The following is a 106,463-nucleotide window of genomic DNA, read 5'->3' on the forward strand; positions in this document are numbered from 1 at the left end:
AAGTATACATTCCAGTGGTTTTTAGTGTAATTACAGACGTTTCCAGTTATTACTAGAAGTTTAGAACATTCCTGGGACCCCAGAAAGAAACCTGGCACTCCCGGTTTCCTCCCCACAGCTCTTCCCACCAGCCCCTGGTGGCCAAATGTCACACAGCGCTTTCTACCTCTCCAGACTAGTCTGTCCTGGACACTCCAGAGAAACAGACTCGGAAGATAGGTGATCTCTTGTTGCTGGCTTCTTTCTCTTAGCATAACGCTTAAAGGTTCATTCATGGTGTAGTACGGGTTGGCATTTCATTCTCTTACGTGGCTGAATATTACCGCATTGTATGGAGATACACCATATTTTAATGATCTGTTTCTTCAGCTGATGGCCATTTGAGTTTCCACATTTTTAAAAGATTTTATTTATTTGACAGGAACTCAAGCAGGGCAAGTGTCAGAGGGAGAGGGAGAAGCAGACTCCCCACTGAGCAGGGAGCCCCAGACACAGGGACTCGGTCCTAGGAGCCCGGGATCATGACCCAAGCGGAAGGCACCTGCTTCATGGACTGAGCCATCAGGCGCCCTGAGTTTCCACCTTTTTGGCTGTTATGAATAACATTGTTGTGAACATTCTTAAACAAGATTTTGTGTGGACATATGTTTTCATTTCTCTTCAGCATATATCTAGGAGTGGAATTTCTAGGTCATAGAGTGGGTGTGTGTTTAATCTCTTGAGGAGTTCCTAGACTTTTCCCAAGCGGCTGTAACGTTTTACATTCCAGCCACCCCTGCTTGAGGGTTCCAATTTCTTCTTCCCAGGACTTGTTAATCTTGTCTTTTTGATTCCAGCCATCCCTGTGGGTGTGAAGTGGTTTTTCATTGTGGTTTGGATTTGCATTTCCCTGACAACTAGTGAAGTTGAGCATCTTTTCATGTGCTTATTAGCCATTTGTATGTCTTCTTTGGAGAAATGTCTATGCGGGATTCTTTGCCCTTTTTAAAATTGGGCTATTCCTTTTTTTTTTTTTCTGTTTAGCTATGAGTTCTTTCTGTAGTCCTTATACAAAATCCTTACCAAATATCTGATTTGTAAATATTTTCTATTTTGTGGGCTATATTTTCATTTTCTTGATGGTGTCATTTGAAGCACAAAAACATTTTAAACTTTGAAGGCAAATTTCACCCTCTTTTTTCCTTTCTTTGTTTTGAGTCTCTGTCCTCAATTTTTTTTTTATTGAGATACAGTTGACATATAACATTATTCATTTCAGGTCTATAACATTGGATGTTTGTATATATAGCAGAATGATCACGATCGCTTTAGTTAACATCAGTCACCACACATAATTTACAAAATCTTATTCTTATGATGAGTTCTTTTAAAATGTGCTCTCTTAGCAACTCTCAAATATGCAATACAGTATTATTAATTAATGCTATATATTAGATCCCCATGACTTGTTTATTTTGTAACTGGAAATTTGTAGATTTTGACCCCTCCCCCACCCAAGCCTCTGACAACCACCAATCTGTGCTGTGTGAGCTGGCTTTTTTTTTTTTTTTAAAGATTCTGCATAAAAGTGAGATCATCCTAACAGCCTGAAGGTCCACCCATGTTTTCACAAATGACAGTATTTCCTTTTTATGGCTGAATTTATTTCATTTTACACACACACACACACACACACACACACCCCACGTTGTCTTTATCCATTCCTTTGTGGATGGACACTTAAGTGGCTTCCGAATCTTGGCTGTTGTCCTGAACAGCTATCTTTTTGATATCTGAACGTGCAGTGTTCATTGCGCAGATCTCTTTTGGAGTTAGTGTTTTGTTTTGCTCGGAGGTAGACCCCCAGAAGCAGAATTGCTGGGTATTATGGTAGTTCTATTTTTAATTTGTTGAGGAACCTCCATTCTGTTTTCCGTCATGGCCATGGCAGTTTCCATTCCCACCAAACAGGGCGCAAAGTCTCCCTTTTCTCTGCATCGTCCCCAACATTCCTTCCTTCTCCTCTTTCTGGTGCTAGCAGTCCTGCCTGGCAGGAGGGGACAGACAGCTCACTGTGATTTTGGTTCGCATTTCCCAGACGATTTGTTACTGTTGAGCATCTTTTTATGTACTTGTTGGCTTATTTTTTACTCCTGTCTCCTGAGCATTTGGTGTCCTATGTAAGAAACACTGGCCTGATCCAAGGTCACAAAATCACACCTGCATTTTCATCGGGGTTTTATAGTTTTCTTGCATTTAGGTCTGACCCATTTTGAGTTGATTTTTGTGCATTATGTGAGTTATGGGTTTCTTCTTTTGCATGTCCTTGTATCCAGGTGTCCCAAACACCGTTTGTTGAAAGAATATTCTTTCCCACCGAAATGTCTTAGTACCCCGGCTTTAAATCAACTGACCATAATATAAGGGTTTATTTCTGGACTCTCAATTCGATTCCACTGATCTGTCCCTAAGTCCATCATTATATTGCTATCGCTCTCTTGATTACTGTAGCTGTGTGCGAAGATGTGAAATCTGACAGTGTGAATTTTTCAAGATTGTCGTCATCATTCTGGAAGCCTTGCGTCTCCATGTGAATTTTAGGATTATTTTAGGATTTTCTGCATTAAAAACTGGCTGGGGAGCACCTGGGTGGCTCAGTGGGTTAAAGCCTCTGCCTTCTTCTCAGGTCATGATCCCAGGGTCCTGGGATTGAGCCTGCATGCTCAGCGGGGAGCCCGCTTCCCTTCCTCTTTCTCTGCCTGCCTTTCTGCCTACTTGTGATCTCTGTCTGTCAAAAAAAAAAAAAAAAAAAACTGGCTGGGATTTTGCCAGGAGTCGCACTGAATTCGTAGATGAATTTAGGGAGTGTCTGATCTTCACTTTTATAGTTGTACAAATTGAGGTCTTCCTAAATATGGAGAATTCACATTTACGGTATTTGGGGATTATTTACTGTGATGCATTCTGGCCCCTCATTGCTCATTCGGGATGGTTATTCATCCATAGTGTTTCATGAGTGTAGACAGATTGAGATATATTAACTCATTCCTATTAGGAGACTTATTCTGGAGACCTTGCAGAAAGCTTGAGAGGCAAACGTGTAAATATCCATGAGAGGTTTTCCAAGGAAAAACAAAAGCACAAATGAAGACAAAAATCATGCACTATAATCACTAACTCAGTTGTCTTAGTGTTTTTGGTTCGCATTTGACACCCGAGTCTGTGTGGGACCAGGACGGGACAATATCGGGGCAAAAGAGAGGCACACATTTTGATCCCACATTGACTAGGAATCTGTAAAGACCTTTCCGGGCTGGACAAGCCCATTTGTCTGATCCCCATCCCTGTGGCCGGAGATGTCTTTTAGGAAAATAGAGTGTGGTGCCTGGACAGGTAAGTGTAGGCCAGTTCTGCTTGTTGTTTGAAGAAGGAAAAACATTGATTTATCCCTGTTTGTACTTAGAGTAAGTGTAGTGCTTCCTCTGGAATGATTCAGTCCCTCTCAAAATCTCAAAAATCTCAAAATCTCCCTCCTCGAACTACGAATAATGCATTCATGCGGCTGTGATTGGTAGGCGGGTCCCCAAGACAGTGGCAGCTCCTGCCTTTGTTTTTGGAATATCCACTGTCTCCACTGGGTGGTTTTTAATCTGAAGGAGGGAGGGAGTTAGAGGACGGGAAAGCTCCATAGCCTTGCTCAGAGATAAACACCCTCTGGAGACCTAGGCCAGGCAAGGCCCAGCAGCCTGGTGGGGGCAGCAAGCTCTTGGGTAGAGGTGAGCCCCCTGGCCCTTCCCGCCTGCCGCACCTCATTTTCCTCAGGTACTTTTTGGCCCTTTATCCCTTTCTCTTCTCGCTTTCCTCTCTAGCGCTCTTCTCCTTGCCAAGTGCCTTCCGTACTCCTTTCCTGTGGATGGTGTGTTTTTTTGTTTGTTTGCCTTTGGAAAGGAAGTATCTTTTATTTTTCCATTTTTTTCTGTGTTTATTTTTAATTAAAAAATTCTTTTTCCAGGTTCTATTTTTTGTAAGTAATTTCTATACCCAGCGTGGGGGTTTGAGCTCATGGCCCCGAAATTAAAAGTCGCATGCTCCACCAACTGGGCCAGCCAGGTGCCCCTGTTTAAATTATTTATCTATGATCTTTGTAAAACATCTAAACAACATATGCCCGTAAACTGATAAGTGAGTTACCGTCGTGGGCAGCCCAGTCCCACTCTCTGGAGGAAAGCACTACTAACAGTTCGGGTTCGGAAATTTTCTATGGACACAGACTTATCAATTCAATAAATATTTATTGATCACTTTGTATGGGCTAGACACTGTTGGGATATTTCAATCAACAACAGACAAAAATCCCTGCCTTCGAGGAGCTTATTTCTAACTGGTGAGAATAACAACTGAAAAACCCGCATGTATCTAGGTATTTTAGCAAACTGGGATCATATCCTGTCTGCTGATACATGACTTACATGTCAGTGTGTTTATTTTTATTTTATTTTTTTTAGTGTGTTTATTTTTAAATGATTTCATTCTGAAACTTTTGATGCAAGAGTACAGGAAATGATATATGTGAAATCAGCCTGTTGGGTTATTTACATGTTTTCCTTCTGTAGAGCACAAAGAGGCTACTGCGTCTTTTTAGCACAAAGGAAGCGTTTGTCCAGTTTTGTCTTAGTGAACTCACAGTTGCAATAAACCCATGGAGAAGCTGTTGTGTTTGAGAATGAAGCATTCTTTACACAGTTATTCACACTGCTTGTGTCTGAATAAGTACATACAATTTATTTAATCTTTCTGTATGTTCTTGGTAGACTGGCCCAATTTTACATGGAGACCACCTCTAGCTACTTAGGAAAATAATTAATATTAACGGGAGATTTTTTCCTATTTATTTTTTTTAAACAGGAGATTCTAGCAGAGACATTATTTAAGAAATTGATCCTCGGGGTGCCTCGGTAGCCCATTGGGTTAAAGCCTCTGCCTTAGGCTCAGGTCATGATCCCAGGGTGCTGGGATCGAGCCCCGCATCAGGCTCTCTGCTCAGCGAGGAGCCTGCTTCCCCCTCTCTCTGCCTGCCTCTCTGCCTACTTGTGATCTCTGTCAAATAAATAAATAAAAATCTTTAATAAAAAGAAAGAAATTGATCCTCATTTGTCCGATATATATTTATGGATGTAAAGAACCAGTTGCTTTAAAATATGATTTCAGGGGGCACCTGGGTGGTTCAGTGGGTTAAGGGTCTGCCTTTGGTTCACGTGGTGATCCCGGGGTTCTGAGATCGAGCCCCACATCGGGCTCCCTGCTCAGCGGGAAGCCGGCTTCTCCTTCTCCCGCTCCCCCTGCTTGCATTCCCACTCTCTCTGTTTCTCTCTCTGTCAAATAAATAAATAAAATCTTAAAAAAAAATCTAATTTCAGTGTCACCATTATTCATTTATTGATGTTCAAATTATGTCTTACTTCATAAGAAATCCGAACTTATCACTTCCCACCCACCCCCTCCAAGAGTTCACTGACAACATTTTCTTCACTGGCAATCAAGTTTTAAAATCAAGTTATATAGATTTTTTTTATATGTGCATGCAAATGTGTCTACGTTATATATGTATTTCATATGTATTATATATAATTATATACTGACTTCATTTTTAGTAAGTTGCTAATGGCTCTCTTTGTAAAGCTTCTGGGCCAAATAGGAAGCTTGTAGATGCTACTAGAATATTAATTTTAAATAACTCTGTGGCCAGAAAGTCTGGTCTGGTTGTGGTTGAGTTGCCTTTTCAAATATACTTTGGCTGGGTCAGCATCTGCTGTGGCGCTCAGCCCCCCAGTCACCTTCACGATCGGGGCGGGGGGCGGGGCGGTGGACATCGTGGTTTTTTTCTTCTTTGAGCCTTCATTTGCACCATTGTGCCACTGTTAGTTAAGTTGAAGCATTAGCTGTTCTGCTGTTCAATATACGGTCTCATAAGAAAAACCATACAGAATGATTTTAAATGATCTTCCCTCCGTTTAAACTGAAATGGTGTGATTAGATATCCTTAGGCACTTTGATGACACTTGAAAGTAATATGTGCATCCGAGGGACATCTTTGAGTTTGCAACTGCAGCTGAACCATGTGATTCATCCCAGCAAAAGGCAGCAGCCAGCCGGGTCTTTATTTGCCATTTTGCACTTGACAGTTTACAAAAGAGGGTCAGGTTTGCTTCCTTAGTTAATACGTTCCAGGGACCACGAACAGATGTGTGTTCTTCTGCATGCCTTATGAGCTGAAGTAAGTCGTTTTAATTGGATTTACGGTTGCAGATGCTATGTATTTCAAAATGAGATTCTCTGAACCCAAGAAGAGAGGAATAGCCACGGCATAGGAGATCTGGCCTCTAGTCCTATGTCTACACAGATATTGCAAGTTCTGACATTAGTGGGTCATCTCGTCTACTTTTAATAGCTTGTGCTTTAAATAACTCCTCTCGAAAGGCCTAAAATTATAATAAAAATGTAAAAAGAGGATAATGTTAATATTTACCTATTGCTAAGCTAGTATGTTCTGAATTATCTAGTGGCAGCTGTGGCTGTAGGGGTTGGGTAGTAAAATTTTATCTTTAAGCTCATGTTCTAACATGTCCCTGCTCATTTGTACTATGGGTAGTGAATCAGGATGGTTTGGATGACTAGGATGATGCCCCTTTGGTTTACATGCATTTCCCCCAAATTTCTTTGGTTAAGGAATAAATTGGAACATTTAAAATTGTGTGATGAGGAGGTTTTTGTTTTTGTTTTTGTTTTTTTTTTAAACTGTGCCTTCAGAAGTACCCAAGGGAGCTCATTCTCAAAGATACTTATTTTCAAGGATTTTATTTTACTTTATTTTTTAAAGATTTTATTTATTTATTTGACAGACAGAGATCACAAGTAGGCAGAGAGGCAGGCAGAGTGCGGGCGGAAGCAGGCTCCCCACTGAACAGAGAGCTCAATGCGGGACTCCATCCCCGGACCCTGAGACCATGACCGGAGCCAAAGGCAGAGGCCCAACCCACTGCGCCACCCAGGCGCCCCAAGGATTTTATTTCTAAGTAATCTCTACACCCAACATGGGGCTCAGACTCACAACCCCAAGATCAGGACTCATGCTCTTCTGATGGAGCCAGCCAGGCGCCCCTCAAAGACGTTGATTTTCCTAACAATCATATAGTTTTGAAGATGATGCTGATACAGTTTTAAAAGTGCTTATGTCAATTTGAGGGGGACTGTAAATTTGTTTTATTTCATTAATTATTTGGGTGCAGTTGACTAAAGGGGCTGTAAATTTTACGATACACGATCAAGTCATGAAAGAGCTTTTGCGCTGGAAAAGTAAGAAGAGGCTCCCCCCAGCAGTTTTTACCTTTTGCTATCCCTGTGAGCTCCTTCGTGCTGCAGTCTGACTTTGCAAGTGATCTGAAAGATGCAGGAGGGCCCTTTCAAACCCAGCCATTTTTTTTTTAGATTTTATTTATTTATTTGACAGAGAGAGATGACAAGCAGGCAGAGAGGCAGGCACAGAGAGAGGAGGAAGCAGGCTCCCTGCTGAGCAGAGCAGAGAGCCCGATGCGGGACTCGATCCCAGGACTCTGAGATCATGACCTGAGCCGAAGGCAGTGGCCCAACCCACTGAGCCACCCAGGCGCCCCAAACCCAGCCATTTTAACTGCCACGCTGGAAATGGTGCCATTCGTGTACTACGTGCGTGTGCCTGCACACATAAACATCAGTGTTTGCAGAAGTTGCAGAGGTGAATCGTTGCCTTCATGTGCAGGACCCCCAAGTCCATCTGATCTTTGGAAGCAGGGCTGGGTCCAGTGACCTCAGAATGGCGTGGAGAGGCATGGCCCGAAACTCACAGGCTGAAACTGAGCCCCAGGAGATACTCAGGAGAGGTTAGGGCATCAAACCATTTGTTTCTGTTTTTGCTTTTGTCTTATTATTCCTTTTTGACTTGTGATCTCTTTTATGGGTTTAGTGCCAGGTGTGCTTTCTCCATGTGCCCCCAGCATCCTGGGCTCCGTGCCATATGACTCCGCATTCTGGGCTGTCACTGCCTCCCGCTCTTCGGTGCAGAGTCCTGTGGGATCCAGGCCAGTGTTTTAACTGGTTTCTGTGTCCCCGGCCCCGGACAGAGCCTGGCACAAAGCTGGGAGTCTGACAGTTTTGTTGAAAGAAGAAATGCGTGAGCGAATAGGATGGCTGATAGCAAGTGAAGACACCTGCCGTGTTCAGTGTGGATCCCTGTTTTGTGTTCCTCCTCCTTCCTTTCTCCTTTCATTTCTTCCTTCCGTTTCCCATCTTCCCCTAGAATTTCACTTCATGCTACTGGGGGTAGAATCATCCCAAGGTGCCTTCCTTCAAAGGGCAATTAAAAGGTCGAGCATCTGAAGACAGCCAGATCTGTGGACCTTCTTCCAGGAATTGGAACCTATTCATTATTATGGGCTTTGTAAACAAGTGCTAAGACGACCTTGAATGACCTTGAACGCATAGTAGGTACCCAGGCAACATTTCCCAGTGTGTGATTTGACATACTACATGTCTTTAAAAAGCAAACCTCAGAGTTCCTTTGGTCTTTGTTGCCACATTGAACGGATTTTTTTTTTTCCCATCTTAGACGGGGTCAAGTCATCGTCTTTACCCTTCAGCTCTATCAGTGTAAAAATTCTACCTGACGTGTTCTCTTACTGTCATCACCAGACCAATTTTTAATGTGGTCTTTCAAAATGGATGCTTCATGGAAAAAGAAATCTGTGGTTAAGAGCCAAGGCCAAAACCAAAACAGATCTGTGATTATGTTGTTGCACATTTCGGTGCTTGCTAATGTTGGTTTTTACAAAAATTGTTGCCTAAGTGGTTGGTATAAAAGCTTATCTTATTGTCCTTGAGATTTGCATTTCACACATTACAAAGGCAATCAGGGATCTTTTTAAATGTTTCTTCTTTGTGCGATGCCTGTTTGTGGTGTTTTTCGCTTTTCTATGGCGTGATTTGTCTTTTCTGATTGACTTATAATCTCTCATATATCCTTGATTCTGTGTGTTTGTCACTGTACGCATTGCAGATATCTGCACGATTTATGGCTTCTCTCATCATTTTCTTTATGATGTCTTTTGATGAAAGAAAATTTTGGAATTTCATGTAGCCTAAATTATCAGCCTTTTATGCTTTGTACTGCTTGTATTCTGTTTATGTAAGAGGTTCTATCCACAGGTGGTACAGATATTCTCTTATATTTTCTCTGATCTGATTCCCAGTGCTGTGGGCTTTGAATCAAGCGCATGACCATTCAAACCAAGTTCTAAGTCACCTGGGAACTGGCCCATGCCAGAGGGCAGCTGCCTTTCTCAGTCGGCTTTGCACTCAGGATATGCGCCCTCCAAATGGTTTTAGCCTCTGAGGGTTTCCTTGTCTTCCTGCCAGTTTAGCCATGCATTTGAAAGGAAATTTAACTTATTTTTCCCACCATGCTTTCGTGTTCTGTAACAGGAAGGTTTTTCAGGATTTTCCCCCATGTAACCAATAAGGGAAGCTTCTCTGTGTTTTTTAGACTTGAAAAGCTCAAGTCTTTTATTATTTTTTGAAAGATTTTTATTTCTTTATTTGAGAGAAGAGAGGGCAAGGGCGAGAGTATGGGTAGTGGGTGAGGGCAGAGGGAGAGGGAGAAGCAGGCTCCCTGCTGAGCATGGGGCCTGACCTGGGGAGGCCTGCCTCACCCCCTACCTCCAACCTGAGATCATGACCTGAGCCAAAGTCAGGTGCTTGGCCAACGGAGCCACCCAGGCGCCCTGGAAGTTCAAGTCTTATGTTCAAATATGAGATCTTCTGAGTTTTCCTTATATACAAGACCTGAGATACAGACCAGAAACACGAGGTACATACTCCCCTACTTGCACATGAACTAAAAGGTGGAAGTGGTATTCTGGCCCCTGGCGCACTTGTGACTGGGGAAGGGGAGGGTTTAAATCTCTGCAGGACCGCACTGCCAACCCAGTGGTTGCTGCCGCTTCCTGAATGCTCCCTTGTACACTCAGCCTTTAACATTACACTTGTTTTTTTCTTTATTCTCTAACAATTTAACATTTATCGAGCGCTTGCCATACACTGGGCAGTGTTCCAATTTTTTGTATTAACAGCTTCACTCATCACAATCACCCGACGAAACGGGGACTATCATTTTGGTCATTTTACCAATAAAGGAAACTGAGACACCTGTTTTAGCAGGTCTAAGGTCGTACAACTTGCAAGTGCTCGAGCTGAAACTGGAACCCAGACACTTTGTCCCTGGAGCATGTACTCAGGACTGTGCTCTATTACCTCAATAAAAAATACTTATTTTCTGAAAAAAGCAGCATTTTGTATATATACATCACCTAAGATAAAAGCCATATGTAGCCCCCCATGTCACTATGGTTTATCTTTATGCACAACCGTCGCCTTTTTTTCCCTTAACACCTATTTCCAAAAGACAAGCTTACCTCTGTTTCTCACGATGGAATTCCTTAGGAAGGAGAAGTAGAAAACGTGCATCCTCTGCTCCAGTGAACATTTTTCTTACAAACACCGATTCCTCCCCTCATTTCTTTTTTGGAAGTTTTATTGAGATATAATTCACTTACCGCACGATTTACCCATTTGAAGTGTAAAATTCAGTGTTGTTTTTTTAAGATTTTCTTTATTTATTTGACAGAGAGAGAGAGAGAGAGAGAGATATCACAAGTAGGCAGGGAGGCAGGCAGAGAGAGGGGGAAGCAGGCTCCCTGCTGAGCAGAGAGCCCAATACGGGGCTCGATCCCAGGACCCTGGGATTGTGACCTGAGCTGAAGGCAGAGGCTTTAACCCACTGAGCCACCCAGGTGCCCCCAAATTCAGTGTTTTTAACACATTCACAGCTGTGTAGCTGTCACTGCAATCAGTTTTAGGACATTTCATCATTCCTAAAAGAAATTCTGTGTACCCTTCTGCTGTCATGCCCCCAAGGGCCCCATTTCCCTAGCCCTAAGCGACCATGAATCTACTCTCAATCTCTCTCTCTCTCTCTGCCTATTCTGGGTATCTCCTATAAATGGAACAGTATAATTTGTGGCTTCTTTAACTTAGTCAAATATTTTCAGGATCCATCCATGCCTGCGTCAGTCCTTCCTTACCTTATTGCCGAGTAATACTCCATTGTGTGGATACGCCACGCTTTGTTTATCCCGTCTACAGCTGATGGCTTTGTGTTGTTTCTACCTTTTGGTTATTATGAATAATGCTATTAACGTCCCTGTCATGTTTTTATGTAGATGTATGTTTTCATTTTTGTTAAGATTTTATTTTATTTTTTTAAAAAAGAATTTATTTATTTGACAGACAGAGATCACAAGTAGGCAGAGAGACAGGCAGAGAGAGGAGAAAGCAGGCTCCCTGCTGAGCCCGATGTGGGGCTCGATCCCAGGACCCAGGGATCATGACCTGAGCCGAAGGCAGAGGCTTTAACCCTCTGAGCCACCCAGGCGCCCCTAAGATTTTATTTTTAAGTGCTCTCTACACCCAGCGTGGGGCTCGAACTCACAACCTCGAGATCAAGAGTTACATACTCTATCCCCTGAGCCAGTCAGGCACCCTGTTTTTATTTGGGGGGGGGTGCATATACCTGCATGTAAAATGGCGGGGTCATGTAAGTCTCCATGTAGGTTTTTGAGGAATTACACAACTGATTTTTCACAGGGGCTAAACTGTTTTATATTCCCATGTACAGTGTGTGAAGCTTCTAATTTGTCCACATACTTGCTCACACTTGTCCGTCTTTTATTATGAGCGTGAAGTGGTATCTCTTTGCGGTCTTGATATGCATGTTCCTAATGACTAAATGATGTCGAGCATCTTTGCATGTGCTCATTGGCCCTTTTTTGTCTTCTTTGGAGATATGTATTCAAATCCTTTGCCCATTTCTAATTGTGTTATTTGCCTTTTTATTTATTGATTAGTAAAGAGGGGGGAAGCAGGCTCCCTGCTGAGGAGAGAGCCCCATGCGGGGCTCGATCCCAGGACCTTGAGATCATAACCTGAGCCGAAGGCAGAGGCTCAACCCACTGAGCCACCCAGGTGCCCCAGTATTCTTTATGTATTCTAGATACATATTCCTTAACAGGTAAATGATTTGCAAACATATTCTACCTTTCTGTGGATTGTCTTCACTTTCTTCTTAGTGTCCTTTGAAGCACAAAAGTTTAAATTTTGACAAAGTCAAATTAATAATTTTTCTTTTTTTAAAAAAAGATTTTATTTATTTATTTGAGAGAGAGAGCGAGCGAGAGAGAGAGAGCACAAACAGGAGAAGCAGCAGAGGGAAAGGGAGCAGCAGACTTTCCTCTGAGCAGGGAGCCTAATTTGGGGCTTGATTCCAGGATCCTGAGATCATGACCTGAGGTGAAGGCAAACACCCAACCGACTGAGCCACCTTGGCACCTCTACAATTTTTTCTTTTCTTACTTGTGCTTTTGATGCATCCATAAAAAAGGTTTGGCTAACACAACATCCCAAAGATTTATTTCTATATTTTTATTTTTTTTATTTCTATATTTTAAAAGTTTTATTGTTTTAGGGGTGCCTGGGTGGCTCAGTGGGTTAAGCCCCTGCCTTCAGCTCAGGTCATGATCCCAGGGTCCTGGAATCAAGCCCCGCATTGGGCTCTGCTCAGCAGGGAGCCTGCTTCCTCCTCTCTCTCTCTTTCTCTCCCTACCTCTCTGCCTACTTGTGATCTCTGTCTGTCAAATAAATAAAATCTTTAAAAAAAGTTTTATTGTTTTAGATCTTACATTTCCGTGTTTGATCTATTTTGAATTCATTGTTATCTATGGTATAAGATAGAGGTCCACCTTTATCCCCCCCCCAACTTCATTCTTTTGAATGTGGATATCCTGGTTTCCCATCCCCATTTGTTGAAAAGACTGTTCTTTCCTTGTTGAATTGTTTCGTCCTCGACAAAAATCAATTGATAATGATGTGTCAGCTTAGTTTCCTCAATTTCGACATGTACCACTCTGGTGGGAGATGCTGACGGTGGGCAAATCTATGCGTTTGTAGGGGTAACGGGGATATGGCATCTTGTATTTTCCCTTCAATTTTGCTGGAAACCTAAAACTGCTCTAAAAAAACTTTTTAAAAAAGATTTTATTTATTTGAGAGAGCTCGCAAGTGAAAGGGAGAGAAACAGGAGGGGGAGAGGAGGACTCCCTGCTGAGCAATGAACCAGATGCGGGGATGTGGGGCGGGTGCGGGGGATGCGAGGGATGCACGGATGTGGGACTGGACTCCCTGCAGGGCTTATCCTGGGACTCCTCTGGGATCATGACCTGAGCCAAAGGCAGACGGTTAACCGACAGTGCCACTCAGGTGCCCCTAAAAATAGTCTGTAAGAAGTGAACTTGATCATTGCAAAGGAAATGTGGAAAATATGCCCCCCAAAATGAATTTTATGGCCCAGAGGAAAAGCCCTATTAACATTGGAGTATATTTCTTTACAGATTTTGTTAAATAGTTACACAGTTGACATTATACTGAATGGACAGGGTTTTTTTTTTTTTTTTTAAAGATTATTTATTTATTTATTTGTCAGAGAGAGAGAGAGAGAGAGAGAGAGAACCTACAAGCAGGGGGAGCAGCAGGCAGAGGGAGAAGCAGACTCCCCAGGGAGCAAGGACCCCAATGTGGGACTGGATCCTAGGACTGTGGGATCGTGACCTGAGCTGTAGGCAGACACTTAACCGACTGAGCCATCTAGGCATCCCTAAATGGACAATTTTGATTTCTTTTTTCATGCCACATTGTCTTATACCATATGACATCTCAGACAACGGTCGTAGGGACACCTGGCTGACCTAGTACGTAGAGCATCTGACTCTTGATCTCTCAGGGTCATGAGTTCAAGCCCCGTATTGGGCATGGAGCCTAATTAAAAAAATAAAACGACAGTCATGAAAGGTAATGACATATATGTGTGACATATATATACACACACATATGTATACATATGTATAATGACATATATGTGTGTGTATATAGCTCAACCCCAAAGACCTTGGGAATTTATTTTGTAATTTCCTATTTTTCCTTTTTGTGTTTGTAATTGATTTGTTCTAAGGTACTTAAAAATAGTTTTTTTAAAAGATTTATTTATTTGACAGAGAGAGAGAGAGAGAGATCACAAGTAAGCAGAGAGGCAGGCAGAGAGAGAGGGGGAAAAAGGCTCCCTGTTGATCAGGGAGCCCGATGCAGGGCTCGATCCCAGGACCCTGAGATCATGACCTGAGCCGAAAGCAGCGGCTTAACCCACTGAGCCTCCCCAGTTGCCCCAATATAGGTTTTTAAAAAAGTTTAAATTCAGTTAGCCCACTTACAGTACATCATGAGTTTCAGATGTAGTGTTCAGTGATTCAGCAGTTGCCTAGAATACCCAGTGCTCATCACATCACGTGCCCTCCTTAATGCCCATCACCCCGGTACCCATACCCCCCACCTCCTCCCCAGCAACCCCCAGTTTGTTTCCTAGACTTAAGAGTCTCTCATGGTTTGTCTCCTTAACATAGGGTTTTAGATGGGAAAGGAAAAACTGAGTAAAATGTGTTGGTGTTTCCAAGATATCTCAAGATTTCAGAAATGTTACCAGTGGGAAAAAATGGGTCTTTTAGAAGAGTAGTCAAGTCAAGTTTATGGAGTTTATAACACACAAAAGAGGGACTTTCCTTTTTCTTCCCACATGTTTTGTTGTATAGGGGTTTACAAACAACCTGACTCCTGTGGCCTGAGGTTGTACTTTAAGTGAATAGCTCATTGATTATGAAATCCCCCAGCTGCTGCAACCCTGCTGTGCTGTTACAGGAATTGCCTGCTTGGAAAATATCCTTGTGCTAAGTCAGTGGTCCTGGCTCAGAGGCATTTCAGAAGCCTGCGCTCCACTTTCTGCTCCTAATCTTGCTTTCTAGCTGTAGCTAGGCTAGCCCATGCTCTAAACTCAAATCCTATCAGGTTACATAGAACCCCTGATCCCTTCACTTACTTCTGCATTGGAACCTTGTTTCTTTCACCTGGAATGTCCTTTGGTCTCCTGTCCGCGGTTTGAATCCTAATCAGTTTTCAAGGCCCAGCTCAGATGTCACATCATCTATGACACTTTCCTTTTTCTCATTGTTCAATGTAGATGTAATAATCTCACTCCCCCCATACCCTCTCTTGTATGTTTCTCTTATAGCAGACACTGTCTTACACTGTCTTTTATGACCTGGTGTCCTATCTTCTAATTTTTAAGCTTTTCAAGGTGAGAAGCTCTTGTTTATATCCCGATGGGCCACAGCACCCAGCAGAGAAGAACAAATAGAAATCCAGTAGATATTTGGCGAATTGAATTAGCATGGATTGGCCGGAGGCTCCTGTACGTTGTTAGCAGAAGAAGGATTTAGCGAGAATCTTGGTTGTCTTTTGTTAGCACAGAATTATGTGAGTCTCTCATACTGTACCTCTGTTGTAGAACAGAATATGGCATGGTTTGTTCTATTGTGGCGTAACGGGAATTCATTTTGTGATGTTTTCAGAATTACCCTTTTGTTTATTCCACTATTTAAAGCATATCACAAATCAAGACAGCATTTCAATTTGTTGCATGTGCTAAGTCATTACTATTTACAGATGGGTAGTGTATCTGCCTTTCATACTAAAAGGGAAAAATTACGCTCGTAGACTTCCATCTGCCTTGCAACAGGAATTAGGACTGAAAACCTAATTTTATCTGAGTTCTGCTCATCAGCAATAGGGAACTTTCAAAGAGATGATTGCTAAAAGTAGGCATCATTGTTAAGAATTTCAAGCTGTAAAAATAATGGAGTTCCTTGCAAAAGATTGTTTATAAACATTCTTGATATAGTTTGGAATGATACTCTTCCTGGAAGAAGATGGGAGGTCACAGAGACGTATCTAGTTAGTCATTTGCATTAGAGCTAATTGCTTACATTCTTCTGAGTGCAGATTTTAGATTATCTGGGAACCAAATAGATGACACTGTAAAAGCTTCTTCTAGATCTATTAGATGCTACCTTGAGTCTGAACATGCTTGGTGCCTGGCAGTTGTTCAGGATGAATTTCTTGAATGAATGAATGTGAATGAGAGCTTCTCCAAGCCTGTTTGGTCTTCTGCAAGGTAAGAGTTCCACTATCCCTCTTGGAGGATTTTGTCGTTGAGACCAGAGCAAATGCATCCAAAGTGCTCTACGCTGAGCCTGGCAAGTAGTAGGATCGGCAGATGATAACCGTTTTCAATCACATCTGCCACTTTCTTCTCTGTTTTCCTGCTGGTGATGGCACCAGATTGACGGCCGTAGAAGAGACCGTATCCCTCTGGTGGACGTTTCTGTTACTTTCCCTTCTGTTTTATTTAATTTTGTAAAAAAGATTTTATTTACTTATTTGAGAGAGAAACAATGAGAGAGAACCCACAAGCAAGGAGAGGGGGAGTGGGAGAGGGAGAAGCAGGTGCCCCGCTGAGCAGGGAGCCCGATGTGGGGCTCGATCCCAGGACCCCCGGGATCATGGCCTGAGCCGAAGGCAGATGCTTAACCAGCTGAGCTACTCAGGAACTCTTTTCCCTTTTATTTTAATCTGAGTTTTATTTTTGCTCCTGATTTTTAGGAAAATGTGAGAATATAGAGTTACTTCCCTCTGAAGCATTTTGTCTGCCGTAGCTCTTCAGTACCTGGGCAGAATGGCACGTGCGTGCAGCGTGGTTCAGAACTTTTCTTCTGTTGCATGTGAACAGAAACCCCAGAGAAAGGATGAGGTACATGAGAGAGTGCCACTGTGAAGTAAAGTTCAAGGGTTGAAATTACTGCTCGTATACACCAGAATCTGGAGTGGAAATGCTTTCTATAAAATGAGAATGCTTGGGGCGCCTGGGTGGCTCAGTGGGTTAAAGCCTCTGCCTTCAGCTCAGGTCGTGATCCCAGGGTCCTTGGATCGAGCCCCGCATCGGGCTTTCTGTGCTCCATGGGGAGCCTGCTTCCCCCTCTCTCTCTGCCTGCCTCTCTGCCTGCTTGTGATCTTTCTCTGTCAAATAAATAAATAAAATCTTAAAAAAAAATGAGAATGCTTACAGGACACCCGGCTGGCTCAGTCAGTGGAGTGTGCAACTCTTGTTCTCAGGATCGTGGGTTTAAGCTCCATGTTGGGTGTAGAGATCACTTTTTTTTTTTTGAAGTAGGCACCATGCCCAATGTGAGGTTTGAACTCACAACCCCAAGATCAAGAGTCACGTGCTCTACTGACTGAGCTGACCAGATTCCCTGGGTAGAGAGATTACTTTTAAAAGATTTCAAGGGGCCTACTTGTGATCTCTGTCTGTCAAATAAATAAATAAATAAAATTCTTTAATTAAAAAAAATAAAAATAAAAAGATTTCAAAATCTTAAAAAATGAGAATCCTTGTAGATACCAGCTTACTTAACTTTCTTTCTTTTTTTTTTAAAGTAGGCTCCATGCTCAGGATGGAGCCCATTATAGGACTTGAACTCATGACCCTGAGATCAATACCTGAGCTGAGATCATGAGTCAGACATTTAATTGACTGAATCATTCAGGTGCCCACAGCCACCCCCCCACCTACTTAACTTTCTAAACTATCATTTTCCCTACAGGAGTTGATAAATCAGTAGAATTTGAATTCCTTGGAATGGTAATACATACTCGTATCATGGAGGTATAGACTCTTGGAGAAAGAGGACATGAAAGATAGTTTATTCCAACCCAACTACACACTTGATTGTCCTCGCCAGCTTCTTTACCAAAGAGCACCTTGGGTTTTGTTCCAGCACCATTTGTGATAGGGAAGAGCTGCTTTCTGTACCTACCGTGGCTCATGTCATCTACAAATAGATCTGACTTTTAGAACAAAACGCTTCTTTACATGGAGTCTGGATAGCTCTCTCTCTGCTGCTGTTGCTTTGTCTTCTGTCCTTCTCCCTCTCTCTCTCACTCTTTCTCTGAGGAAAAGCCAACCAAGCAGTGAACCAACTGCCTAATTAACCAACCAACCAACAAACCAAAAGAGTACACGATCAAATAGGTATGCATTCTGCATATAGCCCAAGGAGTTGCATCGTGTGTATGTGTACGTGCTGGGAAGGTTGCAGTATGCTTAACACTCATCATTTCACAAGTGTATGTGATCAGGAACCTGTACTCTTAACCGGAACATCTATCCAATCTTAACAGTATGTAGCACATAATAGGTACTCAATCAATGTTTGTTTAAAAAAGTGAATGAATACAAAATCCATCTTTATGAAGGACACCTTGTATCAAGGTGACAGGTGTTCTCCATCTCTGCAAGTGATACAACCAAAATGAGTCAACGAATTGGATGGGTAAACCTTCCTCCTCTGTGAACCATCCATCCAAAATATGCTCTTGATTTCCACACCTTTTTGGACTTTTAAATTCTTCATATTAGAATTCTGAGCTTGTTTCCTCATTTGCACAAATCCTTTCTTTTTTCTTTCTTCTTTCAAAGATTTTTTAAAATTTATTTGATAGACAAGTAGGCAGAGAGGCAGGCAGAGAGAGAGGAGGAAGCAGGCTCCCCACTGAGCAGAGAGCCTGATGTGGGGCTCGATCCCAGGACCCTCGGATCATGAGCTGAAAGCAGAGGCTTTAACCCACTGAGCCACCCAGGGGCCCCTGTACAAATCCTTTAAAAAAATTCATTAATTTATTTGAGACCATGAGTGGGAGGGACAGAGGGGGAGAGACAGAGACAGAGACAGAGAATGAATCTCCAGCAGATTCTGTGCTGAGTGTGAGCCCAATGCAGGGCCCGATCTCACAACATTGAGAATGGCACCCAAGCTGGAACCAAGAGTCAGACACCTCACTGACCAACCCACCCAGGTGCCCCAACCCCTTTTTGTTTTTTAAGTAATCTCTACACCCAACGTGGGGCTCAAAGTCACGACCTGAGACCAAGAGTCGCAAGCTCCGCTGACTGAGCTGGCCAGGGACCCCTGCACAGCTATCTTCTATAAAAGAGGTATTAGTTTTAAAAAAAAAAAGTGGTATTCGGCGCGCCTGGGGGGCTCAGTTGGTGGAGCGTCTGACTCTTGGTTTCGACTGAGGTCATGAGACTGAGCCCCGCATGGGATCGGGATTCTCTCTCTCCCCATCCCTCTGCCCCTCCCCCGCTTGTGCTTGCTTGCTCGCTCTCTCTCTAAAACAAATATATATATATATATATTTTAAAGGAAGAAATATTAGGGGCACCTGGGTGGCTCAGTGGGTTAAAGCCTCTGCCTTCGGCTCAGGTCATGATCCCAGCGTCCTGGGATCGAGTCCCGCATCGGGCTCTCTGCTCAGCGGGGAGCCTGCTTCCTCCTCTCTCTCTGCCTGACTCTCTGCCTACTTGTGATCTCTCTCTGTCAAATAAATAAATAAAATCTTAAAAAAAAGAAGAAGAAGACTGATGAGTTTGTGATTGATGGTCAAGGCAGTGAGAGCTGGTCTCTTTTGCTTCCCAGTCGTACGTGTGGATTGAATGAGTCGGCAAAGCCCTTGTCTTTGGTTTGCAGCTTGTACTTGATCGTGCTCGGCCGTGCAGGTGCGGGGTTCTGCCGCAGAGCTGAAGAGCTCCTCCGTTGGGGGCGGGGGGGTTAGGGTGTTTGTCAGATGACTGTTGAGTCTGTGCCCTCTTTTTGGCTTCCCAGTCAGCTCTTTCTCAGCTGAGCAACTAGTCCGAAGTGAGAACGCATATGCCTTTGACTTCCGCATGGGCCTCCTGTCAAATGTGAACCTGGTCCCCTAGGAACATGCTGTAATGTGAACTTGATTCTATTTTCATGACCTAGGCTGTTCATTTCTCATGCCCAGAGTAAAAGAGTTGAAAGGGTCAGCTAGAGGAACGTTACAGATCCTATTTGTTCTCACTTTTTTAATTTCAGGAGGAAATGTGTGTGGAAATTCCAGAAGGTCAGCATCTGCTTTCTCCCCAAACTCCCTTCTCTCTCTCTCTCTTCTCAGCAACCATCTCTGGTGTTTGCGGCTACTCGCTGGTAGCCCTGTGTCTTCTGCCTCCGCTGTGTGCCCTCCGCTTCCCGTCCAGAACTCGATCGTTCCTTAAAGTAGCGACCTCTCCTCTCTCAGCCACGATCTCCTCCTTTCTCATTAGTATGGAAGTGTGACTTTTGTGGCACAGTCGTGGGAGATCTTTTACTCTGGAAACATCAGTATGTTTTCCTTGTAACTCTGGATGTTACCTGCTCTTGAATCTCCTAGAATGTGAGGGGCCCGAGAAAGCATTTGCCATTATCACAGTCACTTCTGGAACGGGGGACAGTGAGGCATGCAGTGGGGCGCGTCTTGCTCAGGGTCCCAGAGTCGGCTCTAGGCCCAGGTCCTTCCACCTGCAGCCCTTGGCCTTTTATTTTTATGTGCTGGTGCCTCTTACTACATGACTGGATTAAAGAATTGGACGGCAGGAGGACATGCTCTCTGTAGTCACGCGCGAGCCTGAGTGGTAACGGGGGGGCGTCAAGCTGCAGATGTGAGCTCCCCCAGACGGGCCCTCTGACGTAGGACTCCCTGCTGGATCTCGAGAGAGCTTCCTTCTGATCAGTACAGGGGAGAAGTTTCGGTCTTATTATTTAGGAATGTTTAAATGTCTAATGCCTTGTCATGGAAGCGATGCCACACACGTGGGGCATTGCCACTTTGGCAGGCCTCTAAGAGCAGAGAGACTTCTAGACCTCTGCATTATCCCCGTTCTCACCCCTTCTCCACGTCTCCACACCTAAGCGTGTCCGTGTGGGACCCACGTTTGTGGCTGCCACAAACCCATTCTTTTAGCTGAGGAGACCTGCAGTGTTTAAAAAAATAACTGTTCCGCAGTGTGGACGTGGAGGCCCAGAAACGTGAACGCAAATGTCAGGAGTCTACGCTTTCTTGTCATTTACAAGACAGTTTTATTTTATTTTAAAGATTTTATTTATTTGACACAGAGAGAGAGAGAATACAATGAGAAGAGGGAGAAGCAGACTCCCCACTGAGCAGGGAGCCTGATGCGGGGCTCGATCCCAGGACCCCAGGATCATGACCAGAGCTGAAGACAGATGCTTAACTTACTGAGCCACCCAGGCGCCTCTACAAGACAAGTTTTAGGAATTGATTTTTATGTCCTGACAAGTTGCAGATTTTTAATGGCATGTGTCTTAGGAAAATAAACATGTCACTTAATTTTTTTTATGATTTTATTTATTTATTTGACCCAGAGAGATCACAAGTAGGCAGAGAGGCAGGCAGACAGAGAGAGGAGGAAGCAGGCTCCCTGCTGAACAGAGAGCCCAATGTGGGGCAGATCTCAGGACCCTGGGATCCTGGCCTGAGCTGAAGGCAGAGACTTTTTATTTAACCCACTGAGCCACCCAGGCGCCCTGTCACTTAATGTTTTTACCTTTCAAATCAGTATTTAGGTGAGGGACGGGTCATTCTGTAACAGGAACCCATTCCTCCGTCTACTGTGGACTCCCGGAGAACTTGTTTTTCTCATGCCCTTGAGCAGGATTATTTCTGGTAAGCAGCACCCATCTGGCATGATTTGAGAAGCACTAAGGAGGGTAATGTGCCATCGGCCTGACACCACCTGATGCTAGGCCTCTGAAGGCCCTTTGGGTCAGAGAGCGGTGGAAAATACGGCTTCTGTAAGAGATGCGGAACCACAGGCATTAAAACCAGCAATCCAAAATAGCCTTGTTTAATGACCCATTTTCTTTAAAAAGTTATCCTTGCTCATCGACCAGAGGCAGGTAGTAGACTTTGATTTTCAGCCCCTGTAGAGTTCACCAGAATGGAACATTACAGATCAGCACTTGCGATCTGGGGCAACTAAAACTTACCGAGCAGCGCGTGGACGTTGTTCTGCCCGTGATAATCAACGCCAAGTTCGTCCCTTACCGTCGACTGGACACCAACTAGTATGCCGATTCTTTTGCAGTTAGTTGGCACAGAGCCTGTGAGGTAGATATTATCGTGCCCAGTTTATAGGGCAAGGGCATGTTTGTATGGCCAGTAAATGCAACAGGCTGAGATTTGGACCTGTGTCTGTCTGGCTCCAAAGCAACACGCTTAACCACTGCACTGTACTCTCTCCGACTCTCCTCCTGACTTCCAAGATGGGATAAGAATACCTTCTTCGGGGATATTTTAAGGATCCAATAAGATAAAAGATCTGAGAAGTGCTTTGTAATTGATCATAAACTTTGTAGAATGAAAGGCATTATCAGAAGTAGCAGACAGTCGGCCACCACGTCTCTATGTGACAGTCTACCCTTCAAATAAATCTGGATGTCCTATGGAAGTGGGACCTTTGCCCCTGGCTTTCCGCGGAGTGAGAGTAGTTTATGTCCTATGTTCAAGTTCAGAGAACATGGACACCGGTCCTACTTACCCAGTGATATTTTCAAGAGTGCGATTTGCTTGCCGTGTAGTTGGGAGGGGAAAGAGATGAGCAGAGCGTCTGCGGCCCCCAGCACCCACCAAGGCGTCTGGGTGCCTTTCAGCATCATGAGAAATCATGTGACTGTTTCTAGCTGTGCTCTAACGTGCATGCCATCTCTGTCCCTTTCTCGTTTGTCATAGAAACTGAGCTGCTTCTCTGTGCAAAGGACATCAGTCATTTCTTAATGCAAGATATCGCCTTCTTGTCTGGTAAGTGAACTTTTCATGTATTTCGACCAGATAAATGTATGACCCTCTTAGCAAAATGAGTGTGGGCTTTATGATATAAGTAGCCACACACACATGCGTGCGTGCGTGTGTGTGTGTGTGTATACGCACACACATACAGAGTTTGAGAGGCACTGTTTTATTTTTTTTAGGTTTCTGTTTAAGTAATCGCTACACACAACACGGGGCTCAACCTGAAGACCCCGAGATCAAGAGTCACATGCCGAGAAGCACTATTTTGATAAACATTAATGCAATGTGCGCATAGTTGCTCAACGGATAGACATTTAGAGGCTAGAGGTTTTTAAATGTGTTTCATGTGATGAAAGCCAGCTTCCCGCCCTCACGCATTCGACTTTCAGGCACGCCTTTGGAACCGCACGATAGGTGCGGGGAGAGTTCACCTAGGTGGGTGCAGGCTCAGAGGGAAGGTGGCAACTGAGGTGCCTTCTTGGAGATTTTCTCCACCACCGTCGCTCTGATTCAAGTGTTTCTTACAAGTGCTGTCAAGTCAGCCTAATTGAGAACACATACTGCGTTATTTTATTAGGCTTTCATTTACACATGATAAAGTAAGTTTATTTTTCTAAAATACATATGTATATGTACTAGTATATGTGCATTTGTATATAATTTTTAAAGTGTAAGATAAAATACTCATAAAATTGACCATCTTAACCATTTTTTTAGTGTATAAGCTCCATTTTATTTTTTTTTCCAGAGAACAGTTTCTCTTCAGTGCTTAAGGACTTGGCTCCTTACATGGGCTTCTGTGAAGTGGTGGGGGGTAGCACCCACGGGTCTAAATTGGGGTGAACGTGTTGGGTCCTTCCATGCTTCAGGAGAGATTCTGGACTAGCTTGCTGGGAATGGCGCAGCTCGCGCGGTGACGTCTCACAGACAGCTTGGGACGCACAGAGGCCTGGAAGACATTGGTTTTGGAAATGCCCCTTATGGAGGCAGTCTTTACTGTGGTCTGAATAGCAAACTTTTTAAAATTTGTATTATTATTATTATTTAAAGATTTTATTTCTTTGACACACACACACACACACAGAGATCACAAGTAGGCAGAGAGGCAGAGAGAGAGAAGGGGAAGCAGGCTTCCTGCCCAGCAGAGAGCCCGATGTGGGGCTTGATCCACGGACCTAGCAAACTTTTTAAAATTTGTATTATTATTTAAAGATTTTATTTCTTTGACACACACACACACACACACACACAGAGATCACAAGTAGGCAGAGAGGCAGAGAGAGAGAAGGGGAAGCAGGCTTCCTGCCCAGCAGAGAGCCCGATGTGGGGCTCGATCCACGGACCTAGCAAACTTTTTAAAATTTGTATTATTATTTAAAGATTTTATTTCTTTGACACACACACACACACACACACACACACAGATCACAAGTAGGCAGAGAGGCAGAGAGAGAGAAGGGGAAGCAGGCTTCCTGCCCAGCAGAGAGCCCGATGTGGGGCTCGATCCACGGACCCTGAGACCATGACCTGAGCCAAAGGCAGAGGCTTAGCCCACTCTGTCACCCATGTGCCTCACAAACTTTTTTTTGAAGATTTTATTTATTTGAGAGAGAGTATGTGTGCGTGCGTACACACACACACACACACACACACAAGTTGGGAGAGAAAGCTCAGACTCCTTCCCTTCCCAGCACAGAGCCTGAAGCAGGGCTCCATCCCAGGAGCCTGAGATCATGCCTCAAGCTGAAACCAAGAGTTGGATGCTCAGCCATGAGCCACCTAGGTGCCCTTGAACAAGGAACTTCTTGATGGCCTTGTCCTTGGGGACGCAGTGGGTGCCATTGGTGCTATGAATGGACTGCACCTGGCTGTGGCCCTTTGTGGCACGACTGTCATTCCTCCTTTTCTTGGTCATCTTAGCAGCGAGGACCCAAGAGAGCCCATGTTAACCATTTTAAAATGTACGGTTGGGGGACATCAAGTTCATTCACCCTGTTGTGCAGCCATCCCCACCAACCATCTCCTGACCTCTTGCTCTTGCAAAACTGAAACTCTGTACCCACTGAAACGTAACCCCCCATTCCCTTCTCCTCACAGCCCTGGCATCCACCATTCTACTTGGGCCCTCTGGGTATTTGACAATTCTAGGTACTACATGAAGCATAATCATACAGGGTTAGTCTTTTTGTAACTGGCTTATTTCACTTAGATAATGTCCTCAGGGTCCACCCAAGCTATATAGGTCAGTATATGTCAGAATTTCCTCCCTTTTTAAGACTGAATACTATTCCATTGCATGTATCTACTACATTTATCCACTGAGGGATGGCTCAGTAGCATTCCTTATTCTTAGAGAGATAACTGGTAAACCCTCCTTCTCTTTCGGACTCATTCAGAAATCTAGGGAAAGTTTTGCTTTTTAATACTTTAAAAAAGTATTGCTTTTTAATACTTTAATACTTTTAGGTATTAATTTGAACTATAGCGTTAAACATTATTATACCAAACAGATACGAGAAATTTACGAGTTTGCATTGTCTGCAGGAAAATGAATGCTTCTTCGGAGTTGAGAGAAGAACAGATCTCACTCCTTTTATGTAGCTTAATTGTTGCGCCCAAAGTGGTATCAGCATGCTCAGTTTACTAAACAAGCATTTACTTTATAGATGATCCTAATTGGACACTTCAGTCTGGCCTCTGCTTTAATGATTATAATTAACAGTAATTGTGAATTAGTGGTGACTTAATTAATGTAGCTTTATGTTTTATTCTTATAAGTGCTATAAATGTGTGACATATTGTCACTCTTGAGATTTCCTCAAATGCCCACCTGTGTTCCATACAAAACAACCCTCAAGCCTTGTCCCCCCATCCAGACCTCTGCCACAGTTTCTTTATCTGCTTTTGGTAATTCTTTTCTTTTTTTTTTCTTTTTTAAAGATTTTTATTTATTTGACAGAGAGAGGCACAGCGAGAGAGGGAACACAAGCAGGGAGAATGGGAGAGGGAGAAGCAGCCTTCCTGCCGAGCAGGGAGCTCGATGTGGAACTTGATCATGACCTGAGCCGAAGGCAGACGCTTAATGGTTGAACCACCCAGGCAACCCCCCTTTATTTATTTATTTATTTATTTATTTATTTTCAGGATTCTGGTTATTATTTTCAAAATGCTCCAGCATACGGGTTCTTGTGAAGAAAGGGTTTCTGGTGGAAAAATAATTAAAACCTTCCCATTTGGAATATAAGCCCCTCTCATTCTTTTCTCACACATTTACTACCTAGCAGGGCACTTGTAGGTACTCAGTGGTAATAACAGTTTATAGATTCATCCATGATAATCTACCCTTATAAGAACCTATATGCATTCTTTCCTTCGACAGATAAAGCTTTCCTAAGTGCTAGTTGGTTCTGTCTTTAACTGGAGTGCTTACCAGCTTGCTTGGGAAAGTCTGTTATATTAAATATAATATACATATGCTAAGTTTTATGTTATATATTGTTTATTTGTTTTTTATGTCTTTATCTTAAGTAAACTCTATGCCCAATGAGCTCATGATCTCAAGATTAAGAGTCACACGCTCTACTGACTGAGCTAGCCAGGTGCCCTTGTTATGTAACACTCACATGACTAGTTCTGTGCCATATTCTACCTATAGAGGCCCTTTGTTTAATGTTTTGCTGTATGTCTTGGTTTAGAGTTGTACAGTTTCTCCTTCGAGTTCCTTTCAAACTCTTGGGTAGACGCTGTCATTGTTCAGGATAATCTTCATCCTGTTCTCTAAGCTTAGAAGATTTATCATTTGATGTAAGTAATAGTTTGATTCAAGAAGATGATTGGGAATGGGGACTCTCCATCACGTTTCTCTTGGTAAGGATTAAGGCAGTGAATGAATTGGTTTTTTTTCCAAGTGTACCAGGAAAGAATGTGTATTCTGCTTTTGTTGGATGGAATCTTCTGTTAATGTCGATTAGGTCATGTTGGTTAAGATTGTTGCTCAGGTGTACTGTATCCTTGCAGATTTCCTGCCTACTTGTTCTATCAATTATTGAGAGAGGGGTGGTAAAATTTATTTTTTATTTTTAAATTTTTATTAAAATTTCTTTAAAAGATTTATTTTATTTATTTATTTTTAAAAGATTTTATTTATTTATTGGACAGACAGAGATCACAAGTAGGCAGAGAGGCAGGCAGAGAGAGAGGGGGAAGCAGGCTCCCTGCTGAGCAGAGAGCCCGATACGGGGCTTGATTCCAGGACCCTGAGATCATGACCTGAGCCGAAGGCAGAGGCTTAAACCACCTAGGTACCCCTTTTATTTATTTATTTTTTAAAGATTTTATTTATTTATCTATTTGACACAGAGAGAGAGAGCACAAGTAGGGGAGCAGTAGGCAGAGGGAGAGGGAGAAACAGGCTCTCCACTGATCAGGGAGCCCGATGCGGGGCTCAATCCCAGGACCCTGGCATCATGACCTGAGCTGAAGGCAGCTCCTTAACTGACTGAGCCACACAGGTGCCCCAGATTTATTTATTTTAGAGCGAGAGAGAGAGCATGTACATGAGTGGGGGGAGGGGCAGAGAGAGAGAGAGAGAGAGCGTGAGAATCTCAAGCAGAGTTTTCACTGAGCTCAGAGCCTGACTTAAGTCTAGATCCCAGGACCCTGAGATTGTGACCTGAGCCAAAACCAAGAGTCAAATGCTTAACTGACTGTGCCACCCAGGCGCCCCAGTGAAAATTTTTGACTGAAGTTGTGGATTTGACTGTTTCTCCTTGCACTTCTACCATTTTTTGTTTCATGTATTTTAAAGCTGCTATCAGGTACATAAGCATTTAGGATTATTATATTCTCTTGAATATACCACAGTTTGATGGTATATTTACCACAGTTTGATAATCAAATGATTTTCTTAGTATGTAGTAATATTCCGGACTCTGAAATCTATTTTGTCTAAAATTAGACAACTTCCTTTTGACTAATTCTAGCATGGTATATCATCTTTTTCTGTCCTTTTCCTTTTAATGCATTTGTGCTTCCTATTTAAATTGTGTTTCTGGGTGGCTGGCTGGCTCAGTTGGTAGAGCATGCAACTCTTGATTTTGGGCTTCCGAGTTGAAGTCCCATATAGAGTGTAGAACTTACTTAAAAAAATAAAAATAAGGGGCGCCTGGGCTGCTTACTGGGTTAAGCCTCTGCCTTTGGCTCAGGTCATGATCCCAGAGTCCTGGGATCGAGCCCCGCATTGGGCTCTCTGCTCAGTAGGGAGCCAGCTTCCCCCCCCGCCTGCCTCTCTGCCTACTTGTGATCTCTCCCTCTCTGTCAAATAAATAAATAAAATCTTAATAAATAAATAAGATTACATTAAAAACTAAAGTGTTTCTTAGAGACAGTATATAGTTGGGTCTCGGTTTTTTTAATTCAATTTGATCATCTCCAACTAATTGGGATATCAAGATTATTTACATTTTATGTGATTATTCATATGAGTGGGTTTAAATCTACCATCTTACTATTTGTTTTCTATTTACCCCTTTAGTTCTTTGTTTTGTTCCTCTCCATTTTTGCTTTCTTTGGGGTTAAGTATTTTTATCAGTCCACTTTATCTCCTTTGCATTGTCTTATTTTTTGAAGTTTAAAATTTTTTTTTAGTAATCTCTACACCCAACGTGGGGCTTGAATTCACAATCCTAAGATCAAGAATCACGCTTGGGGCGCCTGGGTGGCTCAGTGGGTTAAGCCTCTGCCTTCAGTTCAGATCATGGTCTCAGGATCCTGGGATCGAGTCCTGCGTCGGGCTCTCTGCTCAGCAGGGAGTCTGCTTCTGCCTACTTGTGATCTCTCTCTTGGTCAAATAAATAAATAAATAAAATCTTTGAAAAAAAAAAAAAGAGTCTCATGCTCTTCCAACTGATCCAGCCAGGTGCCCTGCCATTTACATATTTTTATTGCACATTGAATTTTTTATAACCTTACATCTTTATTTATTTATTTTATCGTGTTATGTTAGTCACATAAAATACATCATTAGCTTTTGATGCAGTGTTCCAAGATTCATTGTTTATGCAGCACACCCAGTGCTCCATGCAATCCGTGCCCTCCTTGATACCCACCACCAGGCTCACCCAACCTCCCACCCCTCCCCACTGAAACCCTCAGTTTGTTTCTCAGAGTCCACAGTCTCTCTCCTCTCCCCCTCTGATTTCCAATTCGCTTATCATTTCTTTCTAACGTCCTCCATGCTATTCCTTATGTTCCACAAGTAAGTGAAACCGTATGATAACTGACTTTCTCTGTGTGACTTAGTTTGCTCAGCATAATCTCTGGTCCAATCCATGCTGATGCAAAAGCTGGGTATTCATCCTTTCTGATGGTTGAGTAATACTCCAGTGTATATATGGACCACAGAATTTCTAGTGCCAAGCTAAATTCAAAGACCACCCTGTAACTTTCCTCATTAAATGATCCTTCTATTTCCATTTAGCACTAAATATTTACTGAGTGTCTACTCTGCCCAGTTGTTGGACCAGCTGTAGGGTGGGACCTTGAACGCATGTAAGGCTCATCCCTGTACTTAGGCTTTCACTCTCAATGTTCCTTATCCTCCAAACTTCCTCTTGTGGTTGAGTTCTAGCTTCAGAGCATTGTGGTCTGAAAATATGCAGGGAATGATCCCAATCTTTTGATACTGGTTGAGTCCTGATTTAGGACCGAGGATGTGATCTATTCTGGAGAATGTTCCATGTGCACTAGAGAAGAATGTGTATTCTGTTGCTTTGGGATGAAATGTTCTGAATATATCTGTGATGTCCATCTCATCCAGTGTATCATTTAAGGCCTTTATTTCCCTGTTGATCTTTTGCTTGGATGATCTGTCCATTTCAGTGAGGGGAGTGTTAAAGTCCCCTACTATTATTGTATTATTGTTGATGTGTTTCTTTGATTTTGTTATTAATTGGTTTATATAGTTTGCTGCGCCCACGTTGGGGGCATAGATATTTAAAATTGTTAGATCTTCTTGTTGGACAGACCCTTTGAGTATGATATAGTGTCCTTCCTCATCTCTTATTATAGTCTTTGGCTTAAAATCTAATTGATCTGATATAAGGATTGCCACTCCTGCTTTTTTCTGATGTCCATTAGCATGGTAAATTCTTTTCCACCCCCTCACTTTAAGTCTGGAGGTGTCTTCGGGTTTAAAATGAGTTTCTTGGAGGCAACATATAGATGGGTTTTGTTTTTTTATCCATTCTGATACCCTGTGTCTTTTGATTGGGGCATTTAGCCCATTAACATTCAGGGTAACTATTGAGAGATATGATTTTAGTGCCATTGTATTGCCTGTAAGGTGACTGTTACTGTATATTGTCTCTGTTCCTTTCTGATCTACCACTTGTAGGCTCTCTCTTTGCTTAGAGGACCCCTTTCAGTATTTCCTGTAGAGCTGGTTTGGTGTTTGCAAATTCTTTCAGTTTTTGTTTGTCCTGGAAGCTTTTAATCTCTCCTTCTATTTTCAATGATAGCCTAGCTGGATATAGTATTCTTGGCTGCATGTTTTTCTCGTTCCTTATCCTCCATGCTTTGTAGAGGGCTCTCGAGTAGGTACAGACTGAATTTTAAAAAATGTTTTATTTATTTTTTACATTTCTTTTCAGTGTTCCAGAATCCATTGTTTATGCACCACACTCAGTGCTCCATGCAATACGTGCCCTCCACAATACCCACCACCAGGCTCACTCAACCTCCCACTCCCGCCCCTCCAAAACCTCAGTTTGTTTCTCAGAGTCCACAGTCTCTCATGGTTCATCTCCCCCTCCATTTCCCCCCAACTCCCTTTTCCTCTCCATCTCCCCATGTCCTTCGTGTTATTCCTTATGCTCCACAAATAAGCGAAACCGTATGATAATTGACTCTCTCTGCTTGACTTATTTCACTCAGCATTACCTCTTCCAGTCCCATCCATGCTGATAGAAAAGTTGGGTATTCATCCTTTCTGCTGGAGGCATAAAACTCCATAGTGTATATGGACCACATCATCTTTATCCATTCATCCGTTGAAGGGCATCTTGGTTCTTTACACAGTTTGGGACCATGGCTATTGCTGCTATAAACATTGGGGTACAGATGGCTCTTCTTTTCACTACATCTGTATCTTTTGGGGTTAATACCCAGTAGTGCAATTGCAGGGTCATAGGGAAGCTCTGTTTTTAATTTCTTGAGGAATCTCCACACTGTTCTCCAAGGTGGCTGCACCAACTTGCATTCCCACCAACAGTGTAAGAGGGTTCCCCTTTCTCCACATCCTCTCCAACACTTGTTGTTTGCTGTCTTGCTAATTTTGGCCATTCTAACTGGTGTGAGGTGGTAACTCAATGTGGTTTTAATTTGAATCTCCCTGATGGCTAGTGGTGATGAACATTTTTTCATGTGTCTGATAGCCATTTGTATGTCTTCATTGGAGAAGTGTCTGTTCATATCTTCTGCCCATTTTTTGATATGATTATCTGCTTTGTGTGTGTTGAGTTTGAGGAGTTCTTTATAGATCCTGGATTTCAACCTTTTGTCTGTAATGTCTTCTGCCCATTTTTTGACGTGATTGTCTGCACATTGAATTTTAACCCACAGAGAATTCATGGTCTTGTTTCTTTGCATTAGTAAGAGTCCTATACTGTTGTTGCTGTTAAAGCTTATGTTGTTTCTTCTACAAATTCATTAGAACAGCACTTATTTCCTGTAGTTTATATCCGTATTCCCTCAGGCTGATCATAGATGAAAATGGTTGGTTATATCAAGTTGCCCAGTTTGAACTGAGGACCATAGCATTGGTGTAGAAACCATTATTTCCCCGTACCCTTGGTTGTCCAGCATGAAGGGTCAGCTGTGTTTTTAATTATATGAATTCCATGAAAATTTCTTCTGAGTATAATCACTCAGTTTGCCTTTTCTCCCTCTCTCTCTTTTTTCTCTTTCTTAAATTCTGTTTTCATTCAGACACTACTCGACTACTTTCTTCTTTTTTTTAAGTAAGCTCCATGCCTTACTGTGTGGGGCTTGAACTCAAGACCTTGAGGTCAAGAGTCAGACACTTTACTGACTGAAGCCCCTAGGCGCCCCTTGGCTACTTTTTTTTCCTTTTTTTTAAACTTAAGGGCATGGTGCCATTTTGATTTATGTGGAGACCATTATCCTTATAAAGTTACATTGCCCCTAAACTGTCCTCTCAAATCCTCTTACTTGCATTGCTGTTACATGAATTGTTAATTTGTTTGATTTTTTTTTTTAAATGGTTTTAGGTGGCCGGGGAAAGGAAAATGATTGGATCATTACTTTCCCAGAAAATTGTAATTTCAGATGTATACCAGAAGAAGTGATAGCAAAAGTGCTGACTTACTTGACATCTCTTGCCAGGTATAGTATTTCATTACATTTCTTTCAGTTTGGTGTGTTAGAGACCCATTTGAATATAATAACAGGAAAAGAGCTTTTTAATGTGACTGTTATTATTATTATGATTACAAGACTCACTGTCAGAGCAGATAAGAAATAAAACTTAGAAGGGGAAACCAACAGCTACCTAAATTGCTATAAAAATTATACTGAGGATCTGTGAAAACAAAATTGAGAGTCTGGAGATATTTGTCTTCATGAAGAAAAACATAGGTTGAAAATGATGATCATACTTCAAGCCTTTGGTTTGCCTAAAGGAAATCATACTAGCCCAGAGTGAGGGTAGCTCTTCTTCCATGGGTAAAATATGAATATCAAATGTTAAGTAGACTCAAAAGTGATATTGGAATTTATTAGGAGGATCTTTTTGTTATTAGAAGTCATCTGAGGCTAGAATGCTTTTAAAGGTAAGTTTCAAAAGCTTCCTTGAAGATTTTATTTAGGTTGAAACAAAATTTTTATTTAATTTTTAAAAAAGATTTATTTATTTGAGGGACACACACACACACAGAGAAAGAGAGAGAGAGAAAGGGAGGGAGAGAGAACATGAGCAGAGGGGAAGGGCAGAGGCAGAGGGAGAAGCGGGCTCCTGAGGCTCTGTCCCAGGACCGGGAGACCATGACCTGAGCCAAAGGCAGACGCTTAACTGACTGAGCCACCCAGGTGCTTATAGGTTGGATACAAAAGTTTTTAAAGGAAACATTTTCTACTTATTAACCCTGAAGACTGAGAGGCCACAAATCCACAACGGTAAAAATATGGAGTTGTGTGAACAGAAGTCCTATCACAGAAACTGAATTTGTAGTGCATCCCTTAAAGCTTGGAAGTCTTTTAGATCTTCTTAGGGCAAATAAAAGCTTTATTATTCATTAAACTGTCTTCTCAAGGAGCAGACGAGATAGAAACCTATATTTAATGGTGTTTTTCTGAGTGAATGAATGGATGGGTGGATCATTGGCTCGTGATGGGTTGCCACGGAAAGGTAAATCTGATGTGTTAAAGGGCAACTGTCTGTAAGGTTTTCTCCTACCCAAGATTGCAGGATGTCACATTCATTTTAGTGACCTAGCTGCATTATGCTATCACTTGACTATTTAAAAGAATGATATTAGTTCCAAAAAAGAAATTTTAAATATTGAGTAGTAGAACATGGAATTAAATTGGTTTTCCAGCATAGCACTTTTTGATAGCTTTCCCAATCCAAATTTATCTTTAGTTAAGACATCAGATGTAGGGGCGCCTGGGTGGCTCAGTAGGTTAAGCCTCTGCCTTTGGCTCATGTCATGACCTCAGTGTCACTGGATGGAGCCCTGCATCGGGCTCTCTGCTCAGCGGGGAGTCTGCTTCCCCTTCCCGCTCTGCCTGCCTCTCTGCCTACTTGTGATCTCTCTCTCTCTGTCAAATAAATAAAATCTTTAAAAAAAAAAGACATCAAATGTAATGAAACAGTCAGAATTAAGGGCACAACCTAGCAAATTTGGGTAGTTACTAAGACCATTATTTCCTCTTATCTTGCAGGCAAAATGGATCTGACTCTCGGTTTACCATTATACTTGATCGAAGACTGGATACATGGTCTTCCCTCAAAATTTCTCTCCAGAAAATCTCAGTAAGTACCAATGCACTCTTCAGCAGCTTTTTATTTTTGTTTTACACAATGCTTTCTGTTTGTGGGAGTACAGAATATTTTGGTATTAGGCAATGAGGACAATAAAAGTACACAATGAAACAATAAAAAAAGATGGGATGGTGAGATGGGAAAGTCCGAAGAAGGGTTGGTAGCGGGCATTAAGCTAAACAGCTCATCCAAAATAAAACCTAATGGGAGAGAATAAGTAGAGTTAGTGGTTCAAGTTATGAGTGAGAAGAGACCCACGGCTCTCTGTGCCTTTCAGAGCAAGGTGAGTTTTTATGGGAGGTTTTTTTTTTTTTTAACGGAAATAGCTCTGTTGTATACTCACTGTATATGGAAAAGCATAAAGAAGAAAGTTTAAAGTAGTAGTCATAATTCATCCATCCACAAATAAACACCTTTGAACATTTTGATGTGTGTCTTTCTCACCGTTTCCCTCCCTGGGATAGAGTCGGGAAGTGACTCAACTATAATATGACTTAGCTCCCTTTCGGAATCTAGCCCCCAGCTTCCCAAGACCCAGACAGAGAAAACAGTGTCCCTAAGAGGAAAATACAAGAGCTGCAATCCTGCCCACAGCCAAGATAATCTTTCACGGTGTCCGGCTCAGCTGGGTTATGGGGGCATTGTCTGACACTGTTCATAGAAGAGGGAGGTGAGGAACCCGTAGATGACTGAGCTGGTGGGAAGGCGGGAAGTATGGCTTCCCATACTTCCCATACAGTCATATGGCTGACTTCCTCCATCAGACCAGAATAGCTGGGAATCAATATATTTTTTTCCTTTGAGAACCCAAGATCATCAATCATCAGAAATTCTGTCTCCTTGACTGACATGGGAGGCCACTCTCTCCCGAGGCAGTTGATTTGGTTGTGAAAGCAAGACAAAAATCTTTTTGCTAGTGTTCTATTTGCTCCACTAACCTAGCTGCTGAGCATAAGAAATACGCTCACATGGTACGACGGATGTGATCATTACTTTTCATACCCAGCCCAAATTATTCTTCATCTTGAGCAAATCCAAGTGGTTTTTTCATTTGTTTCTTTAGCAGAAGCGTGTAACGGTAAGCATTGGGGAGAAGAGTTAACAGGAAATGCACACAGGTTACTAAAATAAAATAGCAATCCCTTGACTTCCTGTAACATATCGTTGCCTTTCACATTGGTATTGTAACTGTCCTGTAGATGAGGGAACTACTTAGGGGAGGGTTTGGTGATGATAGAGCAAAACGAGGCGAAGCAAGAACTGAATTTTCACGAACTTCATTTGGTGCTCTTTCCACCTGTTGCTTTCGATTCTTTTCCAGATGACTTGTGGGTAAACAAATACATTCAGTGTTTTTTTAGAAAAAGGTAAAATTCCTTTGGAGAGAGTGCGTCTGCCAAGCGTATACTGTTGAGCTGTGTGAATGGGGCAAAGTTAAGGAAAAGCTATTTATTTACCTCGCTCTGGCCTTTTAACATCCATCCTTGGGCTTGTTGAGATTTCGGTTCATGATTCTTTTATACTAAATAAAACACTTGTTATAATAAAACATTTTTTTTATTACACAGCCCAGCTTTTTTCTTTTGGCCCAAACTCTCTGCTTGATTAAATTAATTTTCATTGAGTGACCATTGGGCACATGGCATTCATTTCTTGTTAAGGTTTTATTTCTGTTAATCAAATCGGCCACTTGGAACAGTCTTGTTTTTCTTCTAAAAGAGAAAGATAAGATTTGGTCTTGATCCTGTTAGTTGAGGGACAACAGAGTAATAGTGATTTGTTTCTTGGGAGGTGAAGGTCCCCTTTCTGTTTCCCTAGGGATGGTCTTTCCATGGAGAAGTATGGACCATATTCAGCCCAGAGCTTGGCACTCAGGGTCCCTTCATTCTCTTAACTGCCAGACTGCAGGTGCGAGGCAAGATGGGGGCACCGGTGAGGGGGACACGTCAATTAAGCGCGGTTTCCTTTTAACAGGTTAAATGTTTCTATTCGTGGTATAGTTTCTATGCCCATACTCAAAAACACATTAATTACATCTCTACCATAACTAGCCAGTGGGCACAGTTTGCATTAAAGATAAATACTGAATGCAAGCTAATTTCAAGAGCAAGAGTTGCATTCAGAAAGGATTTCTGGTCCAGATTGTCCCTGTATAGATAGCTGTAACTGTCTTCGGCATATTACTTTGAACAAGTATCTTTGAAATAATTATGCAACTCAATTTAAAGATCTTAATTTGTAAATTCCAAAATAAACTGTGCAGTTAGGGTATACTTCATAATTACTGATTGGAAACAAAATTGTTTAAACAGAGCTTTTATTGCCTGGGGGCTCAGTCGTTAAGCGTCTGCCTTTGGCTCAGGTCATGATCCCAGGGTCCTGGGATTGAGTCCACATCGGGCTCCCCGCTTGGCGGGGAGCCTGCTTCCCCTTCTGCCCTTCTCCCTGCTTGTGTCCCCTCTCTCATGGTCTCCCTCTCTCTCTCTTAAATAAATAAATAATAATTTTTTAAAAAGAGCTTTTGTTTATTTGAGAGAGAGGGAGCAAGCATGAGCAGGGGGAGGGGGAGAGGGAGAGAAAGAGCAAAATCTTCAGATGAAGCAGACTCTGTGTTGAGCCTGAGCCCAAATGGGGCTCAATCCCAGGACCCTGGACCCTGAGATCATAACCTGAGCTGAAACCAAGAGACTCAACAGACTGAGCCACCCAGGTACCCCAGGCAAAAGTTGGTGTGTTCTTTCTGGATTATTATCAAAATTTCATAAACTGTTGACTTTTCACAAGGCTTAAACTCAGAATAGAATTTAATAATAATATTAAAAAACCCCAAATCCTGAAGTGTATTTTAAGTTATAGGGCCGGGTAGTGTAGGACGGGAATAAAGATATCAGTTAATACTACCTTCACAAAGATTCTTAGCATTCCACCTTAAAAAGCAAACTGCGCAGAGGAGAAAGCCAGTCCCAGCAAGCCCCTAGGAGGAGAGTGTGGTTTTTTTTTTTTTCCTTCCTCCACTCTTAGGACATGCCTGATCTTCCCGAGCTAATCCATGAGGCTCAATCTGGCTAAGTAATTGGGGGAATGTGTCCCCTGTGAATTACAATGAGCAGCCGGGAAGGCTCTGTCAGCTGACTAATCAGGGGTAGTGGGGTTTCTGCGAGCCGCCACCGCCACCGCGGTAATGGAAGCAGCCACGGTAGCTTTGTGTGACAGAGATTTTTGGCTGCCGCTTTTAAACACTACCCCAGAAGCAGCTCATATTTCATCAATGTTGCATTGACAATTGGAAAAGAAGAGTGTTCTTGTGTATAGGCGAGATGGCAGAAGCAACTCCCCCGAGAGGCAAGATGAGGTTCAGAAGGAATGCGGTAAGGGCTCTGCCTGCAGTCCTGGAAAGCCTGTATTCCCAAGTTCAAGTGCAGGGATGCTGCGGCATGGTGCTATAGCACAGACTGAGGCTGAATGGGGCTTTTAAGGACAGATGGAGAGAATGGAGATGTGTATTTGCATGAATTGCCTTGATGTGATTACTGCGATATTGACAGGGAAATGTACAGGAGTCCAGGAGGTTGAACGTGATTTCAGAAATCTGAATGTGATTCAGTTGATGAAGAAGCCTCATTAGTGAGGTTATTTGTGTCAGACCATATGAACAGTTTTGAATCGTTGGGCAGACTAGCTTTAAATCACTAGTTAAAATAATAGCTAACAAAAGGATTCATCTCTCTTTCACTGTGGTCAAGGCGAGGATGTTTTCCGTGGACAGGTCTGGAGCCGACTTCATCAGCATCTGAAAAGGCAGCCCTTCCTGGGTATTACTTACCGTTCAAGTGAAAAATTTTAAGTCTAATGATTTGAGATATTTCAGATTTCATCTGTTCTCCAGATTCCAACTTTAAAGATGCAGGATTCTAGCCTGTTGACAACTTTTTTTTAAGGGAAAAAAAGTGACTTGCTTTTCGTTGTAGATTAGGATTTAGAAACCTCTTCTTTCAGATAGGTTTCAAACACTTTTGTAATTATTTTTTTTCCCTTCGTTGGTTCACCTGTATGCTAAATTCCCAGCAAATTTCTAAAGTGATATTTAGATGTATTTTTGGGAAATGTGAAAGAACATTGGCTAATTTAATAACTGGTCATCTTTTAAATGCCACTCTTTTTCTTTGAAAACTTAACATTATTGATGTTACCATTTAAAATATAACACTTGATCATTTAAAAAAAACCGAAGCAACACACAAAAACAAAGTAAAAATCAGCCTTAGGAAAAAAAATGACATTTGGAATCAAAAGTAAGATAAGGGAACTAAACCAGTATGAGTTTTATTTTTGCTGGATGAGAGTTAATATCACTGGGTAAGTGAATGATTAAAAAGCTTTTAGGACAGAATGATATTTTTAAAATTGCAGTTGAAGATGTGAATCTTTTTCTCTTGACAAAATTGTATCTTCAGCTCTATGCATGATTTTGTACTTGGGAGTAAATAGTTTCAGACTTTAGACAGACAATTTCTAGTGCGCAGGAAATGCCTGTGTATGTGCTTAGTGGTATTGGGTGCAACTGACATTGGTACTTTTGTTATCAAAAGAAACTGACTTAAACTTTCTGGAAGTTCCTAATTCCTTTATATACATAGATGTTTTCTCAGTGCCAAACTTAGTTCTGTCTGTATGCACATGTTAATATGCACACACGTAAATACAGCACACGAGTTCTAACTGAATAAACCTATCTAGTCTGCTGCTGTGCTACACAAGATACAGGTTACCAAGGAAACCATGCATGGCTACTGAGGTGAAAAGGCTCTGAGTCTAGTTAGAGAAGGTAGGATGTGTTCATACTGGACTATTACGCAGGTGACATTTGTTTGGACCTCAAGCAAGAGCATGTTTCTTTTACTTTGTTTCTGTCCTCCATTTTTCTCTGCAATGAATTACTTTAAGTGGCCCCTAGGAATACATATCTTGAAATGAAATTTATTGGATTAAGTTCAAGACCTAGAACTATAGTGGAAGATACATTGGCTCTGTTTACATGTGTGGGCGTGACCAGAGTGAAAAATTTGAAACTTGCTGATGATACCATGGTTTGACCTTGTGGGATCTCTGGAGTTGGGCTGATTTTGGAGGCTATGATAGGTTTCACCTGAAAGGATGGGACAGTGGATCTAAAGTCCAAAGAGAGGATTAAACGGGTCACTCAGTGGAAATCACGATGACTGTGGCCATTGAGAGGGAGGGGAAGAGAACAGACAAGAAGGGCAAAACCTCAAGGAAGGAATATCTCCCAGGACTGTTCTGCCCTTAGGTAGAAAATGTAGAAAACATTTTCAAAGAAATACCTAGAGTAACTGACAAGTGCGTATAAGGTGTATGAATCGCCTCTCTTAGATGCCGCACAAAAGATTTAAATTAGGTTAATTTCCAGACTCTTGTACTGAAACGATGCATCAGGTTTATGCCTTTTGTTGTTACTGGCGTTCTGACTGCTGTAAGGGCCATGTAACTAGAGAATTTGAGGGTAGGCTTGAGAAGGGAGTAAATCATCTCTAGGTGGGAAAGGAAAGAGCTGGTTAATTCTGTGCCCATCAACTTGAAGAACCAGTAAGAGCTGTTGCAGAGGGCTGGGGCAGGCAGGGGGATGGCTGGGGAGGGCTGGGGCGGGCTGGGGAGGGGCTGGGGAGTGGCCCTGTGCAGTGACTAGAGAAATGGCTCCAAGCCCTGTTGAAGGTGGGCAGCGTGTTCATCTTACTGAGGTGCCTTTAAGCAGTCACATGTTGACACTCCAAAAAAAAAAAAAAAAAGCCTGCAAGAAGCTTTTTAAAAGCAATGCTGTTTCCTCTCTTATGCCATCTTTCTTTTCCTTTTTATAAAAATACAAACAAAATAAGGCTGACCTTTGCCTACATCCCCTTGCTTTTTCGACAGGTTCTCAAAAATGATTTATAGTTGTAAAATGTAGGGTTTGATTGTGGAAAAAATAGAAATTGTGCTTTTTCATGTTTATATAACCATACAGATTAGAGATTCTTAAAGCAGCACAGCAAAGAATTTAGAAATATAGTATCCCCAAACAGAAATGGGAAAGCTCGGTGGTCTTGAGTGATCTTCACTGTTGTATAGGTACATTGGAAACGCCTTATGATAGGTAGCCCGTGGTTCATTTAAATGCTAGTTTTAAAGTGGATTTTCTTGAAACCTTTAGACAAATATCTGCATATAGAAAAAAAGGACTTTCTATACCTATGTGTATGTTCACACTCGAATACATGCAACCTGATCTTAAGTCCCTATGGCCGTTCGGGTTAAAATTTCTCCAGCGATCTGTCCCCTCAAGATTCTCCTAGCCAGCGATCACAGAAGACTATATAGTATGGATACTGGCCCGCATTCAGATACATAAAACATTATGCAAATTGGTAGTCCAAAGATGTGTTTTGTTTAGACAGATGTGTCGAAACACAAAGATGTGTCTGGTTTGTTTCAGCAAACTTTGAACTTGTTTCCCATCTTTAAAAATCCTCAAGTTTCACGCAAATCTGGATTTCTGGCTTCTTCTGAGAAATCAGTGACTTGGCAAAGCCCACCTTTCTGTCTTACATTCAGCTGAAACTGACTAGTGAGTGCCATCCCTCTCCCAGCACCCGATGCTTTCCAGTTCACCAGAATCCCCACCATTTCCTATTACTCCTCATCATCTAGGGAGAGTGTGAGTTGTCATTTGCTTCCTCATTCAAGCTGTCTTTCAATTAAACCTGCCTACTTCAATGTTTACATTGTCCCCCTAACACATGGTAGGCATTCAGGTTTGTCACCTTTGCTGTAGGTTTCAGGTTTAGACTCTCAACCTTGAAACTGATCCTTGTACAATCTTTGCCATGCTTCTCCAAATTCTTCCTGTTGCTCCCTTTTCTATCCATTAGGAGTTTCTCCAGAGGAAGGAGAGCTAAAATGAAAAAAATGCATGTTCTTTTTGTTTTCCAGCCATAGCCTGTTTAAGAGTCTGGCTCTGCAGTCAGGAGAACCTGGGTTCTTCATTCTGCTACTTCCAAACTAGAAGTTCTCAGTGTATTAGCGCCCAACAGCTGCTGTAACAACTACAAACCACAAACTCAAAACAACACAGATGTGTTCTATTAACAGTTCTGGGATCAGAATTCCAAAATAAGTCTCACTGGGCTAGAAGAAAGGTGTGTTATTAGCAGGGCAGTGTTCCTTCTGGAAGCTCTAGAGGAGAATCCATTTTCTTGACTTTTCCAGGTTCTAGAGGCTGCCCATATTCCTTGGCTCATGACCTTGTATCACTGACCTCTGCTTCTAGTGTCACAACTCCTCTGACTCTCCTGCCTCCCTCTCTGTTTAATAAGGATCCTCGTGATTACATTGTTCCACACCAGTAATCCAGAATTATCTCCCCATCTCAAGATCCTTAACTTAATCATCTTTACAAAGTCCCTTTTGCCTTATAAAGTAACATATTTATAATTTTCAGGGATTAAGATGTGGACATCTTTGGGGACTCATTATCTTGCCTACCACAGTCAATTTCTCCAGTTGTGAAACGAGGATAAAAATAGAACCTAATGTATGGAAAGTACTTAGCGCAATGTCGTAATAATACTCATGATGATCATAATTCTTATAATAGTGCTTTCAGTAGAAAGCTATATTCTCACCCATGGTTACCCAGCCAGTCTTCTCTCCCCTACCACAAGGCCTTGAGAGGTCCTGAGTATAAATGAATGTGTGTATTTGAAAAATTCTGTATTTGGGGCACCTGGCTGGCTCAGTTGGAAGAACATCGGACTCTCGATCTCAGAGTTGTGAGTCTGGACGCCATGGTGGATATAGAGATTATTTAAAAATAGAATCATAAAAACCACAACTTTTTTAAAAAATATTTTACTTATTTGTCAGAGAGCACAAGTAGGGAGCGCAGCAGGCAGAGGGAGAAGCAGGTTTTCTTGCTGAGCAGGGAGCTCGGATGTGGGGCTCGGATGTGGGGCTCGATCTGGGATCGAGACCTGAGCCGAAGGCAAACACTTCACTGACTGAGCCACCCAGGCGTCCCTTAAAAAAACAACTTTACAAAATTTTGTATTTGAGTCTAGTTGACACACAGTATTATGTTAGTTTCAGATGCACAGCATAGCGATTGGACACTTCTTTGGGCTATGCTGTGCTTCCCACAAGCATAGCTCCCATCTGTCACCATATAACCCCACATAGGATCATTTTCTGTATTCCGTGTGCTGTATGTATACACACACACACGCACACACACTTACTTTTTTTTTTTGCTAAAGAAAGCTAAGGAAAGTAGTCGTTCATGTGAGGTTATGGATTTGCTCTAACTACAAGCACCTGTTTAGGTTCAGGATAAGTAAACGGGAACGGGGATCGAAAAATCCAGTACGTCTGGTTTGCATGTGGGATCTGATGGGCGTGAGGGATGGAAACCATATACAGGGTCTGAACTGTAGGATTTCATTTTCTAATAAAACATAACTGACCAATCAGATGGGATTGTTTGAGGGCCACCCAGCTGTTTGGTGGTTATAAAGCTCTGGCCTACAAGGTATTTAATGCTCCAAATGGCTATTAAATTTGAGAGTAGCTATTAGTTTAACAAAGCCCATGTGTTCTAGGAGGATCCACATGGTAGCAAAATAAAGATTCTAAAATTACCGTATAATGAAAAACATTGTAAATGTAATTATACAAGCACTAGCTGAAGTTTTCATCCTTGATAATGCATTTTCTTTAAAAATGCTAATTTTGTGGGCTTTTTGTGATGAGCAAATCACTAAGCATTTTGAATGAATTAAGGAAGGAGAATGTATGATAAAATAATCATGAAGTTTTACTTAAGAATGATTTAATTAGAATGTAGAATTATCTTTAGAGGATTTTTTTTTTTTTTACAGGTGTCCGTGTTTGGGATAAACCACTTTTTCAAATACAGGGAGTAACTGATTTTCTTTTAGATTTTATTTATTGATTTGAGGGCGACAGAGAGAGAGCACCAAGGGAGAGGGAGAACAGATTCCCTGTTGAGCGTGGAGCCTGAAGTGATCAAGCCTGGGCTCGATCCCAGGACCCTGAGATCATGACCTGAGCTGAAGGCAGACGCTTAACTGAGCCACCCAGGCGCCCTATAGGCAATAACTGATTTAATAAATAGCTAACAGGGGTGTGTGTCTGGCTCAGTCAGAAGAGTGTGTTACTCTTGATATCAGGGTCGTGAGTTTGAGTCCCACGTTGGGTGTAAGAGATGACTTAAAAATAGATGAATAAATAAAACTTATAAACAATAAATAAAATGGAATATAAAAAAAAACTAGCTAACATAAAATCCCTGATTTATCAGCAGACGGATATCCCCAAACCCTGCCTGTACTTATTTTCCTATGGATTCTGCGGGCACTGGTTTTAATCTTCTCTCCTCTCAGCTTTGTTCCCTCCTGTGTAAATCGTTGTCCTTGGACCTAGCTGCGGGACAGCCTTGCTCTCCGAGGAATGGCAGGCCGAACACCGGGGCCTTACCTCAGCCAGAGAGCTGCCACGTGGCCTTCTGGGTTTCTAACAGTGTCCTCATCCTGACTTTCACTCTGCAGCCCCTGAAGGCTTGGGAGGTGGGCCAGTATTCCAGGCTTTCATTCACTTCGCCCGAGGGCCTTGCATCTAGAGATTTCCTATGTGAGACCAGAGAGTATGACATTAAGGAAAAAGTCAGAGAGACAAGGATGATGAGACCAGGTCCACCTAGAGTCCAGGACAGAATAAAGCAGATTTTGCTTGAAGTGCTGGCAAGGGTAGGGTGCTTTCAATTTCATTTAAGGGGAAAAAAAGTAAAAAGGCAGGCTGGGTCAAGCCTGGTAAGTAGAATAATGATTCTGGGAATGTATCTATTTGAAGAAGAAGCAAAGGCTTTGGGGCACCTGGATGGCTCAGTGGGTTAAAGCCTCTGCCTTCGGCTCAGGTCATGATCCCGGGGTCCTGGGATCGAGCCCCACACCGGGCGCTCTGCTCAGTGGGGAGCCTGCTTCCTCCTCTCTCTCTCTGCCTACTTGTGATCTCTGTCAAATAAAAAATAAATAAAATCTTAAAAAAAGAAAAAGGAAGGAAAGGCTTCGCTCCTAAAGAGAATGGGGTAGAAGCAGACTCTGCTGTCAGTCTAAAAATAGGTCCAGAGTTCTCACAAGCTTCTGCCAGCCTCCCCCTCAGCAAGCCTTTATCGATAACCCACAAGTTTTCTACCTAAACCCACTTGCCTTTAGGTCTGAGAATCCATGGTAAAATTTAAAAATGATCTCTTTATTTTTTTATTAGGTTATGTTAGTCACCATAAAGTACTTTATTGGTTTTGGATGTAGTGTGCCATGATTCATTATTTGAGTATTTTATTTTAGGGTTTATAGAATGCCTTTATATTCATTATTTATTTTAATTCCTACAGTAACTGTAGGAAGAATGTACCCTGTTTAGCATAAAGTAAAATGCACATCACGTACATGCTGTAGGGTAGACTACACATCCTTCTGGGACTCCGTCTCCTTCCAGTTCTCTCTCACGTTAGCTCTGTTCTTTGACATAAGCCTCCTCCAGCTGCAGGGCTCGTGGCCGCAGGTGGGTCTTGAACTGCACCCTCCAAGCTTTTGTCCGGCAACGCTAGTTTGAAGAACCCAGGGCAGGGCTTGGGTCCTGCTGACATCTGCTCTTCATCTACTACTAATCAGGGTGTGTTGGGAGGGCGAGGTCTTGAAGGAAGAGAGCAGTTCTCATTTGGAACCCATATTAACACTAGTAAGAGACTGTGTTTGGACTGTGACAACAGAATATCGTGCCTGGCTTATAAACAACAGGTTTTTGTTTTTTTTTTAAAGATTTTATTTATTTATTTGTCAGGGAGAGAGAGAGAGCAAGCGAGAGCGCTAGAGAGCGCATAAGTGGGGGGAGCAGCAGGCAGAGGGGGAAGCAGGCTCCCCGCTGAGCAGAGAGCCCAGTGCAGGGCTCGATCCCAGGACTCTGGGATCATGGCCTGAGCCGAAGGCAGACGCTCAACCCACTGAGCCACCCCGGCGCCCATGAACACCAGGTGTTTATTTCTTACGGTTCTGGAGGCTGGAAGTCCAAGATCGGGGTGATGGCAGTTGCGGTGTCTGGTGAGGGCCTGGTTTCTGGTTCATATATGGCTGTCTTTCCTCTGCCTCTTCACGTGGCAGAAGGGGCGAGGGGTCGCTCTGGGGTCTCTTTTATGAGGGCGCTAATCCCCTCGTGAGGGCTCCGCCCCCGTGACCTAATCACCTCCCCAGTGCCTCACCTGCTAAGTCGCTCACATTGAGGGCCGGGTTTCCCGTGACTTTAGGAGCGTGTAACCATTCAGCGTGCAGCAGAGGACGAGACGTTTCTCACGGAGGGAGAAGGTAGCACACACGTGGCCATCTGGGGAAGTCATGACTGGACGGCCATCCCCATTTGTGTCTATTTGTAATCTGAGTAATTTATTGATTTAATTTCAACCTCTTTTCTTTCTCCTATTCGTCAGTCTCACACTCAGTCCTCTTCCCTGCTCTGGCTCTCGCCGCCACTTAACTCTGGATTGATGACCCTCTTGAATTGCACTTAAAGATTTTGTTTTATTTTTTTTTTAAGATTTTATTTATTTGAGAGAGAGAGAGAATGCAAGTGGGGTGAGGGGCAGAGGGAGAATCAGACGCCCCGCTGAGCAGGGAGCCTAATGCAGGTCTTGGTCCTGGGACTCCAGGATCATGGCCTGAGCGAAAGGCAGATGCTTCACTGACTGAGCCACCCAGGCGCCCGAAATATTTTATTTTTAAGTAGTCTCTATACCGATCACGGGGCTTGAACTCACAGCTCCACAGATAAAGAGTCCCATGCTCTACCTACTGAGCCAGCCAGGTGCCCTTGAAATTGAAAATTTAAAAAAAAATTTTTAAAGGTTTTATTTGAGATTGAGAGAGAGAGAGGGGGACAGAGACAGAGAGAGAAACAGAGAGAGAGAGAGAGAGAGCACAAGTTAGAGGGGCAGAGGAAGAAGGAGAGAGAACCCCAAGTAGACTCTATAGAGCCTGACTTCGGGCTGGATCCCAGGACTCTGAGATCATGACCTGAGCTGAAATTAAGAGTCAGATGCTTAACCTACTGAGTCACCTGGGTGTCCCCTCTCTTGTTTACGAGAGGGAAAAATAATCCCTAGTTTTAAAAAAAAAAAGATTTATATATTTATTTTAGAGAGAGAGTGGGAGGAGGGGCAGAAAGGGAGAAGGAGAGAAGCAGACTCCCTGCTGAGCATGGAGCCGAACGTGGGGCTCAGTCCGAAGACCCTGAGATCGTACCCTGAGCTGAAATCAAGAGTCAGAGGCTTAACTGACTGAGCCACCCAGGCGCTCCCCCCAAATCTCCAGTTTTAAATGTGTCTTTCCTGAAAGTCTAGGTCTTATACCTCAGTGAAAGTTACTCTTTTTGTTACTAGACTTTCGTTTTTAAAGCAGGTTTAGGGTCACAGCAAATCAAGCACAGGAAGTGCAGAGTTCTGATGTAACCCCTGTCTCCACTTCGTATCTTACTAATTTTTGTCTCATAGTTCTGTTCCATTATGAATATTCCAGCCTGCCAGAAAGATGGCTCGTTTTAAGCACTTTTGTCATGTTTGTCCCTGTTCTGCTTTAATCCACTGTTTGGGGGCTGATGACTCAACATTTCCAGTCCAGACTTCTTTCCCTCTGGACTTGTCCACATGTCTGTCTGATGGCCATCACCTGGATGTCCTGCTGACCCTTCCAGCCCCATGTGTGCAGGAATGGGGAATCAGTCTCTTGTCCCCCTCCTTAAAACCCACTTCTTCTGGGGCGCCGGGCTGGTTCAGTTGGAAGAGCATGCGGCTGTTGATCTCACGGTCATGAGTTTGAGCCCTGTGTCGGGTGTAGAGATTACTAAAAAAAAAAAAAAAAAAAAAAAAAAATTAAGAAAGTTTAAAAACAAGCCCTTGCTTCTCCTGTGTTCCCCATGTCAGCAAGGGTCTTGTTATGTACCCCATTACTCGAGCGATTGGTTATTGACTGGTGCAGTCTCTCTTATCAGACACGTTCTGTCAGCGTGTCTTGCGCATTGTACCTGCTAAATCCTCCACTACTTGCTGCAGCTGTTCCTGCATTTCGGAAACTCACCAGCCCTGATCTGCATTCCTGGGCCGGCCTCCTAGCTCATCAGGCTGTTTCCACTCTTGTCCAAGTCCCGTCCTTTCCTAAAGCCAGAGCGATCCTTCCAAAACGCAGATGTGACTATATTGCTCCGTTGCCTAAAACCTCTCAGAGGCTCCCCTTAACTCCAGGGAAGAACCCAAGGTCTCTCCTAATCTGGCTCCTGTCCATCTTTCTAGAACCACCTCCCATTGCCACACTCCCTGGCATCATTTTCCTCCACCTTTCTTGACTGGGACCTACTTCTCAGGATTATTACCAAGAGGTACTATGATAAAGTTACAAGTTACTTGACCTAGGAGGCATCTGATGTATATTGAATATGAATATTGGCCCATATGAATATTGGGCCATACTATTTTATCTCTCACTACTTTTACATAGTGCCTTCCTGGTTTTGTAGTAATTATGTCTTGGCCGCCTGCTGCATCTTAGTATTCTAGAAACATTAGTGCTCCAGAATGACATTCTGACCCAATTAATTCCTTTTTATGCTTCAGAGAGTTTGTTTTGACCTTCCTAGGTCTAGGATGCCCTGTACTACCACTTCCTGTTGCATAGTATTCTATATTTCCTTCATCTCACTTATTAACTTGGGTTATAGAGTGACAGTTATTGATGTACTGCACTGGTAGACTGTCATTTTCTTGCAAGCTGGGTGGGGACTACATCTTATTAATTTGGGCGCACTGAATGCTAATGGTGCGTGACAGTCACGCACTTAACTTCAGGGAGTGGGCATGGAGATGATATTCAGTGAGTGTTGCTTGGGTGAAACTAGAAATAAGATTCCACAGTACAGGTTTCTTCCATTTTTTTAGTGCAGGTACACAGTATTGAAGCTCCCTTTGGTTTGCAGGGTTATCCCAGGATCCTGCCTTTCAATTCTGTTTCCCAGAGAATAAATGCAGTTCAAGTGCAAATGACTAACTTTAAAATGAAGTTCAAGGGGCACCTGGGTGGCTCAGTGGGTTAAGCCTCTGCTTTCAGCTCAGGTAATGATCCCAGGGTCCTGGGATCGAGCCCTGCTTCGGGCTTCCTGCCCAGCGGGGAGCCTGCTTCTCCCTCTCCCACTCTCCCTCCTTGTGTTCCCTCTCTCACTGTGTCTCTGTCAAATAAATAAATAAAATCTTAAAAAAAAATAAAATGAAGTTCAAGAGTAGAATTCTCTGTGACTTGGGATTTACTGTAGTGTGAGAAAATGCCAGGTTGTGGATGTTGTGAGGGTCTGATCTGATGACCTTACACTAGTTTTATTTCCATTTCCATGTTTTTAGATTGTATCAATATCCATTTTTAAAGTTTTGTCCTTTTAGTGGCCTTTATTACTTTCAAAGTCAGTTCCTTTCATTACATATTTTCTGCTATGTGCTCACTTGAGTGGGTGTTTTGACGGTTTTTTCTTTCTGCAGGTTTCTTTTCCTGCGAACTTGCACTTGGTTTTGGTTCTGCGTCCTACCAGTTTTCTTCAACGAACTTTCACAGACATTGGATTTCGATTTAGCCAGGAAGACTTCATGCTCAAATTACCAGTAAGAGTATTTTATTTAAATGTTTTCTCTCTTTAATTCTCATAAAGAATTTGTACCATGCTGTTGATGTTTTACCTGTGCTCACAAAGCATTTAGAAGAGAAAGATAGAATTTGTCTTCCTAAACTATAAATTTGAAATGCCTAAAAGTCTTCTGCTTCTGTTGTTAAAATAAAGGAATAGTCTAATCAGTTTATAATGAGCAATTCCTTTTGAAAAATATCTTTGTCACATACATTATATGTGTGTGTGTGTGTGTGTATGTGTGTGTGCATGTGTATAAAATCAGGACATTTTATTTTTAGAAAAAAAATTGCATGTGTGTTTTATGTATTTGACTCCCATGAACTTACATCCTGAGCTAGTTCCTAGTACCATGATCTTTTTTTTAAAGCTATTTTTATACGTTTTCAGGGTAAGGAATAGAGCCCTCATAAATTGTGATACTTTTGCAAAGACCAGTCCCTCCTCCTAAGTTCTAACTTACCGCATTGAAGCCCTTCTACTTTGGTGTAGGCGTAACATTCTTTCAGAAGGTTGGCCATTAACAGTACAAAATATTAGATCAAGGAGAATTAGGTATTTGGGTTTCTATGGAGATCAGTTTTGCTTTACAGAGAAATGTTTCGTAAATGAAAATGGTTACTGCTTAAAGAAGGTAGTGTGTACGTGTGTGGGGGGGGGAGGTACAGGAGAGGACTGTTAGAACCATTTATATAAGATAACTTTGTGCTGATGAATGCTGAAGTTCATTGTACAGTTGAATGGAGGGATGCCACGAAGGGCAGTTAACGGTATCTTTCTTGCTTATTTATATAGGTGGTTATGCTGAGCTCAGTTAGTGATTTGCTGACATACATTGATGACAAGCAGTTAACCCCTGAGTTAGGCGGCACCTTGCAGTACTGCCACAGTGAATGGATCATCTTCAGAAATGTATGTTGTCTTCGCCCTTACTGTAGAGCCTATAGTTCATATTCACCTTTAAATCTAGTTCGAGAATTTTTTTTCCTCTTTGGGAAAAACAGGTATCTGGGGCGCCTATTTTTGAAGAACATATAATTCAACATCTCGATTTTCTTTCAGAGGAAATATTTAGGCATGCTGCAGAGTCACTGAGGATGGCCACTGAAGGAGGGGCCTAGGGAGTAAGGGGCCTAGGGCGGTCGTGCTCCGCCCACCCCCTCCTGGTGGCCTTGTAGTAACTTGAAAAAACAAAGGGTTTGGGTTCAAATCTTCGCACTGCTGAGTTTTAGCTATATAACCTGGCACGAGTTATATACCCGCCGTGTCTCGGTTTTCCCAGCTATAAAGTGGGAATAATAGTACTTTAGCTCCTAGGGCTACTGGGAAGATCAAACGAGAGAAGCAGCCCTCAAGAAATGTGAGTCGTAGTGTTCCTCTCGTTCGAGTGATGCTTCTGAGGCTGTTAGAATGATAGCAGAGATTCCTTCTGTCCGAGAAATTTACAAATAGGCAAGGGCCCCGTGCCTCAGGGTGTGCGTTTATAGCGTAAGGATCTTTACTCCACATCCCTGAGCTTAGGGAACCCTTCTGAAGGAAGTGATATTGAATTAAATCAGGATTCTATGTTCATCTTTATTTGTCATTCAGCAGTTTTGTTCACTCATACGAAAAGTGCATTGTCAAAATTAGTGGTGTCTAGGCTTTAATAACCCATGAGACTTTAAATGAAAGAGCAGATTACCTTGAGCTGCATGGGAAACATAACCTTTATATGGTCTCTACATGCTGCCCCCCCTTTTTTTCCTGAGTAATTGATTTTGGAAACAATCAACCACACAGCCTTCCTTGACATTTTAGGGCAACAGGGCTTTTGGGATGACAGTTTCAAGTCTTCTGCTTGAATGAATTGTCGTGACCAGTTTGTTCCCCCATCACCTTTGTCCATTGCTGTGTTTGGAATGCTAATGCTTGCTCATAAGTTATAATAAAGAACGTCAAGTGGCTTTGATGTTCTCATCTCTTCAGAAGTAGAGTTCGTAGAAATCCATTTTACACTTGCAGAGTTTAATAGGATAGGCCTAAACCAAGGCAGAAAACAAATTTCTCAGTACATGGCATCTTTAAGAAATTGTTTTCAGTGATGCCTCGCTGGTTCAGTTGGAGGAGTTTGAGGGTCATGATCTCAGGGTCATGAGTTTGAGCCCCATGTAGGGTGTAGAGAAGACTAGAAAAAAGGAACTTAAAAAAAGAAATTTGTTTTCGATGATGTTCAAGAAATAAGTACAGATGTTTGGATAAAAGGCATTCGAGAGGACTCTTCACCTGGCATTAGTTTCATAGAGGCTCAGATGCAAAATTGGATTTGATTGCCAAGGGCAACGTCACCTTTTCTTAGCAGAGGAGAGGTCATCGTATATGTGCATTGTCAGAGCTAAATAAAAGTAAATACAGTTACTGGTCCATGGCCGTTTCCATGGAACTAAAAGGTTCACTGGCTCTTTGCAGGCTATAGAAAATTTTGCTCTCACAGTGAAAGAAATGGCTCAGATGTTACAGTCCTTTGGAACTGAACTGGCAGAGACAGAACTACCAGATGACATTCCTTCAATAGAAGAAATCCTTGCAGTTCGTGCTGAAAGGTATCACATGTTAAAGGTATGTCTGGTAGAGTCAGCAAACGAACGTTCTCCATGGTCTTTCTTTTCCTAGAGAGGTGTTCAATGCCTGTCCATTTCATGCTGATTGGTGGGTAGGGAGAATGTCCTGGGTGTGTTGAATGCAACGGTCCCCTTTGCAAATGGTGCCTTCTCCTGTGAAGTGCTTTATTTGTTCATAGGATGGTTTTTAAGTGCCCCAGAAATAGAAACCTAGGATCATCTTCGTTATCGTGTATTCTTTGTCTCATCAAAAGGCCCTCTCATCTGGCAGGCTGGAGAATCAAAAGGCAGACAGGTGTTCTAGTTCAGTATCCACCACAGGAGCAACGTGAAATGGAGAAGGAGAACCGGCGGAGGAGGCAGGAGACCTGTGACCAAGGCAAACATCACCAAATTGGTTACAAGCTTTCTTTTCCATAGAGTACTAGTTTGTTTGTTTTTTAAGCAGGCTCCATGCCCAGCGTGGGGCTTGAACCGATGACCCCGAAACCAAGAGTTGCGTGCTTTGATAACAGGAGCCCCCAGAGTCCTAGTTCTTGATGTTTCGTGCCGTAGACCTTAGATGGCAAGCTCCTGCGCAGCTGTCTGGAGTGTTGGCTTTTGAAGGATTCCGAGTCACCATTCAGACAATCACCAAGTGCTCTGAGATTCACCTTCCCCAGAAAGTTGAAGAATGATCTGAAGACGAAAAAAGAAAAAGATTGATCTAAAGAAGCCCCTGTGCAATAATTCACATCCTTCCTATGACAGTAGGCTTGCTGGGGGGGCCCTCCCAGGTAGATGCTCTGTGTCGAGGTGGCATTTTTATTTAATTTTTAATTTTTTTTGAGGTGACATTTTTAAATTAAGAGGAGAGAAACTGAAGTTTTGATTCGTAGTCTAAACGTAAAACTGTTCAAGGAAAGGCAGCTCTGTCCCTCCTGAGTTGCGTGATCAGAGAATTGGCTTCTCCTCTCTCCGAGGTGGAGTTAACTTACGAGCACAGCGAGGCTGGTGCTGAGGAAGCTTGTGCACGTCGTCGGGTCGTGGTGAGGATGAAGTGGAGTATGCGGTGTGTGCACGACAGCTCGGCTCGTAGCTGGTGCTTCGTAAACGCGCGCGCTTCCTGTCTGTGTTCTCACCTGTGGCGGCTGCTGTCACAAAACCTGTTCCCAGACAAACACACGTACGCCTGGATTCTTTGCTTAACGTTTCAGAGGACCCTTGGATCTCCTGAAGGAGGTCACAGATCACTCTTAGATGCCTGAAGAATCTACCCACCAAGGTTAAGACCTTCTGAATAGAAAGAAGCATATGTGGGGCGCCTGGGAGGCTCAGTGGGTTACGCCTCTGCCTTTGGCTCAGGTCATGATCTCAGGGTCCTGGGATCGAGCCCCACATCGGGCTCTCTGCTCAGCGGGGAGCCTGCTTCCCCCTCTTTCTCTGCCTGCCTCTTTGCCTGCTTGTCATCTCTCTCTCTGTCAAATAAATAAATAAAATCTTTAAAAAAAAGAAGCCTATGCTTCATGATGAATTAATTAACCCAAACGTGCAGTAACGTCCTACTTAGGGCGGTCAGCACTTGGTCATGATTACGGATTAGTGGGAAAGGCCCTGGACTCCATTGGACTGTACCGCGCTATTCCTGCTTCGTTGGAGCACATTGAAAATATTCGTAGAATGGAATAAATGAGAGATTTCTAACAGTAAGAGAAGGAAACCACAAATGGAGCACGAAGTACTTCCGCCCGTAAAGATCTTGTAAAAACAGTGATTGCAGCTTCCGTCTCAGCAGCCAGAGGCTTCTTGGAGATCCTCATGGGTTTTGAATTCTGTGGCACTGAGTCCTCAGTAGAGGCTGTTCTAGAACGGCCGTTTGTCTTCTGCGTGCTGTAGGTGTATGCTTCCTTCTCTTTAGGTCATTCCGATTAGGCTACTAGCAGGCTACCTCATCCCATTGTGCCTTTTTACAGAACGATATTACAGCAGTAACCAAAGAGGGGAAAATCCTCCTCACAAGTCTGGAAGTGCCCAGCGCCGAAGACCCTGTCGGTTCAAGGCTCGAACACCGTCACCACGTGAATGGGGACTGGCAGACTGTTAACAAGTGAGTACTCTCCTTTTGGTATGGAGTTTCTTATTTTATCCCTCTGAAAGGGAATTATGCATTTTGCTGCCATCTGTTAGGCATGAAAATATTCCTGGACCTCTGGGAATCGGAACACCTTCCCTGGTTGTCTCCCAGAGAATAGTTTTCTTGTACAAGAGGTTCTGTGGACATTGATGGTCTCTTCGTGGACCAAGTGTCACGGCCTCTGACTTTGCCTCTGATTCTTAATGTCCAGACCGGGCTTATGTACATACCTACAAGACAGGAAGGGATTCTAATGACTTCCCTTTGTTAAGGTTGCTGACTCAAGTACATGATATGGAGATAGCTTTTGATGGATTTTGGGAGAAACACCAACTAAAAATGCAGCAGTATTTGCAACTATGGAAGTTCGAGCAGGATTTTCAAGAGGTCAGTAAAAACACTCCTTTCCACATTTTTTTTTCCATTATGCCAGAGATTCTCACTCCTTGATCATCAGAAATGTAATCTCACAAGATGCCCATTTATACCCAGAGAGAGATGAAGAGGGGGCAGAAGTGAGTGAACCCTGCCAGGATGTCTTTCTTTAAAAAAAAAAATTATTTAAATTCAGTTTAATTATCATATAGCATATTATTAGTTTCGGGGTAGAATTTAGTGATTTGTCACTTGCCTGTCATGCCCAGGGCTCATTCCATCACGTGCCCTCCTTGATGCCCGTCTCCCAGTGACTCCCATCCCCCCACCCGCCTCTCCAAGTTGTCTTTCTTGCTTACTAATGTCCTATGAGAAAGCACGTGAGTTCTAACATGTAAGACAGGACTAAGTTGCTGTTCACCCTGATGTTTATTATTGTAATTTATTTTACATATAAAATGCTTTCAGCCTGAAATTTCCTTTCAGCTTTCCAAGGAAATAATACCCACTTCCTTCTTGATTTTTTTTAATACCATATACCTATACTGACCATATTTAACATGATATAACAGAAAATTTTTCAGATCCAATAATTTATTTCTAGGACAAGCCTAATGCATGAAGTGAAACTGTGTCTAATTATACATTTTGGTAAATGTTACAGAGAAGTACCTTCTTGTCGGATGCTTCTGGAAACTGCATCACCTGGGGTCAGGCTCCTCGCAGTCCCTCTCATAGAACTTTACCGGGAGGTCCGAGGAAATCTCCCTACTCTTCTCTCTTGAACGGGGCCAGCCTGTTTCCCCCACATGACTTTCACACTTGCTCGGTATTTCATCTGTTCTGAACACGGGATCAGGCGCCTCCAGCCCTTTCCCTCCTGTGATGCCAGCAGATCTTGGAATGTGGTGCTCTCTATGAAACCTTCCTTAAGGAAAGAATAGGCCAGGTTGCTCTTGGGCCTTCCAGATATTTGTGTCTTTCTCCTCAACCGAACACATGAAAAAATAACTCCTTCCCAAGCACACCCATCGTGCCTCTACTTCCTTGTTAATTTGCCACCCAGAGAAAATTCTTGCCCTGTAGTTCTATTGTTTCTTTAAATCCTTGTTGCCTTGCTAATCAGTGTTGTCGTCCTTGGTCTTGGATTTGAATTTCACTGACATGATCTGTATCTCATGGTCACCTGCAAAAAGGTTCTATAGGTAGAAGCTTAACTTCAAAAAAATCTTGTTTGTAAATTCCAGCCATCCAGAAGAGTTTATATATTCTCAAACTTGAAATATTCTTGAATATACAGGATAGGAATATCCTCTTGCATAACCACAGTCCAATGATCAAATTCCAGACATTTAAAGGATGCAGTATTTTACATGACCTACTGTTGGTATTCCAGTTTTAGTGATTGATTCAATGATGTCATCTCTATCATCCCCCTCTGGTACAGGATTCAGCCTTAGAGGGTCAGGTATTGTATAAGTTGTCATGTCTAGTCCCCTTTAATCCAGAAGATTTCCATTGCCTTTCTTTGTCTTTTATGACACTGCCATTTTTGAAGAGTACAGTTCTTTTTCACATAAAATGTTCTTCGTCTCCCGTTTGTCTGACATTTTCTCGCAATTAGATTAATCTGTGTGTGACCAGCACGCGTACTATGTAAGTGACGTGTTCTTCCATTCGGTGGTAAGTGGGGTCCTCCTGCCCCTCCTTGTTGATGTGCGCTCCGATCACCCTGTTGGGGTGCTGTAGAAGTTCTCCACGGTATCATTACTCTCCTTCTGCTTGTAACTAGTAAGAAATGGGTGGGGAGAAAATGTTAGGTCATGTAAACTTTTTGCTGCTTATCAAAAGTTCTGGGTGGGTTTAGCATCGATTAATGATTCTTGCTTCAGCCCGTCCTTACTATGATGGTTGCAGAATGCTGATTTTCCCATTTCACTCTGCCCTCCATATTTCCCAGGTTCCACAGACATGCCGCTGGGAGCCAGAGTTCTCCCTTCTCCCCGTGTCTTTGTTTATCTGATTTGAGGGTTCGTGACTTCCCCGTTCTGTGATGGTTTGTCATTCTTTGTTCTTCACGATTTTGGTGTTTCAGACTGACTACTGTGTCCTTGTGACATGGCCAGACTTCTTTTATTGTTATCCCTTACTTTCTGGGATAAAGAGATATTCCAAGTTCATCTCATACGTACTCTGCCTTAGTCCTGGAATCATCCATCTGGCTGAGGAGCCCTGGGTTCTTTTTCTAGGTTCCCTTTGTGTTCATTACTACTGGAGGGTCTTTGTTCCCAGGACCACTGACCACAGAGCTTGGGAATATAATATGCAAGTAAATACACATGCATATACTTTGGTACATGTCCGCATATATCTGCCTGTGTACGTAGTGATATCTTCTATCTCATGAGCACACCCTGAGATCCAGGAGGTTAGATTTTAATAGAGTATAGCAGTTTCTGAGAATAAAATAACAAAGTATTCTCCACACATGCCATTTTTCCATGTTGCTGTCCTTTTTACTAGCATTTCCTACAAAACTGGATTAAGGGAAAATGCTTAATACCTTGTATGCTTTTATTTATTTATTTTTTTTAATTTTTTATTTAAATTCAATGTCCATTATCACCACTGCTATTCAACATAGTACTAGAAGTCCTAGCCTCAGCAATCAGACAACAAAAGGAAATTAAAGGCTTTTATTTTTTTTATTTATTTTTTTTTTAAAAGATTTTATTTTATTTATTTGAGAGAGAGAGACAGTGAGAGAGAGAATGAGCGAGGAGAAGGTCAGAGAGCGAAGCAGACTCCCCATGGAGCTGGGAGCCTGAGGTGGGACTCGATCCCGGGACTCCAGGATCACGCCCTGAGCCTGAGGCAGTCGTCCAACCAACTGCGCCACCCAGGTGTCCCCTACCTTGTATGCTTTTAAGACTTGTATTTTTTTCCTTATTTATAGCTTGTGAGTGAAGTTGAACTTCTGTTGAACCAGCAAGCAGAGTTGGCAGATGTAACCGGGAACATAGGTCAAGTAAAACAAAAAATAAAGAAGTTGGAAAACTTAGATGAAAATTCTCAGGTAAGATCCCATCTGAGATGTTCACTATTCTAATAGTTACATTTTGATGGTTTTCCGTAATATCAGCCCTTATGGGCCACCTTTCATCGCAGTAGCCTATGTAATTAGTTTATAATAATGTTCTATATTCTTTTCTCATCAAGGTGAGCCAGATGTGACACTGCAGACGTGTCCTGTGCTTGTCATAGGTGGCCTCTGAGATGATGATGTGAATGGTTTCAGACCTGTCATTAGGAACAAAGGTGTAAACCATTTTGAAGAAGCTAGACAAAAAATGCCCCTCAACAATGCTACTTGAGGGGTGCCTGGGTGGCTCAGTGGGTTAAGCCTCTGCCTTTGGCTCAGGTCATGATCTCAGGGTCCTGGGATCGAGTGCTGCGTCAGGCTCTTTGCTCAATGGGGAGCCCGCTTCTCCCTCTCTCTCTGCTTCTCCCCTTGCTTGTGTGTTCTCTCTCTCAAATAAATAATAAAATCTTTAAAAAAGAATGCTATTTGGTACTGGAAATGACGGAAATAGACATGAGCGTAATTCCTTAACTCTCCGTCGTGTGGCTGTGCAGTTGAAGCAGACAGCCATTCAGACAGATGGGTCTGCTTAGTCTTACTGGCCTTGTGACCTTGGGTACATTGATTAAATTTTCTCAGCCTTGGTGTCTGCATCTATACATTGGGGATAAAGTGATTGACTTTGCAGAATGATTGTGAGGATTCTTTTAGATGTTGTAGGTAAAACACTTAGCACAATACCTGGGATAGATGACCATATAATAAATAATCAAAAGAGCCAACAATTTTCATTTTGCTGGTCTTAAAGGCTTGGACCAAGGCTTTCATAGTTAACAAACTAGCTTTGCTCTTCTGTCGTAGGTGTTTTTAAAGGTGCATTCCCAGCAAACAAGTAGATTTGTGGGTATACCCTAAGCGTCTAAAATTGGAATTTGTGAGGCAGCAGCTGCAGTGACCAGTTCTAGAATTATGCTTATAGGTTGCTGTGGAATTTGTGAGGCAGCAGCTGCAGTGACCAGTTCTAGAATTATGCTTATAGGTTGCTGTGACTGCGTGGCAATTGATAAATCCCTGTGGCATGGTAGAAAGAGAAGGCAAGAGGCAGCTGGGTGGCTCAGTGGGTTAAAGCCTCTGCCTTCAGCTCCGGTCATGATCCCAGGGTCCTGGGATCAAGCCCCGCATTGGGCTCTCTGCTCAGCAGGGAACCTGCTTCCTCCTTTCTCTGCCTGCCTCTCTGCCTGCTTGTGATCTCTGTCTATCAAATAAATAAATAAAATCTTAAAAAAAAAAAGAAGGCAAATTGGCTTGGAAATAAGGGCGGTTTGGAGTGTTATTTTTGTTTTAATTTTTTTTTAGTTCTGCGATAAAAGTAAACCTCACATAAAATGAAATTTACTATCACAACCATTTAAATAAAATTTTATTTGAGAATGAGAAAGAGGGAGGGAGAAAGAGAATGAGCATGAGTGAAGTAGAGAGGGGCAGAGGGAAAGAAAGAATCTCAGGCAGGCTCCACACTCGGCACAGAGCCCGACGTGGGGCTCAGTCTCGGGACCCTGAGATCAGGACTGGAGCCGAAATCAGGAGTCCGGCGCTTCCCACCCCAGTGCCCTCTGTCTTCTGCATTGTCCAGTATACAGCTCAGTGGTGTTAACCAGAGTCGCATTGTTGTGCAACAGATAGCCAGAAATTTTTCATTTTGCAAATCTGAAACTATACCCATTAAAACACACACACACACACACACACACACACACACACCCAACTCCCTGCTTTAACCGCGGGCTTCCCTCCAGCTAGGTGAGCTGGGCACTTCCTCGTTAGGGCTTTAGTTTTCTTGTTTTCCCTTCACAGTTATTTCCTCACCACCTCCTATTTCAGTCGCCAGGTCAGGAGCAAGAGGGGGGCCAGGAGGGGAGGGGGGTGCCGGTCGTTGACAGAGTGGAGGCCCCTAAGATCCCCGCAGACTTGGAGACCCTGCGGTGTGCACTTCAGGTGTGTGAACATTACATTACATTACATTACAATTACATTACTTACAGTAATGACGCAGATGATGACTAAGGAGATTCCCAAGGCCCAGACGGTACGAAACCCATTAGCTTGCACTTGGCCCCGGGTACGTCACCGAGTATATGCGCTTCTGTTCTAAATCCGCCCGTATCAGGCGAGGCAAAGCTCATCCACACTCGAGCAGGCTCTGGGGCCAGAACCACGTGGGTTCCTGATGGCGTCACTGCTGTAGCTAATGACGCAACCGTAAGCTTTTTTAGAGCCTGCAGAAGTGTGACATACAATTGTATTTCTGGCACCCTCTCTGCCCTGCTAAACCAGTTTGCTTCTCAATTACTTTCTTGTGCTTCCTGTCTTTGAACAGCTGTCGTATTGTTGTTGTTTTTACTTCCTTCTCAAAATTAGGATCTGTTAGCGAAGGCCCGCTTTGTGATACTACACGGACACAGACTTGCTGCAAATCACCATTATGCCCTTGATTTGATCTGCCAGAGGTGCAACGAGCTCCGGTACCTCTCTGATATTTTGGTTAACGAGATCAAAGCCAGAAGGATACAGCTCAGCAGGATCTTCAAAATGCATAAGCTCCTACAACAGGTAGTGTCACAAGGCCTGAGAACATTTTTTTTTTCTTAATGGTTATGGGGTAAAGGTCTGTCTGAGAGAGCTTTGGAATTAAACTTGTGAGACGTTGAAGGATGGGCTTTGATGATGTTCATTTAACGCACGTACCTTTGCTGTGTTCACGGCAAGTGGAGTATGGTAGGGATTTTGGCTTCTGTCCCGAGTGTTGAGATCGCGGTCGTGATGGCTTCCTTTCTATTTTGGGTGCATCTGTGACTCTTCTCCTCCGGTGGTAGTTTGCAGTCAGCACACTTTGCAGAGCCCTAGAGGCATTTGGTAAAGCCAGAAACTCCTTCCACGCGCCATAGGTACCGCAGTAAGAAATTAAACAGTGACGGGAAGCTAGAGGTCTGACCCCTTTCAGAGCTGGCCTCGGAAGTGGAATGTAGAATGAGGCTATCATTTGCAGACGTCGTATCTGAACACGAACACTTGAATCTGTACGTCTCCCTCTTCGGCAAGGAGCTTGTGTCTTTGTCCTTGACTATCACCGCCCATTTTATGTTACACTTTATGTTTGCCGACGCGTTCCATGTTTCACTTACTGACTTGGGGACGGGATCGTGCGGCTGAAGCGTCAGTGTTGTGAGGTCGGTCGGACCCTTTACTGCAGAATGAGTTCCTCATTATGAAATAAGTACAGTGCTTCCCAGCCTCAGCTGTGTGTCTTCAGAATTACCTGTGGGGCGCTGCAGAAATCCCAGCGCCTGGCGTAGGGCCCGGAGCTGCTGAATCGAAATTTCTGGGGGCAGAACCCAGATATCTTTATTTTTAACAGCTCTGAAAACAACTCTGATTCACAGAAGCCAGGACTGGTAAACACTCCTAAAAGACAAACGTATTTCTATATATTCATTCATGTTTTGTGTGTGCGTGTGTGTGTTTATGTGTGTGTGTGTGTGTCTGTGTGTGATTTGCTCATCAGGCTCGCCAGTGCTGTGATGAAGGAGAATGCCTTCTAGCTAACCAGGAAATCGATAAGTTTCAGTCTAAAGAAGATGCTCAGAAAGCCCTCCGAGACATCGAGAATTTTCTTGAGATGGCTTTGCCCTTTATAAATTATGACCCTGATACCCTACAGTATGAATTTGATGTAATTTTATCTCCTGAACTCAAGGTAAGAGGCGGTTTTTTTTTTTTTTCCAAATGAACAGATTTTTTTTTAAAGCTGTAATTCCAGTAGCGTTGGCAAGAGTTTCACTCCCTCACAGCTGACTTTATGTCAAATCGCAGTTACACGCTTCTCTTAAGGATGAGGCGTGATATTAGTACCACTGTGAAGCATGGGAGGGTCCAAAGCCTTGAAGCGCTCCATGGGCTCAGTCGGCGGAGCCTGTGACTCTTGATCTCGGCGTCACCAGTTTGAGCCCCGTGTTCGGTGCAGAGATGTCTTAAAAATTAACTGACTACATAGACTTGAAAAAGAAAAACATCTCAAGGCTTTATGCTTGCTATAAAATGAAGAATGAGCTGTGATGCCCTTCTCCTCTAACTCTTTACCCCTATTAGGAGTTCTCACATACCTTGTTTGCGCATCCTTAGAGAAGGGGCTAAGGTTGTCCTAGGGCAACACTGGGCCCTTGTTAAGAGCATTCTACTCCAAATAGCTTGTTTTCCTGCTGCACTTACTAGCAACAGGTGCTGTGTGGACACAGATCTGGCTTTCCTGCTGAGTTTTGGCATGAAGGGGTAAAGAAATGCTCCGGGGCTTCCTGGGGGGTAGGGTGCAACCAGATGTTGCCGTGAACAAGGTAGAGGACTCTGGGTTCCTGCAGGGCCACACTGCTGGAGCTGTCCCGAGGCCCCCTCATGACAGTGGCGCTAAGAGATTTTTGTCATGCTATCTGTCGCCAAAAGTTGTGGTTGACTCTTAAGTTTGGAACAGTATCCAGAACCATGCTTAGCTGCAGATCTTAGGGGACGTCCCAGAAAAGCAGAAACATGGCCACAACAATAACCAAGTGACTTTTCTGGAAGCAACCGAGCTAATCCCTAACTGCCTCAGATCATCTAGGAGGGTCTAGGAGGAGCTTTTTAGAACACACCGAGAACTGTAGGACGTCTGGGGCAGGATAACACATCACACAGTGCTCTGACACTGCTTTAGCGGGTGCCTTTCTCGTGCTCCACGTGCCGCCTCTTCCAGCCCTCGCTCCTTCCAGCGCTGTAGACCGAGACCTATGTCATGACCGCTCGATCAGTTTCTTTGAGTGCTTTTGTTTGAGATCTTCATCTGTCTTCTGTTGCTTTCCAAGTTTTTTTTTTTAGTTCTGTTTTCAACTCTAAGTTGATTCTCTGACCATCTGGGTCTGAGCCATGTTCTAAGATCTGTAGTGACCCCAATTCAGAAAACATTTCACAGAAGTCTCGCGCAACCGCAGGTTCAGATGCAAACCGTCCAACTCAAGCTCGAACACATCCGAAGTGCATTTGAGAACCAACAAGCCGGTTTCAGGAACCTGACAGACAAGAACGTGAAGCCAGTTGAGTGTGTGGTACCTGCTTCTGACAACCTGATGAGATCTAGAGCGTCGTTCTCACCTAAACATGGTAAAGTATCTTACGTTCACTCTTCTCTTCCTGCTGTGGTGTGTCACTCTTGATGTAGATACTGAACGCATTCTTCAGTCCCGATAAGTTGAAATTGTATGTAAGTGTCTTTGGTCACGTTTGCACTCTGTTGCATGAGGTAGGAGTCGTGGTCGAGATTATCGTACAACAGTCAAACATGGTACTAATGAAGTGAAAGCATATGAATCTGGTACATGTGGGCACGCGTGTGCGTACGCACACACATATTTACTACTTATGTGGATAGATTATTACTTGGTTCTTATTAGCTTCTAGTAAGGGAACGGCTTAGGCAATAGAAGGGATTGCCTTTTCTAAGTAAGTGCTGATAAACAGAGTAATTTTGCTAGTCATTAAACTGTTAGAGTCGATTTTCTTATTTTAATCTTTGTAGACTAGTTTTAACCATGTGGTACCCATTTCCTTTCTACGTTCTGTAGGATAGAATAACTTTCCTGACTGGTGGGGAGCTGGTCTGGAAGTAAGATGATTCTGTTGCCCAAAGTTTCCCTTGAGCTGCCTCTGGAGCCGGGGCCTCTTAGGGGAGAGTAATTTGGCCTTTGGGGCCCTTAGTTGAACAGGTGAACATGGGACTAAATTTGGTCTGTCTGATCTGAAGGCTCAGAGACCTCATTAATGTATGGGAAGGAGCATCAAAACCTTGGCCAGTCCCCATGTGGATCTATGAAAACCAAAGCTAAAAGTTATGTAGTTAAGAGTTATTAAATATAAAAATATACTCACAAATAAAACTGTGAACAATGCTTCTCTAAGTGAAGAAAATTGACAAAGAAGATATAGGGCAATAGACTAAAACAACCCAAGAAACCAATTAGGGGCTACAAACCACCAGCAATGGGAATAAAAATAGGATAGGTTTATATTCCTTAGTGGAAGACAGACCTCAGTCAGATGTCTGGCTGTGTGACCTGGGCCAGTTCACTTCTCTCGTCTTTTAGCCTAGTTTTGCTGTTTGAAAATAGGAACAATAATGCCTACTGACTGAAGTGGGTTGTTGTGAAGACAAAGAGAAAAAAGCCTTACAGAGTGTAAGAAGTACTGAGTAAGCTAGACCAGCCCGCTGACTAAGGTTTCTTGCTCTGTCGTCGTTGGAGAACTCCGCTCCGCTGAAGGCGTTAGTTGCTGAAAGTACATTTGATTTTATTTTTTTCTTTCCAATATTCTTATTTAATGGCATTACACTTTTTTTCTGCAGTGGGAGTTGGATACTCTTTCTTTCAAGCATGTAAACTTTTTTCCAAAGGTACCCATCTTTATTACTTTTCTTCAGTGCATTTTCTGAGTTTGTGTCCGTGTGAAAAACCAGTTTGACATCTAAAGCCAGCAGCAGTTCGTCCTGGAATTTCGCCCACAGTTAACGTTCTCCCTTTTCTTCCATGATAATCATCCATATTCTCAGTGTGAAACTTACCTCGGAAAATGACTCCCTGAAAAGTAGCTTATGCTTCTAAACTCAGTCTCATCATATGACCACTCGTCAAAAGAAATCAAGAAAAACAATCGGCAGCGTTAAATCCAATCAAGCTTTCTTTCGTTTTAGAGAATCTTGTGTCATCCACCGTGCAACTATATGTGGGGAGTAGCTTGAATTTTCTTCAGTTTAAGACTGCCTAATGCATTTATGTGGAAAAAGACAGCAGCCTGAATGATATGGATGGATAAATGATTTTACTCATTATTTATCATGGTTTCTAAATTAAACCAAAGCATCATTTATGCTATCGTATTTATTTTTACCTCATTGCTCTGTGAGAAATGGGGATTATAAGAGTCAGGACTAAATAACTCTTCAAGACTTTTAATTGCTAAGCCAAATATATAGGATTTGGTCAAATCAAATTGTGTTCATCTTTCAAACGATAAGTCAAACTGGTTTTGTTTGTTTTTGTTTGTTTCTTTTTACTAATTTGCATCAGACAGAATCCTGTACCTAGCGCAGTGCGTGGAAACTAGCAGGACACAATCAATATTTGTTGAATTAAGTTTTGGAAAAGATTTTGTTTATTTATTCGAGAGAGGGAGAGAGTAGGAGGGAGTATAAGTGGGGGGAGGGGCAGACGGCAAGAATCTCCAGCAGACTCCCCTGCTGAGGGCACGATCCTGAGATCATGACCTGGGCCCAAATCAAGAGTCGGTTGCTTAACCCCTGAATTAATACAGAGGGAAGTCGGGGAGCCTGGGTGGCTCAGTGGGTTAAGCCACTGCCTTCAGCTCAGGTCATGATCTCAGGGTCCTGGGATCGAGTCCCGCATCGGGCTCTCTGCTCAGCAGGGAGCCTGCTTCTCTCTCTCTCTCTCTCTGCCTGCCTCTCCGTCTACTTGTGATTTCTCTCTGTCAAATAAATAAATAAAATCTAAAAAAAAAAAAAAACAGAGGGAAGTTAGCAATGCATTGTGAGGGGTAAACTGTGCTTTGAGCTCCAAAACCTGTAGCTCTAGTCTGCACCTTCCTTGTAAGCTTCAGACCTGCCTTCACAATTTGCCTCCTTGAACTTCCTCTAGGCAACTCAGGCTCTGCCTGGTGGCCTCTCCCGCACACCTTCCCCGCTTCCCCTGTGCCTCGCTTCCAGGAACAGTTACTGTGATGTCCCCGCTCGCCCCAGCCTCGGCACTCCTGGCCCCACCTTTAATCAGTCACCAAACCCACTTCTTTCCATCCCCACTGCTATGTCCTCGCGGCCACTTCCTTAGCCCAAGCTCCCGTCACCTGTTGCCGCGACAACTGCGGCGGTCTCCCTGTCTCCCCGCTTCCCCTTTCGCATGCCCCTGTTTCTCTGGCCTGTTGGACTTGCCAGGGCTGCTCTCTCTGGGACGCTGTGTCCTTCCCTGTCCCTTTCCCCTTGGCTGGTTGCTTTCCCTCCAGCAGATCTCCTGTCCCTTGGCCACTTCCTTCCCGGAAGCTTTTCTTCCCTGCCTCTCCTGCTCAGCACCCAGTTCGGTTGAGCAGCCGTGCTGCGTGGTGACAGGGCCGGCTGTGTGTCTTCACGGCCTTCGTAGAATTGTCCATTTTCCGTCTCTCTGCTAGACTGTCCACTCTGTAGGGGCAGGGACTGTGCGCAGGTCATACTCGTATCCCCAACACCAAACACGGAGCTCAGTGTAGAGTACAGCGCTCCTGATTTTCACGGATCCATTTACGTCGTTGAAAGAACGAATCTCTTCAGCTTGCTTTTCAGAAAAATCTGCTTTGTCCCAAGTTGTGTATATATATTCCTTTTTCATCTCTTAATGTGGTTGCAAAGAATTACTTATAGTAAAGCTAAGTAGTAAGGCTTCCTCAGTTCCCTTTATAAAGAAGTTTGGATCTCTGTGTATCAGGTGTCTTTAAAGTGGCAAACATCAGTGTTCGTTGAGAAATTGATTTTACGTGGTAAGTGCCACTAAGTCTAACTTACGTACTTATATATATGATACTATAAACATACAGCTTCTGTATAAAATATATATATTTTTAACTTTTTTATTTGAGTGTAGTTGACACAAGTTAACTTTAGTTTCAGCTGTACCACATAGTGTTCAACATCTCTATATATTATGCTATGTTCTGTACATTATATATATATATATGTTTTTTAAGTAGGCCCACACCCAATGTAGGGCTTGAACTTATGACCCTGAGATCAAGAGTTGTGTGTGCTTCTGACTAAACCAGGCAAGCACCCCTATAAAATCTATTTTTGTTTTTACTTTCTTATTTAAAGTAATCTCTACCTCCAACGTGGGGCTCGAACTCATGACCTTGAGATCAAGAGTCGCACGCTGTTCCGATGAGTCAGCCAGGGGCTCCTAAAATATATTTTTCAATAATGAGAGTGGAGTATAAAATTCAGAGAACCTAATAGCATATCCTTTCCCTGAGTGTGCCTTGCAGTGGTTCCTGCCAAGGAGGGAAGGGCGAAAAGTATATTTCTTCCATAGGGAGAAGAGACGCCTGTAGCCTGTGTGCGTGGCAGCCTTTTTTAGCAGCACCAAAAATAAGGAACACGAATGACCTGGTCTTGCACTGGACCATGCTCTGGGGTTTGTAGAAACATTTGGACTCCTTGCTCAATAGTACAGGGGCTCACCCATTGTAAACAGAACGGAAAGTTGAAGCAAAGAAATGGAGAGGCACCTGGCTGGCTCAGTTGGAAGAGTGTGCAGCTCGTGATCTCGGGTCCTAAGTTCGAGGCCCCCGTTGGGTGTAGAGAGGACTAAAAACAAATAAGTCAACTTTAAAAAATAGAGATAACTTCATTTTCAACATGTTTTAAGAAAAGAAAGGGAAAAAATGGAATAGTAGAATAGAAAGATTAAAGCTTGGAATTTTGATGCAGTTGTTTCGTTTTAGCATTTTAATATGCTTCTGAGTTGTTTTATGTAGTTGTTAGCAGCACATATTCTGACAGTCGAGTCTACAGAACACTACCTTTGCTTCCTGGACAAGATACTAACCTTACTTATCTAAGAAATGAAGACAGAGATAGTACGTATCTGTTAGGGTTGCTTTGAGGATTAAAAACCAAAATGGGTGTGTAGGGCTTAGAGCTGCCCAGCATGTAGTTATTAGTTAAATGCAGATGTTTTTCCAAACTCTTTTTGATACCATTAGGCAGTGAGCTACAATCTGATTAAACGCTTATGTGTGCAAATGAATATTAAATCTGCAAATAATTACGTAACACTAGCACTTACCTTCCTGCTCACTCGGCAATCACGTGGATGTTCGATGAGTCAGAGAATGAGTGAAGGTGTAGCAAAGTGATGCTAAATAAGAACTTGAAATCATGTAGATGAATCTAACCAGTCAACTGTTTTGTATGGTGTGATTTAAAAATACTAACCTAAATATGTCAGAATATTCGTAGCTCTCTATTTAATAAACATGCATGCGTTTTAATTTAAAGTGTTGATTTTTAATTCTGGCTTGAAATTCCTCTTTCATATTTTTCTACCAGGAAAGAAGACTTGGAGACAAAATCAGAGCAACTTAAAAGTAAATACCACTAATTAATTCAAAACTGGCTTTATTGCTGTGGTTGCAGAATTGGTATGGAGGCTTAAACCATATTTTTAGTTCACTAAACCAATATTGTACGTTCGGAAGCCTATTTAATCTAAAAGAAAAAGCTGCTGCTGCATTGTGTCTAATTGCAGTTCTGGCATAGCCCCAGGTGTATGAGCAGTTTCTCAAGTCTTGGCTTGAGTTCGGAATTAATTTCTGTAAAATATCTATAAGTCCCAGCTTCTCTTTCCCGCACCCCACCTCAATAAACTTAAATAATTGCGCCTTTCTACAAAAGAAGATTCCTTTCATAACTAATTACATTCCTATAAGTAGGAAGGTTCTAATGGTCCATGTGCCAGGCTCAAAAAAGGACATCTGTTCATTTGTGGGTTGATTCAAATCTCCTTCTCAGTTTTCCAGGACATTCTGGTATCTGCAGAGAGTAGCCTCATCATAACCATAGGGCCCTACATTTTCCTTGTGTCTTCTTGATGGTAAATAAGGACAAGAACATAGATCTCCAAGAGGCAGTATAGGCACTGATAGACACTACCTGCCTTTTAATCCCAACTCTGTCAGTTTCTGTTGGTTACATATAACCTGGGGTAACTCCGTTACCCCATAAGGAACTCCATTTCCTTATCTATAGAATGGGTATAATAACAGAATGCTCTCATCGTAGAGGTCACATAAACATAAAATAATACTTGGGAAGTATTTCGAACGAAGCGTGGCATTGTTAGCTTCTTACATGTTGTATACCATTATGAGCAGGCTAGTGAGTGGCCTAGTTAGCACGGTGTACAGCCACAACCTCTGTTTTCGAGAAGGAAACAGGCTGAAGACCAAATTCCACAGTCTTACGGGGTCTTTCGGTTTCCGTTTCCACTCATGATACCCTAACTTCCTCTATGGGGACTTATTCATTCACATATCTCAGGGGAAAAGTAGGAGGCTGTGGCTCTGTACATTTTCTTGGTGAGATTACTAGCTAGTGAACGGAGTTCCAAAATGCACACGTTCTTCAATTTGAGTCAATTTGCGCAATCCTTTGGCAAGGCATTTAAAAGTATAAATTTATGTTTTGAAACTTTCCAAACTTGAATTTCAGAAACCTGTTAGGAGTAAGGGATGCATACCTATCTGATGAATAAAGAAGTACGCAGCATTATCAGTCTTAATTATAGTATTAAAATAACAGTACATTCAGATAGAACGAATCAAAGCATGGTCTTAAAGAGGGAGCATAATGCTGGCACACCATGGGCTTGACCCTGTTTTATCACTTAACTAGGTATGGGACCTTGGCCCGGTTGCTAAACCTTTCTGAGCCTTGGTTTTCCCATATGCAAAATGAGGATAAGTATGCTATAGCTTGCCAAATTGCTGGGAAGATTGGATACAGTGATTCCCGTTAAGTCCCTACAACTGTGCCTGCACAGTATCTAGGAAATAGTCGGTAAATGTTTGTTCCTTTCCACGCGTGTTTGTAATGTTTTGTGCAAATGCTTTTTAGCTGGCAGATCTCATGCTTCACTTTGGGTTCTACTTGTTACCAAGTAATGCTGCGTTTGCTTGGAGTTCAGACGTTTTACGGGCTCAAAAGTCCAAATTCAGCCAGGATCCCTGGAAGATACTTCTAAGGCTTCTGAAGAACAATGAACCCGCCACAGATCTCATGTAGTTGACCCACTCAGCAAGTCCAAGTCCTGTAGAGTCTTCAAAATAAGATAGTGGCTTAGGGTTGGGGAAGTCACTTGTAGCAAAAACTGACATGTGGCAGAGAGCAGAGACAGAGATCAATAGGCTACAACCATTTTAAGAAAGAATAGAGTTACCCAGATGTTATCAGCCCTGGAGTGGATCATCAATTTTTATCACATCTTTCACTTTCCTGATGGTACCACTGAATTATTAGAGGGAGAGGTAGTGATGTTGTTTATCCTTGGTTAAAGAACTCAAGGACTCATGTACTATTTCCTAGAAAGTTTCCATCAAAAATCATTAATTTTTTTCTTCAATGAATAAACTTTAGTTATCGGGAAACTCAACTTTTTATCAATTAACCTCACTTCCCCAAAGTGCCAAGTAAATGAGACATTATTTAATGTGGAAAATACAATTGTTTTCTTAGAGCAGGAGTGGGGGCTGGGAAAAGGTGGTGGGCAAGGCAGAGGGAGAGAGAATCCTAATCCCGCGACCCTGAGATCATGACCTGAGCCAAAATCAAGAGTTGGATGCTTAACCAGCGGAGGGACCCGAGCGCCCCATGTATAAAATAAGTCCTAATTAGTATCTTAAATCTGTCCTCTTTGGCAACTCAAATAATTTATTTTACCAATATATATCAAAGTTATTCCTGAAAAAAATAATCCTAGTGTTTTCAAGTTTATCTACACAGGACCTAGAGAAAACTTAATTTGAGCTTGATTTTCTTCAAGAAGATCTATACATACGTGGATGCTAATTTAACTTATTTTCGTCCTTTCAGATTGAAGTGGTGCATGATGGTCGGGAGAAGAGAAGTTCTGGTCAATCCTCCAGTTTGGACAATGACAATACCTTGGATGTTTTACAGAAGTATCTTTTCTTTATTGACATACTCTCATATACACATCTACCAGTAGGAATCTGTGATTCAGTGTTGAAGGCAAATGTACTTGGATTTTGAAATCACAAAATGGGATTCTGTTATGTTGATGAAAAGGACACTAGATAAGTTGTCAGAAGTCCTAGAATTAGGCCTGGCTAACCTATGCTCTGTTTGTGTGACTTGAAAATTAACCAGAGTTTTCCAGAATCTTTATTTCCTCTTTTCTAAAAGAGGTAAAAGTGAACGAGATGATGTTTCAAAAACTACAAAGGTTTTATAGATATATAATGATATTTTATAGATGTTGACAGTAATCATTATTTTATTTACTTTTATAAAATTATGTTACTATGCTAGACATAAGAATATTCACCTTTTTTCCCCTAAGATTTTATCTGGGGGCACTGGATTGGCTCAGTTGGTTAAGTGGTTGACTCATGATTTTGGCTCAGGTCATGATCTCAGGGTTGTGAGATCAAGAATCAAGTTGGGCTAAACGCTCAGCACGGAGTCTGCTTGAGATTCTCTTTCTCCCTCTGCCTCTTCTCCCACTTGTGCTCTTTCTCTCTCATATAAATAAATAAATAAATAAATAAATCAATAAAAGCTTAAAAAACAACTCTTACAACTCAGTGGTCAGAAGGAAAAAAACCCCACAAATTTTAAAAAATAAAGATCTATTTATTTGAGAGAGAGAGAGAGAGAGAGAGAGAGAGTAAGAGTGGTGGGGGGTGGTAGAAAGGAGAAGAAGAGGGAGGAGGGGAAAGACTCTCAGGCTGACTCCCCACTGAACACAGAACCCGAGGCGGGGCTCGATCCCACAACCCTGAGATCATGACCCAAAGTGAAACCAAGAGTCGGACGCTTAACTGACTGAACCACCCAGGGGCCCAGTAATTTGATTCATAAGCTTAGTGAGATAGAAATAAAGTGGGTTATTTTTTCTCATGTAAAAATAAGCCCTGAGCCCCCTTTCCTTTCCTCTAAATGTATTTTAAAGAGTCTTGTGGGTGGTACTTATTCTAGAAACCATACAATTAATTTCGTATTTTGATGGTAAAACCAAAACCATTGGTAGTGGCCACGCATTAACGATTTTTACCCTACAGTTTGTAAGGAGAAAGATTGAGAGATCATAATACAATTCTAAAGCAACAAAATAACTGGTAAATACTGTCTTTTCACTTTAGCCACGTCCTGAATGAACTGATACAGACAGAGAGGGTGTATGTCCGCGAGCTGTTTACTGTTCTGTTGGTAAGCGACTCAAATGGTAATTTACCATCTCGGAGCGAATGTTCCCCCGCTACTTTCAGTAAGAGCTGTTGAGCCTTCCCGTGCTGTCTGCCTCCTTGACTGTCACACGCCAGCAGTGCGTACTTCTCCCACTGTTTTGAGGCTGCATGGGTAGCAAATGTGCGCGGTCAGGTTCTCCCTCAGTAGTGACAATTGTGGGACCCAGATTTTAGTACAGAAGAGATAAGCTGTTTTCTTAAGGATCCAGCAGATTGCTATAATTATTCCCAGGGTGCTATTTAGAGATGGTGATGTAAAGAACTAAAAGTAGGAGTAAAACAGTCATTTGATACAAATGTCATAATATTAACTTGGTCTGAAAAACCTAAACGCCTACTGCCAGTTTAAGGAGAGGTTACTGACCTGTAATATACGTTTTCATGCTTGGTTTCCATTTTGTTTCCTACACTATAAGCTACCCTCAAGGCCAGAGAGTCACTTTATTCTACCCGTTAAGTGGGAAACCATGTTGTCCTTGTCTTGCTAAAAAAATTTTAAAAATGGATTAACTTTGGGTACTGGAAAATGTGATTGTTAAAGTTAACCAACAGCTTCACCCACTCATCCCCGATACATTCTGCTGTATCTGTATCTTTGGTGGCTCAAACAAATGTTAATGTGAACATTTCTCAACGAATAAATGTATTTATTTTGGGTAGGGCTATAGAGCAGAGATGGATAATCCTGAGATGTTTGATCTTATGCCACCTCTCCTGAGAAATAAAAAGGATGTTCTCTTTGGAAATATGGCCGAAATATATGAATTCCATAACAAGTATGTAATTGCTGAATTGAATTTACTTTTTCATCATGTTATTTAAAGGCTACTGATACATTTATTACATTTTGCATAAAATTAAAACCTTTTTTTTTCCTCTGAAATTTTCACAGCATTTTCTTGAACAGTCTGGAAAATTGCGTTGATGCTCCAGAAAGAGTGGGACCTTGTTTCCTGGAAAGGGTTTGTTAATTATTATTTTAAAAATATATAAATATGGGTCACTAAAGCAGCAGCTCATTTTATAGGACCAGATTTAGAGACACAGTGGGTCTTGTTTTTTTATGTCTTTGTTTTTGGAGGAGATGCATCACTCCAGCAAGCATTTAATGTTAGACCAAGTTTTGTAACAGAAGCTGGTGCAGGGAGGTATCCAGAGTGCACGAATGGCTATTGTCTTCCGTGGCTCAGCTTGTGACCACTGACCTCTGGCTGGTCTTGGGAGTCCAGGGAACATTCTGGCTAGGAAGATGTGAGACTTGGAATCACCCTCACATGACCATTCTTGCTTTGGTTAAGTCTTAGCCTCAGAGATGCCTTGGCATTCGCCTTGAATACATGTAGAGTGTTAGACTCCAAAGTAGTCTGGCCTTCAGACACTGGGTTATCTGTCCCAGGAACTTTGTGAAATAGAGGGCTGTCTGTTCTTTTTATTCTACGAGTTTATTGCGGGAGGCTCACTTCTCCATGTCTCAAGAGAATGCTTATCACAATTGGCTTCCCAGGCTTTGTAATCATACGTTTCCTCCATTAGCATTTTTCCTTAGACTATTCTCTGCTTATCTACTTCCTCCTCTTCCTGGAAAATCAGTTCCGTCCTGACTTGAGAGTCAGTTTGATAATGGTGATCACTGAAAGCTTCCAAATAGATGTCTTATCCCAGAGAGTGTTAATGCACTGAGAATATGATATGGTTAAGAAAAAACTATTTGTCGTTATGTTTCTCAATATATTCTAACTTCAAACACATTTGGTTGATAGCTAGATTCTTCCCTGACTTCTCTAAGCAACACCAGTCTCTTTTCTTTGGACTTGTGTAGTACTTAATGCCCATGCTACTCATTGGGGATTTTACATTGCTGGGCATTTTTATACACATTTGTGAATTCTGTCTCTAACTAGATGAAAAACGCTTTATATATATTTTTGTATCTCTCCTAAGGTGAGCAGAGTTATTGGCAACCAGCATTGGTGTAATGAATGCCTATCGATACGTTCATTCATTCAGCATCCTTCTACTGAACCCTTGCTAGACACCAAGCACTGTGCTAGGCAATGTGGATAGCAAGACGAAGTCTCTTCCCATAGAGAAAGGGGGAAAAAAATTGTATTCAGTGTGAATTGTGTTATATTAAGGATAAATGAAGGATCCTGTAGGAGCCAAGAAGAGGGGTATCTTACGTAGATCGGAGGTATAAATGATGGCTTTCGAGAAGAGATGACTCATGAGAAGGATGTTGAAGAGTGAGTAGGAGGCGGCCCGTTAGATGAGGGTCAGAGAGAGGTGATTCCAAGCAGAGAGAATAGCATGGGAAGATGCCTAGTGGGGTTCTAATATGATGATGATATCCCAGTGATGAACCAAGGACCTTGGAAGTTAGCTCCATCTTCGTTCACTAGGGAATGGAGAAACTAAGAGCATGGAAGGAGCATGTTTCTTTGTACCCTATTAGCTCATACTTAGGAGAAAAATGCATCTGTTTTTCTAGTTCAGTCAGAGAAGGCTTTTCTCTCTCTAACTCTCAGACTTGGTAAGTGAAAGTCATGAAATTACTGGGATAATGATGTGTCCCTCTGTTCAGTCCAGTGGGTGTGCTTTTCTTGGGACACAGAGAGGGCTCCCGGCCAGCTGTCCATGTGGTGGGCCCTTTAAACCACATTCCCTAGAATGCTTGGCCCCACTCATTCTTGTTCAGCCTTTCTTGGTAAGAGAAGTACATGTTCACAAATTGATAATATATTTGAATTTACTTTTTGTCACAGAAAGATGATTTTCAGATGTATGCAAAATATTGTCAGAACAAACCCAGATCAGAGGCAATTTGGAAGAAGTATTCAGAATGTGCCTTTTTCCAGGTATAGTAATTTTTCAGGTATTGGATGTCCTCCTTCTGGAAGATACTGGGATATTTCTTATAAATTCATTTTCTACTCAAGTTACATATACTATAGATCAAAGAATAGTTTGACCCTACTGCCATACACGCACGTGCACGCACAGACTCATGTGCTCACAGACATACATGCTGCTTCGCAGAGGTAATCACTTACACTTCTTTTAGCTACTTCCTTAGGTATTTGCCTCCATGTTGCCAAAAAACACATTGATATTGCTACTTCAGCCCTCTTCACTGCCCTTGCCTCACCACCAGATACACACACATGCTTCTTTTCCTCCAACACATCCAATATGGCTAGAAGTCTCGTCATGTAGATATACGGTGTTAAATTAAGGCTGTAATTTCTATGCTCAGATGAATCGTGTGGTATAAGATGGTTGCTTTTCTAGCCCTTTTGTTTTTCTTGCAATTGTCATTTGTACTCATTTAATTTTTAGTTTTTTCATTTTTTTTAGAATTTTATCTATTTATTTATTTTTAAAGGTTTATTTACTTGAGAGAGAGAGAGAGCGCGCCTGCATGAGCAAGGGGAGGGGCAGAGGGAAAGAAGCAGACTCCCCACTGAGCATGGACCCGACGTGGGGCTTGATCTCACAACCCTGAGATCATGAGCTGAGCTGAAATCAAGAGTTGGGTGCCTAACCCACTGAGCCACAGAGGCGCCCTTCACTTAATTTTTCAGATACTTTCCCCTGTGTTACACTATGGAGTATGATGCCTCTGTCAGAAAGGATGAAGACCTTGTAGCAACATGGACAGGCAACAGTATCTACCTCTTAAACAGACTTTCAAACACACCTTCATCTCCCACTCTCAGGGGGTACTTGATGTCTGTAATTCTGGACTCTCTGTGGAGGGGAAGGGGTAAATGAGTTAGTTGTTCCTTAGGTTTTCCCTCTGCCATATTGAGAGTCGCTCTTCTCTAGAATGCTCCCTTACTTACCGCTTGTCAGTTAGTTTTTCAGTTTCCATATTCGATTGATAGCTTTTTCTCTCCCATCTTTGTAACTTTGGTTTTTGTCTTGTAAAAATGACTTCTAAAAATCATTTTAGTTGGGCTTCATGAGTGAGGAGAGCTAAATGCATGTATCAGTCCATTACATTTAACTGTAAGTTGCTAACTGAATTGTTTTTAAAGATTTTACTTTTTTAAGTAATCTCTGCACCCAACGTGGGGCAGATCCAGAGCCAGCCCAGGGCCCCCTAACTGTTTGAATTGGATTGTATATTGGTTTTTATCCATACCCAGAAGCAGGTCCCAGATCTTAACACATGTATATCCTTTCGCACTCCCTTTGAATTCTGTACTTCTTAAATGCACATTTCATCCTAATCGGCCCCATCTTGCTGTAGTTAGGGACCCTACAGTGTTCCCAGAACCCAGAGTCATAACCCTTACATTTATCATGGCAGTGAGCCAATAATCAGATGAACTATAGCACCGGTTGTTGAGGGCTGTATTTTTCTCATGATATTAAAACAACAACAACAACTCCGTCTCGTACCCAGTTTGACTTCTATTGGGTACAACCTGTTTCTTTTCTGGGCCTTGGCCTGTGAAGCTGAGCTTTTTGTTAATTTTCTTCACTATTCTTTTAGTCAGGTTTTGTTTGTCATGTTCATCATTTTCTCATCTTTCAAGCATTCAACACCAAAAATGTATTTGCATTTGAAATTTTAGCATTTTCTCCTCTCAAATCCTTGAAATAATGTTTATAGTAGTTTTTTTTTTATATTCACGGCCGCTTAGAATTTCGATACGGTACGTAACAGCGGCTTTTCTAGTAGAATCTCCTCGAGATGTAAGAAATCTGTGTGCATGGGGTTTCATCTGTGGACACTTGGCATTTTCACAGGTACATGTCTTGATTAAATGTACTGATAATTATATTTTAATGACAGGAATGTCAAAGAAAACTAAAACACAGACTTGGTCTGGATTCCTATTTACTCAAACCCGTGCAACGAATCACTAAGTATCAGTTACTGTTAAAGGTAATTACGTGAAGCATTTATTTCTTTCTTTACTTCCTTCTGTGGGTCAGATGTGGCAAAGACATTAAAAAGGAAGTGGCTAGTGAGGAAGCACGAGGCGCAGGGAGGCTTGGTGAGTGCTAAGGCTGGAGTTAACAGTATGCCTCCTGGCTTCATTGTGGCGACTCAAGTTCCCAATGCCTAGATAGAAACAGAGAATCTCTAGAGTCTTTTTAGCTATTTAATTAGCCACATAAGTTACGTTGATGTAGGCATAACAAATGCAGAACTTTCCTGATCGTTAAGAACTAAACAAATATTTCTTAGAGTTTGTGACTGCATTTCACGTGTGCCTCTCCATGAAAACTCCAGATAGCACACCCCTTGTGTCCTGTGACAGGGTTCCTGAAATATCACGTTACGTATAAGCACCGCAAGCATATTTTAGAATATATGTTCACAGTGTTCTGTGGTCTATCCAAAATGAAGAAAACAAATTGTTGCATTTGGAGGGCCAAAAAAGGGTGATTGTTTTAAAAATCAATCTATAGTGTGTTCCAATAGCTCCTTTTCTACAGCTCCAAGAGCACCGAGTGCCCTTTACTTGATACTATTTAGGCACTATTCCATTTCTTCCCAAATTTTGACACGTTTTTATTTTTTTTTAAGATTTTATTTATTTATTTGACAGAGATCACAGGTAGGCAGAGAGGCAGGCAGAGGGAGAGAAAGGGAAGCAGGCTCCCCGCTGAGCAGAGAGCCCAACGTGGGGCTCGATCCCAGGACCCTGAGATCATGACCTGAGCCAAAGGCAGAGACTTTAACCCACTGAACCACCCAGGTGCCCCTTGACATGGTTTTTAAAATAGAGTATTAATGTGACAAATAGCAAATGAAAGATATTGCTCAAAAAATGACATCATCTTTGGATTCCTCCTTGAAAGCATGCTAGCCAAAACTGTATTTGTTTTCTCCAGCTATTAGTATCTGCCTGATACCAAGTTTAATTCTTGACTTCTAATTACAGGAGCTGCTGAAATATAGCAAAGGCTGCCGAGGGTTTGAACAGTTAAAGGAGGCACTGGACACGATGCTGGATTTACTAAAGTCAGTTAATGACTCTATGCATCAGATTGCAATAAATGGCTATATTGTAAGTAAATTTTAATGGTCATTTCAGTTTTGGAAGTAAGCACATAAAATCTCTTTCTTTGGCTCCTGGAACCAAGTGAGAAATAAAAAGGGCAGAAAAATGGAGATCCAAATGTCAGCAGTGTTATGGAGATCAGCAGCCAATGGATTTGTGATCTCCCCCTTTTCCCTAGACGCCTACCCCCAAGTCCAAGCTTGGGATAGCCTGCTTGAAGGAACTGTTGGGGTCTTCTAAAGAGACGTATTGTCCCAGGATTGCTGCTTGCCCTAGTCCAAGATAAATGTGGAGGGAAAAACAAAACCCATCAAATCAAGTCTTTAATGTAAGCTCCTCCTGGTGGGGATGCTTGGTCTGGTAGACGTCAGTCGCCAATCAGGATTGAAAGACATCCATATGGAGGTCTCTTCTATCTCTTGCTCCCGCCGTACTTTTGTACCTGTATGACACAAGGCATGTGTTAATGTAGTCAGTTACTGGGAATGGAATTTTAAAACCTGTACAAGTTTTGTTTCAGGGTTTTAGTGGCTCAAGCTAAACAGTATCACGCCGATGGCAGAGGTGTGAACCGAGCTGTGCCTTGTACTGATGCATGTTGATTCTCCTTTGTAGGGAAACTTAAATGAACTGGGCAAGATGATTATGCAGGGCGCATTCAGTGTTTGGACTGGACACAAGAAAGGCGCTACAAAAATGAAGGATTTTGCTAGATTCAAACCAATGCAGCGGCATCTCTTCTTGTATGAAAAAGCCATCGTTTTTTGTAAGAGGCGTGTTGAAAGTGGAGAAGGCTCCGATAGATACCCGTCATACAGTTTTAAGCACTGTTTGAAAGTAAGATAATTTAAATTGTGTAACATGATATTATTTCATATATATATGTATGTATAAATATAACACTTGGTACACCTTTGCAAGTGAAATGAGTGGGTTTTATACTTCAGTTGTGCACCCCTTTTCTTAAATGAAATCTTTTTATTCAGGTATCATTGACCTACAATACTGGGTTCATTTCAGGTGTGCAGTATAATGAGGAGGTATTTTGTATATAACGCAAAACGATCCCCACAGTAAGTCAAGTTAACATCCATCACCACACATAGAGTTATTTCTTCTTGTGGCAACTTTTTCAGTTGTACTGTCCTCGCAGCTTTCCAGTGTGGAGTATGGTTAGCGACCGTCACCGTGCTGTGCATCCCATCTCCAGGACTTACATGTTTCATAACGGGAAGTGTGTACCCTGGAACCCCCTTCACCTGCTTCATCCACCTCCAGCCCACAAAAGCTCAAGTAGAGGTCTAGTGTTAAAATCCGGAAACACAGAACTTCCGAAGTAAGAGTGAGGGAGAGCAGAGCCTTTCCTCTTTCCTTTCCTCTTTTCTTTCCTCTGTCACTCCAATCGCGGGCCCTCCCCAACGGGGCTCCCGAGTGCCCTAGTGCAGAGCACGGTATGAAGCTGTGGGAGCTGACCAAGGTTCTGTCATGAGCGCGTTCTTACCAGGGGTGCTGGGTAGAGTCGATGGTCTTGGTAGCAGGGAGCCTCTACTGGACGGGACACATGAGGAAGACAGTTTCTTTTTTTTTTCCTCCCTACAGTTTTAAAGTGGGTGACTGTGCTTAGTTAGCATAGACCCACTTTTCTTTTGGTATCACTACTTCGTTCTTTAGCTCTTCTCCTCCTGGGTGTCCAAAGCCACCTACAGCTGTCCACATCTTCTTCCTTCCTATAACTTCTCTCCTATAACCCAAACTTTCGTCCCAATACCAGTTTTGTCCTAATACTAGTTTGGTATTAAAATGAGGTCAGCGTTGTTTGAGGGAGTCACTGGCAGTCCACTTCATAGAAGCCTGTAGTCGGCGAACTTGACATTTTTTATACCGAGTTAATTTTATCTTTCAAGTTTTCAGTTGGAAATCTCAGTTTCATCCAGGCTCCGGGGGCACCTGGCTGGCTCCGTCAGTGAGGTGTGTGGCTCTTGACCTCAGGGATGTGAGTTTGAGCCCCACGTTGGGTATAGAGATCACCTTCAAATAAAATCTTTGAAAAAATGAAGTGTAAAAGCAAAACAATATTGGTTATAGAAAAATTGGCACATAGAGAAAACCATGACCTCCCTTTCCCGACCACTATCACTGGAGTCATTTTTTCCAACCACGTTCTTTGTCTGTGATGAAGACGACAAGCGGTGTGTCCTGGGGTGTTGTGTCAGGAGTCAACCAGATAAGCAGGCCCTGCTTGGGATTCTCCCCAGAAGGTCAACAGTCCCATGCTGTTTGTAACAAAGTTCCTGCCCAGAGTTATGTCTTGGACTTCTTCCTACCGTCCACTTGCCCCGCTGTCAAGTTTCCTTAAAACTTGTTTTGACAAACAATGCCCAGTTGCTCCTCTGCTATTAGCAACCCACCTCCCTGTCCCCCAAGTCTCCATTGGTCTGTTTTATGTCTCTAATAAACATTGACCGAGAACTAAGATTTTATAGTTGACCTCAGCCGGGCGTTGGATTCTTGGTGTCTACATTTCTGTTTCTGGGGAAGAGACGTGATCTCCATAGGCAAGCTGGACCCAGAGGCACTTGGTTAACTTTGTACTTGTGGGGTGACCTAGTCAATACCTGATGTAGTATCTCTGGTGTGTATTGATTTTCTTTCTTTCTTTTCTTTTTTTAGCTTTAATTTGTCACAATGATGGGCAGCAGAATGTTTCTAAAGCACATTAGAGTAAGGAGGGTCTGGTATGAGGGAAGCAAGTCATGAGATTTCAAAGTATAATGGTTACCATGGAAACGGTGGGGTAGCTGTAAGAAACGTTTCAGTGGAAGGTAGACAGATGGGCTGGGCGACTTACTAGATACAGGCAAGAAATAATATCTGACAGCTGAAGGAACAAAAATCAATCTGATCTTTCTTTGGTTTCCCAATAATGCCTAGCATTTTGTTCAGAGGTTTTATTTATTTATTTGACAGTGCACATGAGCAGAGGCAGGGGTGGTGGGGAAGAGGGCGGGGTGGGCAGCAAAGGGAGAGGGAGAAGCAGGCTCCCCGCTGATCAGGACCCTGACATCGTGATCTGAGCCACCCAGGCACCCCACGCCTAGTGTTTTTAATAAAAAAGATTATTCAGTGATGCCTGCAAAGATTTAGGCCAGGTGTACTAGGAAAATGGTGATCCCGCCGACAGAGAAAGATGGAAGTTTGGCGATTTCTCAAGCCTCACTCTGCTTACCCTCTTGCTTTCCTACTGTGAGATTCCAGGATTAAATCCTGGCCAGCAAGAACAGTCCGTGTGTGACATAAACAGTGGGGTAACTGGCTTTAGAGTTTTCTCCTCGGTAGAGAGGACAGGTGCAGAATGCTGTCTGCTGCTGAGCCCTTGCCCTGTCCCTTCGTCATCCTGGCCTGATGACTGGATTTGAAGTCGGCCACTTCTATGACAAGAAAAGGCCCTAAGGTCACAGTCAGATGGCGAGATTTGAATTCTTCAGATTCCTCAGTTCATGCATTTATCATCATCATCTTTTTTTAACTTAATAAACATACACACAGTGCCTCCTGTTTGCTAGAAACTGTTCTAAGTGTTTATTAATAGCAATGTTAACTCATTAACCCACACAGCAACTTCATATGAAGTAGGAACTATTATGAATCCCATTTTGAAGATGGGAAAGCCAAGTTCCAGAGAAGTGAGTGATTTGTTTAAGAGCACGTAGCTAGCAGAGTCACACCCAGGCCAATGGTTCCAGACTCCCTGCTCTCAGTTAGGGCGCCATGTCACCAGGCCTTGTGTCTTGTTGGTTCCTTCTTTTATTCCTTCCTTCATTCCTTAATCTCCATGCTGCCTTTCCTCTCTACCCCTGTAGCACCTATTCTAACGGATTTGATGTATGTCCTTCAGTTGGTGTGTTTTTGTTAAATGTATATTAATGTTCTGTGCACATCCGGTTGGATATTCATAAACTGTGTTCTGTTACAGTCTTTTTCTTTCTCCTCTTTCTGGTATCAGAAACTGTTTTTCTGATACAGTCACGTGACTGGGGTATACCCACTCTCTTGCTTCTCACTGCTTTGTAGCAGTTAAGTTGAGCTATATTTTTTGTTGCTGTGATTCAAGATCAATTTTTTAAAATTATACTAACTCAAGAAGTAAATAAACTCTATTCCAGAGCTCTGAATAGAAGTCTGAAGATTGGTAGTTTTTGGCCATAATTGCAGAGTTCTTGACCCACCGGGTGACTTTTAACGAGGTGTTTGACATCTTTACACTCCCTTGAGTACAAAAAATTGGTTAAAAGTTGGAGCCCTCAACCCTTGGAACACTATGATGTTTGCAGATCAGATATTTTATAATTAAGCATTTATATTCATAGCTACCAGGAATATCAACGAAAATGTGAAAGATAAGGCAGATGCCACAATTTGGATGTGACTGCAGAATCAGCCTTGTTATCTTGTTATTTTATTGTATTATGTATTATGTAGTATATTATGTAACTATACTCATATAGTTAGACCTTTAACTGCCTCTGGATTCTAAAACTGAGCGAATTTCATGGTATAGTGAACATTTCATGATATAGTCACATTTAATGAGACTTAAAAGCCTTTCAATACAACCTTTAGAGTTTGTTATTTGAGAAAATACATACATTCACAAAATACAAATGGATTGTATTCCAGTGGAAGAAGTAAGTGAATTGTTTGGAACTCAGGACAACATTGTCTGATAGACAGCATGGTTAGATTTCCAGGATAACTCAAAAAAAGATCATTTAATCTATAAGGATGTGGTCTATGTATGCAGTGAAAAACCACAAAACTGTTTTGCAATTCAAATAAGGGAAAGTTTAGAAAGCAAACTCAATACTTATAAAAGCTCATTATATGATCTAGGCATTTAATGCAAGCTATTTAATCCTTTAATCAACTCTGTGAAATAGGTATTCTTCCCATTTTATGGTTGAGAAAACCACAGCTCAGAAAGGTTGAGCACTTCGCGCCAGAACACGGAGCTCTTAATGGTCAGCGAGGAAGGTCCAACCCAGGCCTCTCAGAGTCCAGAGCCCTGCACGCTTTCTGTCTTACGCTATTTCAATGCCATTGAAGTAGAGATTGAACATGAGATTATTATTCATCTTAAATCTTGATGCTTGAGCAAAAAAGTAGGTTTAGCTAGAGCGGTTGAGTCGGAACATGAAGGTATCTGTGGGGCTTCTGGAAGTCGTGGTAGGTGTCAGAGAGTCCTGTGTGTGTAGATCTCATTTCATTTCTCAGCACAATCCCTTTTCTTTCCCTTGATGTGCGATTTTGCTAGCCCTACTTTTTTTTCCAATTTATTTATTTTCAGAAAAACAGTATTCATTATTTTTTCACCACACCCAGTGCTCCATGCAAGCCGTGCCCTCTATAATACCCACCACCTGGTACCCCAACCTCCCACCCCCCCGCCACTTCAAACCCCTCAGACTGTTTTTCAGAGTCCATAGTCTCTCATGGTTCACCTCCCCTTCCAATTTACCCAAATTCCCTACTCCTCTCTAACGCCCCTTGTCCTCCATGCTATTGGTTATGCTCCACAAATAAGTGAAACCATATGATAATTGACTCTCTCTGCTTGACATATTTCACTCAGCATAATCTCTTCCAGTCCCGTCCATGTTGCTACAAAAGTTGGGTATTCGTCCTTTCTGATGGAGGCATAATACTCCATAGTGTATATGGACCACATCTTCCTTATCCATTCGTCCGTTGAAGGGCATCTTGGTTCTTTCCACAGTTTGGCGACTGTGGCCATTGCTGCTATAAACATTGGGGTACAGATGGCCCTTCTTTTCACGACATCTGTATCTTTGGGGTAAATACCCAGGAGTGCAATGGCAGGGTCATAGGGAAGCTCTATTTTTAATTTCTTGAGGAATCTCCACACTGTTCTCCAAAAGAGGCTAGCCCTACTTTTTAGTGCTTATCAGCCTCAGTTAGGGCCATTTGGGGGACTTGTAAATGGAACAGAGAGTGAGCTATTCCTTTAGATAATTAGACTGGAATTAAACAAAAAGAGGAGGCAGAAGAGGACTAGAGGAGAATGTGTGTATGAGGGAGGGAAATCGCTCGAAATGGAATTAACCAAGCTATTAACAGCACAGGATGAAAGAAAAGGGAAGAGTTTGTGCTCTGCACAGTCATATAGGGAAGAAAAATCATGGTAAGGAAGGGATATTGTAGACAAATTTCACTGGCTGCAAGAAGATCTCACTCTCCTATGAGAGATCACTTGTTTTCTAGAGAAGCCGAGAGGTCGGTAGAAATAGAGGGGAGTCTTGGGTACCCAGCTAGCTTTCCCCCACCCCAAAATTGCATGTTTATCAGTTATAAAACTTCTATCAAGATAAGTAATCATCTATAAGATCAACTTATCTGACAAATGATTTTGAAAAATAACCATTTAACTTAATTTTGGATAAGCTATTTTATTGATGTTTCATTACTTTTAGACCTGTGTTTGACATGATAATTTGTTTTAATTGTGTGCAGTTAATTTATAGTAGGATTTAATCTTAGGGGGACTAGTTGGATGTTCGGATTTATGACATTTGTTTCAATCACTGGGATGGAGCATGTCATCTCTGTTCTAAATGCCTGCTTCAGTGAAAACATTTAAATAGGGACATGACTGTATTTATCATTTCATATTCTTGAATATAAAATGTGTATTTTGCCAAGTGAGAAATCCTGGTTTACTTAGACGATGGTGGGGGTAGATTTAATGTAATTTCATATTCCAAGTAAAATGCTCATGAAGGTTTTGACCAAAATCTTACAGATGGATGAAGTCGGCATCACCGAGTATGTAAAAGGAGATAACCGCAAGTTTGAAATCTGGTATGCTGGCAAGGAAGAAGTTTATATTGTCCAGGTGGGTCATTGAAATATTATTCTAGAAACCACAACCTGCATTAAGACACAAGAGTCTGAATTTGGAAACAAAAACAATGTTGGTCACATTCTTATAATAAGTTCTCATTCCTTTCATCTAGGTCACTTAAAGAGAATTTAGTATTCTTTATGAGGCTGTTAGGCAGTTTTCCAGTAGCACATGTTCTGTCCGACATGAGAGGTACCTCTGGGACTTTCTAGGGCTTTGAGGTTCTACAACTACACCAGGATACTTACGGACTCTAGCTGATGGCCAAGAAGATGGCAGGTGCTTCTCTGCCCCCACCAGGTTTCTAGAGTTCCTGACTGAGAATGGTTCTGGGTTCCTCTTGTGCTCGGCATTTCTAATGCGGACACAGGGATGGGACAGTTCACATTTGGGCCTTGTCTCTAAAAAGTATGCGTAGGACTACACTCATCGTGATGAAAACAATACAAATAAAAACAGGCTTAAAGCCTTGGCCTGATGTGCTGTAAGGGCCAACGTGTTTCAGGAAAGGGGAGAGGAATGAGAAAATTTCATCTCAATAAGTGTATCATGACTTGTGACAGGTGTCAGTGTTTTTTCTTCACTTTAATTCTGTATTAGGTGAATCCATAGAAATACATTTTCTTGGCTTGATTTAGACATAAGACTTCTTGCTCTCCTACAGACTTGGAAGGTATCAGGATTGCAACAGATTTTCTTTTCAGAAACAGAAGAACTTTTTTTATTTTACCAAAATTAAACATAAAAGTCTTTAGAGTTTTAAAAGAACCCCCCAATAAAATAAATTTAAAAAAAATAAAAGGACCCTCCTACAAAGAAAAAAAGTAGATTATATTTCACTTTTTCTCTTTACATTAATTTTTAAGGGCAGTTCCAAAATGGTTTGACTATTATCTCATCTAACAGATGGCTACTTACTTGCCTCTTAGGAGTTTTAAAAAGCAAAACAGTAGAATTTGAATATGGTGGTTTAGGATGTAGATCAGGCTTGGTATATCTAGTGAGTGATGTTTGTTTCATTATAAAGGCTTCTTCTTCAAATTCTAAAATCCTTAGGCTCCGAACGTAGACGTGAAGATGACATGGTTAAAAGAAATCAGAAGTATTTTGCTGAAGCAACAGGAACTAATGACAGGTAATTTCAGAACAAGAAGAGTGACAGCTCATTGACTCAGGCTTGGTGATAACTGGTACAGGGAACGGGTTTGATAGGTACTTTAGACTATAACGAAAGGGTTTGTTAAACTACTTAGAAGAAGATCAAGATTCAGGGGGTTCTTTAAACTATTTTGGAGAATGAACTTTTTTTTTAAATTTTTTTTCCAATTTATTTATTTTCAGAAAAACAGTATTCATTATTTTTTCACCACACCCAGTGCTCCATGCAAGCCGTGCCCTCTATAATACCCCCCACCTGGTACCCCAACCTCCCACCCCCCCGCCTGGAGAATGAACTTTACACTAGAAAGTAATATAGCAAACGAACTGTGTTAAATTAATTCTAATCCCTTCTCATGAGTCAACTCTACCAAGGACCTCAAGGCATCAGTGCCTGGTAGTGCTGGCATGGTGATGGTTATAGTTATGGGCCTGAGTTTCTTGATAAAATATTACACGGTTCCATCCTTTTCCGTGTTTGAAACCCAGACTGGCCTTTCCTCTGGTTACTATAAGTCTGTGAAAGTTAATGCTAACGGGAATGGTGTATGTGTGTGTGTGCGCGCGCACGCGTGCATGTACGTGCACACACTTGCACATGTGAAGGACATTGTTTTCCGAGGAAGAAGTGTGGCTTCTCAATGATGCTTCCATAAGCTCTGTTTTATTTCACAGTTAAAAAACGAAAGCAACATAATCCCTTAACAGACCCAGATCACCTTTCTTCTCAGCGGAATGATGAGTAAGTGATCATTCTTCCAGAAATGTCACTCCTGCAATCTTCTGTTTTCCGTATGTACATGAGACAGCCTCATTATCAAGTAGTTCAGACACAGACCAGCTTCCTTTTTAGCAGTAAGTCATCAGATTCCTTAAATGCACCCTCTTCTCAGCTCTGATCGTATATGTGGAGCCTGATAGTCCGTCGTCATTATCCCGTTGTTCCCCTTGATGTTAAAAATAACATGAGAGTTTGGGCTAAATTTTAAGCATGATTACAGATGCCTTGTTCTTGGTATACCCTGGGGCGGGGGAGGGGTGTGTAGGGGAAAAGTGGCTGCCCTCATGGTTTTCTCTTCACAATAGTTTTGGTCAGCTTCCATCTGATTGGAGAAAGAGAGTGGCCAGGATGAGGAAGGACCGGCAGTCCCTGCTGGCCCCTCTGCTCCGCTGTCCCGAGATGGAGACCGCTGGCTGGTAGCTTAGCCTCTCTTTCTGTGCGGTCAGAGAGGAGGCGTGCATCCTGGGGGGGCACAGCCATGAAGTCTTTGAGGAAGGTAGTGGGCCTGCATGATAGCACTGCTGCTGGTTGACAGATGTCTTCATATTCTGCCTCTAGGAATCCTAAAAGGTGGAGTTGCCCATAGAACAAGTGCATATATGCGGAAAGAATCCCCACGCTGATTCCAAAGCCTGTGCACAGAAAGTCACTACGTAGCATCTGCCTGATACAGGGATCATTGAATGGTTTCCTAAAAATAATTTTTTAAGATTGTTTTTTTCTGAGAGGGAGAGAGGGAGGGAGAGGAAGACAGGGAGGGAGAGTCTTAAGCAGACTCCTTGCTGAGTGCCCAGCCTGACATGGGGTTTGATCTCCCATCCCTAGGATCATGACCTGAGCCAAAATCAAGTCAGATGCTTAACCAACTGAGCCACCCCGGTGCCCTCCCAAAATACTCTTAAAAAAAAAAAAAAGAAAAAGAAAGGGGTTCCTGGGCGGCTCAGTTGGCTAAGCATCCAACTCTTGATTTTGGCTCAGGTCATGATTCCAGGGTCCTGGGATCGAGTCCAGTGTCAGGCTGTCTGCTCAGCGAGGAGTCTGCTTCTCCCTCTTCCCCTGTCCCTGCCCCTAGCTTATGCGCGTGTGCTCGCTCTCTCGCTCTCTCTCTTTCTCTCTCTCTTTCTCAAATAAATAAATAAAATATTTTTAAAAAAATTAAAATAAAGATACTCTTTTTCTCGTTGTTGGATATTATCTTTTAGAGGTAGCTAAAAATCAGGATCAAAGTGTGTTGGTTCATCTGGGACTTTAGGAAAATAATTTAAAAGTCACAGTGGAAGTCTTTATCTTCCTGAGTCACAATACTCAATCTTCTGTTATAGGTTATGGAAGGAATGTCTTTAGGTTTCATACAGTAAGTGACTTTACAGTAGGTGACACAGCCCAACAGCGTTCATCAGATTAAGGTTTCAGTGTCATTTATATACACCTTACTTAATTCACTGAGGTTAAAAGATCATACAGAAAGCAACAGGGATTTTTTTTTTTTTTTGGTAGCTTTCTGACTTTCCCTTCAAGAACCTCCTCTGCCTTCTTCAGCCCATACGGCTCCTATGACCGGTTGGACTGTTATCCTCTCCTAGCCCGTGATAGCCATCACCAGAATTTTCATCAGAGCTGTCAGGAAGGAGGTCTTGTCCTTTGAATTGAGAAGTTCTATTAAGCCTCTAAGCTTAGGGTTACTAGGGCCTGTTCTCCTTCCACATGTGACTGCGGGAAACAGGGAAGCAGGGATGGGAACCCACACAGAGGTAAAGCAGTGCTGAAATATTGGATTCCTGATGACTTTTCTTAAGCACCTGGATTTGTATGTGTTCAGCATTAATCCTTAGACTTTCAGTTATATGAACCAATACATTTCTCCTTTTATGGTTTTTTTTTGTTTACATTTTTCCAACTGTATTGGTTATGGTTGACACTTAAAATTTGTGTATATTTAAAGAGTAAAATTTGATTTGATATACGTATTTGATATACGTATGCATTGTGAATTATTAATCCCAGCCATCCTTCTGTGTGTGTGTGTGTGGTGAGACCACTTAAGATCTACCTGTTAGCAAATTTCAAGTGTATAATGTAGCACATAATAAGAATTTTAAACAATATACCGGCGGTGGGTCCAGAAGGCAGTCCTTTTTTTCCTTGCATATTAGAGAACTTGCTGGCTTGGATCCTAGAATTTAGGCTTTTATTGTATTGTGAACTATCATGCTACAGACTTAAATTAAGGGAGGGGGGATCAGCTAGGTTTGAATGATTCTCAGAGAATATTCCTAACACACAGTTTCACTGGAAAAAAATACCATTTTTAATGTCTTGTTATTCTTAAACAATAAAAGCTCACTTATTTTTACACATTGACTATTTCAGAAGGCAACACGGATCTTTTCTGGGCGCCGAGGAGCCCGCCCCGGAACCCAGTGGTGCTCTGGCGGAGGTCCAGGAGGCGGTCCCGTTGGTTCGGGCTGAAGCTCACACGGGTAAGCGTGGCCGCCCTAGGGAGGCGAGGCGCGTGCTGTGCACCTTCTTTTCCACCATTGTTAGCTCGGACAATCTACCTCTCTCTTCCCTTTGTATAAAGAAACCAGAGCTCATCTATTTTTATGAGGCTCTTTTGTTTGCCACATGTAAGATACCCTGGTGGGCACTGCAGGTGGGGGATTGCCAATGCGGCACCTGGACCGGTGGCACGTGGGAGCTTAAGGAAGCTCTGGGTCTGCCCCAGACCTTCTGACTCAGAAACTCTCACTCCCCGAGTTCCCATATGATTCTTTCTGACCCATGCTCAAGTTGGCCGGGTTGGGGGGGTATCCCCTGCTCCGAAGCATAGAGATGAATAAGACACATATACCATAGCTGTCATGAATCAAGAGGAATCATTTACAGCTGGAAAGGTTATTTTTCTTTTGCACCTTATCTCATTCAAGCTGATTTCAAACAAGGCATTTACTGCGACTAATAGAACGCAGCCCCGGGACCGGGAATTGCGCAGAGCTCTGGGCATACAGTCTGGCATCTCTAGAAGCCAGAAGGGTAGAAAGAGAATTCAGCAAGCAATTAAAATGAAATGTGATCAGTTTAAAACAGAGAAGTGCAAGCTGCTGTAGAGGCGCCCGACAGGGTCACCTATACAGCCTGGGGTAAATAGCGTAGACTTTCCTAGGGAAATCCTTGCCGGAACTAGTACTCGATACTTAGATACAACGGTCCTGGGTCTAAAGGGGTTCTCTACTAGTTGAAGAGAAACAAGTAATGGCAGTCTTGTTCAGTCGAAAGCCACTGTGCTCAGCTCCTCTGTGTGGTGGTCCCCTGAGCAGAGAGCCTGGTACCAATGCCGTCATTTGATAGGTGAGGAAACCAAGTCAGAGAAACTTGCCGTGACTTTTCCAAGACAACATGAATGGTTTAGTGTGGCCAAGATGAGATTCTGTTTATCTCTGCCTGTGTTAGATTGCTTACTTTGTATGAGCTCACTATCTCGTGTGGATGAATTCCCTCTTCCACATACGTATAAGACAGAGGAGACAATTCCAAAATAATAATATAACTAGGCAGGATGTTCTAAGTGCTGTTTGAGTTGGACCCATAAAAATGCCCTAGACAATATTTGGGGAAAGGAATATTTTCTATAAGAAAAGGTAAATGCTCTGTGGAATATTTTTTAACTATTATTTTTAATAACTGTCACATCAACTCCACCTTGAAACCTTTCTAAAAAGTAAAAGGAGTCTCTGACATTCCAGGCCCTTTCTGAAATATCAGAAATTCTAAGATAATACAGGCTAATCGGAGGTTTTATTATATAAAGATACTATTCTTGGACATTGAAGGTGACAGCCTTGATTATTACAGTTAGTATCACTTCTCTGCCCGTGTTGGGCCAGCACTGTTAAGTAACTGCCCCCTTCGTGTTTTTCTTATAGGTTGGACCCAGATGTCCGCACCTGCAGAACTCTCTGAAGACCCCGAGGAATGGCCAAGCAACTATTTCTACGCTTCTTATGATGACAATGAAGAAGTAAGGCCCCTAATGGTTAGTGATGACATATTCAAATAAAGAAATAAAAACTCTTGGAGCAGTATTATTGCCGCAGGAGGCAGGCATGTGTGGGCAATCTTCTGTCCGTGTCCTCAAGGTCATTAGGTAGATTTCATCGCCCAAAGATTTGAAACCTGTTTCACCACGGACATGCAATAGTAAGCCCTCTGTCCGCAAGAACTTGTTTGAGCTCTTTGTGACGCTCCTACTGGAGCCGATGAGACAAATGGTCCATCATTCCAGTCCCTGTACATCGACCAGTTTTATCTTTAGCTGAGCTTTCCCACTGTGTTTTCAATCTAAGCGTAGGAGATAAAATCAGAGAACAGAGGAGAGTCAGATATACTTTAAAATAATCAGCTTAGATTCTAGATCGACAAATCTAGGGAATCAACTTTACACATATGAAACTACTTGAGGACATCTGGGGAATATATTTCCATGGGTGGCCAAAGCACGTGTTAATGATACCCATGTCGGCACAACGGAGCAAGGGAGCGCCCTATAAAATGACAGGAGTTTGCTTTAGAGTACGAGTAACTGTTAGAAGAAATAGCGGGCAGTGTGGTTAAGATCTTGGTAGATTACTGGTGGGGGGAGTTAGAAAAGAATATTTTGGACTTCTTTTTTTAAAGATTTTGTTTATTTATTTGACAGAGAGAGAGAGATCACAAGTAGGCAGAGAGGCAGGCAGAGAGAGAGAGAGAGGGAGAAGCAGGCTCCCTGCTGAGCAGAGAGCCTGATGCGGGGCTCGATCCCAGGACCCTGGGATCATGACCTGAGCCGAAGGCAGAGGCTTTACCCCACTGGGCCACCCAGGCACCCCTATTTTGGACTTTTTGTATACTGACAGTTTCCTGAAGTCCGCAGCTCGGAGGGTGGGGTGCTGCACAAAGCATCAGGGACACGCTGGGTTCAGCAGTCCTAATGTCAGGGTCAGGGACTAATGGCGTGGAGAGCCACAAGGCTGCAGAGCACTGACTCTGGAATGCTTTCTTTAAGAAAGTAACAGGGAATTCTTTCTCTTAGTAATAGAGTGACCATAATACGTATGTGTACGGCAGATGCCCTCATGATTCTGTCTGAGGACGGGAGAGGCCCTTGCTCGGATGCGAGCAGAAAATCAGAGGAAGCCAGGCTGGGTTTAAATGTTTTCCGCCAGGTCTCGAGTCAGCACGTTCCCTGCTCGGGTGTCAGAGACTAAAGCAAATATGCAGAAGGGGTGACTGCCATAATCCTCGGGGATGGGGATGTACTGCTCAAAGGACGTTTAAGCCCACGTGATGTGGGCATGGGTTTTCTACGTGCACAGAATCGACGCCGCATAAGTCTTTCATTTAAGAGTTTTCGCTGTGGTACTCTTTTAAAAAAATTCATGTATTCAATGTTGTGCTAGAAAAATCTTCATCACAGAATACGTTCGGACTTCAGCACCTGGCGGCCTCAGCTGGGGAAGCAAGGGACACTTGAGCTCAGCGCTACAAGTTCAAGCCCCACATTGGGTGTAGAGATGACTTAAAAATAAAATCTTGAAAAAAAATAGTATTTTGGACTTAAATCATTATTTCTTCTCTCTCTACTATTTAACGAATTACAGTCAGTGTGCCTTGGATAATTTGGCTTATTAATGAATCAAGTTCAAATTATAATTGCCAAAAGATTAAGGCCAAGTAAAGCACAACAGCATAGTTTAATGTGCTTTTATTGGACCTGGAGCTTTCATGCTAATTATTTTTACCTGTGCAAAATGATACAAATCCCAGAAATCCTTTTGAGGGCTTAGTAGTAGGTCTTTGTTCAGGGCTGCTGCCTTTAATATGTGCCTAGATAAATTTTCCATGAGCCTAGTTTACAAATAACAGTATTTAAAAATTATTTTCATGCTGGGCTTTTTCTGAGTTTATGCTTCTAATTCGTATAAGGTAAATTAGTCATGCTCTGTTATTTTTTGTGTAATTCTCTTTTTGCAAATAAAAATGAATTCTTCAGGTGAAATGAATACACATTGTGCTCTGTGTTTGCTCGTTCCTGCCTAAGCTGCTGTAGCCGCCACTGTTTCCGCTGACGTAAAGTGTGTATTCTTTGCATCACAGAGCGTGAAGTTAATACAAGCTGTTTTACGGTCCAATTTGTAACATGATTTTTCAAAACAACCTTCCAGTCTCCAGGCAAATACAAAGCCCTAGCAGACTGTAGGAAGAGGGGCCCAGAAGATCTCCTGATTAGAAATGGAGATGTCATTCAGTTTCTCCATGAAGATGTTGAAGGTCAATGGTAGGTGTGTTCTCAGTGCTTATGATGACCTCGGCCGGGGGCACACGGATATCTAATCAGATGTTCTGCTTTCCTTGTATCTTTGTTATACAGTCTCAAGAAGCAGAAATATCACATTTCTTATCAGTGTTTCATTTTCATTGCTTCAGCTATGCCTATATAGCTCACTGAAAGGAATGTTAACCTTTGGTGAGTGTAAAATGCTTTGAAAGAATGAAATGCTATGAGTCTGCATGCTCTCTTGTGGTTTACCTTTGGCTCAGACATTTCAGCTGATAGATCTGGCTTTGTAATGGCTACAGATCGTACTATGTTTGGTCATTTAAGTCATTCATTAATTCATCACATTTCTAATGAATGCCCACTATGTGCCAGGAGCCATGCTTTGCTACCCTACAACATAGCCACCCTTCTCTTTATCAACTCCAATATTGATTTTTTCGTCTTCCCATTCTGTTCTCATGCATTCAACTTCATACAGCACCAATTGCAAAGATGGTTCTGCCAAATATACTGCGTAATTATAGGGAACCCAGAGCAGGAAGGAAATACTGTTTGGAAGAGGATTGAACGAAGCATCCATAAATCTTTTGGAACTTTTACGTGAAATAGTTCTGTCTCCATTGTGTCAATCACCTTAGCTGAAATGCTATAATGACTGTGTGTACTTTGGCCCTAAAGGTGGAAGAGTACACACGGGGGGAAAAGTAATGACGGATCATTAAAGTAATAACCATTTTTGCTAGTAACCCAAGTCCTTTGTAAGTTACTCAAAGGACTCAAGCACTATGTCATGTAGGTCGTTGAATACTACAGTAGCTTTGTGAAAATTTGAACTGCAATGCAGTGTTTTTATTTTTGATTACCTTATATTACCATTGTTGGCTACTAATTCATTTATTATTTAGGTTGGTGAAAAATCTGAACAGAAGAAAAGAAGGTCTGATTCCAGGGAACACTGCGCAGGTCTTAATTGGTGACTATAGGTTTCGGAATGCCAAAGTTCCAGGTATAATATGAACAGACCATATGCTATTTGTTTAAAGGCTAAAATTTTTAAAGCTCCACCAAGGATGCAGGTGACCTAGGGTAAGAACGTCTCTGCACTTAGAAACAGAGCTGCAAGCCTGTTATGTTTGCTAGGATTTAATTTTTTCCTTTAACAGTTTTTAAATTAACAAAGAATAGATTTTTAGAACACATTAGACTCTTCCCTACACTGTTGATAGGTATGGAAGAGATTTTCAGATACTGTGGTGTCTTGTAAGAAATCCTTCAGAACTAAACACCGATGATATGCTTTTAAGGTACCAGACTTAATGCCTAAGAATGCTTTACCAGTGTGTTTTCACCCAGTTCTAAGAGCATGTTATTTCCTTATGGTAGCTTTCAGCTCTACACGCATGTGTGTGCACACATGCATACACACACACACACACACACACACTCATGTCCATGTCCAAGACTTACTGTAGTATGAAGTGATGAGTGCCAACCTGATATTCCTTTCTATTAACCCAACCCTTAATACATAAAATTTCTGTATTTTATTTTTTAAAAAGATTTTGTTCATTTATTTGTCAGAGAGAGAGCACAAGCAGGGGGAGCGGCAGTCAGAGCAGGCAGAGGGAGAAACAGGCTCCCCGCTGAGCGAGGAGACCCATGTGGGACTCAATCCCAGGACCCTGGGATCGTGACCTGATCCGAAGGCAGTGGCTTAATCCACTGAGCCACCCAGGTGTCTCAAATTTCTGTATTTTAAAATAAACCAGTATTCTTGTATATTTTCCCCCCTAGATACTGAGCTATCTATAAAGAGGTATCACAAAAAAACCCAGACTTTTTGTGAACAGGATTGTTATCATATGCACATGTTTCCTTTGAATTCCTAGTTTTGGACTTGTATAGGAAATCTGGGAAATGGTACTCTGGGTTGAAATGACTCTAATACACCAGGAGTAACTTTTTTGGTTTTGAATTTCATTTATGACAGGAAACAAAATCTACAGGGGACAGGGCTTAATATAAAATATCAGGACACACAGGAGCCCCACAAAGAGGGTCACTTCTCTTTTTTTTTTTTAGGTACTCTAAATCTGGATCACCTTTCAACATTTTTCTGTACCAGTTGTTGAATTATTATTATTATTATATTATTATTATTAAGTAGGCTCCATGCTGGGCCTACTAGTTGGGGGGACTTGAACTCTTGACCCTGAGATCAAGACCTGAGCTGAGATCAAAAGTCAGACACTTTACTGACTCAGCCACGCAGGTGCCCCAGTTGTTGAATTATTTAGATAATTACTGAATTGATGAATTATTTAGATAATTAGTAACCAGAAGAGTTTGACATATGCGAACTAATTGACATTTACCTAAAACCTACAGCCAGCAACTGCAGAATACACCGTTACTTTTAAGTGTGCGTGGAACCTTCACCAAGATAGATCATATGCTGCTCATTAAAACAAGTCTCAATACATTTCAGGAGAGTGCAGTCATAGAAAGCCTTAAGAAGCGTTACAGTAGAAATTGTTACCTGGGGGCACCTGGCTGGCTCAGTCGGTAGAGTGTGTGACTCTTGATCTCAGGGTCGTGGGTTCAAGCCCCATATTGGGTGCAGAGCCTACTTAAAAAAAAAAAGAACAATTGATATCTGTAGCTATCTGGATATTAAATGACACACCTCCAAAGAACACATGGGGAAAAAAGGAAAGCATTAAGAGAGATTTGAATTATTTCAAATTAGAAGTTTAAATACTTGGGCGCCTGGGTGGCTCAGTGGGTTAAGCCGCTGCCTTTGGCTCAGGTCATGATCTCAGGATCCTGGGATCGAGCTCCGCATCAGGCTCTCTGCTCAGCAGGGAGCCTGCTTCCTCCTCTCTCTCTGCCTGCTTCTCTGCCTACTTGTAATCTCTGTCTGTCAAATAAATAAATAAAATCTTAAAAAAAAAGAAGTTTAAATACTTGTATCACACACTTAAAAATCAGTGTGATTCACCATATTAACATAACAGAAGGGGAAATTTTGTCATCATTTCGATAGATGCACAAATCCATTTCTGTTATAGCCAGTGTCATACTTCAAGATAAAGAGAGAAAGCAAAAGAAAAGAAGAGGCAGATCACATATATGTACAAAACTGTAAGGAATCTCTGCACAAAAAGACCCTACTAGAAGTAACAAGTAAATTCTATAAGGCTGTAGTATACAAAATCATTATACAAAATAAACTAATTCTATATCTTGGCCACAAAGAACTGAAAAAAAACTGTAATTTCAAAAAACAATACCATTTAAATTTGTAATATAAATTGTGAAATAAGTAGGAATACATCTACCAGTAGATGTCTAAGGGTTCTATAATGACTAATGTCTATAATGACAAATCACTGCTGAGATACATTTAACAGGACCTAATAAAGGGACAGAGAGACTGTGTGTAAGTGTTGGCAGTCATGGTGTTGTTAGGAAATCCATTATCCACAAATCAGCCTCTGGAGTCCATGCAGTCAAAAGCTGAGCAGCCCCTTCTGGGGGCGGGGGAACTACATATATGTTTATTCTAAAGTGTATATGGAGAGGAAAAAATCCAGAACAAAAGAATCCCAAAAATCTGGAGTACTTACATATCTGATTTCAAGACTTACTATAAGGCTACAGTAATGAATGCAGTGTGGTATGGGAATAAGTATAGAAAAATAGAGATTTCTAAAGTAGATCCACATATACATAATCAATGAATGTTGAATCAAGGTATTGAGTCCACTGGATAGGGAAAGGAAGGTTGTTTTAACAAATGGTCCTCCAGCAACTGGGTAGCCATACAGTAAAAGAAATGAACCTTCGTCACTACATCTCACTCCATATACAAAAAGTAATTTGAGTTGGCTCATAGGCCTGAACATAAAACCTAGAGTCAAAGTTTCTAAAAGCATAGGACAATATCTTCATGACATTGAGCAGTTAATAATTTCTTTCTTGTACTATACAAGACAGAAAAAGCACTAACTCTTAAAAAAGAGTGTTCCGCAAATAGAAATGTTGCACATGTTGAGTTACGCACTTTGTCACTTTAAAAATTTATATCTGAAAAAAATAAAAATAAGAATTTATATCTGTTGGGAGCGCCTGGGTGACTCAGTTGGTTCAGCGTCACACTCTTGATTTCGGCTCAGGTAACGATCGAGCCCCACGTAGGGTTCCTCACTGGGCGTGGAGCCTACTTCAGATTCTCACTCTCTCCCTCTCCCCCTGCCCACTCCTTCTCTAAAAAAAAAAATTGTATCTGTTAGAATAAGATAAAATCTAAGCTAATAACACTATGAATGCTTTCGGAAGCCAAATAGTTGTAATGAATCACATTTTCCCCTGAATTTCACTGATTTCCATTTTCTACATTGAAAAGTTAAGTTTGAAAGTAAATGTGGCCAGCTTCTTGCTAATGCTTTGTGCTTAGTTAAATCATTAATGAGAGAAGAAATACGTGAGTCACTTAAAGTATGTGTTCAAGAAGCTGTTGACATTAATGTATATAAATTGTTTTTGGTGAAGCAATTAAAAAAAACCAGTAAAGCCATGTATGTACTAGAAAATAATGGCCTTTCTTGTGCTCAGGTCTCCAAGATTCAAAACTGAAAACACCAAGTGTATTCACCTAACTTCTATATAATATAGGAAGACTTGGTAGGTTTTCCCTAACTTGTGTCATCATTTAAAATTTGAAATCATCATTTTAAAGCCAGACGTCCTCCTACTTAATTCAGGACAAAGTTAATTACATTTTAGCTAACTGTAATGCGGGGCATGTAAAATTACATATTTGATTAGTTTTAATTTGAAATGATTCCATTACTGTAACCAGTGACGGCAGACGGAGTGTGTAGCGCTACCTTTGAAAAGGGCATGGCAGAACAGCAACTTAAATCGGATTTGGGCCCCTGCTTCTGTTTCAGGCGGTAAAGAGTTTATGTGTTAACAAATATCCACGTTAGTTGGCAAAAAAAAAAAAAAAAGCACACTCTTCTTCTGTGGCCATTTTTATTTTCTCCCATCAGTACTGCTTTTCAAGATCCATTTCTTTCTCGCAGTGCCATCGGGAGGGCAGAAGCGTAATGTATTGCTAGATCATCAGCATTGAAAGCAGTCATTACTCTCAGTAATGCTACTTGATCTAGTGCTACTAGATCAAGGGACTAAGGTTCACTTGGCCCCTGTTCTCTAGAAAGTTCTGACTTCAGATCTTTTAGAAGTATACAGTCCTTTTAAATAACATGCACTTCTGACTTAGGCTGATTGAGAAGTTCATGCTTATTGATAGATTTCTGTTGAATGCTATAATATCAAGTGGTTTTGATCGAGATCTTACCCATTACGTGGCATCAAGCAAAATGGTACACTGTGGCCTACAAAAATGTGTGCCAGTTTGTGGATTAGGAGATTACAGTTGACCGCATATGCACCTGTCAGAAGCGTTTAGGTTTCAAAATAGATATTAGGCTATCTTATTTGAAATCTGGCAAATACAGTGTAAAAGTCTCTGATACTTATGTCCTTACTGTGTCTTCTGTTCTCTAGACCACACAGCATAATTCATATAATATTTATGAATTCCAGTTGCAGGAGATGTGAATTCTGTTTCTTTTGCTTCCAGTGAAGCTGTGCCATTCATAAAATAGAGGCCTTTAAGAAATGATTTTGGAACAGAATCACAGCTTTCGTAGTCAACCAACCAAAAGCCATCACCTTTGAATTCAGATGAACTTTTCGAATCCTCCCATGCAGTGTTAGAAGCCATAGCACTGGCAGTCTGGGTCTCCAAAGTCTCTCGAGTATTAACATCATTCTTCATTATTTTGTAGATGCTGCTCTGATTAACACAAGGAAACTCAGTTCCCCTTGAATTAAAGGAGAATGAATAGACTTTTAAAAATAAGATTTCCTTTGGAGGTGTGAACTAGATTCTATTTCTTAAAAGCGTTACAGACAAACAGCACAAGAGTCAGGATGATCTATGTTGCCCATGACATTCACAGAAATTCCTCAGGACTGAGGAGGACTTCGTCATTCACAGTTTGTCTCATTCTTGCGAGAACCATCTTCACACCTTCCGGTCCCCTCGGTTGCAAAGTGCAGTGTTACAGCGTTCCCTGGTGGGGTTTCTCAAGGCATGCATTCAGATCCCATCTCAAGACCAGAAATCAGTGATTTTGAACATGTGCAGGCAAAAGCTGTACCTGTCATTTTTGACATAACTTTTCACTAGCAAAACAAAACAAACATCCAAAGAGAGAAGAAAGATCACCGGAGATTTTAAACCCCTTTGTTGGTTGGTAGTTTATTTTATTCTTTGCTTCTGCTATCTAGGGGACTATAATGTACCAAAGGGATATATGTTCTGAAGGACCTCTTTTGCACTTTGACTGGTATGGACGGTTGTCAGAGCTGTCTTATGGTTCTGGAAAGATCCAAAGCCAAAAAATCCTGTAGTTGGGATGTGTTGAAGTTTACATTTTGTGCATCGAAATTTAGATACACCTATCCCAGCTTTAAGTTAAATATCATATTTGCACAAGTTCTGCTTTAAGTTAAATATCATATTTGCACAAGTTCTGCGTTCTGGTGTCTTGAGTTGCTTTCGAATTTTGTAGAAAGACCGATTCTGGGAAAGGTGTTCTTCAGTTATGTTGTGCCTCTTCCTAGGGTTTTTCTTTGATGATACATGTGTACGTGTCTTTCTTTTAAACATGTAAAAAGTGTGATCACTTCTTTTAAAGCCCAGGGCCAGTTGTTGCATGCAGTGTTGAGTTTATGCTTGGAGTATTTTATATGCTGGACCAGTGAAGACAGTGGTTTGAAATTGCTGCCTTTTGAATCATGGATTGTGAGTTTTCCTGTCAAGCTGGCATATTAGGTGCATGTTTTTTCATTATTGGTTTTACAATAAACAACAACTATATTATATGTAAATTTCTCTTTTAAATAGGTTTGTGTGTCATGTCAAGATCATAGTTCATGCCAGTGGTATCACTCGATGTAGCAGTTTGTATGACAAACCAATTGTGCTTTATTCAAAGGTACCTGCACATTATAACTCTTCTAATGTCCAATTTGCTGAATATATGATGGGTGATTTATAACTCACTCACGAAAATGCCCGTATATTTGATAGTTCACTTAATGCTTCTACGACAATAACAACACCACAATGAGATCGAAGCACATTTCTTTTGCGTGCTGATCCTGTGGTTTGAAGACAGAATTCGGAGATAAAATGGTTGATTGATGATGCCCCTCTGCACAGAACATTTTAATTTTATGGTATTAAACTAGGGACTTTAATCCTTTAAGACAAAATGAGTTCTATAGATTCAAACATACAGTTATGGTCTTTTAATGTCTTAATCACTGTACAATGAATGCTCCATTCGTATATGTATTTGTACATGGAACCGCACTGTATTAATTTTATTGGGCTATAAATGTGTGTTACTATAAAACATAGCAGCAATTTCCCTTTACGTCTTCAAAATTTAATTACATCGTAAATGTACTTACAATGTAAATGTACTTGTGTTAATTCCACATTAAAAATATTCAACCTTCAATTCATGCATTTTTTTCAGTTCAGTATCAATTATACATTGATATCTCCTTTCCTCTCACTTATTAGGGACACCCTAAAGGCACCAATAAGTATTTTGAGTTAAATATTTACCTTCAGGTTCATCGTAACGTCATCATAAATAAAACAATGACATTGAGCTCAATGATAGCCAGATGCAACACAACAGAGGAGAGAAGCCAGAATCCGAGTCCTACATACATGGGATGTGCTATGTTATTGGATACAGCGTTGTATGTGGGGCAACTGGAGACTGTTTAGTAAATGACACTATGAAAATTGGGGAAAAAATAGATGTTAACCTTCAGCCTTGCTTCATGATTCCCTGAGAGACAGACAAAGACAGGGAGATCTGACTAGAACCAGAGTAAAATGTTTTGTTCAAAAAATTTCTTCACGCAGATTTGTAGGATAGCAGCAAATGAGGTTTTGGGGGGATAGACCAGTAGCCACGTTTATGAGTGGATATTTCTACACACTGAAAAACAATCTGCTTCTGTATACTGGAGCCCAAGGAAGCCTGGAAAGCACCTCGATATCTGCGGTGGTATTCTGAACTGTCGTTGGGTGCACGGCGCATTAGGGAGCTAGAACTTCGGGCTTAATACAGAGAAGGGATAAACATCTCTCAAGCTGGTCTGACTCAATCTCCCATTTGGTGAAAACTGAGTAATCCCAGTGCAGAATCAAATTATTTCTTTTGCCTGTAAATTGAGTGTGACTCCTTTCGAGGAAGTGTCGTCAGTGAGCTAGTTAATAAGTTGACCCATCTCCCAAGACCTCCTTGAAGATTAAAATGTGTATTCCAGTTTTTATTCCTCTGTTGGCCGAAGAGTAAATGTTGATGTTTCCAAAACCGTGTATGAATCTCCTACGATAGATTTACTGAAACCACCCTGACATCTGGGCTACAGTATTCTCTCAAGAGAGAGCTTCTCCACGAGTATGTTTTTGTAAGCATAAGTAAGGGAGTGTAAAAAGAAAGAGAAATTAGTGATTTTATTTGGGGCTTAGTCAGAAATCAATCCAGTGTCACTCAATATTGACTTTCTCTGAGAAAATGCTTATTATTAGTAGGTATTAGAGCACAGGAACCTGCTTCCCATGGGGCTGGCAGACTCAAGAGTACTTAACAAATCAAGTCACAAGCAAGTAATGGCAAAAACAAGTTATTTTTGTTACATTTTAGTACATTTCCGTACATTGATTTGGAATGGTTGGTTTGCAATTGGCGTCATGGGGCCTGCCCAAGGACAGTGAAATACTTAGGAACAAACTAGCATTAAAGAGATAATCTAAACCCTTTATATTGTTCAAAAAAAATCACAGACACAACAGCAGGCTTTTCTCTCTAGTTCAAAATGTATCTTCTATATTAAAGCTCATGATGTGTTCAAGTCTTAAGTTCTCCTTTGCATTTAGTGAGGGCCTCCCTCACACTTGTAGATCACCTCATTTTCACATGTGCGAATTAGCCCATTACATCCTGAGGAGAGACTATCAGCATATGTCCACCAAATAGGACTATTAACATGTACCAAGAAGAGCCAGTGAACTTGAACTTCATGAAGTTGGATTCCTTCAGCTAAAAGAAACTCTCCTTTAAAGCCAACCAAAATAAAATAGAAACTGTTTTGAAGGTACATTTCATCTCCATATTTGTGAGATAGACTCACTAGCTTGATTACTACCAAAGTAAGCAAACAAATACAACCAGGTTGAAGAAGAAAGTAAGGTACCACAGTGAAGCAGAAGAGAAAGTCAAAGATTTCAAGCTTGAAAAGAACTTGATGTGCCTAGGATTACTTCAAGTAAGTTTTACTCTCCGTTTGATAGTGAAGTGCTTTTACATGAAGATCTGTGAGAAATCAACCGAGAACCGACAAAATGTTACTAAGTGCAGTGTAACTCTTCGACCACAGTGGATATTTTGGAATCTGTCATTAGAAGCTAAAGTGATTTGTTTCCTGAGCCTGGGGAGCATGCAGTACTATACTTACCTATACATTTCTAACTACTTTCCAAATAGGCGAATGTACTGCAAAATAGCCATTTACGGGCAAATAGTAGTAAACTTCAAAATCTGCCAGTATTTCTAAAAATACTAAGTGTTGGGGAGTATATGAAGCGAGAAGAGTTCTCACACATTGTTAGTGGGAACACAAATTGGTACAACCCTTTGGTGAATGATTTTCTAATACTACGTGAACTTGAAATGGATATCACATAGCTTAGCAGTCCCATTGCTAGGTATCTGCCCCAGGCACACCCACGTGCTTGAGGAGATGTGTGCCAGAATGTTCATAGCAGCATTGTAAAGAATTTGGAGACAACAGGAATGACCATGAACAGAAGAATGGAATATTATAGAATATCCTTACAACAAAGTACTGTGTGGGAGTTAAAATGAAAGATCTAGAAAAAAAAGAAAATCTAGAGCTATGCTATTAACATCAATGACTTAGGAAACTGTAGGATAGAGCATTCATATCAAGTTTTTTTTTAAAAGATTTTATTTATTTATTTGACAGAGAGAAATCACAAGTAGACAGAGAGGCAGGCAGAGAGAGAGGGAAGCAGGCTCCCCGCTGAGCAGAGAGCCCGATGCGGGACTCGATCCCAGGACCCTGAGATCACGACCCGAGCCGAAGGCAGCGGCTAAACCCACTGAGCCACCCAGGCGCCCATATCAAGTTTTAAAATATGCAAAATGTGGGGGCACCTGGGTGGCTCAGTCAGTCATGCGCTTTCAGCTCACGTCCTGATCCTGGGGTCCCGGCATCGAGTCCCACGTTGGGCTCCCCGCTCAGTGGGGAGACTGCATTTCCCACTTCTCCCTCTCCTGGACCCTACTCGTGCTCTCTCTCATTTTCTCTCCATCTCAAATAAATAAAATCTTAAACAACATGCAAAATGTGTACTTTAAAAAAGATTTTATTTGAGAGAGCGCCAGCACAGGCAGGGGGAACAAAGAGTGGGGAAGTGAGGCTCCATCCCAGCACCTTGGGATCACTCCCTGAGCCGGAGGCAGACACGTAACTGAAGAAACCATGATTTCGAGCACAAATCAGTACCCTCCTCAAACCTAACCAGATGATTGTAGCTAACAATAGCAGAGCCGATTTCTTTTGTTTATTCTGGAAACCTTGATCCGGCTCATTATTTTTATTTATTATGGCCTCCTTTCAGGATAGTCAATACAAGACTAATTCCTGCTCTGGGATAAACACGGGTTCATTTTCACCCAGGTGCCCCCAAAATGTGTACTTTTAATGGATAATTTAAAAGTATATGCTAGATAATGATGAACATCAAATTAAGGATGGTGGCTACCTCTGAAAGTGGGGGGTGGGAGAGAGAAGGAATGGATGGTGTTCATACTTGAGAGTTCATGATACTGTTCTCTATACATTTTTATGTGTCCAAAGCATTGTATACTGTAGAAAACTATGCTCACTTTAAGTCGGTACTGGAAAAGTGCAATATAACGTCTTATCCCCAGATGATTTAGAGGTGGTAAAGCCCTACACAAAATTTATATTCCACCCATCTTTGTGGGGATTTTAAAAAAAATCTTACATGCTGGCTGAAAATAGCAGTTAAGGACTCTTTCCCAAGGTCTTTGTAAATATCTTACCAATTACAGTGAACTAACATACCAGCAGAAAACTACCATAGACTAAACCTTTGGCAACCTAACGTATGAATGTGTTCTGTAGGAGAAATATTTGCATTTAAAAAATGTTTTATTTTACAACATAAAACAACTACCTGTTGCCGAGAACAACTTTAATGGTCTGTTTTTTTAGTATTTCTAACTTGCCAACAAGATCCTTCCATAAATAACTTTTATATTTTTATTTACAGTGTTATTTAGTGCTCACTCATAGCAATAATTGAGTAGCAGGACTGTAAAAATGAAAGCTGTTGTGTCAAACAATCAGATTGTGTCCATTGGTTTGTTAGTAAATGTTAAACAATGGCATCTCTTTAAAAACAAAAACGGGTGTCTGGCTGGCTCAGTCAGTAGAACATGTGACTCTTGATCTTGGGATCATGAGTTTGAGCCCCCCGTTGGGTATAGAAATTACTTAAAAAGTAAAATCTTGGGGCACTAGGGAGGCTCAGTCAGTTAAACGTCCCCCTCTTCATTTCGGCTCTGGTCAGGTCATGATGCCAGTGTCATGAAATCAAGTCCCACATTGGGCTCTGTGCTAGGTGTGGAGCCTGGTTGGGATTTTCTCTCTCTCCCTTTCCCTCTCTCCCCATCCCCATCATGTCTCTTTCTCTCACGAAAAAACAAAAACAAACATATCTGTAACATTTGTCAATATCTATAGTGTAAATGTCCCTGCCATGGTAGATTTCAAGCCACTAACAGACTTCACTGTACTGGGATTTGGCATTTGTGAGTTGGCATAATATACAAGTTCCAGCACACTACTGATATTTTTATGAAATACACAGTGCTAGGCCCACAGCAAGTGCTCAGTAACATTTCTTACTAGATTTCTGAATTATAACCCACCCTTATGTAATACGTAGCTGTTCTTTTAGCGTATCTATAACACAAATTTACATTTTCTAAACGAAAGAAGCAGAGATTCCGATCTGAAGCATGATCATCTACGACTAGAAACAGTATATGGACGTGTCTGGACAGCGAGAAATAGGGGAGGCATATCTTAATTAGAAGAAATGAAATCCTTGTGGCAAAGAACAGGTTTTATTCAGATATAAAACTTTAAAATCCAAAATAAAACCAAGAACTGACTCTATAGAAAAAGGTACAACAACAAGTTATCTACCTATATGAGGATCCGAAGCACAGATGAGAGGTAATTCCAGCTTCTAGAGAACACAAGCACCAAAGCGAGAAATGTTACCAGGAGAGGAAAAGGCCAGGGCTGTAAGCATAGTCTTCTAGGCTAATCTTTTTTTTTTTTTTTTTTTTTTTTTTTTTGCATTTCCTAGAGATTAGTGTTAACTCTTTTTCATATCCGTAAGGATCTATTTAGCCAGAGTGACTCCATCTCGGTTCAAAAGCCATTTTGTTGTTTGTGCAGTAAAACTTAAACTGACCCTGCCCCTCGCCCCCACCCGCAGAAAAAGTTACTTAGAAGCAAGTCTGGGAAACCTGTAAAATATGGTCAGCCAGTTCCTAATAACAGAGTCCAGAATACAAGGACGAGTCAGGCCAGGTGGAGACATCCAATCGGTAAAAAGCACACATATTGTCTCCCTAACCACCAAAGAATGTAAACCCTGCCTTTTGGGCACCAAACTTGAGCGCCAGTTCTGACCAGAGTAACAGGTTAGTTCAAACAGCTACTAAAGGGTAAATTGTAATTCAACTGGCCACCTGCGTGTGGCCTAACATGACTATGCAATGTTACAATCTCATTGGCCACCTATGTGTGGCCAGGCTTTTGCTTTATAAAAGTTAGTCCGTGAGATGTGTGGGGGTGTCGCTCTCCTCCCAGGCGGCCCTGACCGGTCAGTCAGTCGATTCTTGAGCCTGTAAGCTGGGGGTGCTCCCTCTCTTTGGAGACGGCCCTGACCGATCAGTCTGGCTTCTAATGCTTGGCATAGAATAAAGCTTTGCATAACTCGAACTTTGTTTCAGTCTCGTTCCCCTGGCCAATCAGTCTGACTTCGAATACTTGGCATAAGATAAGGCTTTAAATAACTTTCACTTTGTCTCAGTCTCGTTTCATTTAATAACAGATCTAACAATATCCTTGGAAGGAAATGATTGTAGGAGGTCTCTTTGTCTCTCTCTATTGGTCTGTCTCCCTTTGCAATGACATATTCCCTTGTGTGTTCAGGATGACGATCTCACTCCCACCTTAGATGCCTGGCTTTTGCATTGATGTGGTCCACGGCAGTCTTTTCCCTCCCGTTTCATTCATGCAGCAGTCCATTCATTTAGCAAGCCTGTGCTGAGTTTCTCAGAGACTTGTTGCATTCTTAATTTGGCTTCTTTTAGAGCTGAGTTTCAATATCATGAAAATGTGTGCTTATTCTTGTCATATGTTCCGAGAGGAAAATAGATTTTTATATAGAGATGTTCACCAAAGCATGTAATGTGTAAATCATGGCATCACCGCTGGGCTCGAAGCCAGAGCCCGGCCCCGCAGGTGTGGTCCACACGTGCTCCCGAGCGCCCGCTAGGAGCCCGGGCTGCAGCTCCCGCCCCGTCTTCGCCGCCACTCTGCCTCCCAGACTCCCTGCGGGTCCTCAGTCGGTCCTGTTTGTCAAGGAGAGCATCGCTGGTAGGAATTCTAGACGCTTTTCGGTCCCAGGTTTGCCGAAAGGGTGGCCTCCCCTGCGAAAGTCCCCCGGTGCGCTTTGTGCTTCCACGGTTGGGAGCGGGAGACCTGAGCTCGGTCCTCTGACCGTGGCCTTATCTGGGCCCCTAGCACCACCTCTGTTAAAGCGGCCCACTGGTTTTGATGGTTGCTATGGGCCCTTGCAGCTCTGACATGTTTAAATGGGAATGGGAGCCTTCAGGAGTTGTCAAGAAATTCTAAGTATATAATTAAGTGACTGCGAACTGGTCTGCCATGGTTTAGGAGAAAGCCTTTCTTTTTCCTTGGACGGAGCAAGTCGGACAGGACTCCGTTCCTGCCATCACAGAACAATGCACCTGCCCAAGAACCCAAACCAGTCCCACTTAAGCAGTGATTTAGGATGACTGCACCGCATGAACACGCTTTTCTTCCCTCAGCAAGAGCGCTGCTTTCATCTGTCGCTTCCAGTAGTGCAGCAGCTGGTCTCCGCCCATTTAGGTGAAGTGCCCCAGTGACTCTGAACGCACTG

At 42.0% G+C, this 106,463-nt stretch overlaps 1 protein-coding gene and 1 non-coding gene across 5 annotated transcripts; both read left to right on the plus strand.

The window, feature by feature from the left end:
• The first annotated feature begins 22,692 nt into the window (after window positions 1-22,692).
• Window positions 22,693-99,618, plus strand: MCF2 (MCF.2 cell line derived transforming sequence). 4 transcript variants are annotated; one of them, XM_044235355.1, is made up of 30 exons: window positions 22,693-22,722; window positions 32,001-32,115; window positions 33,673-33,763; window positions 48,408-48,527; window positions 49,346-49,462; window positions 50,999-51,148; window positions 53,103-53,236; window positions 53,536-53,650; window positions 56,595-56,714; window positions 59,139-59,330; window positions 60,283-60,474; window positions 61,739-61,907; window positions 63,145-63,192; window positions 66,886-66,923; window positions 69,427-69,515; window positions 70,719-70,785; window positions 71,484-71,599; window positions 71,716-71,785; window positions 73,586-73,678; window positions 75,625-75,717; window positions 76,724-76,849; window positions 77,459-77,680; window positions 83,661-83,753; window positions 84,819-84,897; window positions 85,596-85,662; window positions 88,072-88,181; window positions 89,625-89,734; window positions 91,902-92,014; window positions 92,923-93,023; window positions 97,879-99,618. In XM_044235355.1, the coding sequence occupies exons 1-30, from the start codon at window positions 22,698-22,700 to the stop codon at window positions 97,917-97,919; spliced, it is 3,216 nt and encodes a 1,071-aa protein (XP_044091290.1). In that variant the 5' UTR covers window positions 22,693-22,697; the 3' UTR covers window positions 97,920-99,618. The 4 variants fall into 4 exon arrangements, with proteins under 4 accessions (XP_044091290.1, XP_044091287.1, XP_044091288.1 ...); XM_044235352.1 differs by lacking the exons at window positions 22,693-22,722; window positions 32,001-32,115; window positions 33,673-33,763; window positions 49,346-49,462 and adding an exon at window positions 36,786-37,140; XM_044235353.1 differs by lacking the exons at window positions 22,693-22,722; window positions 32,001-32,115; window positions 33,673-33,763; window positions 49,346-49,462; window positions 63,145-63,192 and adding an exon at window positions 36,786-37,140.
• TRNAK-CUU lies at window positions 94,565-94,637 on the plus strand. The gene has a single exon. It is a non-coding gene; the product is annotated as a tRNA-Lys (tRNA).
• Window positions 99,619-106,463: the final 6,845 nt, after the last annotated feature.

This window comes from Neovison vison, chromosome X, assembly GCF_020171115.1.
Source record: "Neovison vison isolate M4711 chromosome X, ASM_NN_V1, whole genome shotgun sequence".
In the NCBI taxonomy this organism is placed as follows: Eukaryota; Metazoa; Chordata; class Mammalia; order Carnivora; family Mustelidae; genus Neogale; species Neogale vison.

Coding starts and splice junctions, on each gene's coding strand:
- MCF2 (XM_044235355.1), top strand. CDS start 22,698: ATGCAAGATATCGCCTTCTTGTCTG. Junction 76,850..77,458: donor TTGCAATAAATGGCTATATT/GTAAGTAAATTT, acceptor TCTCCTTTGTAG/GGAAACTTAAATGAACTGGG. Junction 85,663..88,071: donor TCTTCTCAGCGGAATGATGA/GTAAGTGATCAT, acceptor TGACTATTTCAG/AAGGCAACACGGATCTTTTC.